Source organism: Agelaius tricolor, unplaced genomic scaffold, assembly GCF_023055355.1.
Source record: "Agelaius tricolor isolate 1412-34295 unplaced genomic scaffold, bAgeTri1.0.p SCAF_18, whole genome shotgun sequence".
NCBI lineage: Eukaryota > Metazoa > Chordata > Aves > Passeriformes > Icteridae > Agelaius > Agelaius tricolor.
The window spans coordinates 13,479,457-13,620,827 of NW_027269278.1; the positions used below are offsets into that span (position 1 = coordinate 13,479,457).

A 141,371-nucleotide genomic window follows, 5' to 3' on the forward strand; every position below is an offset into this window, starting at 1 on the left:
TACACTTTGGAAAACTCTTTCCACAGCTTCATTGCTTTTGCACATCTCCCGGCTGCAGACAGACCCAGTCACTTCTTCCATTTTGCACCAGGCTGGAGGAGTGACCACTGGTGATGGCACCACTTCCCCACAGGACTCTGAGCATCTTCCACCAGCATCCAGCTTCAGCCACCCTCTCCTGCCCTGCACTGCTGGGCTCTGTTTGTCCAAAGCAAATTCAGGCAGATTTCCCTGTTGACCGTGGGGATTTTGCTTGCTCCGGTGGATCACATTTTTATTTTATTTATTTTTCTGCTAAAAGTCTGTTCTATGTGGATAAAACCCCAGGTCAGTCACACCACAGGTAACTCCCAGCCAGGGCACAAGGATTCATGCATGTTGGTGCTGTCTCTTCATTTCTTGGGAGGGATGGGGAGAGGGTTGGATGCTCTCCCACAGTGACAAGGTTTGCAATTTCTTTTTAAAAGCCTGTAATCATCTCACTTCTGTGAGCTATTCAGGCATTTACATTGTTTTTCAGCATCTTGAGTGCTGGCTGGAAGCAGCTCCAGGGTTTGGGGGAGTGCAGCAGGGTGGCTGTGGGGGGCTGTGCTGACAGGCACCCCCATACTGAGCAGAGGAGGGCTGTGCTCCTGCCCAGAGGTGAGCAGGTTCCTCTGCATTGTCTTTTATCAGGGAAGAAAAAAAGGGGGAAAAAACCCTAACAAATCAATTCTGTTCACATGAAATACGAGCTGAACTTCCAACTAATAAACACCGAAGGATAAAGAAATGCCACGAAAACAAAAGTCCTGTTGTGACACAGCCATGGCTGAGGTTCATTCATTTTTTAGAGATTGTTTTTCCTTTTCTCCTCCTGGCTAAAAATGAGATTTTCAGAAAAGAGAAAGCATCACCAGCATACAAACACATATCAAAAAAGGAGCTGCCTTTCCCTATGGGTGCAGCCATCTGACACAGGGTGGACACAGAGACCTGGATGGAGCTCCCTGACTCCATCCCCCACAGTGGCAATGTGTACCTGCAGCATCTGGGAACCCAAGGGAAAAACCTAGCAGGCTCTTGGGTGATATTCTTCCCCATTGATCCCATTGCAGATATGCCCTCCCCCTGGCAGTGTTTTCTCCCCTAACCCATGCTGTGAGGCTGGCACAGCAGTGGGAGCAGGGAAAGCCAGCTCTTGTCTCCTTATGACCACTTAGCAGGAGAGGAGAGGATCCCATAACCATTCACCTCACTTGCAGGATCCAAAGGACTCCCTGCTTTCCTTTAGCCAGCCCTGCAGAAGCTCCAAGGTCGAAATGCAGCCCTTCACAGGAGTCAGTCCCTGCCCTGAGGAGCTGCAGGCAGAGACCAGAAGGCAGGAGAGCACTGATTCCCCCAGTCTGTGCCATCTCATCTCCATGCTGTCATGCCATCTGTGGGCTTTATCCCAGGAACTCCTGTCACATCCACTCCCATTAGCATTTCTCAGTGCTCTCCTGCCCTTTCCCAGCATCTGCTGACCAAGTCCCTCTGGTCAGCCCTGCTCCTCGTCCTTCATCAAGGCTTTTCATTTCCATGATGCTGTTACCCACTTTTGCTGCACTCTGCCCTGCAGCAGCTCAGCACACGAGCTGCAAACCAGGCAACCCAGCTTGCTAGCAAAGAGAGCTTCCAGACAGGGATTGAGCTGCTATTAATTTATCCTATATTTGTTTTGAAAAGATGCCTGGGGAAGGTACACCATTTCCCTTTCCAGTTAGAGGCTTAACAGCCACAGGCTTTCTCCTTTCTCAGAAATGGAAATCCATGTTTATTTTGCATGTACTCCATCAATCCCCAAGGCATTGCATCCAACAGGCCAAAATCAGAGCTCTGTCTCCACCAAAACACTTCAGGAGAAAGAGCAGAGGGAGACATGCTCTACCTTTACTAGAAGAAACATCTATTTATTTGGGACCAAGGCAGCTGCATGGAGTATAAATTATTTTAATTGGTAAGCCCAACAGGACTCACTCCCTCTTAAAGCAGAAAGGGAAGACCTGGAACATCCATTTCCAGAGTGATCACTGAGGAGCAGCCAGACTGCAATTCCTAAGAGGCTCTTCAGAGGGTTTGATCATTCAGGATGCTCTCACATGTACAAAGTACTAATCTACCTGCAGCACCAGCCATAATCTGCTCTCAGTTAAAACTTGTGCAACTCTGCTGAAGCCAATTTATGAAGCAAACATTTAATTTAGCGAGCAGGCTCACAATCCTAAATTTAAACATATGTCAAGCCAGCTAGTGGCTTTGTTTTAATTAACTCTCAAACTTTGTGGCTGTCATTTCTTTATATAAACGAGGATGTTCTGCCAAGGGCAGCCTGTGAGCCTGTGTGCATCCCTAGGAAACCTCCTGCTATTTCACAGCCACTTTTCAAAGAGCTCTCGCAGGGGTAAGGGGATGTGGATGTTATTATAAGGGTCCATATGGCAGTACACTGGCACTGCAGCATTAAATCAGAGGAATTGTAGCTTTCCAGCCCGGATTCTCACAGTACCAGGTAATGTATATGTAGCTTTATTGTTGTACAATTTTAGTGGCTATGCATTATTCAGGAGCAGCCCGAGTCTCTGCACTGCCGGAGGTGATTCAGCGATGATAAAGGGAATACGCTTTGCTCTAAAGCAGGAGTGAAGGGATTTCACGGGTCGCTATCTTCTCCACCCACGGAGAAACAATGGAAGCGTTAACACTTCTGGTAAAGAAATCAGCTGGCGACAAATTCTCATCGATAATTAAAATGAAAGCGCGAGCTGCCTTAACGTGTAGTTAGACTTAGGAACCCTAACCTGCTCTCTAAATTAAATGCTCTCCTTGATAATTTGCCTCTCGCAGCAGGCACTGAAATCTGCTAGAAGATGCCATCTAGTGGGTTATGGAAGTTTATTTAAGTTTTAATCCACTTGCTGATGTGGGGCGAGGGTGGCAAGAGCTGCAAATGCTGGGGTGCATAATGATTCCTTTTTGCTGTCGCTCCAGGAAATTCGGTATTTCCCTGCGGGGGTTTGCATTGGAAGAGAACTAATATTTATTTTCCCAGTGCCCAGCAGGGCAGCCGGATTGTCAGAGCCTTGCTGTTGACACAGCCGAGCCTCACGGCTGTTTTGCTGGCAGAGCATCTTCCCGAGCGAGCGTCGGGGCTGCTGCTCCTCATGGAGGAGACGGATCCGCTCCCCATTCCTGGGAAAGCTGTGCCGCCATTGCTTTTTTCCCTAAAAACACCCTCCAAACACTATCCCGTACCTCTAAATTATGTCGTTTTCATTAAAGCCACTTAATTGCTATCCGGCTAAACAGCACTGGTTTTTAAAGCGAACCAGAGATGGGGATGGATTTGGAGGGATGCTTCGATGGTACCTCCATCCCTGCTGGAGAATGCCTTGTTGTCCCCCAGTTATTGTGTGCCCATGGGGCGAACCCCAGCCCTTTGGGGGCCACCCAGACCCTTTGGGGAGCATTTACAGTTCTTACCCTTCAGCCTGCCCCGCTTCTCCCAGTCCTCACTCCCACCCAAGGGGTCCCTCCCTCATTAAGGCGTTTTAAGCCAATTAACCACTGTGACCCCCACCCCCAGCACCGACGGCCGCTTCGAATCCCGCTCCGCCCAGACACCCCGCCGTGCCGCGGCACCCAGGGAGCGCCGTTCTTAGAGAGTCATTAGCGGGGAGTCATTAGCGGGGCTCATTAGCGGAGGGTCATTAGCGCAGGGTAATGAGCGGGGAGCGGGGCGGGGCCTCCCCGGGCGGTGGGCGGGGTCTCCGAGGCCCCGCCCCCCGCGCGAGCGGAGCGGAAGTGCCGGAGTTGCCGCCCGGCGCCGCCGCCGAGCGCGGGCGAAAGTTGCGCTCCGGGAGCGCGGCGGGGGCGGCCGGACCGCGCTCCCTGCTCACCGCGCGGCTGCTCGGCCCCTTCCCGCCGCTCGGCCCGCTCCCGTCAGCCGCTCCGATGCGGCGGAAGCAGAAGCGGCTGCTGCAGGCGGTGGGGCTGGCGCTGGCCGCCCTCGTCTTCTTGCCCAACGTGGGGCTCTGGTCCCTGTACCGCGAGCGGCAGCTGGAGGGCGGCGGCGCGGCCGGCGGGGACGGGGCGGCCGCCGCGGGGGCAGCGGCCGGCGAGGCGCCGGTGAGTGGCGGGGCTGGGGGGGCTGAGCAGCCCCGGCTGTGCCGGGGGGGCCGGTGGGAGCCTCCGGGCGAGGGTCGGGGGGCTCCGGTGGGAGCGAAGGTCGGGGGGCTCCGGTGGGATCCGCCGGGCGAGGGTCGGGGGGCTCCGGTGGGATTCGCTGTCGCACGGGGCGTGTGCGGGGCTGGGCGCGACCCCTCCCAGCACAGAGGGCAGCGAGAAGCGGCAGCCGCCCCCATGAGAGGATGGGGCAGGGCAGGGAAGCCGGGGTGGGCTCGGTGGTCCCCGGGAAGGAGCTGGGCTGTGTATCCTGTGCCTGCGGTGGAGGAGGAGCGCGAGTACTTTCTTGGCAATTCACGGGAGGGTCTCCTCGCCTTTTTTCGGCTGAGCGTGGTAAGGGTATAATAAAGCAAGGTCTTTGCTTCTTGCGCCAAGGAGCGAGGCAGGACTGGTCCCAGCCGTGCACAGAAAAGAACGGCGATTCCGCTCCCCAAGGGTGTGCCTCCGTGCCATTTCTCTTTACCTGCCTTGGAAGGGTGTGGGAAGCAAACATCACCTGTTACTCGGCGTCCCCGCAGAGCTCAGGGCGAGGGCTCGCAGGGAGGAGCAGGTGGAGCTTGCGGGTTGTGTCAGAGGAGTGATGCTCCTTTGGGAAAAGCGGATAACTCTTCCTGAGAGGCAGAGGATGCCCGCCGGATATGTGGCCTGAGGTTGTTGCAACACATGGCTGCTTTCCTTTCTTGTCCCACTGGTGTAGTAGTAAATTTCACAGCCAAACCTGTCTGTGCAGCGTGTGAGTCAGGAAGGCTGGATCACCCAAATTAGACGTTTGGAAGCACAGTTTAGCTGCACTTACTTTTGGCTGTGTAATAGCTCTGTCCCCTTCTGGGTTTAGCTTTGTGCCATTAAGAATGATTGGGACTTGAAAGCTTGAAATGTCATTGTGTAACTATCAGTTCAGCTGCCACTCTAAAAGGCTCTGCTTGTTCAAAACCACTTAAAACTCTTATTCTTCTAAATCTTCCCCTCCTTGGAGACTTCCTGCTGTAACTGCACCGTAAAGGTGGAGAAACCTGCTGTGACAATTTTTGCTCTGAGGGAGAGAAGGCTCTCAAAGAGCTGTACTCAAACTGGGACTGAGCTCTTCTTTCCCCCAAGAAACGCTTTTTCAAATTCAAGCTTTTTAGTGTAAGTCTGGATAAAACCATGCTCATGTCCCATGCTGCTGGGGAAGGGGATCAGCTGTTGCCTGTCATAAAACATAAATTTGCAGCAGATCCTCAAATCTGCACAGAAGTCCTTTGGACTTGACCACACAGTGATCATTACATGCCTGGAGTTCCTGATGTTGCTGCCTTATGCTTGTATTTCTGTGGGATGCAGGGAATCTATTTTGCATGGCTGGTAAAAACCAAGCCCTGCTCCATAGCTTCATGTGTTAGGGTGAAATGAAGACCTTTGTAAAACCATGTGTCCTCCAGAGGTAATGAGGAGAAAGTTGGGAATTATTCTTAGGAGACTTTAAAGTGGCAAGTTGGCTTTTATGGTTTTGGTCTTCCAAAATTGTCCTTGTACTGTAGGCTTTGGGTAGACGTAAGCCAGGCAGCATCTCTCCTGATTTCTGTGTCCTTGCAGTGTTCTCAGTGTTCAGCTATCCTGAGCTGCCTGTGTTGTACACAATGCCTGCTCCATTTTTCTTTATGTCTCTGTAAAGTATGGCAGCTGTCAGTGATTTGAGATCTGCTTTTGTTTTGATGGTGTGTGGAGTTGGAAACGCCCGTGCAGCTCGCAGGAAAATTTGCAGTAAAACCTCTCTGCACTTGTGTAAATCAGAGCTGCTGGGTTTTAGGCTGAAGGCTTCATCTTCCAGTCTAATTAACGTGGAATTATGGGCTGCAGGGGGGTCTGTGAGTGAAGATATATTTGTGTTATGGGCTTATTTTTTGAATGATTTGGCCTTGCAATGATAGCTCCAGTTACATTGCGCTAGGGAAAACATAGCCTTAAGGACAACAGGCTGTCTTGGTAAAAATAATTTCAGATGAAGCAGGATAAAAACAACTCAAATGTGATTTTGTTTTTCTGTTTAGTTGTGTGGGTTTGTTTTACTGTTGTCATAGAGGTATCTGCCAGCTGACTGCAGAGAGTTTTTTGGGCATCCTCACAATCAATGGTTCCTGCCTCCCTTCCTTGGTCCCAACAAGCATTCATGGGTTTTGTATTTAATAACCAACTTCCAGCTTGTAAATGAATATGCTTTTTGTCTGAATATTCTTCTTGTTCCTGAAGCCTTTCGAAAGAGCTGACTTCTTAATACAAAAACTCCAGATGATAGGAGACAATATAATGAAAAAATATATTCAGAGCAGTCAGAAAAGATTTTCTTCTGTTTCTGGCTTTAATTTGCCTTTTTGTGCAGGCTAATCTTTGAATTGAGGACATTTCCTATGTACTTCAGAATTGAGCTTTTCAATGAAATCTCTGTCCAGGCTCATTCTTTCTCTTTAAATGGTGTCTGCTGTTTCAGTCAGTAGTTCTGTCCCTCAGAGTAAAAGCAGAAGAGGGTGAAACGTTTTAAGAAACAGCAGAATTAAAGCTATAAAACAATTCCTAGAACCTTGTCTTATTGCTAAAATTTTGAAGTTTGAAACCACCCAGGAGTTTTTGTTGTCTGTCTGTGCTGCATGTTACCTTCAGTAATGTGGCAATATGCATCACTATAGGTGATTTGGCTTTATTTAATCTTTCTAGTGCCCGAAACAAATATGTCAGAAAATTAAGCAATCAGAAACGATGTAAATATATTCTAGGGAAGATTATTCTAAACGGTTTCTGCGGAAGTGCCTAGGCAGCTAATTGCTTCTGTATTTACATGTTCAGGGGAAACATTATGGTGGCTGAAAATAGTGTCTTGCTTTAATAAGGAGGGTGAGGTATCTGCTCTTTCCTCTGCCTTTGGGTCTGTTCTGTTGCAGCTCTGTGGGTGTTTCTCCCTCCACACAGGAGAGATGGAGAGAAGTCAGCAAGGTCTTGGCCTCAAGGTCGTGCTGCAGATCTCCTCAGAAAAGCTGGAGCTCTGAGTTAGTCCTTGCTTAACTGCTGTGGGCTCAGAAGTGGCCTCTGTCACTCCGTGCAGGGCTCAGAAGTGGCCTCTGTCACTCTGTGCAGTGCTCAGCAGAGGAGATGATCTGTGAAGTCCTTTTTTCCTGGGCTGTGTAACAGGTCTGGCATTAAATGGGGCTGGTGGCATCGTGGTACTGAAGCGTTTCTGCTGACAGCTTTAGAAGCTGCTTTGACTTCGTGACTGTGCTCTTTGCTCATCACTACGTGTGTCTCAGTGTGCTCACGGAATGCAGATTGACTTTTCTGTAGATTCATCTTTTTCTTTTTTTAACAACTATTCAATAAGTAAAAACATACGATCTGTGGGTGTGGGGGTAGGAAGAAGCAGAAGGAATGCAGCTATTCCTTTTGTCTCTTGGATCTCTGCTGTCTGCCTCAGAGGCTGCTGAGCATCCTCAGCCCAAATGTTTAATTGATGTGGATGTAGCTTTGCAGTGTGTAAACCCTGGATGAGTTAGGCTGTGGGCTGGTGGCTTGTGTTTGGGCTAATGCAAGTGTTTATGTGGCTTTCAGCGCTCTGCAGAGCTGCTGCTCTGCTCTTCTGTGGTCAGGCTGGAGATCCTCCCTGTGTGAAACCTGCTGTTCTGGGAATGTGGCTTTTGAGCTCGCAGAGATACTGAGCTGGAAGGTTTTCCTTTGAATTGCTGGCTGAAAGCACTGTAGCAAATGAGCTGCCTTTAGTGGCAGTGCGTTTTTATCTGATATGATGAATGCTTTATGGAGTCGCCCTGTAGCTTGTTGTGGCAGTAATTTGTGCTCTATAAATTAGCTCGGGAGCATGATGGAAGTGTATAAATCACATCGGTGATTGTGTGGTGCCCTCTGCTGCCGGCTGGCTGGAGTGATGTGGGGTACACCCTCCTGCTGCTTCCTTGGCAGTCAGAAACCAACTGCAAACTTGGGACTGAAAAATGCCTGGGGAGGGTGCTGCTGTTGGAAAGTTTGGGGTGATAAACTTTGGCTTTAGTGCCAGTGAGCCTAAAGTTTCCAGCCAGCATGGCTGAAAATGCAGTCCTGCAGGTGAGGACTGAGTGGGGAGTGATTCTGCTGATGTCCTCCTCAGCTGAGGAAGAGGATGGGCTTTGCTGTTCTGACCTGGGGGCAGCTGTCAAGAGTTTGTCAAGGTTTGTCAGCATTGTGGTGTGGTTTGCAAAAACTAATAAGGAAGACCTAAAGCACAGTCCAGATGCCAGGAGCCAAAAAGTTTTGCAGTAGAAATCTTCCTACCACGAAGAAAGGTCACCATTATTGCAGGAATTAAATTCATAATGAAGCATGTTTGAACAGTGAAACAGAACCACTTTTCCAATAACAGAAGGGAGGAGAAGGGCTTGGGAAAAATTAGAGGAACACTGTTCTGCTCTCTGCCAGCCAGAAGGGAGTTGGAGAGCCAGAAGGGAGTTGGACAGCCAGCTTGCTGTGCTTCACAGGTTTATGGCAGGCTGGTCCTGTCCTAGACCCTGCTGCTGCTCCACAGAGCTCTTGGGCACTGCTGTGTTTGCCAGCCACTCATCAGCTATGTACAGGGAAACTTTGAAGAGCTTGTTTTTGTAAGCATGGTGTAAAACAACTGGCATCTAAGGACTGGAGGACAAGTGCTACAGCTGAACAAGCCTGTTTTAATTTAAGAGTGACTGGTCGAATGTGGGCTGCTCTGAAGTTTATCACTTGAGTGAGTGCACTTGTGAATTGAGCAGGGTTTCCTGAGCTAGGTAAGCATGTCCTGCACTTGTGGTTGGCAAAGGGAGCTGAAGTGAAGTGTCTAAACCATCTCACAGCTGTAAAGTGCAAAGTAAAATTTGAAAATATGCTTATAAAGAAACTGGAGCTTTCAGTGGCCTTCACTCAAGGTCTCATTGTGGTGATCTTTGTTGTAATGGCAACACAGAGCTGAATGAACAAATGGGCTGTATTGTAGGTCTCCTATGCCATGTGAAAATAAATGGTTTATTATACTTTGTTCTTCATCATTGAGCAGGTCCTTCTGTTATTGGAAAAGTGGTTCTGTTTCACTGTTCAAACATGCTTCATATGCACTTAATTGCTGCAATGGTGACCTTTCTTTGTAGTAGGAAGATTTCTACTGCAAAACTTTTTTGCTCCTGGCATCTGGACTGTGCTTTAGGTCACTGGTGAAAACCATAATTGTGTGCTGATCTCCACAGCTGTGTGCTTTTGCTGAAAGAATATTAATCAAATTTTAAGAGACAACTGGTTTAAGAGCAACAACAGTTACAGATAACTATCAGGTATTTGACTTAAGAGGACTGGAAAAACTAACAGGAAGTTACTTACTGCCAGTGAGGAGGGTTGGTGAAATTAGGCAGGAAAATGTTATCAACCAGACTTTGTTATATAGTGCCACCTTCCACTCCCTGTTTGAATACAAGGTACAGGTGTCACTAGGAAAAGATAAAGGGCTGCAGTTTCCCTTCCTGTCACTCTGTGTTTGCTTCCTTGTGTATAGAAAACTGGAAAGCCTGAATGCATTAAAAACTGTCTGCTGTGATGGCAAGCAGACATTAATGATTATTTTAACAGTCATTCATTTAAATATTATTTAAATGTTGCTTCAGTCAGACTGAGCTAGATTGGGAATAGTTACTTTCTGTTAATTTAATTTGCTCTCTGTTCCTATTCTGAAATCAAATCAGGAATAGCCTTTCTGCCTGACATTTGCACTTTGTCTTAACCTGATCTCCAGTCCCTGGACAGAAGGATTTTGGTCCGTGCTAGTGCAGTTTGGCCACTTGGATATTTCTTCTGGATACAGCTTGGCCTGGGATTCCTGTGCTTCTAGGGAGTTGTATAAATGACATTCTATCTTGCCTTCAGGCCCCAGATTGTTTGCAGAACCAAAGCTGTCGGTGGGGATTTTTAGCAGCTCAGGGATAGTGTGAATCTGTTTATCATGTTTCACAGACTCCTGAACAAATTCTGGTGCCTGAGTCACTTCCAAGAGTGTAACAGTGTGATGCTTAATTTCCAAATCCAGGGATAATAGCCCCCACTTTCCAATTTTAAAAATTCATGTTCTGCTTTCAGACTGCCTTTTGTCTTGGTGGTGGTGGTGAAAAAACTTCTTTATTCTCTGTTATTTCTTGAAGAGTGTGCTTGTGGTTTTCCCTTCAGGTCATGACTTCTTACAGCTCAGAGAGCCAGTAAGTGCTGCTGGTCCTGCTTTATTCCACATGAAGCCTGGCCCCTCAGTGGCAATGGTATCTTTTTTTATCAGTGTAACCAACACCCATGGTGGTATTTCCTGCATTTGTGTTATCCTGCATGGGTGATGGATAGGCAACAAGGAATGGAGTGTTTATCTACACAGCTTTGTTAAGAATATAAGTAGTAGTGGATATCAAATTATGGCTGACTTGTCAGACTCTGCCTCTTTTGTTAAATTTACAGGGTCTGGCAAACGATTGCAGAAGGCTACAGATCAGTAAATCAATACCAGCACAAAGAGTTGCCAGGCAGGCCTCCTTTTCAAATGCCTGGCTAGAAGAGTAACTTCTACTGTGTCTGAGATCTGCTGGCAGCAGATCTTCTTGTATTTCTAAAATACAAGAAATGAGTTGTTTGACATGTCTCCTTATTGTTCCTTGTATAAACTTGATAAAGCTTTAACTTGCAGCTTCAAAGAAGGGAGGTCTACCAGTTTTTGGTGCTTAAGTTTGCTTTTCTTTCTAAATAATTACCTTTCTTCCCTTTTGCAGTTCCTCCATTTTCTCTAATCTTAGCTCTAGGTTATAAGAGAGCTCCCTAGAGCATATATCTATAATTAAGGCTTTTAAACCACAATTACAGTGGAGCATCAGCGGTGCTCTGCTGCGACCAATATCCAAGGGAGCAACTTGCTTCAGCAGAAAAGTTGTTGATTTTATTACAAACAAAATCTCTCCTGTCCCACTCACAGAGTCTCCTCTGATACTGCTTCATGCCTTCCCACTTTGCTGAGTTATCTTCCTAAAGCTGATGACCATTAATGGCATGTCCTCTCTAGCTCACAAGAATAAAAAGGTTTTATTTAGCCCCCCTGTCATCTTCTGGAAACACAGGCTGCCAGCTCTACTGCAAATCATTCATTCCCTCATGAGTACATTCACAGAACTGGGGGGTTTAAAATGGAAACCCCGTTTTAAGCAAATTCATGTAACTCATGTGGATATTTTGATTCTTTCTTTGGCCAGAAACGGAAAGCAAAGGAAGGGAAGGAGGATGGAGTCTAGGAAGGCTTGACTGTGTTGTGCTGCCCAGCTTGGTGGAGAAGCTCATTCTTAATGTCACCAAATAAAATGACTGTGTCTTCAGTCTCAACTTCTTATTAATTTCTCTGCTTTAATACCTTTTTCTTTTGCAATTAGCACAAGTAGCAGAAAGCAACTTCTAAACACTGTCTTTGAAAACAGTGAATGCTGACATCCTTCCCTGTTAGGCTGCAAATTGCTTCTGCCCAGAGGTAACTAATTCCTGATCAAAGCTTCTCCCCTCACCACTAATGTGTATTTCTCATGTGTGTACCATGTGTAGCTGATCTAACAGTGACCTGACACCTTTCCCTGATGTAGCTTTCAAAGAGAAAACTTGTCCTGTTCTTTGTGGTTGCAGATCACAAGGCAGCTGCTGAAGTGGAACTTCCAAAAGGCATATCAGAATTTTTTTTTTAATATACAGAAAATGCAGCTGTTTACCAAAATAATGACCAGCAAAGGGGTTAAATTTCAAACAAAAAGAACTCGTGTCCTAAACTTGTAAATGAAGCCTGTCTTCCTGCTGCAGAACTGTTTGGTCATAAAAATAAAAGATTCACAGAATAACAGTAAATCATTCTGTCTCCTGCAAGAGTTTTCATTTTCTGGATGCATGGAATTTGTTGTTTGAATACTCTCCCTTTCAAAGAATCTGGTTAGATTGGCATTTTGTGTTTGTTAGTCAAGGTCTTGTGATGTTTTGGGACTTCACCAGATCTTGTCTGTAAACACAGCCAGCTGTCCCTCCTCCACACGGAGCTGCCTTGCCTCAGCCCTCCTGAACAACTGGGGCTTTTTTACAAGCTTAAGTTGCTATGAAAAGTTCTGCTCTGCTTGATCCCTAAAGCCTGAAATCCTTTGCTTGCAGCTATGTGTGCAAGCTAAGGTGACTTTTCAAAGCAAAGTCGTTTCATTCTCTGTCTGCTTATGATTATTCAGAAGACCTAATATTTAAATCCCCCTAGTAGCCAGTCTTGTTTTTTTCTCAGTGGAAGATCCCATAGGCTTGTTTTTCTGTAAGTTGCCTTTGTTTGTGTTCAGATTCATTTGGGAGGTTGCTTTTGCCTAGTTGATCACACTAGCAGGGAAACAATTTTTCTCCATGATGGCAAAGAACTAGGTTTGGTTTTTTTTTTCTTTCTTGAGCTTCCCTAATGTTTCCCATCCTTCAGATGGAGTCCAAAGAAGAAATGTTCACAGGGATTAGTAAGCATGAGCGTTTTCTTAATAAATAAAACAGGTGAAACAGAGTTTGAGTGTTCTTAACACTTAGACCAAAGTTTTCAAAGATGTCTTAGAGTATGATGTTCCTTTGAAAAGTAAGAGTCTTAGTGACTTTGATCTAGAGTATGGTATAAAAATAACCACAACCAGGACTGGCATCCCATAAGATTTCTTTTTTGTTTGTTTTTTGGGGGGTTTTATAATATTTTTAAAAGAGTAAGCAGCTCCCTCACTTTGCTCAGACTTACTTTAATCTTCACTCTGCTTCCTTGGAAGTGGCTCTCTTTAGAGACTGTAATTTCAGCTCAGATAAATACAAGCAAAATATATTCCATCACTGAAGAAAATCAGAACCCCAAAAACTAGATAAGTAAGACATAATGGTGTTGTAAAAGGCTTTCATTGGGCAAGGAAGTAATTTTCTGTAACATTACAGAAGGTGACTTAAATTTAACCTGTCCATCCATGTTAGCTACTGTGTGCCAGGCTTGTTCAGGATCTCAAAAAGAAGTGAACCCTCTGATTATCTTCTGTTTTCTCATTTATCTCCCTGGTGGCCTGTTGCCAGTGTTTTATGTGTGATAGCCAAGTAAGAAGGAATAACTCTTTTTTTCCACTCCTGCGCTTGTTGGTTTTGCTGATCCACCAAATACACTCTGGGCTGTCACTTCCCTTTGATTCTCAGGCTGTGTGAGAAATATTTAAAACTCCTATGGATATCTTGCTGCTGCATGCTGCCTGTTTTTTTATGTGTGTGGCTGTTTTGGAAACTGATTCAAGGTGCTAATTTAGCCTAGAAAAAAAAAATCTCCCTTCAGAAAACCAGCATCTGCTCACAGGTCTTATTTGCAGCAGTGAAGAAGTTATATTGGTACTGTTAAAGTGTTTGGAGTGAAATTTCTCAAGATTATTTTGCTTGCTTGGTACTGAGGGCAAGGAAGTAAACTGCAAAAATATCTGTGAGGTATTGGAAGACCTGGGATATTTATGTAGAAACTGGCAGAATTGTATCTCCTTATGTGTATGGAGACCAGAGACCTATCCAGGTTATCATTGTTGCTGTTGTAGCTGATTTTTGGAAATGTGATTCTTGACCCATTGTGCCCCAGATTGTTTCTGATCTTCAGATGTGAATTGTGTGCTCTGCTAATGGGAGATGGGAAGAGTCTTACCTGCAATGTGTGAAGGTCCTACTTGTTGTCCTTGATTTTGACTGCTGCACAGAATCTGTGAAAAATCTGTATAAAACATAACAAGTCTTCATTCATTGTACTGTCATATTTTCTGCAAATAGGAACTTGGGCCTGCTGATTACAGAAAAAGAGTCCTTGGCAAAGCAATTACAAACTAACAAGAAAGCGTCTTGAATTTCAATTTGTGCCAACATCCTTTTCTGTGCATCTTGGCCAAAGCTGCTATCAGCATAAACTTACACCAATCACCCTGGGTGAAAGGCCTAAGCTGTGGAAACAACTGATGGTTTGTGGCTTTTCAAGTGCTGATATTTTTATAATAAGTGGCTGCTCCTGGTAGAAAAGCGTCTGAGAAGTTATGAATTGTCATGAATACATGAGCAGAGAGCACTGGCATTGCTGATAAATTAGCTGGGAATTGTCAGTTGTGTGGTAGAACTCAAATGTTGGCTAAAACTGAACATGTGAAATTAAATAGAAAAGAACAGATATTTCTCTCTGGATACTCAAAAACAATAACAAGTCATGTGAAAACTTGTTTTAGAAATTATTTCTAGAGGGTATGAGTTTTCAAGCCTAATGCAGTGAAGTCTATTTTTATAGTCCTTGAAAACAAAACCTGACAGACCATATTTGCCAGCACTTATATTGCTCTGGTGACAGTGCTTCTTTTTAGAGCATGCCAGAGGAAATACTCTGTGCTGGAGCATATGTCAGTGATTAGTGGGACCAGTGCTGCAGGATGAAGTGGAAGAAATATGGCTGTGTGAAAAAAAAAAAGCTGAATGGACAGAAACGTGAGAAATGTAGTGGTTTATGGGTCAGGTTTAGGGTAGGAATGGAAAATAGTTATTTTTAGGATGTCTGTATGTAGCTGACATGCTGTCTTCCAAATCACTGAGGTTTCACTGAGAGGATGGCTGCTGTCTTTCTCTGTGTGTTCCCCTTAATTTCTTCTTCGTGTAGAAAACTGTTTTCCCTTTGAATGGATCGCTGTTTGCATTCTGCAGGTGTTACATAATGCAGGTGTTTGTATGCTCAGGGTGAACTGGAAACCTCAGGAAGTGAAAGACTTTGGCACCCACCCCTTTTTGTGAATTTGTGCATTCAAGGGCAGAGAATGATCCTCAGGAGCCGGATGAGTCTCTCCAGACCCGACACCCTGGCTCCAGTCGAGCCCTTGAGGTGTGTGCTCACGTTTGGGTTTGGGTTTGGATTTGTCAGCTCCTCCTCCCCCCAGAGCCACCTTGGGAAGGATGCTGAGGTCAGAGCAGAGCTCTCAGCCCAGGTTCTGCACCAGCCATGTGGGACTCTGGGCACTTGTGTTCAACTCCTGGGCTGGAGGAAGAGGAGGAGGATGGAGCCCTGCTGCCCTTCTCCAGCATCACGGACAGCTTTCACTCCAGAGCTGCAGGGCAGCAGCTACAGCCCTCAGTGGACTTTGTGTCCCTGCTTTGACCATCCAGAATAACAAATATCTGTGTTCTTTGCAGGCACCAAAGCGTGCAAACAGCTACAAGTGATTTGTGTGCGATATAGAGGCAGCACTGTACGTAGATTTTGAAAAGCCTCTCCTACCCAGTTGTTTAATGGGATCCTAAAAGTGCCCACAGACCCCACTGTGGAAACACAAAGCTGGGAGTTGAGCTGCTAGATGCACAGCCTTGTGATTTTCAAGTTTCTTGTATATTTAGCCCTTGACATCATAGGTTAGTCATCAGTCAAGTGCTGCAAAAATGTTCTGCTGCCTCACCCTGTTTTTCCTATCTTGTCACTTACATTGGCGTGCTCCAAAATTTTTGCTATTCAACATAAATGGGAAGAAAATGAAAATGCTCTGTTCCCTTTATCACAATTGATGCCTGTACTTGAACTTTGCCAGTATTTGTTTATGAAAACTGCTTGTTTTTCCCTCTGAAATGTTTTTGTCAGAGCAGCTCAATACAACTTGTATTAGGGGAAGTCAGAAGAAGTTAGAGAATCCTTGAAAACTGGAAAAAGAATAGATTAGATTGCTACATAGAATTACCTAACTGGTATGAAAATTAGACTACTGCTGCAAAGTAGATATTTGGCTATTAATACTTAAAGAAATAATGCAAGAAGCCAGGCAATATTCAATTAAATGCTAGTTATTTTATAACTGTCTTCAGCTCACTACACTTGTGATTTACCTGATTTAGACTTTTTTGGCAAAGTTTTCCCTCATATTTGAGTGTTTTTAAAGCTATTTTAGGTCTGGTTTTTGCTAAAAAATCCTGTAAAGTTCTTGCTTTTGAATAACTCTTGAGATAACTGGAAAAACAGAATTAAATTATTTGGGGCCTTTGGGGAAAAGTGAAGGCTTCATGAGATTTGATTTGTATTTCTGTAGCACACAGGAGGCCTAGTCAGAAGTCTGCAAGGAGAAAATAAAGCACCCAAAGGCAGACTGTTTCCCACAAAATAACCCAAACTGAAAGTATATATTTATTTTCCTTCCCTGAATTTGCTCTTGTAGAAAATATCTTAAAAATTGGATTGTTTACTGGTACTTGTACCAAAAAAAAGAAGCTTCTCAGCAGTGCAATAATTAGATTTTTGTACTGTGTCACCAGTACTGCATGGATTTCTGAAAGGGGCATCTGGATTTTCACTAGTGACTGAATCCAGTGTTTAAAGATCTTGGTGTTTTCACTCTGATATGTGATGTCTCTAAGTTCTGTGATTGTTTCATACTTGAATCTGCTGGCTCAGGCATGAGATTCATGGATCCAGTTTCCTCTTCCTTAGTTTGTCAGAGCTGTGAAAGGAACTGACTTTGAAACCTTGGTTATAGTTAATCTTTTTGCTTCCTTACAATTGTTAAAGATCTAAACATGTAAGAGGAGGAGCACCAGCTTACCTCATTTGGGGGTCACAGCTTGGTGTCTTCAGCAAAATGTTGTCAAGCTTGTGGAAGTTGGATCCATTTGAAATGGGTTCTCATTGTGTCTGCAGATACAGTCTGGGGGTTTTTTCTCTTCTGCTGGAGGGTGGTGGAAGCTGTGGCTCTTGGTGGAGTGTTGTGATGTTACTGTGGACTTGTTCATCATCTGCAGTGATCTCTGCTCAGGAGGTGGAAGAGACCAACAGAGGAAATCTCCTTCCATCCTGCTTAGCAACTTTGTCAGCTTAACATGAATGAGTTTGGGCTTGTGCTCAGTGCTGCTGGATGATGCAGTTGGGATTCTGTTCTGCCTTCCTAAACAGGAGCAGCCTGTAACACACACATCACCATTCAGTGTGTGTGCAACCTGCTTGGGCTCTGTGCAGGCAGCAAGAAGGGGCAGGATTTAAATAATGGGATCAGATCATGCACCTGGATCTTGTTCGAAATCACAGGGTGAAAAGCTTCTAAAGCCTCTAAAACCTTTCAGCAGCTCCTCAGAAGAGGAGACTGGTTGGCAGACAAGACCCTGAAATCTGATGGGTTATAGTGTACTCTTAAAATTTAATGAAATGTAATCCAAGGTTTTAATTGCATGTCTGGGTTTGTGCATTTCATGTTGACTTTAGCAATTCTGCTCAGTACCTAATGAGGCTGAACTCTTTGTGTAACAGTGAACCTCCTCCAAAAGATTTAAAGATTAGGAAATACTTGAAAAAGCAGGGAGGGAGAGACAGCAGTTGCAAAGATACCCGCTAGTTTCCTGAGGCTCCTTGAGTTTTAAGTGTCCTTTGTGGTTCAAAGTAATCTTGGCTTCAGTTTGTTATGAAAATTTCCTCCTTGCTGGTCTGCAGGATGGCTTGGGTGCCCCATGGCAAGTGTGTCAGAGATTTCTGTGATCTGCAGCTGGAACAGTGCAAGCATCAAACAGGCTCTGTAGCAAACATACTGCAGTACAGCTTTCCAGGGGGATTTAGAAACATCCATTTCTTCATCTGCTCCTCAGGCAGCATCCTAATCCCAAACCCAGCAGCCAGGGTGGGCTGTGATGGGCAAACACTAACTCCAGGAAAGCTGATGGGCTGTGTGCTAGGAGCTGGCATCCTGTGGAGCTGACACGGGGCTTGACAAAACTCCTGCTCTGTGCTAATGGAATTGCCTGAGTGGCCTTAGTTTTTTCACTGTGGAGTCAGCAAGGGGGTGTTTCAAGTCTGTGGGGTTGAATATTTGCTCCCAAGGCTCCCAGCCAGCTCCAGGGTGGGAGCTGTGTTTTCAGCAGGTCTGATGCAGAAGGTGGCTGCACTAAAGGAGCCCTCTGAGGTTAAAATGCATCAGGAAAATAAAGTTGTCTGGCCTTAGCACCAGATGATCACCTGAGGTGATCATTGTGTGTCCTCTCTCTTGCTTTCACGTGTCAGAATTGCTCTGGTTTCTCTCCTGGTCTGCAGCTTGAGAGGAAATATCTGTCATGTAAACATTTATGTATAACAAATTGTAAACACGGAGGTGTTTTGGTATCTTAGAGTGTAAGGCACCATCCAGAAAGAGTGGCATGGGCTGGATGGGCAGCTTTCAGAAAGAGAAAGATGTCTCTGCTGGAGCTTTGCTGCTCCATCTATTTCTATCATCATTTCTATTGCTAGAAGGGGACTGGCTGTACTTTGGAAAGGTTACAGTTGAAAGAAGTTACAAAACAGCGCCCAGCAGGTTATAATCTCCTCTAAATAAGTACTTGATAAGGCATTTCAAGACATAAGCCTTCTTTAAAGAGTAAATGAAAGTTCATTGGTGTCCAGACAAAGGCCCTGTGGCCATCTGGACTTGACTTACTGTTGTCTGCTCCTGCTCCTGGGTGAGGAAGGGCTGTCTGAGCTGTGGATATAAGGTGCTGTGCAACACTTAAGCTCCCCTGACCTAATTCACTTGCTGTTTTGCTGGAGCATGGATTAGCAGTGGCTTGCTGGTGCAAAAGTAAGCAGCAGTTAATTCTTGTAAGTCAAGTCCTGTATGGCTGTGATTTGGGTAATGCCATCTTTGTGGAAAAAGCAGGGCAAATTCCTCAAATGAAGTGATAAAAGAGTGGCAGGGGTGATCCTGGAGGCAGATAGCAGCACAGCAGATGAGTTGTGTGTTCAGGTCTGGATGATGCTGGCTGCTTCTGACTGCTGCTTTCCCTTTTTAAGTCATGACTGATCTCAGCTGGGGCAGAACAGCCTTCCTTGGAGGCCTTAACACATTCCACAGGATTCCAGATTGTTCTGAAAATGCTTTCTAAACGCTCTGTTAATTAAAGATTTCTCTAAGTCAGAATTAAGTTATTAAAATGTTCCAGGCATTTTGTAGAAGTCTTTTTGAAAGCTGACTGTACATTCCTTTCAAAGTTGATCTACTGCCTCTTTTGAGTTACAAAGTAATATTGTGCTGCTTGTGGGTTACAGATAAGTTCAAATAAACAAATGGTTAGGGGTTTTTTGCAGTAGTTTGCCTTTTTGTGAACTGACACTGCTATTGAGTCACTCTTTAGGATTTTGCAATTGTGTAGCTGTGGTTCTTCAGCAGTAATGGAAGCAGAAGTTTCATGTGCCTAGGAGGGCACTTCTAAAATCCCTGGCTGTGGCAGAACAGGTAGTGCTGCACAGGGCAATGGATTAACAGCCATCTAAAATGGTTTTGTTTTGTTTTGCAGAACCTGTGTCTGCTTCTAAAAGACTGGGTGATCATAGATGATAGATTTTGCATCATACAGAAGAATTGCACTGTGTGGCAAGTTTGCTCACTCAGCTGTGGCTCTGCAAGTACCCAGTGTGCTGCTGAGGTGATCTGAAGGTGACAAGTGCCAGAGCAAGAGGAGCTGTGCTGTCCTGGGTCTGTCCCTGCCAGGCTCTGTGAGAAGAGAGGGTTCTCAGCCACCAAAATAGCAGTGAGAGCCTCAGAGCCAAACCCTGTCCTGACTGTGGATGTATGCTGACATGGACTGAGTGCTGTTGTCTGGGTTTGAATCAGGCTCTTAGTGCTTTAAAGGCACCCTGCAACCAGAAATATTCTGTGTATCAACCTGAAAAGGCTGTGTATCAGAGGGAAGTGGATTTCTGTAGCAGTAGATTTCTTAGCTTAAAATACATGTTTGTAAGAGAGCTCTGGTTCTGCTTCCTTTGCAGATCCAAGTTCTGCATAGATTATTTTGCAGGTGTTTTGGAGGAGCTTCAGTGGAGTTGTCACCTTTTCCTGGCTGGTGTAGTTAACTTCTGCAGGAAGATGAAGTCAATGTCCCCTTGACTCAGTGTTAGGAAACCTTGGCTGCTGGTTCCAAGGTAAAGTCAGGGCACTGGTGCCTTCCTGAGCTTGCAGTTTGCTTTGGCATTTTGCTGCTCAGCTCTGTGAAGTTACAAAAGGTTTAAAAAAAAATTGAATGAGAACCTTGTCAGTTTATGTTGCTTTTGCCGGGACCCATGAGCAGCTGTGAAAGAGCTGATAAAGTTGATGTTCCAGTTCTGACTGGAATTTGGAAGAGCATTTCAGGTCAGAACTTGGCCTGAAAACAAATGTGTGGTTGTAGAGAGCACCGTTGTCATGTGCATCATCCCAAAATCTTTCACAGTAAGTGAAGTGTTAATTGTTTTCTGTTTGCTCTGCAATCTTCTGCTATATCAAAAGCTGTGTAATTATCTTTCCTTATTAAAAGTCCAGCAGTGGGAATGGATGACTGTGTCCATGTTTGCTGTGCAATTGCTGTTAAGGAATGGGAAAGCCTGCTGAGGGGTCAGTCAGCAAAAGCATTACTGGGAAACTGCATCTGTGGAGCACATGGGAGCAGAAGACAAATCTTTAAATGTCTTTTGTGTTCTGAAAGGAGGATGGGAGGCAGCTCTTACAAACTTTGCACTGAGATCAGAGTCTAAGCAGTGAAGGCAGTGAGTGCATTAATCCATGGCGCTGAGAAAATGTTTCTTTTCCTAAGATAACAAAGTTTGACAGGGCTGTTTATCTCCCTTAAGTTTCACAGGAGGTATGAACTCAAAATGCATTGTGCTCAGCCTCTTCTATCACTGTGCTAGATGCTTCCTTTGTAAAACATCTTGCCCAGAGAGGTCAGGTTTTTAGCACAAGCCTTGCTCCTCTGTTCCTGTTCTGTTTTCAGTGTTTTGCAGATGTGCCTGGTTTGTGAGAGGTGCTTTCTCCAGGGCAGCAGAGGTAAAATGAAGTTTAGAGCTGCTTGCATTTAAAAGACAAGGCAGCATCATGCCTGTGTGAGCAGTTGCTGTTTTCTGACCCACAAAACAGCAATTATTGGGAAGATGGAGTTTTTGGGGAAGGTTTACATAGTTTTTTAACCACTTCACTGCAATCTGGAGCACAAGTTGTGTGTTTGTTTAGAGCATTCCCATTTGCAGTACATCACTCTCCCAGCTCTTGGTCTGGGTCTGGCTGGTGGAGTGTCCTTAGTGATGCTGAGCTGTGCTCAGAGGCCACAAAATTGTGCTGAACATTTGCTATTTAAATTGAACATTTTTGACTGCCTGTAGCACAAGTTATTTAAGCTGGCTTTAGCCTTTACATTCAGGAGTGCCTGTTTAGGGCCATAGGAGCAGCAGCTCAAGAACCTTTGCAGCAGGAAAATCCCATCACCTTGTTTGAATGGCTCTCATTCAGAGGGAATGGAAACCTGGGTCAACACCGAGTTCCTGACTGATTTAAAATCCCTGCTCTCGTGTACTTCTTTTGAAGCAGTAAGCCACTATTTATTTGAGATGAAGGTTAAATTTAAAACCCACAATGTAAATTACTTGGGAAGGGATGTCATTTTGTGCACCCATAATGGTGATAAGCTGAATAAAACAATTGCAGGAAACTTATTTCTGGGGGAGCAGCCAAGGGAGGTATTTCAGCCATGGCACTTTTATGATAACTTCTTGCTCCTCTTACCAGAAAGATTATGGATGTTTGACTGGTACAATCAAAACCAGCTGGATTGGGGGAATTTTAAGGGGTTGCTTTTTAAAGCATTTTTATAAAAACCCAAGAAGTCCAATTAGTAGAATTCAATTCATAGGAGTTTAAAAATTAATGGTAACTTAGCTTATGAAATATGGATCGCTTGAGACTAAACTAAGAGCAGACATATGGTTTTGATTTTTTATTTTCCTTTAAACATGGGCACGGTGCTAAGGCCAGACAATTTATTTTCCTGATGCATTATAACCAGGTGCAGATGTTTTAGAAGTTATCGCTTCTAAATGGGCTCTGACAAATGTCTCCTGGAAGCCAGCAGCTCTAAATATTACACACACTGTATTCCAAGGAAATGTTGAAAATAAAGTTTTAGGAATTAAATGTTCAGTGTCTGAATCAAGAAAATTTACTTTCTGCCTCTCTCAGGGGGATTTGCTAGCTGAAACCATTATTTTGTGAGACAGGCACAGATGTTAGTCAAGGCACACATGGAGGCTGGAACAAATACTGCCACAGATGGTTTTGCATGGTGTTATTTACTGGCCCTCTACTGCTAATTCTTGAAGGTGGACACCTGAAAAGGTACCTTGACATACAACTAAAGGCTGACCTGGAATTTGTAACAGGTGTACAGCTATTCAGCATTAAGGCAAAAAAATTGAAGCATTTATTAAAATATATGGGAACGTTGTGTTTTGTGCATCAGTGAGCAGGGCATGGCCCTCTGCTACAAAAACTTGTGATATTTCACTTACTCTGTTCAAGACTGAAGTGAATAGTTTTAACTGAAGATTTTTTTTTGTGCTTCTTGTCTTTTCTGCATAGCTTTGAATCCTTTGAATCACCCAGAAGGACATTTTCCCATAGATATGGGATACAAAACGTTGCTTCTGTATCAGATGTGTGGCTTTGTGGGGAGAGAGGGACCATATGAATATTGACATGGGGATTGCATCTAATGTCCTTGACTTGCAAAATTCAGACAGCTTGATTCATCACTGCATAAACCATTCACATTCATTTTTCCATACCCTGAGAGAGAGTGGGAAAATATCTGTGCTTTGCTGGAGACACCTCATTACCATGTGATTCCATATGCAGCTCTCAGAGTTCTCAGGTCAAGGCAGGAGGGGAAGGAGGTGTCCTGAGGGGACAGGCTGGGTGACTAAAGGCTGAAAACTGGGTAGGAGAAATACCTCTTCAGGCAGGGATGTGCCAAACAGGCACTGCATCTGACAGGGCTTGTTCATGTGTTAGCAGCTCACCAAGTAATGGTGCTCCTTGAAATTTTGTTGGGAGTCTTGCCAAAACTCTTTATGGAGTTTTAAAGGAAAATGGGAATTGCTGAAGTGTTATCAATAACTTTTTCTTTTTTTGTGTGTGTGTGTGTGTGTGTGAGAGCTGTTTTGGTAAAAAGATATTTCAGAACATGGTGTGTACTGATTATATGTATAAAAGGTTAATAATGCATCTAGTTTGTGCCACACAGGGTGACCAAAGGGAATCTCCTTGCCTGTGTGTGTTACCCCCAAAGAGCCTTGGTCTGGTTTAAATATAAGCCAGCTTGTGCTCACTGGAATCCCTGGGGTCTGCCTGGCACTGGGGAGCCATTCCAAGAGCAGATTAGGGCTGGAAGCATCAATGGGTGAGTGCTGGAGCAGGGACCTGCATGCTCTGCTGGGAGGGACATGGCACAATGCCCTGGGTGGGAGCAGAGCCCAGCAAATGCAGGTCTAATGATTTGGATTTTGCTATTTTCACATTAGTGTTTAAAACTGCTTAGATATAATCCCCCCAGCAAATCTCTCCATGCTCTGGGATGGTGAACATTGGCTGCTGCACGCTGATTTTTAAGTATGAACTGGTTACACTGAATTCTTGTGCAGCTGAACAAAGGCTCTCTCTGGTGCCTGGCAAAGAGGAGAAGTTTTCATGTCTGATTCTGTTTGTACAGGAGCATAAAATGGGTCTTTGTATCAACATGCTATAACAAATGAAACATTCAGGCAGAGGTTTAGTTTGATGCTTGCCAGTTGTGTGGTGGCTCTGGAAAATCACAGAATGTATGTATAAAATCCTTGGCAGGGAGGAGAACTTGTGCTGAGTTCAGAGTCCAGAGCTACTGGTTGCATGTGTTGAGTTGGACATTTTTCCTTGGCTTACAAAGCATTACTAAGAAAGTTTATACATTGAAGGTTGATGTTTGTAATATGAATCTTTTCTTGGTGGTTGCTCACCTGAGCCACAAAGAAGTTTCTTCCTCCAGTCACCCAGGATATTTCCATCATCTCTTGAGCTTGCTCTGGTGTCATGCCACAACTCCATCAGGAAAAAAATCTCAAAGATAGTATGTGCCCCTCAGCTGCAGCTGTCTCAACATAATTATGCTCAGAGGTCCTTTTTCTCTACTGTGTGTGGAGCCTGAATCCCTCACATTCCAGATTAAAGACAAGCCACAGTTCATTTTCTGAAACATCAGTCGAAAGCACACAGTATTTTTGTAGAGCTCTTAGAAGATTGATCTGAATACTCTGAAATCCATAGAAGCTATGAACTTTGGCTTGCATCTTCTTAAGGAAAAGAAAATGATCCTACCTTTGATGGAATCTAGCAGAAGGTTGGCTTCCATTTAACTGGAAGGAATTTGGGGTGGTTTCTCATCTCTGTGGTCTAAGTGGAATATCCTGGCTTGTTCGAAACAACTGCTGCTTTTTAAAAAATGCATTTAAAGGAATTTTGGAGGTTAAAGTGTTTGATTTTCCCATGTCACTCATCATGTACTGTAGTTTCTTCAGACTTTCCCCCTCTTGGAGGAAATGTTGAGCTTAATGCAGTGAGAGCTGCTGCAGAAAGTGTTCTAGAGTGAGGAGAGTTCTTACAGAGGATAGAGGATTAAGTGATGAAAGCTTTTATAACTACATGAGCATTGGGTTAGTTTGGGTTTTTTTGGGTTTTGGGTTTGTTTTTTGTTTTGATTTTTTTTATGCAAAGGTCTTTCTGAAGCTTGCAAAGAAGATTAAATAGAACAGTGTTACTGTGGAGTTGTTGTTTAATCAGGCTCTTCTTTGACTGTTACTGAGATTAAAAATGTTAACACAGGATTGATGCAGTTCTAGAAACTAAAGCAAGTGCCTCTTTAAAGTTCCATCTAGGGAAGGTGGCTTAAATTGCAGCAACAAATTAGATTCAACTGTTTGGAGATGCTAAAATAGGTGTACTGAGCAGACAAAAATGTGTGGAATTTCTCACCTACTAATAATTATTTATTGATTCCTTTAAGGCTGGCACTGAGGTTTCCCTTCTCTTTTGACAGAAGCAACTTTCTGCTTCAAAAGGTTTTTAACCTCTTTGGTTTGATAAGCCTAAAAGTTAGGGGGAGGTGGAGATTGATACATGTTTCTGTATGAGGAAGTCTGAAAGAGTTTGATTTTTGGAGTGGTAGAGATGGCAGGAGGAATAGTAAATTAATTGCCTGAATGTGCTCTGCTGCCTGAAAAATAAGGATGCAGTAACCAGGGCCTGTTAAGGAGGACTTTGACAGGGGTTGTCTCAGTAATAGAGGCAATTTCATGATCTTGCCCCCATCTTCCAGTTTACTTTTCCCTCCACTGAGCTGGTTTGGCCCTGGATGGGGACTTACTGCAACCAGGTCGATGAGAGAAGCTGGGTTTGAGAGAAGAAAAAAGCCTTTAAACTGAGCCCTGCTTCCGAAGATGATGAGTGCAGAACAGCAGTGTAATTCAGAAAACTGGTTTTGCTCAGCTGCATGGAGTAAAAAGATTGTTGGTCTCACCCCTTCAAGGAATTTGCCAGGATTTACTTCAGACCATGGACAAAAGTGTCAGGATTTATCAATCTAAGATTAGCTTTACTTGAAAGTACAGAGCAGCCTTGATTTTTGTTTTGTTATGCAAATTGGACACTAATTCCACTGAATTGCATGTACTAAAAATCTTTCTTTTTACTTTTCGGCTAGATTGACATCTCATCATTACAGTAAGTGTTATGGTCCTCCCTCCTTTTAATGTAATTTGTGAAAATCCTGTCCTATGTAGGCTCTTGTGAGCAGCTGTCCTAAATGGGATTACTGAAACATAGACATTTATCTGAGCTTTTTGCTTTTATAATTCATAATAGTCAACTGCTCTGGCTTAGGCTTTTTGGGATGGTGAACTTGTCTTGCCTCTTTGCACAGTGGTAAATTTATGGAAATACATAAATATTTCCTAATCTGGGAGCATCATGTGGATGCTTAAATCTTGAAGTCTCTTTGCTTACTTCAAGTTTCAGAAGCTGTTCTTAGAAATAAAAAAGACTGGTTCACTTTATGTATGGCCTCTGGAGTGTTTTGTGACATGAGGCATTGGAAAGTAGGTCTGCTTGAAGTCATCTGTGAAGAAGTACTGAGAGAGAAGTGGCACTTCTCTCTGAGGTGGATACTGAGGAGGGGTGAAAGTGTTTCCTTGCTCTTTCTGCGTGGTGAAGTGAATTTGGATGCATCTGAAAGACCACTCTGCTTGGCATCTTGCTGTGAAATGCCAAGGCTGACTTTTAGTGTGTGTTAGATATGAATTATGAAGTGATCTGGGTCCATATTCAATGTGCATCTCTTAATAGCATAAAATTATTCAAAGTTGACTTGTTTCTATGCATTAAATGTCTGGCATATTTATGATTCTCTTGCCTTTCTAGGAAAGGTGGCAACTTCCACATCTAACATTTAGCTTGTGTTTTGGGAAGGCAGTTGCTTTTCTTTTTTTTTTTTTTTTTTCGTATTACCTTAAAATATGTAGCTTGTCTCCCAGTGGTTTTGCATGTGCTGACACCCAAAACTGGCACTGTGTGTAATGGATTTGGGATTCAGACTGAAGTTCTTGGGCCAAACACGCTTGCCATAGAGCATCATGTTTCATGGTCTCATGGGGAGAGACTGCTCACAGGATTAGGTGTGGCTGCCTGTGGTTTGGGCTGAATGATCTGCCTGCTGATTACTGCTAGTTTTGGTAACCAGTGTGGTGCTTTTTCCCTCTGAAGCTTGACAGGCACCCATCCTGTTGCAGTTCCACCTTTATTTAAAAAGCCATCTTTCTTACCACAGCCTGTGTCATCCATGAATCCTTACCCTGAGAGCAGCACTGCAGAGGGGATGTTTTCCACAAGAGGTTAGTTGATTAAATGCTATGACAAATTATTACAGCTACTTGAAAGCAGTTGCTTCTGTCTTTAATTTGACAGTGTCAAGTTACTCTGTCTCACTTAAGTGCCAACACTCTCCAGCTGCCTTTTGTCAAGGTCATTGTACATGGCTCACCTGTAAACATCTTCTCTTCTCTGGGAGGGCAGAGCAGATGTTTCTGCCTCCAAAAGATGCTCCAGGCACTTGCTGCAGGAGATGGTCAGCAGGCTGTCAGAAGCAATCTTTATGGGCAGGCTGGTCTTTCACAAGGAGATGTGTTTACAGAGCATGAAATGAACATTTTTGCACAGAAGCAAATAATTGCTTACAACAGAGACTTTAGTAGCAGATTTGAAGCTTGAATGATCATTAGTAAGGTCAGCTGGAGCACACACAATGTCCATCTCCTGAGCAAAGTCATTCAGGACTTTTTAGCTGTTCTTTTGTGCTGAAAGGTTTTAAGACATTGTAATGTTCACGCCACGAGCTTGTCACTTTTGATAAAAACTTGTGATAGGCTGTGTTGCTAAATGTGTATATGTCATATAGTTTCTTCAAAATCAGTCTTGAATGGAAAGCTATTTTTTGACTTGCAGGAAGAGAGGAAGGAAGCCCATGCCCATTATCTCAGTCTTAAATTAATATTTAATAGTATTCCAGCATTGGTAGGGTTTTTAAGATTCTCTGCATGAAGTGTGTGTGAAACAGGCTGTTGTCACAAGCAAAAGGGATCTCTGTGAAAGCTTTTTGTGGTCAGGAGATGGGTCTGAAGGGCAGCAGCTCCCAGGCAGTGTTGGCTGCCCCAAAATGCTCTGGTTAATGCTCTCACTCCTCAGGTCAGAGCTCTTTCTTGGGCAGTAATGAAAAATGGTTTCCGAAGAATGGCTATTGGCAAAATTAACCAGATTGATTCTTCACTTATGACACAGACCAAGACTTGAACTTCAGTCTTCTATGGTAATAAGACCAGTTCATCATCAGTAATTGCATCTCTTTGTTCCCAGCAGCTTCTTCAGCCTCCTTACTCTCCTCCAAGGTCACTTCCTCACTCAACAGATGTGCAAGTCTGGCAGAGCGTTTAAAAACCACAGAGCTTGAAGGAGATGAAGTTTTTGTTAAAGCAGTTCTGTCTGATTGCAGTTCACCACGTCACAGGATTCAGGAGGTCTGGCTGATGGGAGCTGTGAGTGCAGACAAACGTCAGAGCAGGGGGAGCCTCTCCTCTCTGCCCACCACAGTTGGAAATGCTTAAGGCTTGGAGTGCTCCATTTTCAAAACATCTGCACTGCTTCAGGGAGGGGAAAATTGTCAGTGTCACAAAGGCTGTTCTGAAAACCTCTTTAAAATGCTGTGTGTTACACCATGATCTTCCCATTGCTTTTCTGTAGGACATCATTCTCCAGAGGGCAGTGGCCCTTCTTCCTTCATTCACATTGTGCAGAACAGCATTAACCATAACCCCTTTCAGCAGAGCTATCCTTGTCTGTGCTGAAAGCCAATGAATGTGGCTCTTAAAAGGAACATCTGAGCATTGCCTGAATACTCCCAGAACAACTGTCCTTGAGTCCAGGGAACACACAAAATCCAGGATACAAGTTGTGTCTCAGTCCTTGTCCCCATTAAAAGGAGGCTTTAAAATAGTTTATACTGCTCTGTACAAGGCTGAACAGAGATTCACCTTCAGAATTCCTCCAAAGAGCTGAAGTGGAGCTCCCTGTGTGAGCTGAGCAGCCAGCACTGTTTTGCCAGTGCTGTTTTTGCCATGAGGTGTTACACCATAAATTTTCAGAGGGCTCCAGAGAGATGAACAGACAATGAATTAGTCAGGCACTCTGTAACACGACCTGCTAATAGCTGCCCTCTCTGAAACAGTCCCAGCAGTGGGAACTTAATTCTCTTTTCCTGTTTAATGAGACTTGGTAGAACAAACACCTAAGCAAATCTGAGGGGTTTGTAGCTGTCATTCTCTGCTGCATCTCATGTATAACCATGCGTTTTATTTCTTTATTGATTTTTTCCCCCTTTTTGTCGATGTTTAAGCAGTATTCTTTCAATAACAGATATAACAAATTCTAGTCAAATTGGGTGCTTCTTTATTCTGGTATGAGAAGCTACAAAAACTGTATTTCAGAGACTGTCCTGCTGTACAGCAATTTTTCTCAGTCCCATGGAGCTTCATTATAGCGAGGTCAGACTATGCCGTAGAGAAGAGAATTTATATTTTATCATAGGGCTAACTTCTATGCTCTTGTAATGACCCTGAAGGACAGTAAATGCTCTAAATAATTCAGCTTCTTTGGAATTTAGTTCTGCTGTGCTATAGGAGCTAGAATAGATCTAGGAAAAGAGAAAATATTGTGGTATATTTTAATGTAATGCCTAAAGGATGCTCATGAGGATGTTTGGCTGCTATAACTCTATCCAGGAAGTGGACATGTAAAATTTCAGGAATTCAGTGTATTCTCAAGGGGAAGACGTCCCTTAAGATCCTTGTGGTGAAATGAAACTCCTCAAAGTCTAATTACCTCTTGGACCAGGATGGAATTTATTAATTTCTCACGTAGTTGAAAAGCCTCTTCCATAATTCCATGTGTGGTACTTCTAATTTCATGGCTTAGCCTTTTCTTCTTTGCAGCAGTGTGGAAAAGTGTGAGGGCTGTTTGTAATGCATGCCTTTCCTTTTCTGCCCAGTCATCTCTGCCCTCATCAGCATCCATTATTTTGCATTTTCCTGCGTGTGATGTTTTTGTAAATATCTCAGGATGAAATTAGCTTTTTTTCAAACAGCAGGACAGAGTTCCATACAGTCATGGTGATAGAACAGCTGCTGAACAGCTGCAAAAAAATCATTGAAGTCTCACATTTGTGCAGCTAATGTCTTTTTTACCCTTTGAATTGTATCCTAAATTTTTGATGCTTTTTTTCTGTGGCCAGGACTGCTTTTGAATTTTAATTCCATTCTCCAGTTAGCGACATCAGCAGATTTAACAAGCCTGTTTTCTATTCCAGGATTGAAATCGATAGATAATTTCACAGGGTCTAGAAAGATTCTGGCAAAGATTATTTTGACACATGACCTGAATGTTTGCATCAGAATTTGTAAGTTTTGATTAGATTTGAGTGAATTCCAATCTGGATATTAACAATAACAAGCCTCAGCATGCTCAGTTTTACATCACTGAGTGACTCCTCTCTTTTCTCTCCTGCCTGCCTGGTCTGCTTGTTTCTTCCCTTTTAATCCTGACAGTGCTGTAGTTAGCAGCAGTTTGTCACTTTTAAGATGACATCCAAAAGTGATTTGTCACCTTTTAGACATATACAATGTTTTGGTGTCTGTATCTCCAGCCCTGCTCTTCCTCAATTCCCCAGGAGTGTTCAGCATCTTTCAGTTATTGGAAATACTATCTGCCTTCCACAGGCAGCCTAACACTGCCAACCAGCTTCTTCCCAGACCTAATTCATTTGTTTTTCCAGCCACTTATGACCCCTATTACAGGCTCAGTGGTCACTACTGAGGGCATCTCTAGAAGGGACTTGAACCTGTCCTGTCCTTGGCTCAGCCTCACCTCACCCCAGGCTGCAGGCATGGACAGTTAAACCTTGGGGTGCCATAAAGATGTGTGATATTCCCAACCCCATGCAGTGGCTGAAAAAAGGGATGGAGTGAAGCCTCGTGAGCAGCTTGCCTGGGAGAGGAGTCTGAGCCTTGGGAAGAGTGAGGAGATGATGCACACAGGGTGCCCAGGAGTGCTGCAGGAGCTCTGCCAGCTTTCCCTGGGGAGGCAGGGGTGGGGAAGGGGTGCCAGACGCTCTCCCTCGCTGGGTGCTGTGCTTGGCACTCAGCTTTTCACTGCTGACAGCCCTCTGAACATTGCTGGAAATGCAAATGTAAATTATTTTCTAGGTGCTCAGCACTCGTCCATGGGATAACCTTCCCTCAGTGGTTCCTGGTGGACATTTTAGTCCATTATTGTGTGATGTGTGTGTTCTCCCAGTCACTTTTGCCACCCATCAGTGGTGACCTGGTCTCCTAGAAGAGGTTGATGACTGAATTTGGGATTTTTGTGCACTCTGATCTTTGAGAATTAGGGAAGTTGTGCATTTGCTGAGCAACAGTTAAATCACTCCTTGGGAAGAAGAGCCCTGTAAAATGTTTCTTTTCAGTGCTGATTTTTCAGTTTAACATTTAACATAACACTGTCAAGAAGCATCAAGTTTGCCAGGAAGGTGGTAAGGAATTCACTTCAAAATCTTTAAACAGCTAAAAGGGAAATAGGAGTATTCTGTTGATGAAAGCCAGAAAATTGTGGGTTTTCTGTTTTGCTGCTAAGAAAAAGCTGTGCTGAGGGTGATGCTGTTGGTGGGAATCAGGCAGCAAACCTGTTTTGGAGCACCACCTGAAGGAATAGTAACAGTTTCTTGAAAACAATGATATTTTTTTTTTTTTCCCTGAACTAAAGCTGTCAGAGTGGTTGTTGATTTCCCAGTGTCTGCAAGGCAAGTGAGCAGTGTCAGCACTGAAGGTACTGCCTGAAGAGTGTGGGAAATCAAACAGAAAAATGCTTGTGGTTCTTTTTGCTTTATTGGAATTAGCAGGAACTATTTGGTTCAAGATGTGTGTGTGTTATGTAGGCAGGCTAATTGTTCCTGGTAGCAGGAGATAAATGGGGGAAGAGTGCACTCTGAAAATAGCTGTAGGCCTCTTGATGGCTCAAGTTCTCCCTAAAATCTTTTTGGCTGAGTATTTACTGTGCACCTGTCTGCATTTCCAGGGACAGTTGAGGGTCAAGCTGCAGTCATGGTTTGCAGAGCAGCTCTGGGGATCATTCCTGTGTTGGTGGGTGCTGTTCATAGATGTTCTGCCATCCTCTGCTTTTGGGTCTGACTCTTCCACAGATGACAGTCAGATTGTGCCTCCTCTCAAATATCTGGCTACAGATACTTCATTAATTATATGTAATTCCTAATGATGGATCAAGGCTCAAGGAAAAAAACCTAAAATACAGATTTTTTTTTTTTTTTTTTCCTAGTAGCTTTCAAAATTCAGAGGAGAAACAGTTTCTAAGTATGATATGCAACTTGCTGTGGGAAGCACTGTGCTGACATAAAACACATTCTCAGTACCTGGCACACAACAAAGTGGCAGCTCCAGTTCTTATTCCAGTTTTTGAGTCATATCTGTCATGTAGGTTTTGTATGGATTGAATATATTTTTCCATAGCACTGAACATTGGGTCTTTCTTTACCTTTTTGGAGATTTCAGAAGAGCATTAACCTTTCTGAAGCCAGTGTACTGTGCTTGCTGACAAATCTTTGCCCCTCACTAGGCATCAAACCTTCCATAACGTGCCCTTGAATTTTGTTTGTGTAAGTTTGGCAGCAGCCCAGTTTCCATGAGGAAAGGTAAATATCTGATCTACACTGTCAGCTGTTGCAGACTGCAGCAGCTCTCTCAGGCTTATGGATGCCTTATGGTGCTCTGCCTGCTTTTTTGGGCAAAATCCTGAGCATTTCTGTTTACTATTATGAACTATAACTGTTAGCAAGCTTTCAAACTGCCTCGCTCATCTTACCTCAGAAAACATGTTCTAGTGCAGTCTCACTTGTGCCTTTATCACAAAGTGCAGAGTGTCCTGGTAGTATACTTTGCACATTGCTAAGTCCCCAAAATTAAGTGTTTTTCTCTTGAAATGTCTGTCTCTGTGGAAAGTACTTAGCATTCTTCTTTTGCATGTCTAGCAGCCACATTTTTTTCCTGTCCTTGCTTCAGTGATTATTGAAGCATTAGCAGCTTTATCTTTTTTTTTTATATAATTTGATTTCTTTTTTCCTACCAGTTATGCCAGTTTATACCAGGGTTTCCCAAGGACCCAATCAGGTGGATTCCATTGAATGAAAGGCACAAATTACCATGTTTTATCATTCAAAGAGTTAGAAATGCTGTACATTTTTTCCTGTAAAATGAACAGGTCAAATTTGCAGTCACAGCTTTGCCAGGTCCACCTACATGCAGCACCACCTGAGTTGTCATCTTGTATTGGTTGAGTGCTGGGAATTTCACCTCTGTGCAGTATTTCTGTCTTGAGGATATCCAGGATGCTCATTTTGATGTATTTTTAATGAGATTTCTGCTAATATTATACAGGGTGTGCTTCTGTGTTTGTGTATAAAATATTTGGAAGTTGTGTTCATCTGAGCAGTCCTTGATTGGTTTAACATTCCTATAATCTGATCTGGAGTTTATGGCTCGAGTACAGGGAGTTCACCAAAATGATGGAATTAATAGGGTTTGTGTCCTGCATTTTTAATAAATCTTCATTCAGATTATTCACCTATTTTTTGCATATGCAGCATAATCTGTAGGTCTTACTGGAAAGTCAGATTTCAGAAACAGTGCTCCAGATTTGGCCCTTGTAGGAAGCCACTACACCTTGTGGGCTGTTCAGCTGAGTTCAATGGAGTGTGGGTATCTGCAGGCATGTGCCAGGTTCTGCTTCAAATGGTCAAAAGCAGCTTGCTCCCTCCTTCTATATGCAAGGCTGTATTTTAGACAGCTTCAGCTAGCACTAGCTTCTGTGGAAAACAAAGTGCATCTCTCTGGATTTCATGCCCTTAGCTTCTGCCAGGAGTTCAGTCCTAAACCAGCTCTTGGGCCTGTGATAAAACACTGAATGTGCCCTGCTTCCTTGGGAGAGCTCATCTAGTTTTATGTTTCCAGCAGGAAGGGAAGGTGGGAGGGGTGGGAAGTCTAATCTCATTTGGAATGGCAGTTGAGAGATTACTTTTGTCTGCATCTTCATTTTGTGTGTTTATTGTCCAAGGCCCTCCTGCTGTTGTACCTCAGGCAAGGTGAGGAATGGGCTGTCTCCATCAACCAGAGGCTAGCCAGGGTATGAGATGTTATTTGGGAATTTTATAGGGTGTTGCTGTATGATAGAGCAAGGTCAAAGAATTATTCCTATTGCTTGAGGGGAAAACAAGGTGGCTTACCCCAGCTAAATGCCTGCAGGAGCTTTTTCCAGGGTGTTCAGCAGATTCCTGAGCCAGGCTCAGTGTGGGAGGTGGAGCAGTTCTGGAGATGGAGAGGGCTGTAAACGTTTTAGTGAGCAGAAAAGATGAGAAAGCTCTTGTGGGCAAATGAATTCTAAAACTAGGCCAGCTGGGGTTTTAACAGCTGAAAGGAAAGTCTGAGACTGAAACTGCTGTGCTATCACAAGATGTGCTTAAATCAGGGAGGAGAATGCTGCTTGGAGCTCTGTGCTGACCTTGGAAGGGGCTGTGCCTCTGCAGGCCTGGGCTGAATTAGTCAAACAGTAAGTTCAGAACAGCAGAGATCACAAAACTACAATATTATCTCTAAAGGTAAGCAAAGAACAAAGTGTGAGGGGTTTGGCAGAGACAGATGACTAAGCTGGATGTCATATCACTGTCCTCAGCTGATGTCTGCAGACTTTAATCCACTGATGATCCAGGACTTTTTTGCAAGATGATTTTTTTTTTTTTTTGTGTTAAGGGATTTTCAGCAGTTGATGTTGAATAAAACTTGTTAACCAAAGCAATTTAAAGGGGGGGGGGGGGAGTTTCAGTTCAAACAAGTACTGTTCTAGCACTTGATCCAAAAAACTTACTGCATTAAGAAGCAGAGTCAGCTGAAAGCAGCAGGCTGTCCCATCCACTGAGTGTTCTGCAAGGAACATATTCTTTAATAACTCTACAGCTCCCAAATGTCCCTGGGTGTTCTGCACAAAAGGCTCTGCTTTGTGCCTGTCTGCACTGGTCCCTTCAGCTGGTCCAGCTGTGGTTTCATTCTCTGACACAGGGTAAGGCTGATCCAGGAGTGCCCACAGTGTCCTGGGGCTGCTGAAGGAATCAGGATATTTCCATGCTCTGAGGCCTGGCCTCCTCAAAAACAAAGCACAAATCTGAATTTCAATTTTTAACTGGTGTTACAGGTGGGAAAGAAAATGATGGCCAAGGTATAGCATTCTGCAGGAAAAATTCAGGTCTGGTTCAAGCCTGTTGCTGGGATGTGAGTCCCAACAAGCTGTGATGATGAACTTGGCTTTTTTGTCTTTGAAAGCATTTAAAAATTCTGCATGATGGGATACCATTTAGTCCTGCGTTGCCTTATAATAGTTCCTCAAATGTTGGAGGTTTGAATTATGTTAATGTACCTTTTAAATTTTTTATGGACTGAAATAGCTTCAAAAATTAACCTTTTGAAAACACTTGGGTAGATCACACAACAGGCTTTTAGCAGCCTTTCTTTCCAGTAGTGTGCTGCCTCCTGTTCCAGTAAATGAGGAGCTTTGATTGACTGAGGTTATGCTCAGCTTCCTGACCCAGGAGCAGCCTCCAGCTGATGTTGGTGATATTTTTATTTTTCATTAGCTCATCTGAAAGTCTCAGCTGTTTTCCTGCCAGTGAAAAGGATGCAGTCTGTTTGTGCTGCGTGAGTGCTGTGCCAGTTTGTTGTTCAACACTTGCTGATAGAGCTCTGACAAACCAAAAAAAGAATTTCATTTCTTCATGGTGCAATAACACTTGCTATCTATTTATTTATGAAAGAGTTACTTACATTTGGCATGGATGGCCCTATGATCATTAAAACCTGAGTTTGCTGCAGTGAGAGGGAGGATTCCTCCTGTTTTCTCCTAGACCTGGCTTCCCTCACATTTTGCTTCCTGAAACACCTCAGGTCCTGCAGGTTTTGGAAGACTGGAAGGAATCTGCCTATGGATGTTTTCTCTTTCTGCTCTGCCATGTCACACAGTGTGACAACTGGGCTGTTCCCAGGTGTGTGCTCTTGAGTGTTCCACTGAGTTCACCTCAGGTTGCAAGTTCCTTTAATAAACAGAGGAATGGTTCTTATTTGCTGCTTTCCCTCTCCCTCTTGTTTTCCTTGAATTATTTTGGCATCTTCAACATCTTGTTTCAGGATATAAGTGCAAGACAGTCTTGCTGAGGTGCTGGGATAAGTGATCTGGAGTGAAGCAGATGCCCTGTTTGACACTGTCTCCAAAAATCATGGGTCTGATTATAGCTCCTTGGTTTGAAAGAAAGTAATAAATCAGCAAAACAAATGTTTGAAGAGGGTTTGAGATCTCTACAGCATTATGGTTAACATAAATGCTTCAGCAAATCTTTTTTCTTCGTGTGTAGAAAACTCTTGGCTTATGTGTCGATCTGCACTTCCTTTTTTTTTTTTTTATTTTGGCTGCAGCCAGACACACTAAATAGTGATTAAACAAAAAATTAAAATTCTGTTTTTGTGCATTTGGCGTTTGAACGCTGATCAATTGCTTTGGCAGCGTGTTAAGTAACAGTGTGGTAGACAACAGAAGTGGCTTATTTACAGCAATCTGTCTAAATCCATTTTCAATGTATTGCTTAATATGCCTTTCTACTTTAGTTCATTTTCAGTTTTTAAAAAATGAAGGCTGGAAACAGGCAGGAGAATGGTTTAAGATATTGCTGGAGAAGTAATCACTCCTTAGTGGTAAACAACTTTCAGTTCTTAAGGGAAAGAAAATGTGCTTGAGCTGAAATAGAACTTTTGGGCTTGTTGGAGGAGTTCCTGGATGGAATTCAATGGTACATTTATATAGCCTGAGTAGGTGATCATAATGAAACCTTCACGCTTTAAAATCTGATTTTTACGTGTTGTTTACAATTGACCATTTAAAAAAAAGCAATATTTTTGCAAAATGGGAAGCTAACACAGAGCAGAAGTGAAAATTGCTGACCTCTTTTATAGGGATAGAAATCCACATCCATAATGTGCATTTACCCTAACCATGCAGAATTGACAGCTCCAATGTTCAAACAGTGGTCACTGCATTCCACAGATAAAATGCACATAAAGGGGGATGTGGTGGAGGGTTTGGACAAAAATGTTCTATCTCCTGCTATGCAGTTAGAATTAATGAGAAAATTAGGATGAGAGTGTAAATTGAGATGAAATACAGCATTACATGTATGACATAACTCGCCATAAATGAGATGTTTGTTTAAGAGTTAAAGAAAAAGTCAGTCCTAGGAAACTTGCTGTGTTTTGCAGATTGCTCTGATATCACAGTCTAGAGCATTTGTTGAAGGAGTATCATCAAGTTATGTGATTTGCATAATTGAGTCAAATCCCATGCAGCATCCCTGAAGGAAACCACTAAAAAAAGCAACATTCTGGTCTCTCTGTATGCTGTGTCTGGATCTCTAGAGCCTCAGACATCTTTTACAAAGAGGGGGCTGGAGGGGTAAAGCAAGAAAGAAGGAAAAGATCTTCCAAAATCTGCCCATTTTCCCAGTGAGAGGCACTTTGAGGACACACAAAGTGTGCACACCCTTCCTGTGCCCGTGGTGGCACCGTGCCTGCAGCCTTACACACAGCTCTGCTGAGAGTGATGGCATCAGATAATGCAGTCAGTCAGGGAGGGGCAAGGCAAATGTTTTATAGCTCACACTGACTGTTTTTGGTGGTCTGCTCAAATTAAGTTGGTGTTGAAAGTGGGGTTTTTAATCAGAAATGCAATGCTGATGTGGCTGCTGCAGCTGCACCTTCCCTCCAAGGCTGTGTGCATGGTGAGGGCTGGCAAGGTCACTGAGGCAGAGACACTGATGTTCCTTTTCTAGCACTGAAAGTCACTTCAAAATGAATGTTTAGACACTGTTGACAGAACTTGTCAGTGACTCACAGCAGACTTTTCAGTTATGGTGTTTTAACAGCGACCTGCAAAACCAGTGTAAGCATTGGGTGTTTGCTTGCAAGGGATACAGTAAGAAATATTCTGACCTCTTAACATTTACCCAGGCTGAATTAAATGTAATGGAGGACTCCAGTGTTGGATGAACTAAGGTAACTTCTCTGCCAAAGACCAAAAAAAGCTCCAGAATGCAGCATGTCTGCCATGACCTGGAACTGTGTCTACCCTTCAGGATTCTAAAAGCCACTTGGAGGTTTGTGTACATGCAGCAAGAGGTTCAGGTTGTGCTTGTCCTGTGTGGATAGGACAGTGTGGGGTGAGCTGTACAGGGCAGAAGCACCACAAGCAGCGCAGGCAGAGGAGCTGGGAATGACTCACCCTGCACAGTCCTCATTTCATTCTGTCAGTGCCAACGTGAAGAAGTGTTGATCCTTGGAAGTCTCCAGACTGAGAGCAGTACAGAGCCTGTTCCCAGCCCTTCAGGATCAATAACTCTCACTCTGGGCACCTCTGCAGTCCCACACTGCAGTTCAGAGAGGTCTGGATAACTGATGCATGTGCTTCATCGTTTTCCCTCTTGCTTAATTTAAAGTTTACGAATTACTGACATGTGTGGCCCTGACAGGGTTAGCTTAACCCAGCTCACAGATGCTTTTGTGTGTAAATTTATCTGGGACTGAGAGAAATCCATCTATGTGCTTGGCTTTCTACTGTCTGTGTGTCTGGTTGGTGCAGTGGGTAATACAGTGGCAGTCTCTGTGATTTTTTTTTTTTCCTGTTTTTGTTTTCCTTTATTTTCACAGCCCTGGAGGATGGTGTGCTGCTGCCTGCTTTCCTTCTATCTCAGGGTTTAAATTGCTTGCATTAGGTTGTTGCTTGCTCCGAGGATGTTTACATGCACATTGCTGACCCCTCTAAAGAATGGCTCAAAGCTGTGCAGAAAATTTCCTTCCCTGTACCCATTATCCTGCACTGAGCACACAAACACAAGGACCAGTCCAGCCCAGAGCCTGGGGCTGCACACACTGAGCAGGGATGGCTGTGAGTGCTTTCTAATGGCTTTTAGGCTGCTGCTGTGCTGTGTGAGGGTGAGAGATGCCCCCTCCTGCCCCAGCCCAGTGCTGTGGCCTCCCTCAGAGAGGGGTCTGGAGATGTTGGTGTGAATCCTCTGGGGTCTATTTCCAACTTCCCTCCCGTCTCCTGGGAGCTGTGGTGGAGGACAGCTCCAGATCCATGCCCTCAGTGCATTTCAGTGTGTTTCAGAAGGAATGTGGCTGGAATGTGGCCTGGTTGTGTCCCAGCTGGCAGCTCACCCCCGCCGTGGGGTGGGGCTGAGAGCTGGCAGAGTTAGAAGTGAGAAAACTCATGGGTTGAGAGAAAGAGTTGAAAAAGTAAAGCAAAAACCCCACAAAGCAAAACAAACCGTGGCAGGGCCTGCCACGGGCAGGCCGGTGTTCAGCGTTCCCCAGGAAAGCAGGGAAGGTAAATGTCATCACTCCAAAAACCCCTGCTTCCTCTCCTTCCCCCAGCTTTATCAGTGGGACACCACATGGTTGGGATGTCCCTGGGGACAGCTGTCCTGCCTGTGTCCCCTCCCAGCTTCCCATGCTCTGCCACCTTCCTCTCTGAGGGCAAAGCCAAACAGCCTTGACTCTGGCTAAGCCCTGTCCAGCAGCAACAAAAACATCTCTGTTTTATCAACACTTTCCAGCACAAAGCCAAGTCACAGCCCCATACCAGCTCCTGTGGAGAAAATTAACCCTACCCTGGCCAAAACAGCTCAGAGAGCAGTCCCCATGGGTGGGTGCCTGCAGCATGGACAGTGTTTTCCATGGATGTTTTCAGAGGGAAGGGAGGTGCCTCTGCAATTCTAGTTTTAGTTGCCCCAGTCCCAGAAAGAGATGAGATTTAAGCAATGCTCTGTTAGACAGGTTGGATTTGCTGTTTGCTGGTGGGTCTGAGTTTTCCTCTTTTTCCCCAGGTTGCCTCAATTCCCTGCTCACTTTGTCAGGGTTTGGTTTGGGCTGCTGGGCTGCCACAAGCACAGTGGGTGTTGTGAGGTTCAGGGTTGCACCCTGTGTTCTTCCTTCTGGATCCAGTCCCTGGACACTCTGGCCATGCTCTTCTCTGCAGGGCTGGGAGGGGTTTCCACAGCAACTGCTTTTAAGGGGTTTTCACATGTTTAATCCAGCAAATGGCAGGAGGGACAGTGGCATTGTCAGTGATTCTCCTGGTGTGTGCATTCAGTCCAGAACACTACAAACAAGAGACAAAGAGACCTAAAATATAAAAATTTCAGACCTGCCAGTTGTTCCTGTGCCCATTATGATCCTTGTGCAGGAGGCTAGCGCTCAGAAAGTTGGCAAAACTCTCCTGGCAAGGAGGTGCTCTGGTCTGTGAGAGCTTTCCAGGACTTTTCCTGGCAGAGGAGGAGGCTGGTCAGTGAGCTGGCCTGGCAAAGAATTGTTCTTGTAAAACAGAGGCAAAAATTTCACAGCATGGCAGTGTACTCTGGTGTGGGTTGTTTAGTGGGAATCATTAGCAGGGGTGGCATTATCACCAGGCAGGAATTTGCAGAACAGTGCTGTTAAATAGGACAGCTGGAAAACCACAAAGCAGGTTAAGCAAATTAGTTTGATATTTATGTTTGGTGAGTCCAGGACAGGAGTGTGTGGTTTTTCACCAGCTCAGCTGCTCTGGGGCTGCACTTGCCTTCCCCTGCATGATGTGAATCAATATCAGGCTTTTGCAGTGCCTCTCATGCCTCCTCTTCCCTTCAGCAAATGTGAGTCTCCATCCTGAGCAGTCAGAGGTGAGCTGGAGACATTGGATTTCTGGGGATCTTCATTTGCTGACTTGTTTTCAAAGCACCTGTGGCTTGAATTTCAGGAACAACATCATGAAATAGAATCTCTAATTGGGTTCAGCAGCAAGAGTCTTAATAAATGACCTTTTAAATCTTATTTTGATTTTATTCAGGTGTGGTAGTGTCTCATTAATAGTGATCCTGCAGTAGGTCTCCCAATACATCCTATTTAATTAACAAAAAGGCTGTAAGATGTATTGGAGGTTTTCAAAATGAAAATGGGAGTTTTTAATAGAATATCTGATTAAGAAATAATGTTCTGCATATGTGATGGTGCCTGGAAAAATATCACTTAACAGACACAGATAAAGTTCTGAGACAAGCAAAACTCACTTCCTCCCTCACCCCTTTCAGGCTAAAAGCCACTTGCCTGTGATGCTCTTACCTTAAGGGAGATATTTAATTTCCTCTTACAGGAAGGGGAGGCTGCGGAGGAAAGGTTTCATTTGTTGTGTATTTATTACATATCCAGTTTTTTTGTTTAAAAGGCACCATATGTGAGGCAAAAGAAAGACCCTTACTTTGCTGATGGACAAAGGAAAAAGGACTGGCACAACAAAGAAGCCATAAGGAGGGACTCAGAGCGTGTAGGTATGTAAGATTGCTATAAAAATGTTTTAATACAGATTGCAACTTTGATTTTATTTGGTAGGCTGAGTGTAGAACAACATGTTCAATGTTAGGGTCAAGGTGATGTTCTTGACATGATGCAGCATTAAAGCCAGTTCATCTGTTAATCTTTTAACTGTGTTAATCCCAGTTAAATTCCTTTTTCCTCATCTCCACAGTAACTATTTTGAGGTGCAAATGCATCACTTAAATCTTGGTGTTTTTATGACAAGTGGAAAACTGACTTTAAAAAACTTACCCCCCTCCCTCAAAAAAGTGTGCATGTACCTCTCCCAAAAATGGGAAATCCAGAAAGGGAGAATAAGAAAAACGTTCTGGACTATAACATTCATGCAAGTCCATTCCATAATTCTGGGGTTTGCCTTGCATTGCAAACAAGGCCCATTTTGAATGTCACAGCTTTACACTGATGTGTTTGCAAGGGCTCTGCCCCTCAGTGCAAGAGCACAAATCCATCTGTGCTGAGAATTCCAACAGTGCTGAGATATTCAAACCACGTGGATTCTTCCCACTGTGAAACAAAAGGCATTCTGGAGATCTTCCACAGCACTGCCAAAACCCCTTCATCTGTTTCTGGTGTTAGGAGGAAGATTTTTACCTTGGATTTGCACAGCTGAGTGGTTTGCAGCAAAACTGCTTATCAGATAAAATTGTTAAATTGACATGGTTGACCTGGTGCTAAATGACACAGAGCACAAAATTCATAAAGTAATGTTCAAAGGACTCTTAAGATGCTCTTTTTTCTGCTGTATGGATTGGTTTCTGGCCCGTTAAGCACTAATTAGCAGCAATGATCTGTATTTACTTTCTGTCTATCCACAGGAAATGGAGAACAGGGAAAACCTTACCCAATGACTGATGCAGAGCGAGTGGACCAGGCATACAGGGAAAATGGCTTTAATATCTTTGTGAGTGATAAAATTTCTCTGAATCGTTCCCTTCCAGACATCAGGCACCCAAAGTGAGTATACAGTTTGCATTTCTAGGAGTGAAGCTTTGCAAGCCCTAAATTACCACCTCTACAGGAATGTGTTCTTTTTTATTATGGACTCTTGTACCTTTGTTCATAAAATCCAATCTTTGCACAGCTGGATCCTGGTATTTCCTTAATAAAGGACAGCGTATAGTAATTTCAGTGGGAAATAGAAGAGATCAAATCTGGGAGAAAAAAAAATCTCTTTTTGATTTCAAAAGACTTTAAATTACCACAAACTTGCAACCCTGCTCATAAGAAATCTTTAATGTAACCCTGAGGTCCCACTTATGTTGGCCCCTAGCTGGAAATGACTGTGGAATGCTCAGGAGCAGAAAAAGATGTGAGTAGCTTCACTCAACTATGTATGAAGAGTTTTACCAGGTTTGTGGATTATTTTTGTGGACATCTTCCTCATAAAAGCAGCCTCATCAGGGTTTACAAGTAGAAACGAGTTCCAATTGAACACTGACTTTAGAGTTCATCTGGTTTTGGACATTATGCTGTAGGATGGTGTTGAACTGGATTTTGGACAAGCCAGAAGTTTTTCTCTTGCAAAAGTGCATCAGTTACGGTTTAGACCTTGTTTATACAAAGCTGAGAGGTTTTTAAATACTTTTTGTGAGGTTCTTAATCTGAAAGCATTGTTAGACATTTGAATCTGAGATTCTTTTGTGTAAAGCTGTGTTTATCACAGTTTAATAAATCTGAATTCAACATCTACTTTATTCACAAGATACAAGTTCCAGAAGTCAGGTTTTATAATTTGTTAACTGCACAATTGAGATATTACCTCTTCAGCTGTCACAGCAAACTAATCAAATACACTGGCTTGACACTCTTTCTCAATATAAACACATAAAAAAGGTAGTGAGTGTAGCTCCATAAATGTTTTAGGCATGCAGCTGAAATGTTTAAACATAGAGATAAATCAGGTAACTGAAGATGTTTGTGGATCAGCCCATGTTCAAGTTCTAGGAAATACATTTTGAGTTCACTAATCTAAATTCTACCTGGCCTCCATTTACAGGGTCTGCCTTGGGCTCTGGGAACTTGAACATCAGATAATGCCAGTATTTTGTTATCTGAGGGTTAAATGTGTTACCTCACATGCTCCAGTGTTTCCTGAAATTGCCAACTCAGTGTTGCTAATTCTACTATTTAAACTTTTGTAAAATGTGAAACTTCTAACTCCAGCCCCAGATAAAATTAATAAGTGAAGTGAAGGGACACCATCAACTTAATCTGTGATTAATGGTGCTGCTGCAGTGATTTGCTTGTTGCTTGACAAATCCTTTCCCCCAGCACAGCCAGCTGTAATTGTGGGGGCCTCAAGGAGTGGATAAACAGCATGTGCCTAATGGTGCTGGGGTTGGCTGAGCTGGGTTTCCCATGGTGGGGATGTGCAGAGAAGGAATTCACAACTGCAAGGATCTGCTGTGCATTCTCTGTGCCCATTAAAAAAGATATGCATGAGATGGTATGGTTTGTGTTACTGGAGAGGGTGAGGAGGGCAGTTTAGAACAAAGTTAGGCTGAGACCTAGCCATGAAGTTACAAGTCCATAAAGAGGATTGCAGAAAGAGGGGAGCTGTGGTTTAGAGCTTCTTACGTGCAGTGAGGAGCACGAGGAGAAGGTGTGCTGGGGAAAAATGCATCATCTGCCTTGCCCTGAGCTTTGGGGCCACAGCTGGGCTTCCACCCAACAGCTGCCCTGGCTGGGGGAGGGCAAAGAAGCAGCTGATGGTTTGTGTGGGCTTTAATCCACCAAACAGTGTGTCTGCTTTCTGTTAATTGTGGGACTCAGGGAGATGGGCACAGCATGTACTGGATCTGCCTGGTGCACACATACAATTGTTTGTTTCAACAGTCATGTCTTCCCCTGATAACAGTTCCTTTAGGCTCCTCTAGGGTTTTTAATATTAAATACTAATTTTGCAGGTCTTGTAAAGCAATTGTAGATACAGTAGCTGGAGGGAAGCAATTTCTCTCCGTGCTTAATGGTTAAACTTAATAGCTAAAGTTTTCCACTTGTTAAAGTTAGAAAATGAGGATTCCAGTGTAAGAAGAGTTAGAAACAATTCAAGGGCTCTTGGTTCATATTGGAACAGAGCTGTAGCTAGTAGCTGTTGGAAGAAGGTTAGAGTGGCAATGCCAAGGGCTGGATGAAAGCAATCCCTGCAGCTTCAGTTTGCATCTTGCATCTGTGCATTGCAGCCGCAGCCTGCAGGCTCTTGGCAGCACCCCAGCACAATTCATTGCACCCAGAATAAGTTACTGTCCTCTCACACAGGCTCCAGAGTAACTTCCTGTAGGCACAGATGTATTGAGCTTGTATAACATAGGTACACCCTTCTCTGTGCCCTGGGAAAGGTACCAGGGAGAAGCTGCTGCTGCTGCTGCCAGAGTGGCTCTCGTTCCTGTCTGTCCTTGCGGGGGCCAGGGCAAGGAATTGCTGCCTGTGTGCCTGGGATGGTGCACAGTGACAGCCCCCAGGGCAGGGCACAGCCTGCACAGCAGCCTGGGGGCTGTGCAAGGGACATGGGGCAGCATGGCATCTCCCTGTGCTGCTCCTGGGCACAGGGCAGCTTGTCCTGCTGGCACTGTCACAGTACCACCTCCATTCACACGGCACACGCTGGTTGGTTCTGGACACAGGGGGCTCCAGGGATGGAATAGATTTTTGGCCCCTACTGAAGAGCTGCTGGGTGTTTTTTTAAGTACATTGGGTCACTGTGTGGCCTTAGAGGTTACCTGTTTAACCAGGTGTAAAGTCCACTTATGGCCACACCTGCAGGAAAGTAAACTCTGCACTTCATACTGCAGAATTTTATTAATGATGCTACCTTGAAACGAACCCTACAAGGCAAGAGTTTGTTACCCCTATTTCAAAATCAAGAAAATTGATGCACTCTGCATCATTCTGAGGAGTAAAGAAGTTTACTAAATTTACTTTACTAAGTTGCTTACTGGTAATTAATATGGAAGTGCTGGTGTGTTTTGGTGTGTCTGGTGTGTTCTGGCAGCACCTTTTGATTTGCTCTGTGTGTGTCCAGCTGCAAGAACAAGCTGTGCCTGGAGAAGCTGCCAAACACCAGGGTGATAATCCCATTCCACAAGAGTTTGTTACCCCTTTTTCAAAATCAAGAGAATTAATGCACTCTGCATCATTTTGAGGAGTAAAGAAGTTCACTAAATTTATTTTACCAAGTTGCTTGCTGGTAATTAATATGGAAGCGCTGTTGTGTTTTGGGTGTTTTTTGGTGTGTCTGGTGCGTTCTGGCAGCACCTTTTGACTTGCTCTGTGTGTGTCCAGCTGCAAGAACAAGCTGTACCTGGAGAAGCTGCCCAACACCAGTGTGATAATCCCATTCCACAACGAGGGCTGGTCCTCCCTGCTGCGGACGGTGCACAGCGTCCTGAACCGCTCCCCGCCCGAGCTGGTGGCAGAGATCGTGCTGGTGGATGACTTCAGTGACAGAGGTAGGGTGGTTTTCTGTGACATTCCCACCAGCCTTCCCTACCTGAGGGATCAGTGCACCTGTAAATGCGTGTGTAATGACCTGAGGGGTTTCACTTGCCAGCAGCAGAGCTCAGGGCAGTCTTGCTACCTTTGAAAGCAGAAAATTCGTGTTCCGTATTCAGGGTGTGCTGGTGTAGCTGCTGCTGGGATGGGTGTCCTGTGTTCTGGGCAGTATCAAAAGCCAGAGAAGCTGGTTTTAATATTCAGCTAAGGGCCTGTGTAGCCCTTAATGTAAAATGTTAAATGTTGACTCTTGAAATAACAAAAAAAAAGCCAAGAGGTGGGAAGGGGGGAATAGCTCACTCCTTACATTCTACTTTTTTTTTTTTTTCTTTCTTGATGCAGAACATGTAAAAGAATCCTTGATAAAAGGTTCCCATCTGGGACTGCCTATGATTTGGCTTGCCTTTCTCATGAATTTTGTGCTCCTGAAAAGTAAATGTGCAGCATCCAAACCTTTTCTCTCCCTTTCTGGGAACTTCCCTCAGTATTCTGTACTGCAGTGCCTGGAGCAGTCACTTTGGGTTGGGTTGAAGTGCTGTCTGCAGAGGTGTGGAGTCACTCACACATCACCACGAATGGAACAGCCACTTGTCATTGCAGCAGCAATGTGTGCCTGTGGTTGCTGAGATCTTTTTCTCTGAGCCATTTAAATGGTGCCTGATGCAAATTAAGCTGCACTTTGCCTTGTGTTTTGCACTCCTGCTGTGGTGGAAAAGGCAAGTGAAGGAGGAATCAATGCCCCTGTCATGTAGACATTGCATAGGGGGAGAAATCCCATGGGAAGTGCTGTGACTGGTGTTGAGGAGGGCACAGTGACTTTGAGGGGTTATGGTCAGATCTGGTAACTCTGTTTTCTCCTGTAAAGTTACTTTTTAGCTTTATGAGCTGCAGAGAGTTCAAGCCACAGATCAAGTGAGGCAAAAGAGCTTTCTGTACAGATCCTAAAGGATACATCTCCAAAAACCTTACACCTAGGAAGCTCCTAAATGAGCTTGGAAACAAGCTTTTGAATATTTAGTGTTCTGACCTATACTGCTTTCCAAATAGGCACTACCCAACTGCTGTAGTACTTGATCTGAAGTTCTTCTCTCATTAGTTTGCAAGCAAGGCATGCTGCATTGAACAAATCAATGTTACATGAAATAAGTATTTCTTAAGAGAATTTTCAGGCTAAGGTGAGGAGAAGCAAAACCCACCTTCTTGACAAGGTCTTTTTATTGCTCCTCAGTCTAGAAGCAAATTAGACAAGCTCATGCTGTAACCACGAGTGAATTGTACAAATGGGTTCTTTTCAGAGAAGTGGAAGTAATGAAATTTGGTTTCCTGTGGGTCTGTTTTCCTTGTTCTTCAGATGTGGCCTGAGCAGGTGAAAGAGAGCCCTCCTGGCTCCACCCCTGCTCCTCAGTCTGTACCTGTGCTGTTTGTCCAGCTCACTCTTCTCTGTCCCCCTGCCTCTGATAAGACAAAAACTCTTCTCCCTTGGTCATCCATCTTTCATACAAAGGTTGCAAGAAGTAGCTGGGATTCACTTGTGTGCAGCACCTATTTATAAATGGATATAAAAGACTCCAGGTGCTGGACAGGAGGCTAAATCAAGGGAAGAGAATAACACTCATGCAAAGAGAGTGTGTTAAGAAAAACTGGTGTGGGGTTTCTCTTTGGGGTGGATTTTTCTTGTTTTTTTTTTTTTAAACCAGTATTTTCCTGCTAGCAGAGTTGATTTCTGCACACTGGGACAATTGCTGGTTAGGTTAGAAACATCTTTCCTTCAGTGCTGTCAGTTTCTGCACTTTTCTTCCTTACCCACACTGGAGTTGGCTTGCACATCCCTCAGTGAGCTTAAACAGATCCTTAGGGCTCTTAAATCCTAATCACATGATCTTGACTTGAAAGGCTAAAGGTTACAAATTTCTGGTTGTAATTTATCCACTGTTTAACAAAACAAAAAAAAAAAAAAAAAAACAAAAAAAAAAAAAACAAATTAAAAAGTCCCCAAAACCTAAACAACAAACACCTGAACCCAGTAACTGGGAATTGATAAATTGATAGTTTAATGCATCAAATGCATGAAGGAGCAGAAGTTCCAGGAAAACTTTTACTTGTATCTTATTTGTTTGAAAAGAGCACATTTTTGGATTTGGACTGTTAGGCAACTGCTGTGGTTATCTGTTTCTTATGATTAAATTGGGCAGATAATAAGAACTCCATGTCCAAGCTCATGATCATCACAGCTGTGCCACAGAACTGGAGACAGTAAAAAGAATGAGAAGAAATTTCTTGATTTTTCTTTGCAAGTCATAAATGATTGGTCCTCTGCATTGTCTGCAAAGTATTCTGTATTGTCCTCAAGAATTCTGTGCTTCTGTTTGAAATAATAGCCCCCTAAATTTGCAGCAGCATCTTTTAAAGTTACAGAATCACTGTTGGATGTAGTGACAGTAGAGGCCATGGCTGAGATCAGAGGGGCACAGGAGGAACAGTAAATGTCATCTCCTTCCTTGAAGAGATCAGTAAATAGTCACCATAAACTCCAGTGAAAAGCCAAGAATGGAAAGGATAATCACTCAATAAAAATCTGTTATTAATTTTTTTTTATGGAGATGTTACTCTGACAGGATAAAACATTGGATATCTCTGCTGTATCTCCTGCTGGCCTTTCACTCGAGGGTTGTCTAAACAGACCTCCAGAACTTTAATAACTCTTTAAAGAATATTCTTCAATAGCTTGACCTTCCCTGGCAAGGAGATTCTCTCTGTCTCTCTCTGTCTCTCTCCTGCCAGCATTTCTGGTGTGCTGACCTGTGCTGGGGTTCAGTGTGCTGGGGTTTGCCAGCTGCTTTGGGTTCTGCTGTTTCACTGCTTTCTGGGAATGTTGGTGCTGATCCATCAGCCTCTTTCATCCCTTTGTCTCATACATGGAGATTCTTTGCTGCACATGAAGAAGAGAGGACTTTGGTAATAATGGAAATAGTAAGTGTGGAAACCTGGCTACTGTAAACAGTGTTTTTCCTGACAGATGTTATTTTCATATGTTTTTCATCTGCTTTTAAGCTTGAGTGTAAGGAATTTTTGGTGTGTCTATGAAGAGGGCTGAGAAGTTGGCTAACAGGAGAGTGAAGACAGATTTCTGGGTTGGTTGGTGGCTGCTGTGGTCTGCAGCAAACCTGAGGGGCAGCTGTGGCTGTGCATTATTGGAGCTCCTGGACAGATGAATCATCATCTGGAAGTGTCAGCAGCCATTTATTTCTTAATTTGTTTGAAAGAGACAACTCTGTGACCTTTAGCAATAAACATTTTTCATCCAAAAAATGCTGTCCCGATGACAGCAAATCTTAACAGGGAGCAGCAAAAGCTTTACAAGACATGTTTTTTAAATGTTTCCTTTGCTTTGTACTTGGAAAGTCAAAATGTGCTGGAACAACTTGCTGTCTGGAACGTTTTGGGGTTTCTTGTATGCCTGCAGTATAATGCAAGTGGTCCAAATCTAAAAAAAGGCGAGAGCTTTACCTCACCCAAATTCTCACCCAAATTCTGTGCAGGATCCTGTGTCAGGCAGAGTGCTGTGGGAAGGGCTGCCTGTCCATGGGTGTGGTGGCTCCATCCCCTTTGCCTCCAGCTGCAGTTATTGCCACCTCCAGCAGCTCCTTCTGACACTTAAATCTTCCTCTGTGGGGATTCCCTTGGTAGGTTGGGTTGATTTTAAAGGAGCTGCTTTCCATCATGTGCCATTGGTCACAGCAGAGTGAACATTGCAGGGTTGTTTTTTTACTTTTTCTACTGCTAGTCTCTGTTGTATGTGTAGCATTGCATTAAGAATGCTGTAATGCTTTTTTTTTTTTCCCCACAAACTTGATTGAGAGTGATGTAAGAACTTTCTCCCTAGTTCAGAACACTTGTAGGGATTTTCTGTGCAGAAGAAAATAGTTGAATATAGAGTATAATTGTATAATAAGTTGAATATATAGTATAATAGTATAATAAGTTGAATATAGAGTATAATAATTCAATATATTGAAGAGGGAGGCACCAATTCAGCAAAGTGTTGTTGGAGAATAAGAATGAACCTGGCCAGCACTGGCTGCTTCTTCCTGCATGGAGCAGAGAGCTGCCAGAGAGCCACAGGCTGACCTCCAGGGTTTGATGAACCTCAGCTCTTGCAGGGTGGTCCAAAATAATGCCTCCCCTTCTGGATAAGCAGAATCCTGAATGCAGCACATGTGTATTACCACTCTAGAATTCCTGATCATAAAAACTCCTAGCTGTGGCAGTCCTGTGTGGATTTGTGGCTTCACTTTTAATTTCTATAGCTATTCTTTCAGTCTGATAGGTTAAATTAAACCTTTTCATATGCTGGTTTGCAGGATACTAATTGCATCCCTCCAAGCCTGTTGTTACCAGAATGGCCCTAAGTAAACAAAAATGTTTTTTCCATGTATATCAGTTTTTTCCTGGGGACTGTCATGTGAAATTTGTTTGCTTTTTGAATATCTAATTACCATGCTGCTGAGTGGGAATTTGGTTGTATTCATAAAAATGGCAGGAGGAGAACTAACATGGAATTGCAGGTCAGTTTGTAGCACTGCAGGTTTTTCTGTCAGCTCTGATGGCATTTTGTTATTGACAGCTGGGAACAAGTCACAGGCAGGCAGTTCATGGTTCTTCAGGGTCTGCTTCAGTCCCTGGGCCTGCAGCAGAATTGCTGTGGTGAGAAATGGAGCTCTTCAGCTCTGGTGTCTGTCTTGTACTAAATGAGTTGTTGGTCTCCCCTAATTCTAGAGCTCGTGGACACCTCTGCTGTAAAAGCTGTCTCAGTGTCTGCATGAACAGATGTACAGCTGTCCTTGCCTCAGTAATGAATGGTCAGCCCTGAGCTGGGGGAGCAGGGGGGGATCCCTTTGCAGGATGTCTGTCAGAATGGGCTTTGCTTTTCACCTGGTGCATGTTTGGTGGCCCAGCACAGCAGTGGAACATCAGACACTGCTGCTGAAAGGCAGAAGGCAAACTCCTCTGCTTTGGAGGAGAGGTCTCTTACAGGTGCAGAATCACAAATAGCTGAGTTTGGAATGGAAATCTGGAGATCATCTAACCCAGCCCCTCTGCTCAGCTACAGCAGGTTTCTGCAGATCTTACTATTCACTCAAATGTTGAAAATCTCCAAGGATTGAGACTCCCTGCTGTCTCTGGGGAACCTGTTCTTCTGTTCAGTCACTCTGTCAGTGACCTAGTTTAAAAAAAAAGTAATTAAAAAATACCTTATGCTTAACCAGCATTTCCTGTGCTTCAGTTTGTGCCCAAGGACTCCCAGGTCCTTTCCTGCAGAGCTCCTATAACTTAGCTAGGAAACACCTGTAAAAGAATACCTCTAAAACAAACTAATTGTTTGCATTTATGTGCTTCTGGAGCAAGCTGATATCATGGATTTTTCAGCCTTTCCCCTAATGTCAGGCATGGTAGGATTTTTACCTTTTCACCCTTTGCAGCAATGGAAATTTAAAAATTATTCAAGACATTTGAAGCTTACTGTGTGCAGGAAGCTGTGACTTAATTGCTGAATGTCATTAAAAGAAGCATCTTGTGGTGTACTTGGGGCTGGCTGTGTGCTCAGAGGAAAGGCTACACACCACACAGGGTTTATCTTATTTTATGGCTGAGCTTGACAGAAATCAGTGATTGTGGCTAAGTGCTTGAATTTCCCATAAAACTCACGTTTCAGCATTCAATTATTTGCATATTGAGTGACAGCCTGTTCTTACTTGTTTTTAAGATTACTTTGGTAGAAATGACAGTGTTTCAGAACAAATGTTGTCCCTTGTTGAAGATGAGAACTGCAGCATCAGTCATCTCCAGAGCATGAGTTACATGCAAAGCACTCTGTTGGTGCAATAATCAAGCTGGATGTGGCAGCACTGAAAATACTGCAGTCTCCAAACATCAGGATTGTTCTGGAAGTGTTAACCCAGCTGGGCCCTGTGCCCAGGGTGTTGCATGTCTGTACAGTGGCAAGATGTGAAATCTGAGCATCCTTCTCAGAGCAGCCAGGCAAAATCTGCACCTGGCACTGGGAGGCAACAAATCCTTGAGCCCAAGTGTTGGAATGTGTTTGACCCAGTATGAAAATGACATTTGCAAAGTGAACCCTCTGGCCTTTACCTTAAACACAGCCTGGTTTAGGCTGTCCAGCAGGCTCTGTAAATACATCCTTGGCTGCAGGGGATTTCAAGGAGACAATTTTGTTCTGAGGAATGTGTATGGGAACTCATTTTCCCTTGGGTGGGCATTATGGAGATTTTGGATTTCAGCTTCATCTTCCAAGACTGCTCTGTTACCTTGAACCTCATCTTAATTTGTGAAAACTTTTTTTAGGAGTCTATTCTATTTATATGTTCAACCATTTAAATTTTGTTTTTTAATTCCTTCCCTATCAGAGGGGAGGCACAACCAAATCCTTCTTTTTGCCTTGACAGATAAATCCCTGTGACATTTTAAACCTCTCTTTATATTGCAGTACAGGTAATTCTGGAGGTATGGGATAATCTGAATGGAAAACCAAACGTGAGTGAGGGAACTTGGCTGAACCATGAGCAGCATGATTTGGTCTGGAGGGCAGAAGTCACTGAGTAATGCAGTGAGGAGAAGGCCAGGGGTGATTAATGTGTCCTTTGGTGCAGCAGCAGGTGTATAACAAATACAGCTCTGTTCCATTAACCACATCTGCCAGGCCTTAATTGAAAGAAATCATGTTCTGAGTATCTGAAATAGAAAAAGGTTTAATACTTGAATTCTTTTTGATCTTTAAATGGAACAGTAACAGATTTATGCAGCTAAAGAGATTATCTTTTCATCTTCAGGCACATGCACTGTAAAAGTAATTTTTTTTTTCTCTTAAATGCACTGGAGTGCATCTGGTTAGTACATCTCAGTATGGAGTGCCTGTGCTTAGGACAAAGTGATGACAGCCTTTCTTGCTGAATTATCAATATTTTCATCTTAAAGCTTCTTACCAGAAAGTATGGAGAAAAGAAGAAAAAGCCAAGCTCTTTTGGGCCAGCTGTGCTTTTCCACAACCTTTAAGTGTTGCTTTCAAGGTCTCATAAAAGTTGTGGTAAATATTGTCCCAAACAACTGATAGAAAGATTATTTTTGTAAATTAAGTCACAGAATAAAGAGGATTTTTTTTCCTTGTTAGAATTCATTGCAGATCTGTTTAAACTAATGAAAAATGTCTGTGAAGTAACAGACAGTGAGATAAATCTCCCTTTGGGTGAGTGGGAGAAGGTGGGTTCTTCTTGGGTGGAGAGATGTGAAATTTCTGCCCCAAGCTGCAGCATGGCTCCCAGGGAGTAGAGCAGAGCAGGGACATGAGTGTAGGAGTGAATTTGTGAACTCACCAGCAGTGAATTTGTGAACTCACCAGCATTCTTTTCCATAGTGAGCACCAAAGGGAGCAATAAAATAAAAACTGGTGCAGAGGTCCCATTTTTGTTTATGAGAAGAGAGTAATTTGTTATTCTCCATTTCTGGCAGTGTCTTGTGAGTGTGGGATACTTTAGATAACAGTGACAAAGTCTGCTTTGGATCAGTGAGATGTGGATGAAATTCAATTTTATGTTTTCCCTTCTTTGAGTATCCATTTTTAATGTGTGTTTAATGTCTGTACTCGTGTATTCCCTTCATAAAGGGATGTCTAAAACCTGCACTGTTCATTAGGCAATGGCTGGGGAGCATTAAAAGTTTATTCTCTGGTGTTTTAAGAAGTGTGAGGGCCTATTGTAGTTGTTTACTGCAGCTTTGTTTGTGACAGCCTAAATTAACCAGTTTACTTTTCATCATCCTGTATTTATTTCTCTAAGATCAGTTGCTGTGGCTGAAAGATTCTTCTAGAAAGGAAATGAGGTGGCTTTAAAAGGTCGAGTGTACTGTCACCTCTTCCTCAGCTAATTATTGTGTAGTGAAGGATGTCTGGCAGTCTAAAGTTTAAAAAAAAATAAATAATTGAGGAGCAGAGTTTCCATTACAGCTCATTAAGTAAATCTCAGTGCATTGCTTGCTACTAAGAAACCCTACACATGTAGCTTCTGTTAGAGGAGCTTTGCAGGAAAACAGCTTTAATTTCATTCTCCTCACCTTGAAGTACATGTCCTCATCTGCTAGGAGTCAAAAATCTAGATATCTGCCAGCTGCAGTGCAAATCAGCATTTTAATGCTTTACAGCTGCTTCTCTATAGAAGTTAATTAGAAATGTGATTCAAACACCCTCTGCCCATATATGATATCTATTACTGGTAATCATAGTTTCTGCTATTTAAACCTGCATTTGGAGTGGTATTAACAAAGCAGCTGTTCCACACAGGGACTCTGATAAAGGTGGAAACTTCCACTCTTCAAAAAGCATTTAGCTTCTTCAAAATTGGAAGCTAAACGCTGCTTCAAATGAGAAATAAAAGTGGATAAGCCAAACCACAGTCCTTTTCTGGTTTTAATTGCAGTTATATTTTCTTAGTAAAGAAATGGCACACAGTTCTGTGAGTGTAGCATCAGCTCCTGAGGAGCACTGCTGCCTGTTTGTTCCCCACATCAGGGATGCACTGATGGAGCACAGAAATTTAACTCTGCTGGGCAGGGGGAAGCCAAAGCTCCAGATTCAAAAGCAGGGACCTTCAGCTATCAGCCCTGCCCTGTCCTCTGTCATCCAGATAAAATTAATGTGTTACTTGAGAATGGTGTTGCCCACAAGATGGCTTAGTTTTGGTATCAGTACAGCTGGAACAGGCCTGGATTTGTGCTTCAGGATTTAATAGATTTATTGACCTTTCTAGCAGATGTCACTGACTTACTGTGATAGCTGCATTTCTTGTGAGTAAAGTAAACCAGAGTGTTGGGAACTGATGGTGAAGAGGTCTAAAAGAAGAATAAAGTGTGAGTTTGTAAATTATACTTCTGGCATGGCAGAGTTTGTTACTGCAAGTCATTTGAGTGTGTTCTCCCTGCAGCTGTATTGCTAATTTTTTCATTTGCCAAATACATTGTTTTCTGTTCTCTGACAGAACTACAGGACAGAACTCCTTCTGTTTTGTCATTCATGGTTATTAATGTTCAAACATCATTGTAGGGCTGAAGGATTATCAGTGAGTTTTCCAATATTCCAAGTTGGCTGCAACCCCAGAGCAAAAACTCTGTAGTTCTCTGCTAATTATTTTAGGTTTCATAGTTGTTCTTCCTCACTTAGGCACTTGAGATCAGAGCCTGTGGGACCCAAAGGGTGCATTCCTACCAAATCAAAGCCCCTTTCAAGTGAGTTACATCTCTAATGGACTGTTCTCTCACAAGGCAAAAGTCTGGAGCAGATTTCTCTGTCAATCCTTGTGCTGTTTCTGGAATATTTCCTTTTCTGATGATTTGCACAGAGCAAATACTTTCAGGCCAAGAAGTTCTTTGCCTCTATCAGCACTATTCATGTACAAAGCCAACCCTCTGAGGATTGGTTTGTTTTGGCATCTTCTTTTCTTTTCTTTTCTTTTTTTCCCCTGCAAAACTCAGTGACTTTTAAGGCTTTAATCTTGCAACTTTGATATGTTCCAAAATGTTTCAGTAGGAACTGTCTTAACACTTCATCTGCCTGCATCTCTTCAAATGATGGCAAGTTTTGCCTTGCTGTTGGTCATGGGCTTTAGGCTCCTGTCATCACACACTGTGCAGAACATCACTGGCAGCAGTGGCTGTGTCCTGGAACACTCCCTGGGCACAGAATTTTTGGAACAAAATTCTGAGATGCTTTTGCACCCCTCCTTGTCTCTCCAAAAGCAGTTGATGGTGTAGGTTCAAAGCAATTAAAGATTTTGAGAGTGCAGGAATTCCTTTGGTTAAACAACTGGTCAGACAAAGCTACTGATGTGGCCTTAAGATGAGTGCAGAGATTGCTTGGGTTGAAGGCAGGAATTTGGGACATTAATGCCCTTCCTTGCCAGTCACCATGGCTACATCAAACTTGAGCTGAATATTAAGTGTACTGCAAGGAATTCTCCCCTGTTTTGCAGCTACAAAGGCTGTGTAGGCCAAACCCTGCATCTCTCCAGTGTGTGTGTGCCAGCACAGCAGCTCTGAGGTTAAAAGCAATCAACAGGAAATCACTGAGAGTCACAAAATACCCTCTTTAGATGAAATGTAGTCAACAGAAGAGGAAAAAACCTAAGTGGGTGCTTTAATCTTGATACATATTTAATGAAATGGGAAGGGAGAAGAGTAAACTAATGAGAATGACTTGACTGTTTCCCCTGGGAGAGGTGGTTCTGGCAGAGGGGGAAAAACTGATCTTGTAGGTTAGCCAGGAGGTCAGTGTGCAGGAATTAAGAGGTGATGCACACACCACAGGGTGGCTGCACTGCTCCCAAGGAACAGGAGGTTTACACCTTTACAGCCTGAGGGAAAGATAAGTACATGGGTTTTTCTGGATTCCCTCAGAAAGCAGCACTTGGAACAGACTCCTTAACAAATTAAACTTTCCTGAGAGATTGAGAGGTTGTGCTGTCACTGAGATGATTGCTCCCTGTGTGTTTCCCTGCTTGAAATTACATCCTACTAAACTTTCCTTGGGGTCTGGGTGTGTTTATATACTGATGCCAGTAAGTGTGAATTTCCCCATTTTAAAATGACACCTTTGTCTCTGCATTCAGTGCTGGTATCTCCTGAAGGATTCCTGAGCAGGGTTGGGATGTCTGCTGTGCAGGGTGGAGGAAGCACTGACAGAGTTCCCTTTGCAAACTGAAGGGTGAATCGATGGCACGGGCAGCACAGCAGAAGTTTGTGAACCTGAGTTTATCACAGCCCAGGCTCACACCTGGTGGTCTTTTCCCCACTAACTCACAGTCTGGCTTATTTCTTGGCCACCATTCTTCCACTTCTGTTCACTTTATTGAACCTGAAACAGAAGCTTGGTTTGAAACCGTTTAGAAAGAGAACAAAACCAGTAAGGTTTTCAGCAAACCCTTTTAATCTTTGTTAAAGTCCAAACCATGCTATATTATCATGTGGAGTGATATTCAGCTATTGTCTCATGCACAGAAACCCCTTTCCCCTCAGTTTCTGTTTTTAAAGTTGTGCTGAGACCCAGCACTGATGCAGAATGGGCAGTGGAAACTGGACCCCCTCCCCTTTTGGAGTCCACCCCAGAACTGTAATCAGTGAAGCAACAAATATTAATTCTCTCCCTTCTCAAGCCTTTTCCTCTTTGTAAGAAGATTCAGCTTGGAAAGCTGTGATCAGCCTAATCAGTTTTCTATTACTGAGACTGGTGCTCATAGTACAATTTGTTAAATCAATTTATTATCCTCCCAACCAACTTCAGTGATCAGAGCGTGAAAACATTGAAAGAAAATTAAAACTAGTGGAAGTGCTGCCTGTTTGGATAACAGCACATTTTGCTGTTTCAAAGGATTACTCATCTGCATCAAAACAGGGAGAGAAGTTAATTCCAATGATTTAAAATCTTCTATTTCAGGGAGGCCTGGCTTGCACATTATGATGGATTCAGGAAGAAGTATAATTCGTTCTTAAATTGTTAAACAGCACGTTGGGGCCAAGTAGCCAAGTAAAAATGAATGGATTCATTTGTAATCTTCAACAAGCATGTCTGTGTGTGGGAGGGTGGGGATGGCAGGCTGGGGTAACCTGTAAACAAATGCCAGATGCATGCTGGCACTCCAGGCTTTGCTGTTGGAAAGCAGCCAAAATAACCTGCAGAGAAGGGAAATGGCCCTTTTCTGCCTAAAATGGAATTCTGCAGATCCTCCACTCCTGTCCTCCTGTGCCCTTTGCTGGGAGGGGGAGGTTCCCTGGGTTTTCAGAGGGCAGTGGCTCTCCCATCTCCACAGCTTCAGGACTGAGTGTAAACTAAAGCACCTCAGCAGGTCCTGTAGGGCAGGGGCACCTTTGGTGCTATCCATGGCATCTGAGTAACATGGGAAGGTGTCTGGGAATGTTTCCTTTTTCTGCAGTGCTGTTCCTTCTGGTTTGGGTTCATTATACACATCTGGAAAAGGCACTGGAGCTACAGATGTGCTGCACAGTGTAAAATTCAGAAACCAAAGCTGATGGTATCACATGAACCATGAAATGTTGCACTGGCAGGACAGAAGTGTTTCACTCATAGTTCTTTCACAGGACATAAATCACTTTAATAGTTTCAAGTCATGGCTGGTAATTTTTTTCTATGGCAAATATTGGTACTCCCTTCCCTGCCAAATACTGCAGAGCTGTTACAGTGAGTATAAGCTATTAAAAAAAAACCCAAAAAAGCCTCCTTGGACTCTTCTGTCTTCCCCCAGCATCTGCATGTGCTTGGTTTTGAATTTCTTAGGTGCCTCTTCAGGTGGCAGAGTACAATGTTGGAATGAAAAGTCAACTGGATATGAGGAATTCCAATCTTGGAAGGTCCTTGCCATGACTAGAGGGATCTGAGGGCAGCTCTGTTTAGATGAGGCCAGTAGGAAGAAGTACAGTAAGACCACCAGAGAAATTTGACCTAGGGAAAAAAATGCCTTATTTTGGAAAGTTTAGGGCTGCTTTTGTAAAGCAGGCTGCTTGTTAAAGCTTCTCTGCTGTCTTCACACAGCTTTATTTACAGCTCTAAGTAAGGAAAGCAGCAGTTCTTGACTGGTATACACTGTACATCAACTTTGTTGCAAAGTGTGCTAACAAACTACCAGAATAGTTTTTAATCTGCAGATAATCTTACTGTCATTTATATTTTTGGGCTGTGTTACTTTGCCCAGCATAGGCACAGCCATTGGAATCTGTCCAGTTCACCTAACAACCTTCATTAAAGAAAATTGCCCTTGTAATAAAAATTACTCAGTGTGACAAGATTCCATAATATTTTTTTAAAGCTTCATTAAATTTTGTAGTAGTTAACGGCACTTATTTGGGTTTTTTTTCATTTTCTTTTAAAAGCAAAATTTGGCTTATTTGGGACAATATTTGAAATAGAATGAAATTACTATTTTCTATCTGGGTGCATAGAAGCCAGGCCATGTGACAGGAATAGCACAAGGATAAGGAAATTTAAAAAAATCTCTTTGAAAACCACATTTTACTGAGTTGTGAGGTTGCTCAGATGTCTGTGACTCTTCAGTTAGGCAAAGCAGATGCAATAAACTCTGCCCACTTGCAGTTCATGATAGAGAAGCCTTAATCTTACAAGATGCAGTGACCAAAGATGGATTTTTCTGCAGCAGGTGGGAGGAGCAGCTTAGCTGAGCATCACCCTGAGGACAGCCCTCAGCAGCTGTGTCCCCTGCAGCAGAGTGAGCTCACAGGTGCTGCTGGAGCACCTGCAGCTTCTCCCTGTTCTCCAGACCATCAGGGACAGGATTCCTGATGTGTGAGGCACTGCAGCAGTGCAGCAAACAGCAGGCTCCTCTCTGCAAGCATGGAATGCTTTGGTATTTTCTTGCTATGGAAATGCAGTGAAGTGCTGTAGAAGCAAACCCAGCTTTTGGGAATGCAGTGAGAAGTCAGTGGATTGGGCTTTCTGCTGTCTCTTTCCAGAGTGTTTGCCTGAGAAAACTCCATGCCTCCAATGCCTTCCTTTCCTCATTACACTATAAAAATGGGGAAATCTCAATTTCTAGCTGCTTGTTCATCAATAGATACAAATCACCCTGTCCTCAGTCAGCGTAGCAGAGCTGCCATCATCATCCTCACAGCTGATGTGGCCAAGTCCAGTGACTCTGTGTTCACCTCCTGGGTGTGTCAGAGCAGATCCCAGGGCATTGTTGTGTTTGGCAGCAGGCTGAGCACGCTGTGCTTGTGTCCCTGGAGGAGTCACTTCAGCTGCCCCAGGTGTCCCCACAGATGAAATTGCACCACAAACCAGAGCAGTTCAGAAAGGCAGGTGATGCTAAAATGGAAATGATGAATGCACATGTGGTAGGCAAACCTCTGGGATCTTTCATAGTCTCATTTTCTCATTTTAATCAAAATAAAGAGCTGAAGAAAGGCTCTTTATATTTTCCATTGGTTTGGAGCTGTGGATTTTTTAAGACTTTCCAGTGCTTTACAGATTTGGCTTGAATAATATAAGTATTGTCTAGTCTGATCTTCCAAGTGTCTTCTGCTATTATCAATCTCTGGCTGTTGTTAGGGAAATCAGACTGAGAGTGTCTGTGTGACAGTTCCCTCCTTTATTATAACGAGCACCAGCAGCCACTCTGGTGTTTATCTTGTCTTGGGTACATTAAGTAAAGTCTGCATCCTGGTTTGGGCTTAGCTGATTTATGCTTGAAGTGAGGATTGTTTGTTCTCTGTGATGAAACAATCTTTTGTGACAAACTAACAATGGCAAGGGATGAGCTGTGATGTTAAACACTGGTAGCTTTTCTTTCTTTTTTATTTTTTTCTCTTCTCGTTTTAAGTCTACCCACTGCCTCAGGAGGAAGGCAGCTGCACTAATAATATGTCTAGTCTCTGTGGAAGGCCCTTATTTGAAAAATCTGTAATTGAGTGGACAGAATTTCTGGTTGCTTGAGAGGATCTATTCAGAAGAGACCTGAAAAGGATAAGGGAAAAGCACTCTAGACATCAAGAAGTCCTAAGGGCTCTATTGAGAGGGAAACCTATGTAGATACTGTGAGACAATTACACTTGTCAGGCAAAACACTAAAGTGGATCTGTGAAATAAAATCCTGGGGAATGTTAAGCAAAGCTTTGAACAGGGCAGAGAGCTTGCTGGGAATACCTCAAAAGCAGGGAGGTGTATTTGGGTGATGTTTGAAGGAAGGCACCTGATGGCTGCTTCAAAGAGCAGGCACAGAGTGTGTGTTAGCCCAGGGCTCCTGACCATTCTCACAGCTGCCAGGGCAGCACCAGGGGGACAGCTCATAACTAGGTTAAATTTATTTGCTCCTTTGCTCTTTTCAGTTGCAATGCCCAGCCTCCCTGGTGCCCTGATCAGGGACACTTTCCTGCTGCTGGCCTTTCCAGCCCCTGCCTTTCATTTCTGCTTTGGAAGCTGAGGAAGATGTGCTGTACAGAGTGGAGAGGATGTGTTCCTACAGAAGGCAAATACCCTCACAGGGTTATTTGTTGCTAACTGCAGTGGGTGGTGTGGGGCATTAATGAACAATCTCTGGCACCCTCTGAATGGGCTTTGCTGTCAAAACTTCAGATGCCTGAAAGATCAACCCATTAGTGATGAGGCCAGCATCAGCTCAGCCTATTTTTGGGTTTTTCTTTGCTGCTTCACTCTTTGATGTAAAGACAGCTGTGTTCCCCTCGCTCGTTATGCAGACCAAACTTTTTATCTCCACTTTGGAACAAGCTGTCCATTGTTTTGATCACTCAGTGATCTTTGTCTGCAGCTCTCCTGTTTGAATTCTTGTTAATCATGGTGACTGCCACTGTGTTAATTCAGATGTGGTTTCAGTCCACGTTCAGTTGTGTAAATATTTCCATATTTTAATGCAGATCTCTGATAAGCATTTAAGGAAGCCATCCCCATACACACTGTGGCTGTGCCTGCTTGCAGCTTGGAGGGGTGTCTGACTTGGCTTTTCCCTGGCTTTTATTTGTGCATGAGTAGATTGTTATGTTGTGTGTTTTGAAGAAACCACAGAGAACTTAAATGCTCTGAGTGTGGTTTACTTCTGAAAACCAATTCCCCTGTGTCTTTTCTAAATTACAGTGGTTTTCCACAAGTGTCCAAGAATCCTGGCTCAGCTGTCTTTTTATTCCTCTTTCTCTTCCTCTGCTTCTTTCTTTCTCATCCTATACTTTTTATTCCTTTTTTTTTTCCTCCTCTGTTTAATTGCTTCTAAAGTTTTGGAACATCTTCAAAAGATGCTTAGGCAAAAGTCTTGCTTAGGCAGTTATTTTTTGACCTTCAAAAGCAGTAAGCTTTATTTCCTTTTTCCTGTTACTGCATTTGTTACCTGTCACAGACATCTTTTATGAAAAATCTTTTTGTTAGGATTTTTCTCCTGAGAAGCTGAGGTGCCTCAGAAATGAAATGTAAACAATAATTATCTGCTGCTGTGGAATGCAACAGGTGCATCTTTGATTGGTCTCATCTGGTTGTTTTTAATTAATGGCCAATCACAGTCCAGCTGGCTCGGACTCTCTGGTGAGTCACCAGATTTTGTTGTCATTCCTTTCTATTCCTTGCTAGCCTTCTGATGAAATCCTTGTTCTATTCTTTCAGTATAGTTTTGTGACAGTGTTCACAGGGGTCCAAGGATGAGGGAAGAGATGAGGATCTGACTCCATGTTTCAGAAGGCTTGATTTATTATTTTATGATATATTATATTAAAACTATACTAAAAGAATAGAAGAAAGGATTTCATCAGAAGGTTAGCTAAGAATAGAAAAAGAAAGAATGATAACAAAGGCTTGTGGCTCGGACAGAGAGTCCGAGCCAGCTGGGCTGTGATTGGCCATTAATTAGAAACAACCAACATGACACCAATCCCAGATGCACCTGTTGCATTCCACAGCAGCAGGTAACCATTGGTTACATTTTGTTCCTGAGGCCTCTCAGCTTCTCAGGAGGAAAAATCCTCAGGAAAGGATTTTTCAGAAGATATCATGGCTACATAGTTATAATATAATATAATATAATATAATATAATATAATATATATCATAAAATAACAAATCAGCCTTCTGAAACATGGAGTCCACATTCTCATCTCCTCCCTCATCCTGAGAGCCCTGCAAACACCACCATAGTTACCTGCTGAGTCCACAGTTCCAAAATCCACCTCCCCCTGGTACAGCCAGAGCAGCACGTTTAGCCAATTGTTTGTTGATGGTGCCAGTGTCTGCTTTGCCCCCAGAGCACCTGAAGAAGCGGCTGGAGGATTACATGGCGCAGTTCCCGCGCGTGCGCATCCTGCGCACCAAGAGGAGGGAGGGGCTGATCCGCACGCGCATGCTGGGGGCCTCGGTGGCCATCGGGGACGTCATCACCTTCCTGGACTCCCACTGCGAGGCCAATGTCAACTGGCTGCCACCTCTGCTCGGTGAGTCAGGGGCGCTGAAATTGTTCCCACCTGCTGCTTTCCCCTCCTGCTGTAGGTGGGTGAAAGAGAGGGGAGATAGCGTAAAGAGAGAGCAAACCAACCACAAGACTCAAGTGAATTGTTGGCAATTTGTAGTGTTCAGTACGAGATTTTTTTTCTGTTCTGGGGTCCTGCACTGTGCGGTAACCTTGTCATGTGGTTTTGTTAATTAAAGAGCAGAAATCGTATTCTTCTGTTTCCTCATTAAATGAAATAATTTGCATCTTGCTAGAAGAGTAAACTATCGCATCAGCTTGCAGAGAGGAATGGCTTTATGATACAGAAGAGATTTTTACATACAGTTTTTGAGTAGCTTTTAAGGGTTTTATCTCCTATATAACTATATTTAACTTCATAGTCTGCAAGGCTGTGAAAAATACTTCTTGTGAATGAGAGCTGCTGGTGTGTATTTGTGGAACATGGGCACCCCTTTCCAAGGCAGCACTCCATCTTCGAGGAGGTGTCAGTTCCTTTCAAGGATGACTAATTGAAGGGACAGTGCCTTCTGTTTCTGGTACCTACCTGCCTCCAGCCAGTACCAAACTCCTTCACAGCCCTGCTGCCAGTGACCTGTCAGAGCTCTCTGAGGTGTGACTTTCTCAAATAGGCTGTGGCAACAATAGTCGAGCAGAGGTTTAAGAAAGAGTCGGATTTTCCTGCAGGATTGATGGATGGTTATCCTGTTGCTTTCACTACAGTGTATATTTGGCAACAGTTTGAAACATTTGCAGCTTTATGAACCCCAGGGAGGGAGGACAGAATTAGCTCCAGTGCCATTTAAATGAGAACACAGAGAGGATGCTTTGATTTTTAAAGCACAGAAAGGATTTCTGTGAGATGTGTTTTGGAAGCTGAAACATCATTTTATCACCTCTGCTCTGAGAACTAACTTCCAACAAGAGACCATCTCAGTAACAAAGTATTTAAGGAATTCCAGATGTTTATGCAGAAATTTATCCTGTGTTGTATTATTTGGTTGGAAGAAAAGGTTGGAGGGAAAGAGGTAACACTTGCATTTCTTGAGGCTGCTGAGAGTACTTATGCCATTAGTCTGAAATGCTTCCTGCCAGATTCTGGTGTGGCAGTTAGGGCTGGGTGGTGCAGTGGGTTATTCCCTGGATCTGGATCTGCACAGAAGGGGTTCACATCCTGGTCACTTGTGGAAATGAGGATTGCTCACTGAGTACAAGAAGTCTGGTTTTAGCCTGGCAGTCAGTTCTCTGTGGTAGTGTGGCTGTGTCTTCCCATTCTGCTTCTGGGTGATGGGTGCCTGGTGTTTTTCTCTCAGTGATTGCAGAAGGAGCAGATAAATTGATATAAATTGGAGCATCTGCTCACGAGAGAAGGAACAGGAAGAAAGCTGTGTCATTCTTGGACAACTTCATCTTTTGATGCTCTTTTTTTTTGTAATTTCACAGTGAAAGGAACCAGCTGGTGCAGGTTTTCTAACGTGTTTCTCCCATCTTCAGATCGCATTGCCCGGAACCGCAAGACCATCGTCTGCCCAATGATTGATGTCATTGATCACGACCACTTTGGATACGAGACCCAGGCTGGAGATGCAATGCGAGGGGCATTTGACTGGGAGATGTATTACAAGAGGATCCCTATTCCTCCTGAGTTACAGAAACCTGATCCCAGTGATCCCTTTGAGTAAGTTACTGAGACTGCTAAGAGCCAGCTAATGAAATAACACCCTGCTGCAGGCTTGGTTTACACCTCAGCGTAGCAAAAGCCAGGAGCTGGTGTTAAGCTACTTGCTTTTTTGGCAGCTGTTTGCTTTGCTGGTTTAAAAGAAACGCATTGTATAGTAGCTGTGAACACTCTCCTTTTCATTGCTGTTTTTTGCCACGTTAATTCCTGCAGAAGTTAACATTTCATTGAAAACTCTAATGTGTAACAATTAATGTGGTCATTTATTACTGAGATCTTTCAAACATAACTTAGTATCCCTACTGCTCTGCCAAAAACAACAAATCAATGGTGGGTTATGTGTCGTTCCCAGGTGGGGGAAGAAGAAAACTTAGCAGAATAATTACAGCAATTTTGATTATTACAGTGCACTGCAGAAGAAAATCTGTGATCAAGTTGTGCTCTGCTGTTGCTGTGCTTGCCAACATTGAGACAGTTCTGCTGTCCTTTATACTCTGTAGTGTTTAAAAAAAAAAAAAAACCAACAAAACACTTTTTGAGGTCAAACTCAAAGACTCAGTCCTACAGCAGAAGCAGAGCATCAGCATACAGGTCCCTTGGGCTGAGGTGGTGTCCTGTCACTTAATAGTCAACTCCCTGCCTGCTTGGAGGAGAGGCATTGGCAGGTTCTGAAGGGAGCCTGGTCTGATCTTCCTCCTTTGCAAGTGGGAAATCAGTAGATAACCCCAAAACAGCTGTTTGATGTACTGACAGAGCTGTACAGGCACTGGGAACACTGGGGGGTGAAAAGAATATTTGTCAAATCTTGCTTTGTTTTTTAAATGTTTAGCTAGAGATCTGTGTCTTTGTAATGTGTTTGTAATATGGAGTCTGGTTTTTCCTTAAGGTCTCCTGTAATGGCTGGAGGACTGTTTGCAGTCGATAGAAAGTGGTTCTGGGAGCTGGGAGGGTATGATGCAGGTCTGGAGATATGGGGAGGAGAGCAGTATGAAATATCCTTTAAGGTGAGCCATGTTCTCTGGAAATTATTTTTGTTTTGAAAAGTAAGAATTTGTTCTGAGGTGCAGAATATGAATGATCTGTCTTGTCCTTGCTTTTACGTGTGACTAAAGGTGAAAGAGCTGGGAATAGAAAGATAGTGCCCAGAAGAATCAGCACTGATGTGAGCAGTGACTGTGAGGGTGAGTTTTGGAGCAGGATTAGCTGGGCTGTGCCTGTTCTGTGGTCACAGCTCTGGTGCAAGCACTCTTCCCAGCAAGGGTAAGTCAGCTGGTGTGGAGCTCTCTGCCTCTGGGGCTTCCAGGAGGATTCCAGTTCCAGAGGACCTCAGTGCTCAGTTTGAGTTCTCAGAGAGGAGAACAGCTTTGTCTGAACTCAATCCAGCTGACCCTGGCTGTGAGGAACTCAAGCTTACTTACCTGGGAAGAAATCTTCAACAACTGCAGTCATTACTGTTGCTGACAATGACTTTGGGTCATTATCTGCCTGGCCTGGGGACAGTTGTGCTACTGATTGACTGAGCTGGTCAGTGGAGGGCTTGAAGAGTTAGCCAGCTGACCAAAAATGCATACAAAGAATAACAAGTCACTGTAACCCACCAAGACTGCTGGCACCTGTGCTAGGTTGGAATATGGCACTCTGAAATCCAATTTGGGAAACCCACCAGAATGTCCCAAAGCCCTGAAGGCAGGTGCTCAGTCTTCTCTTCAGTGGGGGGAATCCTTCCCATAGCCTGGACCAAACTGAGTAAAGATATCTACATTAAACTCTGTTTGAGGTTTCTTTCAGAGGTTGAATATTTGATTTTACAGGTGTCTGCATGCCACTGGTCTAAGCTAGCTGACCTTAGCACGAGGCTAGAGGATAGCAGGGATGTGGTGCACAGTTTGGCTTCAGCAGCTAAAATTCTGCCTGTCTCTCCTGACAAGTCATGGCTGATATGACAGCCTTACAAAATCTTACACAGCAGATTCCAGAATCTCCATGCCTCTGTGCAGTTCAGAGAATAGCAATCCTCAGCAAGGCACATTGCCATACACACACCCCATGTGCTACTGGGCAGCAGACTGGGAGAAAAGACACTGATTTTGGGACAGCCTTTTGTTCCATCATTTCCTCACCAGAGCCCATCAGTCACCTTGGATGTCCCTTGTCCTCTGTAACAGTGGCAGGAAGGGAGGGCTTGGGGCACCCTCTCTGGGGGTGTCACTGTGGTTAGAGCCATTTCACCTTTGTGTTGCTTGTAATGAAATTGTGTAAGGCTCTCATTCTCTGCAGGAGGGGCAGCATTCAGGCTCTTCCTCTCTGAAAATTCTGGTTTCCAAGAGTGATGACAGTGGCTGGGCAAGCCCTTTGTCTCCAGTGCCACAGCAGACAGTCACACTGCTTGATCTGCAGGAAATAAGACTGCTTCATTCATCTGTTTGCTTATCCCCTCTGAAACATGCTGCGTTTTATTTCAGTCCAGAGATAGTAATTTATGGAGGGATACATTTGCTTTAATTAATCTCTGCAAAGACCCCCTTTTTTCTTTCATTGTGCAACAGAAAAATGAAGTTTTCACTGAAAGAGGCTCAGTGTATTTTCAGAAATTAAGATAAATTGATACATTCATCTGTGGCTGATAGATTTAATAATTCTGCTGGAATTGCAAGAATAGAAGGTTTGTTCATAGAATTTATGAAGCTATGACATTTCCTGGTGAGCTTAGAGCTACGTTTTTACCTTTAGAAACAGACTGAGATTTTGTAGTTAAAGGTGCACTGTCAAATAATTTAAAGCTCTGGCTTTAGGTGTGGGGTGCCTGCTTTCACATTATCTCATGGGAATTCAGATTATAAGCATGCCAGATTTACAGCCCACCTTTAATAAAGAATTGGTTCCTGTCCCTGGGTGTTGTGGGTGCAGGTATTCTGTACTGCTGGCCTGTGATCCATTGCATTGGATCTGGCCTTCTCGAGCCTCACCAGGAGTACAGGACTTCTGGGGGAGGTTTTTTGTGGTTTGGATCTGTTTTTGCCTTAAGCATATTCTTTTTTTGGCCATTCATGGACTGTGCTTTGCTGGTTTTGCCTTTATTTTAAAATACAGGGCTCTGTTGCTGAGAGACTGGAAATAAACAAGTTTATTTAGGAACCTCTTGCCTTTCTTTTTAGAAATCATGCATATTTCTGTTATCAGCTGGCTCTGCTTCCTTCTGAGCAGAAATTTTCAAGCCAACAGAGAAAGCATCAGTGTTTAACACCTCAGAAAATATTTAGCTAGAGGGTAGATCAAACTCTAGAAGCCTTGCACTTTGTATGAAACATGTGCATCAAACATCATTAGAAAACATTGCATGTAGGAGGGACAAAAAATTGAGGTGAACTTTCTAACCTTCGCTGCTGGTTTGTTGTTTTCTGGATCTTAGCAATCCCTTAAAACAGAAATTTCTAGTTCAGAAAGGAAGGAGTTGATCTATCCATTCCACATTGAAGCAGAAAACAGGCCCTGCTTCCTTCTCTTGCCCTGTGTGCATCTGGAGCAGCTCGGGGTCTGTCGTGGGGTTCCTGCTCAGGTCACCCCAGACAGATCACAGACAGATCACAGACAAATCACAGACAGATCACAGACAAATCACAGACAGATCACAGTCTGCATTGGTGGTTACAGGTGAATTCCCAGGTGCTGCTGACCTTGAAGTGTGTTCCTGGATTTTGGAAAGGGTAAACAAGCATTCCCCACTGTCTCTGTGGAGCGTTTGTCACCTTTCCTTTCTGCTGCCCCCCTGGTTCCTCTCTTCAGCAGGCTTCATTCAGGTGGGGTTCTTTGCTTTTTTGGAGTCACTTCCTCACCTCTCCTCTCTTGCAGTTTTTCCTGGTCTTTTTTTTAATCTTCCTGATTGTGGAAACAAAACTCAATTCTTTACCCAAAGTTATAATGGAGCTTTCCTCTTCTAAACACAATTTAACAGCTGCCTACGTAACCACTTCATTTTTTTTGACATAAGTGCATTTAATTTGGAGCAGTATGTGTGAAGCATTTAAACTGTTCCCTTCTGCAAGTGCTACTTTGTACAGCACTTATCTATGCTCAGTTTTATTTGAGATGGTGTTGCCTATTTTCCAGTATTTTTGTGGCTTCTATTCTGTTTGGCTTACATAAATCTTCACTAAACTGCTTCACGCCTCTCTTCCATAAATACATAGTCTCTGATGTTTTTGGTTATGGGGAAACAGAAGAGTAAAAAGGGATATGTCTGACTTGTGTAGGCATAAATAGAGATGTACTTTGTGTCTCAGATCCGAGTGGTGTGGTTCTCAGTCCTTTAATTGCACACTGTGCTTGAAGAGTAAAGAATGAGAATCCAGAATGTCCCTCTCCAGGTGATAAATCATTTCAGTTTTAGAAACGTTTGTCTTGTAATTTGGAGATTGTAAAGCCTTCATAAAATGCTAAGGGCTCCGTGCAAACAAGCCAAATTGACAGTTTCCCTGGAAAGAACAATTAAAAGGGAGACAGAAGAGCTGGTTAGTACTTGTGGTCTTCAATTCTTGCTGCAGCAATGGGAAAAGAGCCATTGCACTTATTCTGGTCATTGTAGGTCATTGTATTTTTCCAGATCCTTTTCCCAAACCATCAGTGGATTGCTTCTGATTTCCACAGCTTAAAACATGTTACATGTTTTCCAACAAATCCAAGTGCTGCACAGCTTCTGTTCACATATCTAATGCCTGCCTCTCCTTTGCCCCATGCCAGCAGCACATTTCTGATTCCCATTTTGCCACTGGGCTCTGGCAGGTGTGTAGTTTGGGTGCAGCTGCCAAGGGATCCCTTCTGACAGCATTTCCACTTGTGTAGCTGAAGTTAGTGCTGATTGTGAGCCTGCACTGCTTATTCCAGGCACATCCTCACTCCACTTTCCAGCAGCTCACATTTGCCCACACTGGAACAGGCCAGGCATTCTGCTGCTTTTTTTTGTGGGTGTTTTTTTTTTTTTTTTAGCCAGCACATGCTGCTTAATTCTAAGGCTCTCAGCTGCAGTACAGGGTGGCTTCTTTCTCCCTTCTTAGCTGGTGATGCACAGATCAGTTTCAGACCATTGCCTTGAATTTTTTGCCTCGGTGCACCCTCTTCTTGGTTCAGGCTCCTGAGCAGCCTCCCACCAAGCAGCAGCAGGGAAGTGCTCCCCTCCACTCCCTGAAATGTGATTATTAGGAAGTGCTGTCATTACCCTCAAATGCTGCAGATTGTGAGGAGGGGCTTTGCTGATATGTGGTGTGTGAGAAGGTGCTGTGCAAACACACAGATCCCAGTGCAGCCTCATGGGCTGCCTTAATCTCTCAGAGAGCACCAAGTCCCAGCAGCAGGAGCAGCTGATGCTTCCAGTATAGAGGATTACAATTTCCCTGAGTTATTGCCCTTGCTTTCATCCTCTCACCTACTTTGTTAGAAAGAGAACCCCCTTGACTTATCCTCTGTGCCCTTTTCTTCCCACCTTTCAGTGTGTGCTCACACAACCAGCCAGCTGCTCTCTGTTGGTCCATCCCATGGTCTTCATTTCTGTTGTCTCTTGCAGAAGCAGCTTTATTTTCAAGGCTTAACTATCCTTTGTGTTTTTTCCCTCTCTTGGGAAGCATTGGCTCATCATGGTGCAGTCTTTGGAAACCATAAACCTTGTATACCCAGATAATTTGTGTTCACACAGCAACTGCAGCATTGTATTGTGTGTTTGAGAGGAGAGGTTCAGCTGTCTTACCTGACATTGTTTTCTGAAATTGCAGAAAGGGAATTGGATCAGCATAACATTCCCATGTAGAGAATAGGTGGCATATTATCTGCTGCTTTCACAGCATACTGACTGAATCAAAGGCTCTGGAGTCACTTTATGAATATGGAGTTACAGCTCTCCAGGCTGCTGGGAAGATGGAAGCAATATCACCAGTGCTAGTTTATTTCCCTTGTGTAGTTTTTATTATTAGGGTGAGATTGTGGCCTTAGCTAAATCTGCTCAGTGTGCCCATTGACCTCAGTGTAGCCAGGTTTTCCTTTAATTCTAGATCTGTCAGCTGCAGGATTCCAAGCCCAAAATGAAGATTGGCAAAATTGTGCCTGAGGAGGAAGAGAAATTTCCTGTCCTCTCTTGATGAGATCTGATTAGATTATTGTAAGAAGCACTGTCTGCCTGACCAGCTTTAATTCTTCTTCTTCTTCTTATGGCATAATGGCTGTTTGAAATCAGGTGCAAGTTCAAGCTCTGATGTTTTCTGTCATGTCAGCTGAGGAGTGAGGCAAGGTGTGTAAAACACCTAGAAGAAACAGGCCTAGAGAAGGCAGTAAGTGACAGTCAGTGTTGTGGGGAAGGCCTGAGGTGCTGCCCCACAGCCCAGCACCATCTCAGCTCTCTGACAGCACGGTATTTTTAGCAGTGTACGTTCTGGTGTGTCATGCCTGGGAACTGTACTCTTGTTTAAAAACAACCAAATATCAGTAGCTGAGTGGAAGCATTCCCTCAGCTAGCACACAGCTATTTTGGGTTTGCTTCTCTTGCATTTACTCTTTGACAGACCCCTGGATGCGATTCTCTGACCTTTAGCTCTGGCTTTCTAATGCTTTTGTTAGCTGTGTTTTACCAATGCATATCACGCTCTTTCCCTCTCCCCTTTCTTCCAGTTGTATAGATAAGGACTGGTAATTGTCTTTATGGAGGTTGTAATGAGTTCTGTCACCACACAAAGCAGCTCACTAATAAAATAAATCAAAGCAGCAACGAATGAATGGAAAGCATGCCTTTAAAATTAGATTTGTACTGCGGGTGCCATACTGTCACTTGCAGTGTGAGGCAACGTTAAAAAGGCACAGAGGTGGCAAAGTACCTTGAAAGGGTCACTGAGCTGTGCTGGTAGGGATTAGGAAGCCTTCCATTGCCTCCATTGCAGCATTGTTTGCAATATTTAAAAGCATGAGCAAGAAAAGAGCAAGTCAAACTGATGTTAGGTTTTATTTATTAAGCAACTCAGTTAAGCAGCTTTTCTGATCGCATTGCTTGTGTTTGTGTGATGTTGTCATCTCTGCCTGGAGTCTTGTACCAGCTTGGAGCTCCTGGCCCATCAGTTCTGTCCAGCTTCCCACTCCTGCTGCCTCTCCAGCTCTGCAGCACAAGGACAGCTCTCTCCTCTCCAGCTGTACTGACTGAGCAGGGCTCTGCTGCTCAGCTTACACAGGGACCTCATGTTCCAGAGAACTGGGTTTGTGGTGGCCTGGCTGAAAGCTTTGCTTAGAGACAGGGCAGGTGAGGCATCCTGTGGGCAGGCAGCAAGGAGAACAGGCTGGTGTTTGCAGCCAGGCTTGTGTTACACCAAAATGCAGCTGCTGTGAACCCCTCAGGCTCCTTGCTGCAGGGTACAGTGCAGGTTGTTGAGGAGTGTGTGTGTCTGTGCAGCTCAGCTCTGGGCTTCTGCTGCTGCTCCTGAAGGTTTTTATGGTTCCCAGGACTGTTGCAGCTCTTACAGCCTTGCACAAACCATTTCTGTCCTAGAAACACAAACCATGTCCAAATCCTTGTTTTCTCAGCCTGTTAATTTCCCAGCAGTGAAATCACGCTCTGGCCCTTTGCAGCCAAAAGCACAGTCACTGCAGAATAAAAAGCATTTCTAATTCCATAAGAAACTTCACAGAAGCTGAGTGCTAGTTTCGTTTTCATCTCTCAGGACACAGCAGGGACAAAAGGAATGAAATTCTGTAGGAGTGTTTGTCAACTTTCTTTTTGTCTCTCTCACCATAACGACATGTAATTAAGTACCTTGAACTTTAGAAGTTGCCCGTGAAAAATATTTCTCTAACTGAGAGCAACCAACCTCCATTAGGTTATATGCAGTCAGCAAATGACTGTAATTATTAGGGCCAGCAGACAGAGCTGAAACTCCAGAGGACTTTAGTGTCAGAGCTAATAATTATGCAGCAGCCTTGGCCAAATATTTCTCTTCCGAGCTAAGTATTTAATATTGTCGCTGTAGAATATTAATGGAATTGCCTGCTCTGTGTGAAGCTGTTGACTAAGCTCATTGTACAGTGAACTCTGGTGGCTCAAATTAGCCCCAGTGAACAGGGAAACCAAGAGCACTGCACCAAAATCCACGGCCTTTGGGGCACTCCCATGGGATCTGGGGACAAACAGAAGGGCAAAAGCAGTGCCTCCCTTCAGGAGTTCAGAACGTGATTTCTTTGGCATTCTAAAGGGTACTTTTTCTTTAAGTATTGATTGGATATTTCTGAGAAACACGGAAATGCTTCTTAAATCTAATGAGGTAGATTGGCTGGTTTAGAAAGTGTCTCCTTTTGTTTCACTTGGACAAAATTACTACATCCACACTATAAAGAATAAAAGAAAGTTGTTGCAGAGTGCTGGCACAAAGTGAAATCTTCCCAGATGGGGAAGGAAGCTTTTGGGCCCGCTCTAGACATAACCAAGCATCAAGGTAGTCATCTCCAACTAGCAGTGTGTTCTAGTGACTTCCTGAGGGCTTTTTTAAAGCTATTTATGTGTTCACCAGGCAGAGATTTCCACTTAATTGTAAGGCTGCAAAAGCAATGAATGAATGTCAGCAATGAAACCATAAAAGAGCAGTGATAACCACGGGAAAAAGTAGCAGTTTCTTCTGATTCCTGGCACTTGAACAGGCTCATGAATTCCCTGGAGCCTTTTGCATAACATATGATCACCTGTACTAGGGAGATGGCCTCCCTTTTACAGCCTTGTTACACAACCCACACCCAGGGGTTTTTATGGCAGCCCAGTTTAACTATTGTGGTTACTATTGCTGTAATAACATAGATCAGTTTAAAGGGAGGTGTGTGCTGTTTTCTCATTGCTTGAATTTTTTTTCCTGTTCTTTTCTGTATAGAAGGCTTGTGAGCACTTTTGCTAAATCAAAGCTTGCTGAATGGCTCTAAGCGGGTTGTTATAGGATTTGGGGCTAAGGCAGGGAGGGCAGGGGATTTGGGAAGAGTGTACTTTAATGTAAAAATCTCGGTTAAGTTTTTTTATTACTGGGAAGTCTTTTCTGTTTCATTTTCCTCCACAAAGCCAAGACTGAATGTGTTTCTCTGCTGTTCCACAGGTATGGATGTGTGGAGGTCGCATGGAGGACATCCCTTGCTCTAGAGTTGGTCATATCTACAGGAAATATGTTCCATACAAGGTTCCCACAGGAGTCAGCCTGGCAAGAGTAAGTGGCAGTGGCATTGCCCACAGCAGGACTCTGACTGCAGTGTGACCATGCTGCTGTCTACTCTCACCCCACAATGGGAGGCAAATGCAGGGGTTTTGTCTGTAATTTGCACTTGTACAGTGCAAGCTGAGCAGTTTTGCAGTGGTGGATGTGTAGCACAAAGGGAAGAGAGCCCAGGGAGCTGCAGATGTGTGTATGAACAGCTGCCATGCTCCAGACATCAGCCACTGCTGGGTGCTGGGCAGGGACTTCGTGGCTATAAAAACAAGATATGGCTTTATTTGTATAATAACTTCAGTCATTTTATAGCTGTGCTCTCTAAGAGCAGCAGGCTTCAGCGTGGTGATTGGTTTTGGTGATTGAAAGACCTCTCAACTTCAAGCATCACAGACCACTGAATGGGCAAGCTGTAATTTTCCACAGTGGAATGTTCCTTGCCATCTTATTTCTTAATCTAGTGTAGCCCAAAGAAGAAAGAGCTTTCTTCTATCCTGCACTGGGTTTCTCTAGCTAATTTTCAAATTGAGGAGGGATTGCATTGCCCTCTGGTGGGAGAAAAACATCCTAGGAGCAGGAAGGCTGCAAAACTAAAAACCTCAGAGAGGTGCCCTGCTGCTGTGAAATCTTAAGGCTTGCACAGTGTTACAATGCTTTAATGGCATCACCCCAGTTATAGATCTGGATTTATTCCTCAGCCCAGCAATGACCTGTCAGGGCTGCAGAGCACTCTCCTGTCTGTGCCATCTCCTCAGGAGGGAGCTGTACTCCTTTTGATTCATAGTATTTTGATTTCAAGTACTTGGCTCTTGTGAGCTCCCACAGTGCTGGAAGGAGACAGCAGAGAGGCAGGAAAGGCTGATTCTTGGCATCTTAACAGACACCTTGAGGTAAACACCTGCTCCTGTTGTGTGCAGGTTGCACTGGGGGCAGGATCAGCACACTGCTCACTCTTAGCTTCCTAACTTTTTTTGGCAGTAAATGATCACTGCTGGACTGAGCAGCTTCAGGTGAGGAGCCACAGCTGCACATGGCACATTACCAAGGGGCACCAAGAATTGCCTGATGTTCCCAGAGAGCAGCCCAAGCTCCAGCACTCTCAAGGGCATTGTGACATGCAGGTTGTCTTGAGTGGGTGGTGTCTGTTGCTGTCTTGGAGGTGCACAGGGGATTAAGCTTTACAGTAATACATGAAATGTGCTGCTGGCACAAGATAAAACCCTTTGCTTCTATTCTGAAGGGTCATCACCTGAAAGCTCTGTATTCCTGAGGTATCTCAAGAGTTTTACCCAAGAAAATGGAAAAATAGTGCTAAGAAAGAGTATTGTGAACTAGAGCTTTTCAGAAGGGAGTACTTCAAATCCCATTCCTAGATGGATATAAAAGATGCAATAAGAAGGATTTAAGAAAGCAGCTTTTTGTCAGAGACCTTTGAATGTCCTGTGGTATTTACCAGCATCATGCTCTGACTACTTTCCTTACAGAAAAAAGGAAAAAAAAAAACAACTTTTGATTAATGTTGTTTTTCTTAGCCACAAGGAACTAGATATAATGGCCAAGTGCCAGGATTCTGTTTTGACCTCAACTGAAAATATCTTTCTAAAAGTCCCTTGGAACTACAGAGTAATAAAAATAATCTTTGTCCTGAAGCTGGAGAGAAAGAGTGGATGTGAATGAAAATCCTTTCTGAGCAAAAACACGCGAGCTGCTCTGAATGCTAATGGTGGTTTGTGCAGCTCTCTCAGGTGGTTTCCCCTCTCACTCTCCCCCCCCAGAACCTGAAGAGGGTGGCTGAGGTGTGGATGGATGAATATGCAGAGTACATTTACCAGCGCAGACCCGAGTACCGGCACCTCTCCGCGGGCGACGTCGCCGCGCAGAAGGAGCTGCGCAACAACCTCAACTGCAAAAGCTTCAAGTGGTTCATGAACGAGGTCGCCTGGGACTTGCCAAAGTTCTACCCACCAGTGGAGCCTCCAGCAGCTGCCTGGGGAGAGGCAAGTTTGTGCTCTGACATCTGCAGTTTGGTTTTTTAAGGCTGCCCATGTGCCTCGGTTGCTGTGAGTAAGGTGCGAGCGAGTGTTTAAAGATCTGCTTGATGTTTCAAAACCCAAAACTCCTCTACCATTGCACTGGCCTGATCAAAGCAGGCAGTTGGGCAGGCAGCTGCTTCTATTAGTGCACAGCTCCAACGAGAATAGAGACTTGGCTTGTTCTGCATGTTGTGTATTTAGCAGAAAGCAGAATATGCCAGAGGGAGGATTAGGGAGAGGCGGCAGCTGAGCAATAGTGAAATCTTGTATTTTCAAAGGGCTTCACAACTGTGTTGAGCTACTCTTGTCCTTAGCTTTCCCATGTGAAAGGCAGGAAAACCAACTGTATTTTTCAAAGTCAGCTGTCTTCTGGGAGTAGAATCACCACAGGATTGAGGCTGTGAATTGTTACACACAACTCTTGTGGTTGAGTGTTTTGGGTTGCTCAGAGACTCACTGGCAAAGGTATTGGCAAAAGCAGGTGTGATATAAAAGTGAAAGCATGACAAAATTTATTGGTAAGGTTCACTCTACTACTTTCTAAAGGGTTAAAGCACACAGAGAAAAAGCAGACTAAAATCTAAAATCAATTAATCTAAAATTGAAATCAGCCTGTGTGAAGACTGGAGATGGAAAAGCGTAAGGATAAAAAAGCGTAAGGGAGATCCTTCTGTGGAGTCATGAGGTTCAGAGTGGACCCCCTTACTAAACTTAGCTCTGAACTCAACCAACAGGTTTAACAGCATTTAAACTTAACAGCACTTAATCTATAGCTTAAGTTAAACAATTCAACAAAAGCTGCATGTAGAATTTACTACAGCACAAGAGTAACTCACAAATCTAAAGTACTTAAGAATCTAGAAGAGCAGCATTCATTGTACATTTGCTATAGAATATTCACACTGGCACAGACTTAAGAGAGGAGGTACAAGGTACAGACCTGTGAAACATGGCACTACCAGACAACCCAGCCCACAGTGGGCTCTGCAGTCCTGTCACTGCTGGGTTTTGCTGTGTGCTGGGGGGTACAGCTGGGTCCCATTTTGAGCTCTGTGCTTTCTTCCAGCTGTTACTGACCAGCTCAGACTCATAGTTAAGAGAGGAATCTTAAAAACTACCTTCATATAAATACAGCTGCAATTTGAGACTCTTTGAGTTTTCTTTCCTGGTAGGAGTAGGAGATTGAGTGATTAATTCACTATTTCAGAAATTCAATGATTAATTCACTATTTCAGATCCGCAATGTGGGAACTGGACTGTGTGTGGATACTAAGCATGGAGCCCTGGGATCCCCACTGAGGCTGGAAAACTGTGTGAAGGACAGAGGAGAGGCAGCATGGAACAACGTGCAGGTAACAGCCTGAGAAATCATCAGCCACTAAATCTGGGCAGGGACAGGTTCCAAGGACCAGTGTTGAAGGAAGGAAGGAAGGAAGGAAGGGCATTCAGAGCTGTCAGGTGCACCCCAAGGCTCACATGCTGCTTGTGCTTTGGGACAGGATGTGGCTGGTGCTTGTGGCACAGGGGGGTCTGGAGCCTGGCAGGTTGTGCAGAGCTTTTACCCCTGCTTTGAAGTTCTCAGAGTGAACAAAAGAAATGACAAGAAAACAGTGTGCCAAAACAATAAACCAGTAACAAGGCAGCTGTAATATGTAACAAAGTGAATATTAACTTCAAAGGTTGTGCTGAAAGAAGTGATAGAGGAGCATCATGCATATTAATGAACCTGCAGGAGCATTCAATAACTGTTCACTATCATCCTCCTGACAGGAGGCAAATGCATTATAAACACCCAGCCATTGCTGGGGAGATGAAACCAGCCAGGTTATAGATTCACCCTCTCAACATATGAGGTGCCAGAAACGACAGCTTTATTGTAACAGAAGGGAGGAAAATATTAGTTTGTCTAAACTGTAGCAGCTGAGCTGAGAAAGAATCAAGAAAACAATGCCTCTATTACAGAGCCATGCATAACTCTTCAGGGAATGGCTTCAGTAGTAGGAGACAGAGGGTTGTTGCATATCAATTTGATGCGTGAAAAATAGAAACAAAACCAATTTACTCAGGCACAGTCCAAAACTAAGCCTCTGTTGTGTCAGGAGGATCTTGAAAATTAGTTTTGGCTTATGTTTAGGAAGAGAATGTGGCTTGAACTTCTGAGTACCATTGAGCCTAAATGATTGTGGTAATTTCTGTCTCAAGAGGGATTTAAAAGACAGCCAAGAACAAAGTAGTTTCTTTGTACAAAAGTTTTTGGCCACACTGCTTCAAATAGCAGCTCCCTGATCGTTACTTGCCTTTCTGAGTGTCCTGTGAGAGATCTCTGGGGAGAACTGCTCCTCCAGCTGCCTCCACAGGAGCCTCCAGAGCAGCCTTTTCCTTAGGGACTGGAAGGGAGGCGTGCTGGCTGGCAGCCCTGCAGAAGCACATGGGCCAGTGCTGCCCTTTCATCAGGACACTGCATTGCCAGGCATAGGTGTGCTCAGTTACTGGAGTTAAAGCTCTTCCTCTGCTCTCTGGAGTCCCTCCTTCATTTCACCTGGCAGTGCTGAGAGTTCATGGCAGGGTCAGTAGAAGGGAGCATCAGGAAGCAACGCCCAAGTGTTTGCCCTTCCTGCTCTCCTGTGGGTGGGGTGGGAAGCTGTGGCTCCTGCTCTCTTGTCCCAGGAGTGTGGGACAATTTCTCAAGGTGACTGCAGGCTGCCTGTGCAGCCTCTGGTGTTCACTGCCAGCGTTAACTCTGAGCTGCTGGAGCTGTCTGACTTTTTTTGCTGGCTGGGAAGGGCTGTAATTGGTCAGCTGCTCACCTAATCTTTGATGTATGTCTGCATTGCAGAGACATCCAGGGCTGCTCTAGTACCCAGGCTGACCAGCATGGCTGGCTGCAGCAGCACAGGCTCATTTCACATGCTGTGTGACAGCTGGTACAGAGTCCCCTGGTCAACAGTCCCTGTCCCCAGACACAGGAGGAGTTTTTCCTCTAGGGGAGACTGTCCTTCCCTTGAAGGCATCCCCACCCTGTGGACACAGGGAACACCATTCTGCCAGTGAAAGTATTATGACCAGCCATTGTGAGGGTCCTGTTTGTCCTGACAGGTTTTCACCTTCAGCTGGAGAGAGGACATCCGTCCAGGGGATCCTCAGCACACCAAGAAGTTTTGTTTTGATGCCATTTCCCACAGCAGCCCTGTGACCCTCTATGACTGTCATGGAATGAAGGGGAACCAGCTCTGGAGATACAGAAAAGTGAGTCTGTGTGTGTGGGTGTATTCTCATCTAAGGTGTCAAATTGCCTGAGGCGCTTACGTTTCCTGAAAATGTCACCACAACGTTTTATTCCTTCTCTTGGTGTAGCTGTAATAAGAGAATCTGCAGACAGCCTGTTGTCATTGTACCATTGGTTAAAAAGAGGTGACTCCCCTGTTTCACTGGTTAGAAAGGTGAGGACCCCAGGGCTCCTGAGCAGGGGACAATCTCTGTGCAGTGTCCCCATAGCTGACAGTGAGGTAGTGTAATGCCCTTGAGTTTGCAGAGAGGTGTTCTGAGAGTTGGTTTGTTCTGAGCACTGCAATGTCCTGCCAAAAGCAGATAAGGATTTATTCATTCTCCCACTAAGCAATGCCATTGTAGGCCACAGGTAAGTAAATTCCTGTCTAAGTGCTCTGTCCTAGTCCTTGCAATCTGCTGGCATGGTGCCCCAGTGGGATGCAGCAGGATTCCAGTGAGAGCCCCTGGGAAGCTTTAGAGGGTCCCAGTGCAGGTGAGGGATTGGGCTGCATTCTCTTGGAAGGGGTGGGATTCAACAACATTTCATTGAGAGCCCCTGGGAAGCTTTAGAGGGTCCCAGTGCAGGTGAGGGATTGGGCTGCATTCTCTTGGAGGGGGTGGGATTCAACAGCATTCCATTGAGAGCCCCTGGGAAGCTTTAGAGGGTCCCAGTGCAGGTGAGGGATTGGGCTGCATTCTCCTGGAAGGGGTGGGAATGAACCCAGACACTTGTCAACCACTTAAGTATGGAACAACTTCAAATACACCCAAGTGACATAATTGGTTTTTAAGACTTCTTTCTGTTGGTTTTAAAACAACTTTTCTTCTCCACTTAAGCAACCTGACATCAAATTTCTCTCCTCCAGGACAAGACTCTCTACCACCCAGTCAGCAGCAGCTGTATGGACTGCAGTGAGAGCGATCGAAAGATCTTTATGAATAGCTGCAATCCTTCATCTCCAACACAGCAGTGGATATTTGAACACACAAACTCAACCATCTTGGAAAAATTTAACAGAAATCTTGATCTTTAAAAGACTGAGAGAAAATATATATATATATTTTACAATTATAGTTTTTACTGGGGAGGGTTACAAAAAAATTTTTTAATACTTTTTTTTAAACACTTAATGAAGGTAAAAGGGAGAATCTCAGGAGAAGGTTAATTAGCAGGCCAGTCTTTATTGTGAAGATGCTGCATCCTTCTCTTCTGGGGATGGTGGAATTTTAAAGGCTTTGCCAGAGCCACTTCTGTGCTGAGACTGAACAGAAACTCTGTTTTTAGAGGAGTCTGAATGTGTTTCAAATGGCGCTTTTTATTTTTTACCTTTTTTGTTTTGTTTTATTTCCCACTGGGGTCTGGTGTTAAATGATTTTGTTATCCAGGACCCTGCAGGACTTTTTGTAGCTGCTATACCACCCACTGAAGCATTCCCACATAGATGCTTTATCTTCCAAACTCCATATAAGTAAAATATTGAAGACAAGATTTAAGCCTCCAAGCAAAAAAAAAAAAAAAAAAAAAAGCCCATTATTGTAAAATGAAATGTGTATTTTTTTTTGCCCAGAACCAAATATATTTCAAACAGGTTGAGTATTATTACTTTCCAAATCATAGCTCTGATGAAGGAATGAGCTCTAGTGGAAGTGCAGCCAAGTGTTGGGAATATGGCTGTTGTTATTAGCCATGAGGAATCTGAGTTTCTGGTCCATTCACTTTGCAGTCAGTTTGTCACTCACTGTTGAATCTTCAAGGTGAAAGATTAGCAGAGGGTTTTTAAATAATAAGTTCTTACAGGTAAAGACTTTATGCTAAGAGCCTTTGGATATCAGGTTCCAAATTTGCCTCTTATAACCTTTTTAGCACAGACATCTCTAGGATTTCTGAGTTAAATCTACTGCATGAAGACAATTTCCATTCTTCCTTTAAAGCTTTGAAGGCTAAGTTAATTTACAGTTGGTGTGAGCAGATTAATTCAGGATAATAAAGTCAGGGCTGAGATTAGCCATTGGTCTTTATCCATTTGTTCATCAGTCTGTAGTTTCTTGAGTCCTGTGTGGTCAGTGGTGTTCTAGCCTTGTGGAAATGTGCTATTAATCTCTCATTTCCCAGCACCCACAGCTCTGTACAGTTTACTGTGACTGCAAATCTGTTTGCTTTAGCAGAGATGTGGGACTGATGGACCCATTTTCCTGGTACCCTCTCTTTTGTGCAGTGAGTGAGCAGTGCAAGGTGTTACCCCTTCTGGTTTGGCTGTGGGGTCTGCCAGACATGAACCAGGATTGTCTCATCCCAGGAGCTGGAATGTACTGACACTAAAGAATGAATGGAGGACCATTGGTTCAAGTCTATCTGAAGCAAGTATTTTTTAAAAATCTGCTTTAAAATGAAGTTGTTGCAAAAACACATTTACTAGTTCCCCTGACTTAGTCTTGTACTGAAGGGAGCAGTGGCATTTTCTGGTAAAAGCTGGGAATGATGATGAATCCAGTGAACAGGATTCCTTTGGCAGGAATTGCCCAGCTCCTTGGTTTGTCTAGCTGCCCATGCAGGGGTGTTGCAAGAGTAGGTAGGAGGCACCCAGTTCTGGGGTGATGAGGAGGGGACCTCTGTGGGATGCTTGATGAGCATGGTTAGCACATTGCCCCTCCTCAGAGGCACAGGGAAGCTCTGCTCTGGGATGTCTCTCAAGTGAAGGCAAGGAGATGCTTCCCTGGTGTCCCAAAACAAGCAGGGTAGCTCCCTCTGCAGAGCTCCAGAAGCAAAAGCCCTTTTGTTGCCAATTGCAGGGTTGTGTCCCATGTTTCAGATGTGTTGGAGGCCATGTAGGGCTGTGCCTGGCAGCTGGGAGCAAACAAGGACACAGCTGTCTGTCCCCAAACTCTCCAGTCTGGTGTATTGTGTAGGACACGCTGAATCTGTCTGTCCCCAACTCTCCAGTCTGGTGTATTGTGTAGGACACCCTGAATCTGTCTGTCCCCAACTCTCCAGTCTGGTGTATTGTGTAGGACATGCTGAATCTGTCTGTCCCCAAACTCTCCAGTCTGGTGTATTGTGTAGGACATGCTGAATCTGTCTGTCCCCAACTCTCCAGTCTGGTGTATTGTGTAGGACACGCTGAATCTGTCTGTCCCCAACTCTCCAGTCTGGTGTATTGTGTAGGACACCCTGAATCTGTCTGTCCCCAACTCTCCAGTCTGGTGTATTGTGTAGGACATGCTGAATCTGTCTGTCCCCAAACTCTCCAGTCTGGTGTATTGTGTAGGAGGCTCAGAATCATTTCCACCTCTCTCATTCACACAGCTGAGGCCATGTCTGACCTTTCCTGCCAACTTAGCTGGTCCATGGAGGAACAGGAAACATAGGCACTGCATTGCAGCTGGGACCAGGCTTTGCAAATTTTGGTATCTAAGATCTTGGGAGTGAAGAAAGAAAAAGCAGCCCTAGACTTCCCTTGTGACAGTTCTGCAGCAGTATTGGATGGAAGTGAGACTAGCTTCAAGCAGAGTTGACATCTTATGTTCTCAGTTACTACAGTATGTCTGTCATTACATCCCTTTGCATTTCTGTGGGAGCCTGAGTCACCTTCCAGCACTTTGTGTCTGACTGCTGCTTTCCCTAAGTTATTAATGCTCTCATTAGCAGAGTAGTGCTGACTGTGGAGCCACTAGATGGCCTGACTAGATGTCTTTATGAATGTTTTAATGCCTGTGGAAGAAGAAGCTGTTTGTCCATGAACAGTGCTAGTTTTTTATAACTGGGACACAATCAGCATATTCTATAAATGGACTGTAGGTTGTTCTGCTTGCAGGTTGCAGCTTTGTGTGTCTCAGTTTTCTAATGAGAGGATTAGCTTCTGTTTCTAAACTGCATGGCTTGCTTTGTACTTGGGCTCACCTTGTGAAGGGAGCCCTTGCTTGGCTCACTGGATTCTTGCTTCAGAGAGAGCTGCAGCAATGAACAGATCTTTTACCACTTGGTAATCTTAATTTGGAGAGAAAGGTCAGCTCTTAGCAGCTTGCACCAACAGATTAAGCAATAGTTGAGGCAATTCCTATTTGACAACCACCACCAGTACACAGAAACCAGAGATTTAGTGTCAGTGCTTGCAGCAGGTCCATCTCAGTGTGGTTGATCTCTTTTCTGAAGGTTTGGGATCTGAATGTGGCAAGAGCCTCACAAATTCTGTATGCTTCTGACTAGCTCACTGGGCTTTGAGCTATTAATTATCAGTTACACTTTTCAGTACCCCAGAGGCTTTGTTGACTAATGCAAAGACTTAATATTAGCCAACCATCCACTGATTGAGAAATATAAGCTGTATTTTATCATCTGCATCTTTAACTGAGCCTTTGCAGGGCAATCTCATTAATTATTCTAATTACTTTTGGTTATTTGTAAGCAAAATCACTAAAGCATGAGTACATAATCAAATCTTCACATCTGCATGCAAGTCAAGACTGGAGATTAAATACTGATGATTATCTAATGCCAAATACATGTTTTCATATTTTCCCCCCAAAGGTATTGAAATACCCCTCTCTTTGTGGCTGCATAAGTTTTGCTGCTTTTAAGTATCAGAATCCCTGACTACAGGGTGTGTGTTATGTTGCATAAAAATACTTTGATTTGCTCTTGAAGCTGTTGTTGATCTATACTGGTGCTAATCTCTAAGGCCTACAGACAGTAAATAGGTTTGGGGCTCTCATATGTGCAAGGTGTCTTTTCTCATACCTAGGAAATTAATTATCTTTTTCAAACCACAATAGAAGAAAGTGTGAGCCTTCCTGAAAGGGGAATACAGCATCATTAAAATAAAGATGTGCCTTTTTAAATGTAAATGTACAGCAAATGCTTAAACTTGAACCATTTCCTAGTGCCTTGCTGGACAAGAGAGGAGAGGGGAAGGGGTTGGGGGATAAGGATGTAAGAGAAAGCTTGACTCCTGCAGGGTTTGTGTGGGGGATTTTTTTTTTTTAATGTCTGATTTTCAGTGCAAAATTTGTGTGAACAACAGTAATTCAGAAGCTCCTGGGCTCCCTCTGTTAAATCGATGTGGTTAATGACTCTGGGGAGGTTTGTCACTCCTAATAGGAAGACTTGGAAAGGTTGGCAGCTTCCTCTGGGTGTGCTCTAGCAGCTGAAGCTGTACTGGAAGATGTCTTGGTGAGCTGCTGGATGTTTCACCTCATGGTGATGGCTCGTGATTTCACGGGCATGCAGGATCCTGCATTTTATTTTCTAAGTATGCAAATCACAAAAAGACCCAAAAGCATATAAAATCTGTAACAGAAGTGTCTTTCAGAAGAAATTGATGCCTTCCATCACTGGGAAACTTTTTCCAGAGTGTATTAAAATCTGTAATACAGAAGTAGCAAGAAAGCAATTTCTCAGCCTAACTTTCCTCATGGCTGGTTTTACAGCAGTCTGTGCACAGGGCTTTGCTTTCCTTCACTACTGGAGTGTTCCAGTCAGCAAACTTTCCTTCTCCCTGAGAGTCAAACAGGCAGCAGCAGCATTGCAGGAGCACAGTGCTCTGGGGCTGTGGCAGCAGCTCTGCTGGCTCACATCACCCAGGGGAGACATCTCCTAACAGTCACACTGGGCAAGCATGGAACTGCCAGGTGAAAAGGGAGAAGATTTTATTCTAAATTGTCTTTCAGGATACAGACAGGGACTTGGAATTGATTGGAGAGAACAGCCAGCCTCTGGCTGTCACGCTTGCAGTCAGAAGAGCCCTGGTAAAGCCAAGTGTGAAGCAGCCCAAGTGATGCAGGTGTACCCTCATCCCACAGCCACTTCCAGCTGCTGGGGCTCCTGGGTGCTGGGTGCTTTCACAGGTTACACAGCAAAGGGGAGCTGGCTGGTGAGTCAGGAGCACTGGGCCCTGCTCCCAGCTGCCATGGCCTGTTACTTACCTTGAGCAAGGAAAGTCTGTGTGCTGCAATTCCCAGCTTGTGTAGGATTCACCTTTAAGTGCTTTATTTTCTGACCTAATGAGTGTTGAGTCCAGATTTTAAAACAAGCTGCAAATCCTCACCTGGTTCAAGTGGAGAGAGATGTGGTGGGTGGAGAATGGGAAATGAGATCTGAAATTGCCATCAGCATTCAACACAGACTCATCAATTCATTTCATATTCCTCATTAACCAGTCAGATTGATTTATTCACATTATAAATTTGAAGTGTAACCAAAATAAGCTCACCTCCTGCTCTGATTTCTACTTTGTAGTGCCCTGCTTTAGCTTGGAGAATCTGTATGGAACTAGGCAATGATAGATCATGGAAACGCTAATAAAAAACCTGTGTCTGTTTTTGACTCTGCCTCTGCTAGCTGAGTACACTCCTCCATTGACTGCATTTGAGCTTTCTTGATGCTTCTGTATGACCCAAAAGGCTTCAATGATTCCAGCAGTTGTGAGTGATTTGGGAGTTTATATAAAGCCATTGGATCAATGTGGTTTTAAATATACTAGTTCAGCTCATGGAGAAAAGTCTTAATCCCTGGTAGTGAGCAAACAAATGTGAACTTCAGCCACAAAACAAGATAAAAACTGATCAAGCTAACAGCCTGAAACCTTAGCCCTTACGATAACAGCAACAAATAGCTTTAGCCTCTAGGGTGGAGAAGGGAATTGGTTTCAAAATGCATTCTCTAGGATCTCGGTGATTAGGTCTAAGTTTGTCTGTACCTTGTACTGCATGCATTTTCTCTGTAAAACTGGATGGTGCCTCTTGAATCAGTGTGTATTTATTTTGTGCGTATTAGGACCAACAGCCTAATATCTGGGGGTGGTAAAGGACTTGTAGCACTTTAATGTAGTAGCTTTCATAAATTGGGAATCATTGATAGAATGCCTAGTGTTTTTAAAGTTGAATGGACTTCCTTTTATAATATATTTAAAATAAATTTTTAATGTGTTTTCTGAAAACTGCGTATGCAGACGTGACTGTCCCTGCCTGTTTTGCTCCAGTGATTGATTTCTCTTCTACTTGTGAGAATAAACTCAGCTGCCCTGGTGTGGTGTTTCCCCAGCACAGGTTTCCTGTCACTCCATGCCCAGTGGTGCAATCCTGAAGGAACCATGGATGTAATGGATGACTTGTGCCCAGGTAGGACCCTCCTGGGGTGGACTGGCCTTGGCAGGGCACAGGGGGGGAGCACAGAGGAACAGAGATGATAACCCAGCTGTGACTCTTCTTTCTGTGCCTCTTGGCCTTGGGAGTGACTGCTGGGAGATCCATCCCCACCCCTTGGTTTGCAGGGGAGGGCTTTGCAAGGCTCATGGCCTTGTTTGTGTTCTGATCTCCACAAGAGAAGTGTATCAGCATTGCTCATGTTCCCACTGGGACCTTCAGTGCTTCCTACTGTCACCACTTCATTTCTTCAGTGGCCTTCTCAATGCTCCTTTTTACTCAGCTCCACTGGGGGAAAAACAGATGGGAGACAAACAATAAAATGTGTGTGTGGGTAAAGGAGCCTTTCTGGGGGGACCAGCAAGGCACAATCCCCAGGGGAGACTGTGCTGTGATTCTTGGCCACGGGAACATTGCCCAGGGTAAGGATGTGCCAAAAGCTGTGACAGTTTAAGCATTTTAGCAGGTTCAATATGTGCAACCCTAGAAAAGTGCTGAGGAGAGTGGGAGTCTGGGGGAAGGTGCCAGAGCAGTGTTTTCATTGGCCTCCCCAAGGTACTGTGGAAGGAAATGGTCTGATTTCTGATGATGAAAAGTTTAAAAAACCCTTCTTCCCAGGACATCTCAAGCAGCACAGAGCACTGGGAGAGAAGTATTTCTGTCCTGAGCCCCCTGAATGGCTCCATTAAAATATTAAGTTCCAGATGACAGCTACACTGACTTTTCTTTAGAGGGTAGTGCTGCTCCAGGTGAGATTTACAGGCCTGCACAGGCTTCTCAAATTTGATTAGAGGCTGACTGGGATGGCCAGGCTATTACTGCTTCAGAGGTACTAAAGCTGCCTGGGTACTGATGGGTTTATGAAACATTGTTTCTCACTTCATTGAAGCTCCCACAAAGAATTATTGGATCAGGTTAGTGATAGATACCTAATAAAGAATGTCTCGATGAGGCAGTTTATTTTGCAGAAAGCTTGTTCCAGACTAGCAGACTGTGAAATCTGGAGGTTCCCACGAGGATAAATATGCTGAAATAAACTGCAATTATAAAAACACCTCCATGCTTTTTTTTTTTTTTATTTGAAAGACTGAAAAAAGTGTCATCGTGTTAGCCTGAGCAGGAGGTAATTAGCATCGAATTAGCAAACAGGCAATGACAAAAGCTGGGTTTTTCCCTCTAGTGAGCATTGCAAAAGGACTTAAAACCTTTTTATCTGCAGGGATGAGAGGTTGCAGCCCAAGATGAAATGCAATCTGATGGTCAGTACCAGCCTGTTCTGATACTTATGGTGCCTGTTTCTTCCCAAAATATAGGCAGGGAGCACCTGCACAATCTCTTCCTCAAGGGGACAGGAAGAAGTTCTGCTTGTTCCCCTTTATCTCCTTGCTTGCAGTTATTATCATCTGTCCCTATAATCCTTCTGCGAGATTTCCTCAGCCAGCCATTTGATTTTTATTGGTAATGTGAAGATAAAGCCAGAAAGCTTGTTATCAGCAGCTCTGAGATCTCTGTCAGCCTCTTGGTGTTTTCCCTTTCCCCCAAACAAGGGAATATCTGTATGGCTTTGCCAGGACGCTACTACTTCAGGCAGGCAGATTCCAATCAGTTTGGTCTGGGGCTTTTATAAGCCGTAGTGTTTTACTGTTTTAGATCTCTTTGCTAACTGCTTGTTTGCTCTGTGGGTAAAGCCATTTGTTTCCAGCAGCTTCCCGTGAGAACGGCCGGCTCCGAGGGAGCGTGTCCCCAGGAGGGTGCACTGTGGTTCTCTGTGGTCACATGCACAAACAGAAATTACTAATTGCCCGAGGGCACCCGCAGTAAAAGCCACGACAAGAGGCGGGGCTGTTGAGGAGTATGAAGTCTCTGCCCTCCAGATCTATTCTGAGGCTTGTTTGGTATTCTAAGGAGTACTTGGAAAATACAGATTTTGGCTTTTCTCAGTTGTCTGGTGCAGAGCATGCAGAACTGCTTGCCAGCGTTGCTGTGTGGAGCAGGCTGAGCTGATGACCAAGGGCTTTAAAAGAGTCTCTTTCTTGCGAAGGTGTTTGGTGTGATTCAGCACAGTTCACCCAGTGCTCGCTCACATTGTTCCATGGGCAGGATTTCAGGCTTTGAAGTCATTTTAGTCGATAGAACCTTTCTTCTGCCTGAGCAGAAAGTCCTTTCTTCGGGAAGATGAAATCCTTTTCCTTTTAGAGCTGCTCAGGAGCTCTGACAACAGCATTTGCTGTCTGGTATTACAGAAGTCACAGCATTTCCAGAAGTTACAGCTTCTCTTCACAAATCAGCAGGAATTTCATTCTTTCCCTGCCACCCCCAACTTTGCCTCCTCCTTTTTTGTCCCCTTTTTTATTTTTGGGGAGATTTGGGGGTTGGGGTGCGTTTTTTGTTGTTTTTTAGGGTTCCTTTTGGTTTGGTGGGTTTGTTTTGGTTTTTTTTTCCTGAAGATGAAAAATGCGAAGTTTAAAGTCACATTGCTTTGAGAAACACTTCTCCAGGTCCCATCTTTTCACTATCCCTGCCTTGTCACCAGGAAAAAAAAAAAAAAAAAGAATAGGAAAAAAATAAATAAAGACTGTATTTCTTATAACGTAAAAAATTATAGTTCAGCCAGGAACTCCAGCCTAGGCGATGACCCAAGAACAGGCATTTGTGGCTATGCCGACCCGAGTTTTGTACGAGGGCCGGGTGGGAGCCGCAGCTCCAGGCCTGTTACAGGTCAGGGTCTGTCACAGGAGCGGTGCCGGTGCCGCCGCGGGCGGCTGCAGGACCCCGCGGTCCCGCGGCTGCATGCGGGCGTCCCGTGCGCGTCTCGGCAGCAGGGGAAGCTCCAGGCCGGCGGGGCCGGAACGCCTCTCGCCTCCTCCGGGCGGAACCAGCCCGGCACCTGCCGAGCAGCGCGGGGAGCGGCCGGCTCCCCTCAGCGCCGGGCGGCCGGGCCGGCCGGCCGAGCCGCCGCTCCCTCCGCGCGCCCCTCACGGCGACCTTCCGGCTGCGGGGGCCGGGCGGTGGCGGCGGACGGACAGCTCCTGCAGCCAATCGGCGGTCGGAGCGGCGCGGGGCGCCCCGCCCCTCCAGCCGTGCAGACCAATCAGAGCCGCGCTTGCGGGCCGGGGGCGGGACTTCCGCGGCCGGGGAGGCGGTTTTGTGTGTGCGAGCGCTGCGCGGTCCCGGCTCCCCGCGGGCGGCGGCGCTTGGGGGGCCCGGCCCGGCCCGAGCCCGCGGGCAGCGCTGAACGGCGGCGGTGGAGGGGGGGTCCCCTCCCCTGCCGTAGTGGGGGGCCCCCGCGGAGGCGGCGGGGTCCCCCCGAGGGCGAAGTAGTGACGGCGGCTCGTCCCCCGGTTGGTCCCCCGGTTGTCGGCTCCCCGCGCGGGGTGAGGGGCGGGCAGGTGGGCGATGAATGGGTTCAGCACCGAGGAGGACAGCCGGGATGGGCCGCCCGCCGCCCCCTTTTACGGCCAGAGCTGCTGCCTCATCGACGACGGGGACCGCTGCGTGCGCCCCGCCGGCAACGCGTCCTTCAGCAAGAGGATCCAGAAGAGCATCTCGCAGAAGAAGCTGAAGCTGGACATCGACAAAAGTGTGAGTGCGGCCTCGGCCGGGGCTGCCGGGCGCTGCCGAGCCTTCCGGAGGGGCGGCTGGGCCGGCCCCAGCCGCCACCGCACTGCGGTGCCTCCGGGGAGATGCGGATCCGCCCGGCGAGTTGAGCTCCCGGGCGGCCGGGGGGGTTCGCGCTGGGGCTGCGGGGCTGTGCGGGGCACACCCGGTGCCTCCGGACCGCGTCTGCCCGTCCGCAGCGCTACAGCGCTCGGGAAAGGGAAGGACGTGCCTGGGTGGACCCGGCTGTTCCCCGGGTGCAGAGCCGGCTTTTCCCTGTGGCTCTGCCCGCTTGCTGAAGCTCAACGTAGCTAAAGCACTAAACGCAGTGTTTGGGAGGCGGCTGGTGTGCGAGGAAGCAAAGGAGAGAGCTGTCAGTGTTCGGAGGCAGGAGTGCTGTTCCCATTGCGGGCTCGGGTTGGAGAGGCTGCTGCTGTCAGGTGCAAACAGCGCTGTGCTTGCTGCTTCAGTCAGGCGGCACTGACGTTACTTCTTTAATTGGTAAGAATTGGTGTTGTGGTGAAGCAGGTTAAAGACCGAGCTGGCGGTGAGATGCGCTGCTTCTTCAGCAGGGTTTATTCGCACGCAGAACAGCCCGGTTTGCTGCCTAATGACATTGACAGCTGTCAGCTCGAGATACAGACGGGATATTTGCCCAGCAGAGAAATAGGCAGAGCAGAGCAGATCACAGGAAGAATTTCTCAGAAGTGACTTCGTTAACGGAGTTCAGCTCTGTATGCTTTTTTTTCGCCTGATCTGTAAAGATCAAAACCGCTGAAAACAAAGCAAAAGCAAAAAAAAAAAAAGGTGAAGTTTTGAGTCAGTCTGTTTGGCAGCTCCCCCAGTTGATTGGGTCCCTTCTGCACAGCCGAAATGCATCGTGTCACGGGAAAAGTGACTCAGTTTGAAACATATTCTTAAAAAATAGAGCATTTCTCCCAGTTGTAGTTCTCAGCAGATTTGTCTAGTGGCGTAGTAATTTCTTGCATTTTAGAAATGAGTCTTTGTTGACAGATGCCAGGCTTTAGAAACAAAAAGGGGAAATGAGACTAATGCAGTCAGAACAAAGGGAAAGTGTAAAGCAGGCTGCATGGAGTGAATTTGGATGTAGAGTGCCTGTGTTATCTGAAGATATTTTGCCTATATTATAGGTACCAAATAATTTGGATCATTTGAAGTCCTTTGTTTTGCTAACTCTAGTGACATTATATTTGTTAAAAGGGAGATTCCATTGCTGAACAAGCAATCAGAAGGAGGGTATTCTGCATTTGATCTGTTTTAATTGAGGTGATCAGCCCAAGTTTTATTTGTCAAGGTTTTGAAACACTTGCCTTAATAATCTTCTGTACTATTCAAGCCAGAAAATTCACAAGAATGCAATAGAATACATTTTTGGTAGTTACCTGCTAGTAAGTCCTGAAATAAATGCACTTCCTCCAGACAAGCACCCATTTTTTTTTTCTGACATATGATGCAGCCATAAAAAAGAAATTTATTATCTCCAGAGGTTCAGTTCAGCTGGAGCTTGAGTTCTTTGTTTTCTTTGCCTTTAGTCTTTGTAAGGTGAGTTATCTCTGAATAAAGAGTGTGATATCAGGGCTGGGATTTAAGATTAGAAATTCCTTGATGTCAGTCGGTCACGCCAGTCTTGAGGGATGCACCTGACACTGCTGTTGGAGTGGCTGCTGTTGGATGCTGTTTCACAGTATCTTTTTTGATTGCTTTTTCACCACTTCTGGTTCTCAGGTGAGACATCTGTACATTTGTGATTTCCACAAGAACTTCATTCAGAGTGTTCGGAACAAGAGGAAGAGGAAGACGAGCGATGATGGAGGTGACTCTCCTGAGCACGACACGGATGTTCCGGAGGTTCGTGGGCTGCTTTACCCCTTCTTAGCATCTTGAAGTTTCACTTGGATGTTCTCATCTTTCAGAAAATGTTTATATTTTAAATTGCAAGGCCATTGAAGCTGCCGTGGAGTTAATTTCACTTTCAAGGAAGAATTTTTTCTAATGTGTAGTGTCCTAATTTTCTTCATTCCCCTATGAGTTCTTTGCCCATGTAAAGTTTTCTATAAAAAGAGCTGTGATAAGGTAACTTCATGTACATACAGTTAAAATTGTATTTTAATCTGTTTTTCTTAAGGCTAAAAATAAGCTATTTTTGGTGGTGTCTGATGCCCTAACATAATTCCTTGTTACTGTGTATGCATCATTTTGCAAACACACTACAGAATTCAATAGGTCACTCTCTTTGATTGGGTATTTGATACCCAGAGATATTGAGCTGCTCCAGATATTTGCATAATGGTATTTTTTAGCACTATTTAAATCTACCTTTAAATAGTTTGTGACACATTTTTATTTTCAGGAGATAGGCCTGGGGGAAGTTTTCTGTGATAGAGAACTCTAGAATAATCCTTTCTCTGTGCCACTGCGTGCTGCACTTCCTTCAGTGATGTGTCTGGTACTGTTGACATGGCAAAAGTTGTGCAGAGGTGATGTTCAGAGAAGCAGAGCCCTCTGCTGGAAATGCCAACCCTTTTGGCAAAAAGCTGTTTATTTCTGAAAGAAAAAAAAAAAAGCCACCAAGAGTCATTTTGCCAGCAAAGCTGTGTCTTGGTGCAAAGCTGGTGCACACACCTCTTGTGTGGAGGTGTTGAAAGAGTAGCAAGTTTTTGGTATGGAGTTGTTTTTAAGATAACCTGACCTTTTTTTATCACTGTTCATGTTTCCATTCTACAAGCTTCTCCATCAAAACTTTCCTGTTCAAGCTTGCAGTAGTTGCCAGGGTGATTGCTGAAGACCCAGTTGACATCTAAAAATGTTGGTGCTGTAGAGCACACAGAGTATTTGGTGACTGAAGCCTGATGGATGCACGTCACCCAGCTGAACTGGGAACTCTGCACCATGTCAGTTTTAATGTCATTTCCCTCTCAGTTTTCAGCAGAGATTCCTTTTGTCTTTGAAACTTGGCATTTCCCACATGATCTTCATCTTCCTTGCTGTAACCTCGCCACCACCCCCTTTGCTTCTAAACTCTGCACTTCCTATTTAAGTATTTGAATTTCATTTCATCTCTGTACTCTGTTTTATGTCACAAGCCGTTTGTTCAGTGCCTGCTAAATTGTTATTTCATGTGTGAGCTTTTTAAACCTTGTGGGAACAAAAGGTTCCCCTTTGCTTGGAGGTTGCAGAGGTGTAATTGAGAGCAGAAATTGGCCAGCAATTCTGTTGACAGCATGTGAACCAGAACAAAAATTTCTATTTCCCTGGGGCTATTTTGGTCCTTTAGCATTAACAAATACAAAATATACTTAGGTTTGTCAGTAAGACAAACCAGTGTGGTTCTGAGTGCAAGCAAGGAGAAGTCCTGTTGAGGAAGAAGTAGTTATTTTTAGATATTTGTAGATAAAATAACTACTCACAGAAGCTAAAGGTAGTGCTCATGCCTTCTTCTCTTTATCACTTGCAGGTTGACTTGTTCCAGCTCCAAGTGAACACCCTGCGACGTTACAAGAGACATTATAAGTTGCAGACTAGGCCTGGACTCAACAAGGCTCAGCTTGCAGAAGTAAGTGAAGACAGCAGTGGTGTTATCTCTGTTACAAGAAAACTTTTTATCTCTTCTGTTCAAGGGCAGATTTTGTGGGCATTCACACCTGTGGAACTCACTGGTACAGACCAGGTGCCCCCTGGAAGGTTTCAGGGAGTGATGCCAGCAGAAAGCTGCCTGCTTGCTTTCACCTGGGACAGGCTTGGAAGGCACAGACAGTGGCTGTTCAAAGCCTGTTTCAGTAACATGCTTGTCTCTGCTTCCTTTCCCACCTTTTTCATAGTCCCAGTTGGTGCCCTTTAGGGAACAGAAACAGGATCCAGTTTTTGGGCGTTATCTGGGGATGGCTGCTCAGCTGAAACTCAGATTTAACCCACTCAGCGTCTCCCAAAGTGCTCCTGTTAGTTTTTCTTTCCTCACAGGCACTTGAACTTGTTGGAATTACTTATTATTAAAGGCAGCATCACTGTCCATGGATCCAGAGTCTTCATTTCCCTCCCTTGTCCTGACAATTCTGTGTTATGAAAGGCTTTTTTCTTAAGGGCCTCTGCTGCTTTCTCACCATATGGGCTATTTGTTCAGAAAGAACTCTCTGTATCTCTCTGGTATTTGGGCAAGTTGTGCTTGCTGTGCTTCTGCTCTGCTCTCTTTCCTGACTTGATCTGAAGCCATGCTGTGGGAAAATCTTCTCTAAACTTGAAAAAACTGCAGTAGTTACTGATTAGTACTAAGGTTGATTTTCTAAGTTGTGGCTTTCACAACTGTCTGCCTAAAACTGTCTGGTTTGCTTTTACTTTTGATTTAAAGAACAAAAACCTGACAGACCAAAGAAGTCAGCAAGACATTGTCTTTCTTTCAAAGTCATCCAGGGAGTGAATATATAGAATATAGAGAATGTGCAGTGTAGGGCATGTAGGAGTAAGTTGAACAAAGTAGGGTGGCGTTGTTCCTCATTAGCAGTCCTGATTTGTCATATTTTAACTAACCAATTCATGTCTGTCAGCTGCCTCCTGCCATGAAGGACTGCCTGCTTAAGGAATTTACCATGAATGTACCCAAGAGGAAAGAAAAGATCAATTACTGTGCAGGCAGAAAATAAAGGGAACCTAACTTAAAGCTGTCACACAGTTCCCAGATTTCCTGTGAAGCCTGAGCAGCTTTGACTCTCTGCTGGATCCTCATCCAGCTCCCATGCTTGAATCACTGCTGCCTGAGGCTCTTTCACTCCTCATGCTGTCCCACTGTAAGGGAAACTCAAGCTTCCATAAATCTCCTAGGAGTGACTTATTGCTCAACCTGTATCAGAATCCTGTTCTAGAGCTGTGTTGGGTACCAAAAAAAGTTTCTTCTATGTGAGGAGCAGATCTTGTCCAGCTCCAACATGTTTTCTACTACTGTCAGAGAGGGGTAGCCCTAACCAAACCCTAACCCTCCCATTGCAAATTCCCTGATGTTCTTTTCAGTGAAAACCTAAGAGTGCAGAGGAAATCTTTTTGGCTAAAACTTTGCTCCACCTGGTTCACACAGCAAGGTGCTGCAGCGTTTCTGACACTCTCCTTCAGAACACAGAGGTGCAGGGAAAACTCCCTCGCCAAATAATCTCAGCACAAAATGTTGCTGAGGAGAAGCTGTGCTGCTTTGGCAGGAGGACATTCTGGCTTCCAAATTCCTCTTGTAGGTTGGCTGCAAATCCTGCTGACATAGCAAGGCTATGCTGTGTTCATACACACATTCCAGCTGTAAAGAGAGAGGGAGGTAAATGAGGACTGACAGTTGGAATTGGTGCATGTTTCACTCAAAGGATAATGCGCTCAGTGGCCATAAAATCGTTTTTGGAAAGTGAAGAGAAACCCTGTTCTGAGTATTTCTAGTTTTTAATTCCAGCATTTCTGTCTCTTTACCTGTTGTCCTTCTAGACTGTCAGTCGTCATTTCAGGAATATTCCAGTGAATGAGAAGGAGACACTTGCATATTTCATCTACATGGTGAAGAACAACAAGAGCAGGCTGGACCAGAAATCAGAAGGCAGCAAACAACTCGATTAAAGATGAAGAAGGCTTGGAATAAGAGAGACCTTGAAGGAACATGTGGTATTGTGCATTTTAGGTTTATAAAAACTGTTAAAATATATTGTAAATTTTTTTAAATGCAGTGTCGGGATGACAGAAAAAAATATAGACATTCTTATGAGGAGTATTTGAAAACATGTGTCCAGCATGTTTCCGAAGACTTCTTCCCCTCATTTCAAAGTCATATTGGAATAAAGAAATGAGGATAATGGGGAAACCAAATAAATCTGTAGAACTGTGGAGTTTGTCAACTTGGTGTTTTAAACCATTTCTGGAAATCTACATCTCAGTGCAATTCAAATGCCAGATGGAATTTTTTTCACTGAATTCAGGCTGCATCACAAACCACCATGCAGTTTGTCTTGGTACAGGACTGGAAGAGCAGCAGAGATAAAATTCATGATCAAGGTGCATGGGTCAGAAGTTTGTCTGAAGCTTGCTGCTCACCTACACATGCTCTGTCTTGCCTTGAGTCAGTGCTTCAAGTCCCAAACTTCTACAAATGCTCCAGCTCACCAGATCTACTCCAGTGAACGCTACTTGACCATTCTGAAATTGATGGGGGTTTTTTTGCCATTTTTTTTTTCCTTCTGACCCCATCCGACACAGATGCCAACCAACTCTCTGCAGTCTCTTTTCTAATTTCTTTTAAGAACTCACTAATTAAATTTTCTGTAAGCATTTAAAAATTTTTGCATTTCTCTGAATGTGGTATTAAGGCAAACACAACCTATTTGCTATGTCTGATCATGTTGGTAGAAGTGCTTATTTAATTGAATTATGCATATTTCAGTGATGATAGGTAAAACAATGGCTTGAGACATCAGTCTCTTAATTTCTGTGTCAGATCAGTATTGGTCACAAGTGATGTGCATTTTATACTGAAGCTTTAGCAGGTGGCACAAAACTGCTGTGTGCATTCAGGGGCTCTGTTTAGTATAAAGCAGATTTATGGGTGAGGCACCATAACCAGGGCAGTGATCTGACTGGAGCATTTCATGATTCATTTCATTTCCCTTTGCAATGGGCAAGAAGCATCACAGCATTTGCCTTTCATGAACATTACATGTGCTTTCATGAGAGCTGTGTGAGTGAGGGTGGTACACTGGTGCTCCCTGGCAGGGCACTGTAGGAGGAGATCACCCTGATTTTATTTAAAGCCGAGGTGCCCTTACAGATAATACAATGATTATTTTGGCAAAAGGAGCTTTTAAAAGTGTTGGTCATGACTGACTGTTCTCCAGTAACCTCAAATTCTCTTCAGGGGATCTCATGATTTAAAGCACTGCTCTGTTTCTTTGCTGTCCTGACCAGTGTCTCCATTCTGGTACAAGATGCCAAGACTCCACATAGAGAGGATATTCTTAACAAGCCTTAAGCAACGAAATGAACAGTAGAAAACTTCAGCTAGCATTTTGTAAATGGCAGGTTTTATTATTTCAAAACTGGATGAAGCTTTGTTTAAGAGCTGAACACACTGGTCATGGTCCCAGCTTAGTACTGCATTGTGTTTTGTAAGGCATGAAGGGTTCACTTAGTGAAGCTCTTGTTAAAGCTCTCCCAGGGTCTCTTTAAAATTGAAGTCGCAGTTTAAAGCAAGTTGTTCACATCACTCTGAATTGTTTGCTAATACTCCAAAAACATGTTCAACAAACTTCAACATGTCTTAAGTCCTGTGTCATAGGCAGAAATACTCTGTTATGGTACATGTCCCATTTGTGACATCTGGGGAGTGTGATTATTTCAGCATTTCCTTGTTCAATTCTGTATGGATTTTTAGAACATCATACAAGAGAGAGGTTCAAGGAATGAGGAGAGAATGTCTTGTGTCAGTATTTCATGAATGTTTAAAAATTTCCTATTTGTGCTGATCCTTTCCTTATTGAAAGGGTGGAGTAGTTCCCACATCAGTCAACACGATCTGGCTTGTCTCATTCAGGACAGATGGTTAGAAGGGTACATTCTCTGACTGCATGTTAACCTTCAAAGTGCTCATGTAATCAGAGGATGCTACCAAGGGAAAAGGAGTTTCTGAGTTGAGAGGGTTGTGCCTCATAGTGATTCTTCCCTCCACTGGTCACTGGTGAGGCCACACCTCGAGTGCTGTGTTCAATTCTGGTCTCCTCAATTCAGGAAGGACATTGAGGTGCTGGAGCAGGTCCAGAGAAGGGAAACAAAGCTGGTGAAGGATCTGGAGCCCAGGTCCTGTGAGGAATAGCTAAGGGAGAGGAGGTTCAGGGGGCACCTTCTCATTGCCTACAACTCCCTGACAGGAGGGTGCAGCCAGGTGGGAGTTGGCCTCTTCTCCCAGGCAGCCAGGGACAGGACAAGGGGAAATTGCCTCAAGCTGCACCAGGATAGCTGAGGTTGGACATTTGGAGGAATTTCTTCACAGAAAGGGTGATTAAATGTGGGAATGGGCTTCCCAGGGAGGTGGTGGAGTCACTGTCCCTGGAGGTGTTTAAGGAAAGACTGGCACTTGGTGCCATGGTCTAATGGACACGGTGGTGTTTGGTCATAGGTTGGACTCGATGATCTCAGAGGTCTTTTCCAACCTAATTGATTCTGTGATTCTGTGATTCTAGACCAAAACTGTAAAAATGTAGTTTGTTTGGGATTTACTTTTCTTTTTGTGGTTGTATTTTATTTTGTTTTATTTTTAAGAGTAAATAAATCTGTTGGGGTGTTTTAGTAGCCAGCAGCAAAATGATTCTTTTCAAGGAAATATGGTGGCAGGTTCCATCTGTTCAGGTGTATTCACTGGAATGCTTTTGTGCCGAGGTGGTATCCCGGAAACTTTTCTTTTCTTTTTTTCCTGAAATAGTCAATTGATGTTAAACGTGATCCTTGTTGGTTTCACTTCTAAAGCAATTCTACTTTTTTGAAAAAAAAAAAAAAAAATTCTTAGTGAAGTGTGATGATGAAGAGATGTTTACCAGCCATTAGCAGTTGTTTATAAGGTGGAAAGCTTGGAGGCAAGACACCAAAGAAACAGAAGAATCTTTGGCTGTCAGACCCCATGGCCTTATAAACCCCTTGCAAATGCCTTATTACCTTGTTCTCAACTTAGCTAGAGCAAAACACCTTGAGCAACAGAAAGCTGATGGTCTTGTTGGAAGGGTCAGCCACTTGCTGGCTCCCATGCTATGAACTGAAACCACATGTCAATTCAGTAGCAATATCCATGTTCAGGGTGCCTGTGATTCTTGAAAAGCATTTAGTGTCTAATAACCAGAAAACGCAACAATGCAATTGTCGTGTACGATACCGTGCTGTGTGTTCGACTCCTTATGCTGCATGCCAAGTAAAAACAAAAAAAAAAGACTTTCCAACTTTTTATTTTAAATGTCAGATTAAATGTGTTTGAACCTCACACTTGTGAAGCCATGAGGTGGGACATTTTCTCAGCACTTTTAGATGGGACTTGTTGGAAAGGTGTAAGACCCAAATCGCTTTGGCTGGTATGATATTTTTTTTTTTGCATTTTGCTTTTCACAGATGGGCCTTAAATTCTGTCTAGCTTTGAAACCATGGAGCACAAGCCTTGGGGGCATGGAAGATGACCAGATGTCATTTTCTATTTATAATAGTGGAAGCTTATTTCCTACAAGCCTGCATAGGTGACATTCACCCTGGGGCAGAGGAATTGTCTCTGAAGGTCTCCAGCCATTATATAGCCTAATGCAATTCCATAGCCTAGCTCAATTCTCATTGCAGAGTTCCATTAACTTAATTAGAGTTCTGAATAGATCCAAAGCCATTAGTATGCAATCCAAATAATGCAGAAACATCTCTTCTGGGGTTAACTTCATCCTGTATGCTGACCCTCTGCTCACTTCCAGGGAAGAAGAAGAAATCATTGCTGGTAGTTATTGGCTTGAGCTCAACTCAGGGGAGTTGGAAGCATGCAAAGACTCGAGTCAGTAGCAGCCTGATGGCTGAAAAGTGCAAACACATCCAAGGAGGCTCTGTTAGAATGCAGTTTCCAAAATGTCATAATCTGAAAGATTACTGTATATCAACCTGAAGTAAACAATTGCAGTAAAAAGTAATGTTTCTTTTGCCAGGCACTTTAGATGCTCAGCCTGAGAAAAGCAGAGCTTTGTACCACTTCTCTCCAGTATTCTGGTGTCCCAGTTTTCCTTAGAAATGTGGCTGTAAACCACTAGATACCCCAGGGTGCAAAAATTGACCAGAACATGTCAAGCCTAGCATTTCAAGGGAGTCAAAAGTGCAAGCTGGGTTCAGAGAGGCTTTGAACACAAGAGCTGAAATAATCTACAGTAAATGGGAGTTTTCATGTGGGTCATGATGGCACAGGGAGGATAGAGCAGGACATGGCCCACAGGGAGACTGAACAAAACACACTTCCACAGCAGCAGCAGCGTGGAGGGAGATTTGTTCTGTGTCAGCTCTTGTGATGGATATTTTATGAGAGGGGGAGGAGGGTGAGCTGTGCACTTTACATCTTTTGGTTGAGCCAAATGTAAATACCAATGGGAGATCTTCAGCAGGAACTGCAGTTGGAGGGGAGAGGAGGGGTCTGCTGAGGGACTCTTTGTTTAAGTTTGCAGATCCCTGGACTGCCTGGAGCACTAGAGTCACTTTGTCTCTACAGTTTAGAAACGTGGGTAATACAAGGTGGCCTCCCTTCCAAAAGGAGTCCTTGTGCTGCCCAGAGAAAGGACAGAAGAGTCCCAAAGGTGAAGGAATGTCATTGATGCCTCACTCCTTGTGTCACTGATGCCCTTTAATCATGTCTAGCTTATCAAGTTAGGGAGTTCTCATTTTCCACTTTCAGAGTGTAAATGAACTGGTAGGATGTAAGATACTCCTTGCACTTTTCACAGCTATCCCTGGTCTCCTGTTTTTGACTTGCTTGTGAACACAGCTGGTTGGGATGAACTAAATGCTTGAACAAAGTGTGGGGAGAGGGGGAGGCTCCTGCTTTACACCTGAATTTCCCTTGCAAGCTGCTCTGCAGGCCATCCTGTGCATCAGCAGGCTCCAGGAGCCTCTGGCTCACCTGAGCCTTACCAGGGCTGGCTTTACTCCTGTCCTACCCACACCTCTGCTCCACAGCTGCTGCAGGGGAGCTGGGGAGCAGGTAACTTGCAGAATGGTTTGGAGTCTTTTGGCAGGCTTACTGGGAGAGAAAACTGTGTTCCCTCTTCTGTTTCTGGCCTCCATGTGTTGTGCTGATCTTATGCCAAATGTTTTGGACACCTTGTATTTTTAACTATGTAATATAGCTGTGTATTGTTAAAGCAACTTAGTAACTTATAGCAAAAACTGTAGAACTCATTTCTCTGAGGTGTAGGAAATGTCCTGCTTCCACTGTGTATGAGACTTTAACTCTGTACTGTCTGACAAAGATAAAATTCTGAATTTCACTTTAATAAATGATCTATCTAGCAACCAGGCCCACATTCCCTTGTTTGCCTTTCTGCCCTCAGCACTGATGGTTCCAGAGCCAGGGGAGTTCTGCTTTGTGTGGATGTTTTGTGCCAGGCTTCTCAGATTCTCTGCCTTTTCCCACCCACCTCTCAGGGCTGAAAACACTGCAGACATGGAGCAGAGAGTGGCACTGCTCAGTGGGAATGCCAAGCCTGCAAGTACAAATCTGAGGTGATGGGATATTTTCTGACAAACCCAGGTAGGTTGCACAGGTGCAGTTCATGGAGTCTTTTGAATGCAACAAAAATACAACAAAATACAATTTGCAAGAAATACAAATACAAAAATACAACTTGCAAGAAATATAGAGGCTGTTGAAGAGCCACGTGCCCCTGCATTTTGGGGAGTGTTTCTGTGATAGGAATTCCTCCCCTCCTGTATCATGAGGAGTCTCTCAAGTGCAGCTTCTCATTTGATTCATGTTTCCTATTGAATCTTCTTTATGTCTAGTTCAGCCCTGTGCTTCTGCTCCTTTCTCAGGCACATCCTTGGCTTTGTTTCATGCATGATTTACAGTTCCTGTTGTGCAGAGTCAAAGCTGCATGCCCAGCTGACAAGGTGGGCACTGCTCCAGAGCAGTAATGACATGGACCATCCCAGCATTCAAGATCCTTTGCCATGGAATGCTTTGTTTCATTTCTTTTTCTGATATTCCTCCTGACCATCACCCTTACACTTTTTTTGCCGCACTGAGGAAGCAAGTGAAAAAAACTGGGACTTGAGTATTTGTTTGTCTGAATCTGTCATGGTGTTTTTAAAGGCTCTGCTGGCACTGTTTGAGTTGTGCTTTTAGCCTTGATTTTTAACCAGAAGAGGTTGTAGTGAAGCGTTTCACACACTTGGGTTCTCACAGAGGAGGATGATCAGATGTCCAAAGCTTTACACCCAAAACAGATCCTGTTTGTGTGTCCCCAGTGCCTGCCTTTGTGGAGGTGTCTGGAGGCCTTAACGAAGCAGGATCATTTTGGAACATGCTGCTCTGCCACAGGAGGTTGTCCCTGCCTCGGGGAGCTCTCAGGTGAGGAAGGCAAGACCAGAGGTGACACAGGTGGGCACCATGATCACGTCACACAGCCTGTGTCTGTCAAGGGTTTATTAGGAGGTGTCAGGGGAGAGTCTAACCCGGTGAAGGGGAAAACTGTGTCATTTGCATTCTCAAATTGATGACTGGGGGCTCTTCTGCCAGCACAGTGAGAGGAGAGGCAGCAGGGCTAAAGGAGGACAGCTGTAAGCAGCAACCTGTTGTGCAGGTGCTGACTTTAGTACAAGAGGGTGTAATGCAAACTTGTGACAGAAATAAACTGCCAGTTACTCTGTTATTTGTATAGACTAATGAATAATGCTGCTTAATCCCAGGTTTGCTCCCTGCCAAGAAACCCACAGAAGATTTCAACCTCGAAACCAAGGCGGAATCTGCTCAGTGTTTTTAAGATATTCTCACTGCCAGACAAAGGAGCCAGCAGATTGATCTGGCGGCCGGGAGCAGCACATCCCTCTCTGCACCCCCGGCTGCCGTGCGAGGGCAGTGTTCACTCAGCGAGGCAGAGGAGGAATCGCTGCCCCTCCGAGCCCAGGGCAGCCGCGGGGGCACCGGGGCCGTGTCCCCATCCCCAAGGCGCCTCCTTGGCAGGAGCTGGCTGTGCCTGTCAGAGAGCGGAAGCGGGATGATGCTGTGCTGGGATGTGGAGATCATAAAAACGGTTTGTTTGGGTTTTTGAGGGTTTTTTTCCTGGTTGGACATTGAAATTGAACACGTCCGATCCTCTGCGTGAGCCGTCCCGCGGCCTCCTCGCAGCCTTGATGGAAACCAGGCATTGCTTCCCTGCTCCCCGGCAGAAAGGGCAGCACAGAGGACCAGGGAAAAATGTGAATGTGGATTTAATGGTTTTGTGTCTTAGAGATGTGGCTGTGCAGGAGGAGTGTGGGGGGAAGAAACTCAGGGCTTGCTTTCTTTTTTTCTTTTCCTGCTTTTTTAAAAAAATTCTCTATCCAATAAGGAATAACTACACGGCTCCACCAGCATTCAGTCTCACTTTGCCAGGAGCTGGGGTCCATTTTACATCTCTTACCCTTGCAGGCAGTGCTGGCTTCTTCCCTAAGCACCTGAAAACCCCCCAGTGTGCTTTTACTTAATTGTCTTTTGCACTTTCTCCAAGATCTGCTCCCTTTACCTGTTGCAGGAAGCACCCCAGCACCTTCAGCAGGAGTACCTTGGTGCTGTGGGGAAGAGGGAACTCTCAGGTAGCTGAGCTGGCTCTGCTGCTTCTCCTACCACTGCCATGGACTGCCAGAGGGCAGCTATGGGCACCCCACAAGCCCCGTGTCTTCCTGGCCCTGACACCTGTGTGGGCAGAGCCTGTTGGATCCAGCTCCTTTGCACCTGACTTTGCTGTCTGGATTCTCAGCTCCTGCCCCCAGCCCAGCAGCTGTGGCCTGGGAGGAACCCAGGTGAGCAGAGGGAGTTTCAGGGTTCCAAACTCAAACTCATAAATCCCTCCCATCTCAGTTTGGGAGGAGCTCCTGGCCATGGCAGGCAAACCAGCCTGCTCTGGCCCCTGCTCTCCCCTCAGCTGCTCCTGCAGGTCAGTCACAGGCCATGACAATTTTGTCAAGGTAGTTGCAGTTTGAGGGGGGAAAAAAATGCTTTTCCTCTCAATCCCTCAGCCTTCAGCTGCCAGTGATGCCATAAATTCCCTTACTTCTCTGGTTACTGTAAAGTCTTTCAGGGTGGTCAGGACCTGAATTCCTCACACAAAAGAAGAATCAGGGGGAAAGGAAACAGCAGGAAGGGCCTTCCCTGCCTTGGGGATCTGTCACAAGGGCTCAGCAAGGCTCCAAGCCTGTGCTATATCTCAGCAACCCCTCTGCTCCTAGGTGAGCACATCATCCTCCCAGCCTGTGCTCCCCACTCGTGTTCCAGCAGCTCCATGTGACTCCTTGGCCCCTCTGATCAGCTCCAGGGCTCCTGGAGCTGCAGCACCTCCAGGTTTGTTACTGCACTTCAGCTTTGGAGTAACCAGGAGAGACAGAGCTCATCCAGCATCACAGGGCTGTGGCACTGAGTGCTGCTGAGCACAGTGCCTGCATGGTTCCACCCCCTGAGCTGTACAGCTCTGGTCCTCTGCCACTCCTTCCACCCTGGGCCTTAAATCCAGCTGCTGCATGAGACACAGGTGGGCTGCTGTGCCACCCCACAGCACCCACCCTCACCTGAGGCTGAGATGTTGTGGCAGATCACTGGGAAATTGCAGTTGTGGCAGATCACTGGGAAATTGCCAGAGAAGGTGTTTGCTGTGGGGATTGCTCCACCTCTGAGCAGGACAAGAACAGGTAATTCTGCAGAAAGCTGTAGGTCTCCCAGTCCTCTGCACTGGAGAAAGAGCCTTCATGGAGTAAAGGAGCAATGCAGGCTGGCTTTGGAGAGGTAGGGACGTGGGATGGATGATGGGTTTGTCCACTGTTTAAAGGTTTGCCGAAGGTGCAGGACTCTTGGTCTTTTCCCAACAAAGGCAGCTGCATGGAATAATTTACCCTGGGCAGAGCTGAGTGCAAGCAGAGCCAAGCAGGAACTGCCACAGGGGTGAAAACCCAGAGAGTTTGGATTTGGTTTAGAAAATAAAAGCAAGAAAGTAAAAAAAAAAAAAAAAAAAGTCAGTGTTCATCTACCTTTGGCTGCAGAGTCTTCCCGTGCATCATTCCTACAGGTAAGGGTTAGAAATGCATCATCCCTTTAGATGGGTCTGGGCATCATGTGACTCCAGGAGCGTGGGGATTTGAGGAAGAACTATTGAATGTCATGAACTTTGCAGCTGGGCGGGGCTCGGCTGGCAGAAAACCTTCCCACCTGAGCAGGGCTCCCAGGAGACAGCCTGACTTAGCAGCCAGCAACTGGCCTGAGAGGCTCCAAGTGCTGGGAGAGGATCAAAAAGCTCCCCTGGCAGTAAATCTTTCACCTGCCATGTGACTCACTGGGGCTTGTGGCCATTCCTCCGAGGTCGGCCCCGGGTCAGGATTTCTCCTGTCTCTTTAGCCCCCAAACCTGGAGATTTTTGTCTTATCTTTGACGCCATCTTGACACCGAAAACAAATTATGGCCCAATTACCCTTACTCAGAGGGGCTGGGCTACCTTAAATGGCCACAACTCCCAGGCGCTTCCTTAAGAGCGGTAATTAGGGGGGCGTGGGGCGGGGAGGGGGCAAGGACTGGGGGTACCCCTGGCATGAGGCTGTACTTGCTGCCCTGCTTGCCAAGGCAGGAGGGGACATCCCATCCAGCCCCATCCCATCCAGCCCCATCCTATCCCATCCCATCCCGCCCAATCCCCCCCTATCCCCGCTGCACTTTGGGCTCGCTGCTGTCCGGGGTGGGGGCTGCCCTGTCCCCCGCCTCCCCCAGCCCTGTGTCACCGGCTGGGCCAGCCCAGAGGGGCCCCGTGACGGGAGGCAGCAGCCCTGGCCCTGGCCGTGACCTTCGGGACGACCTCGAGCGAGTCCCTGCCCGGGCTGGGGACCGGCTGTGCCTCTCATCCCAGGCTGGGACATTTCCGTGCGAGCCCCGAGAAACACGGGACAGCAGCATCACGGCTGAACCGCCATAGCAACCGACCTGAAACTTCTAAAAAAATTTTTTTCCCCCATCTTTCAGTGTCATTACCCTGTCTTCTCCTCTGCTCTGTCCCTGGGAATTTTTTTGCCCAGGGTTGTGATGTCTGCCCAAAACCAGCAGCTGTTTTGGGAGCTGGCAAATCCTGCCTGCAGCCTGGACAGTGCTCATGGGCGATCGGTCGGGGTGGCTGGGTCTGGGTGTTTCTTTCTTCCCCCCCTTCCCTTTTTTTTTTTTTTTTTTTTTTTTTTTTGTCAGATTGGTATTTTATTTGGCTCCATCCTGTCTACCGAGCTGTCCAGTGTAACCCTTCCCTTGCTGCTTCTGAGATAAGAATAGGCTCCCCCGAGATCAGATAAACAGGCCCATAAATACCTACAACAACAAGAAGCGGGGTCTGGGCTTGGCAGGAAAGGAGGGGGGGAAAAAAAATCAAAAACTGAGCCATTCCTTTGCATGCCAAACCAGGAGCGCAGAGCGAGGGGTGGCAAGCACCCGACAGCCTCCTTGCCCACATCATTGCCCCCACGGCCGGACAGGGAGCCAGGGGCCAAGCAGGGCTGGCAGCAGTGTCCCCTGCAGTGTCCTGGCTGGATTCCAGGGCAGGAACCTGGCACGTCAGGCGCTGCCCCGGGGCCAAGCGGTCCCTGCGTGCGTGTTCCTCTGCCCGGGCCCCGGGCCGGCTGCTTCCCAACGGCATCAAGTTCACGGCAGGGTCGAGCCGAAGGTATGTGCAGGGCCATGTCCCCTGACCGATGAGCTGGGCACTTCGACAGCCAAAATCTCAAAGCTGGTGGCCAAACCGCTCTTCCAGCGAGTTCTGGTGCCGGGAGCTCTGCCGAGCGCCGCCGGGACGCCGCTCCCAGCCGTGGCTCGCTGCCGGAGGAAGGGAGGCTGTCCCTGTGCAAGGTTCCCATCCCCTGCGGCTCCTCTCCCTTTGGGGGTGAAGGGGTGACCCCATCCGAGGCTGGAACAGGCGCTGAGCTGGAATTTCGGCTCCCTTTCCCCGCCCCGGAGTGGCTGAGCTCCGGTGCGGAGCTGGGACGGAGCTCGCTGCTGGCAAACGCAGCCCTTCCAAAGCGTTCTGGGGAGCGGGGAAGCCCGAGGCTGTAGGAAATGTTTAGTGGTTTTTTTCCCCCCTCTCTCCCCCCAAACGCTGAGCCACTACCTCACAGGAAAACCCTTTTGCTGGGCAGGGAAATCCTCTGCAGCCGTGGAAACGGAGAGCGCTTTCACTTGCAAAATCCCGAGGAGCAGGGGAGGCTGGCACTGGGGACACCTTCCCCAGCAGTTTGCAGCCAGCAGGTACCACCACCAGAGACCTCTTGTAAGAAGAGAAAAACTCCTGCGGATGCAGGCAGAACATTGCCCTGGCTGTGCAGGGCGCCCCTTCCCAGAAGCAAAATTGGAAACACACGAGGTAAAAACCAGCGGAGGTTTCTGGCGGGGTGAAAGGCGCGCAGGCTGAAAGTGATGTACCGTGGTGTGCCGGCACCGGGGACACGAGTCCTGGGCAGAGTCACCTTTGCCTCACAGCAGAGCGAGTCCCGAGTCTCTTTTTAACCCTTTCCCTCATCGCTGCCGAAGGGCAGCCCCGATTGGCGCTGGATGGATACACGGATAGCGGCTGGCACATATGAACAGGGCTGCGGACACATTTATGGGGCGCCGGATTGTAGTGTTAGTGACAGCTTGGGAGCTTTCCCCTAAAAACCCAGCCTTTAGGAGACTGTGAAACTTAGACATAAAATAGGATCGTTGAGGCTGACTTTCTGTACGTTTTCTTTTTTTTTTTTCCCCTTGAATGCATTCGGGTTTAGGAGTGCCCTACTCTACTTCACTCATGGAAGTGTTATCATGCTAAACCTCTTATAGCTCAAACAAAAAGTACCACTGCGGGCGGGCACTGCTCTTCTCTGGCAGTCAATTTTCATCTCAGCCTCGCTCAAAGGGATCAGAAAATAGATCAGGGGCAGGGAAGGCAGCCGTGCAGCGGCTCCGGAGCGAGGGAAGGCTGATTTAGGCAGCCAGATTCTTCTTCGTCGAGAGTTAATTACACTGGCTGTACCCCCCAATGTTTGTGTGTCCCTCCATCTGTACTTGTACACATGCACAAAGTGGCTATAAAACCCAAGCTCCTTCCCGATGGGTGAACTGGAATATTCTTGGTGTGTGCAGATTAATCGTGTCAGTATTTTACAGACGTTGCATCATTATTTCTATACCTTCAGTCGCAATCAAAAACTTGGTTTCAAACAGAAAATGTAAATGTCTCTGCCGTGACCCCTCAGATTAGCCCTAGAATAATGTGCACATTTTCTCGTGCTGTTTTTCTTTGCCCCAAGCAGCGTCCCGAGTGTCAGGGTTTATCCCGGTGTCTCTGGGAACGGCGGCGTGGCCAGGCTGGGAAGGCAGGATCAGGCTCTGAGCCCATGCACGCACGTCTCGGAACTCTTTGGTGAGAGCATCGTGTGTGCACAGTGGTGAGGATTTGGCTTTAATTATAAAGGATTATTAAGGATTTATGCCTGAGTGGTGACAGAATTCGGGCTGCGTGAGCGTTGCTGTGTCTGAGGCTGGTGACATCCATCGTGCTCGGATGGCGAGGAGGGGACGCTGCTCCTTCGAAATGTGGCCGGGGCAGCGCCGAACAGGGGATCCCTGTCAGAAAGTGCTGCCGGTGCCAGAGCCGGGTGCGCTGCCCCGGCACGACAGAGGAGCCGAGCCCCGGCTCTCTGCGTGGCAGCAACAAAACCTGGGGCTCCACAGCTCCCTGGTGCCATCAGACGCTGGAAAGGCCTGATCCTGCCATCCTTCCCCAAGCCAAGTACGAGTCCAGAACCTCTAGCTGGGCTCCTGAGGCGGGAAGGGAAAGGAAGGGAAGGGGTGGTAGGGCAGGGGCAGAGTCCGTGCCCTGGAGGAGATGGCGGGTGCAGAGCTCCATCAGCTCCCGCGGTGAGCAAGGACGGCGTAAACAAGTCTCAAAGGATCCCGGGCTCCCCAGGAAGGAATTCCCTGGCATGGATCGGCCCCACAGGAGAGTACCGACTTCAGGGATGTCTTTAATCCCGCAGCATCCCTGTGGGCAGTGCAGGGGACCCGGCCAGAGCGGCGCGATTGCCGGAGCAAGGGAAAGCAGAGGGCTCGGACCCGAGGCCGTTTGCATAAAGTTTACATTTTATTTTATTAAATTTTTTTTTAGCTATTCAGTTTTAAATACGTGGTGTGGCGCGCTCGGTCCCTCGGGAAGTGGTCATGCAGATCTGAGGTAGAAAACCCGGCACAGGAGTGTTCCCAAATGCACCTCTAGGTAGTTTCACCGCAGCCACACGTCGGTCAGGCAGCGGACGGGGACAGGGGGTCGGGGGCTCGTATTTACAACAGCAAACGAATCGAACCGTCCAGTCCGGCCCGGCGGGGCGGGAGCCGCCGGTCGCTGCTGGCAGCGGGAGGGAGCAACGATTACTGCAAATGCGGGAAGGGGACGGGGGGAAAGGGCCCGGCTGGTCCCCGCTGCCTTCGAGGCGGGCAGGAGCGAGCCCGCAAAGCTCGGAGAGCATCCGTCCGGGCGGGGGGCAGCCGGGCCTGCTCCCCGAGTCCTGCGCCTGGATGGGCTCCGGGGCCGGGCTGGGCTCTCTCCGACATTGCACATGGAGGGGCGGGCGGGGCAGCTCTCAGGGGTTCAGTTCCAGAGCCCAGACCTGCTGGGGCCAACCCGTCCGGCCCTTCAGCTTCTTCTCGCCGTGACCCAGAGGTTGCGAATAAACCTCGGGCTGCTGCGGGAGAGGAGATGGGGAGAGGAGAGGAGGGAGAAAGGAGCGGTCAGGAACGGAGCGGGGTCCCGGGCCCCGCAGCTCCGAGCGGCTTTGGCAGCCCGAGGACAAAGAGGGGCTTTAGAGGTCCCCACCCCGCACCCGCCCGCTGCAGCACGGGGAGAAGCGGCCGCCCTGGCTCCGAATCGCTCCTGGGAGAGCTCCCGGGAGAGGCGAAGGGCAGAGCGGGGGAGGCTCCAGCCCCGGACCCGCGGGCTGACCCCTCGTGCAAAGGGCTCGGAAGCCCATCCGGCCCGTCGGGCTATTTTTCCACGAGTTTTCCTTCACAGATTTGTTATTACTATTATTATTATTGTTGGGAAAAAAAGGCTTCCGCGAGGCCGGGAGAGTTTAGAGGATTTTTTCCCCCAGCCCCGGGGTTTTTCCCGCCCGCTCCTGGCCCACGGAGAGCCGGGACGCGGGTCCCGATCCGCCTCTTACCGTCTCCCTTTTCCTCTTGTTCTCCCTGCCGTCAGCCTTCTTGAGTTCGGCTTTGAAGCCCTCGGTGTCCCCGGGCTGGCTGTCCTTGGCCAGCACCTCCATCAGGTAGGCGATGTAGCTGGTGGCCAGGCGCAGGGTCTTGATCTTGGAGAGCTTGGTGTCGGCGGGCACGTTGGGGATGCACTCGCGGAGCTCAGCGAAGGCGCTGTTGATGCTCTCCGTCCTCCGCCGCTCCTTCTTGGGTCCCCCGACACCTTTTCGCCGTCCCAGGCGGCCGCTGAGAGCCTCCAGCCGCCCCGGGCCGGCCGGGCCGTACTCGGCGGGGCCGTAGTTCGGGCTCTGCCCGGCGAGCTCGGGGGTCGCCTCGGCCGGGTTGAGCACCCAGCCGGGGAAGTAGGCGCGCTCCTGGTGGCACCGCGCCGCCGGCCCGAAGAGGAAAGGGTCGTGCAGCATGTGGTGGTGATGGTGGTGGTGGTGGTGATGCTGGTAGCCCCCCACCAGGTTCATGATCCGCTCGGCTGGCCCCGGGGGCCGCTCAGCAGCGCTCCATGGCCGGGCGGGAGGCGCTCCCCGCCGGGCGGGCGCGGCGGGCTGCGGGGAGCGCGGCTCCGGTGGCGGAGGCGGCTGTAGGGTTTGGGGTGGGGGCGGTCGGGCTTTGGGGTTTTGGGTTTGTTGTTTGGGGTTTTTTTAACCCCTTCTGGAGCCTCCCGACCCTGCCTTTATATAGGGCCGCGGCCCCCCCGCCGTGGAGCCAATGGGCAGGGGAGGATGCGCGGAGGCCCCGGGGGGAGCGGGGCGGCGGAGGGGGCGTGCGCGGGGCTTGGGGCTCACACCTCCGCCGCTTGCCCTGCGTCCCGCCCGCTCCTCGCTGCTTCCAGGGGGAAGGGGGTGAGGAAGAGCCGAGGGGCACCCACCCCCGTCCCGGAGCGCTCCGACCCCCGCTGCCTCCCCGCTGCCGGGGCGGGGGTGTCCGAGCCCCCCGAGCGGCCGCGCCCGGCCCGGGGAGGAGAACCGGCAGTGGGGCGGGGGAGCCGCGGCTGTCCGGAGCCCCGACGGCCGGGCCGAGCGAGCGGAGAGCTGTGGAGGGCAGCGCGGGGTGCTCGGGGCCGCGCTCGGGGCCGGGGGATGGGGAGAAAAGGGGGCGAAGGTATCGGAGTGAGGCGGGCTGGGGGCGGCAGGGATGGGGTGTGGGCTCCCTCCCTGCACTTGGGGCTCCTGGCCCACGCCTGCGCTGCACAGCTGCACAGGGATGTGCACTGCACGCGTGTACAGCACACGCCCACGCTGTGCAATGCACGCCGCACAAATCCACACTGCACCGGTGTTGGTAACACCACGCAGTGCTGCTCACACCTGGGCACTCACGAGTTGCCCACACGCACCATGAAGATGCTGCGTGCACCACACGACTCTGTGCTGTGCACACACTGCACAAACATGTCACACTCGTGCATCCACGTATGTCACACACAGCAGCACCACGGATGTGCCACATGCACAATGTCACTATAAGTACGTGACTCACACACGTGGGGCACATGCACACCTATCACACACATGGCTTATAAACACACGTGTGTGTGCTGCTCACAGACACTGCATAGATACATAAATATATAACAGTTATACTGTCCGTGCACACAAATGTATTTAAAACAGGGAGAGGGGGACCTGCCCTGCGTTTCCCTGTCCCAGCCTGGCCACGAAAGGGCTGGGGAAACCCGCTGGGGTTGGGGTCTTGTACTTCATCACAGCCCCAAACCCAAGCCCAGGCGGGGGCCCTGAAGTGGGCAGCGCATCCTGCTCGCCTCTGCACCCATGGGTGACAGATCCCCGGACGATGCCTCCCAGAGCCCGGGCTTCACCCCCATCCCAAGGGCGGCACCGGGGCTGACCCTGCTCTGCTGCAGAGACTCCAGAGAGGACAGGCCGGGCACGGCAGCGGCGATCACAGCCCGGCGGGGCAGGAAGGGGCTTTGGGTCCAAGGTATGTTAGCGATTAGCGGCGCTTTCCAGCGATTCATCTTGCAGCGGAGGGTGGAAACGTTGGAGGGTTGTTTGCAGGCGCTTGTATTAATCATCCGGGCTAACACACCATTAACGTCCTCCTGCATTTTAAAGATGACAAATTTTATTTGACTTCTCTCAATCACGGTTCCCGGGCGGATTCGGGAGCCACTTAAATGCCTCGGATTTTCCATCGTTAGTTGTTACAAGGCGAGCTGCGGAGGCAGGAGGCTGGGGGGGCCGGGGCAGGCTGCGAGCGGGTCTCGGTCCTGCGGCCGGGGGGGAGCGGCCGTGCCGGATCTGCCCAGCTTTGTTCCCCCCCTGCTTTGTTCTCAGCTGCTGCAAAGACCCCGCTCCCCCACCCCCTTTAAACAAGCGCCCTGCGAACATTTGCTAGTGATTACTGTCCTGTTAGAGCCAGGCTTGGGCAGGGTAGGGCGTCGTGTCCCCGGTTTCCTTCAGAGCAGCCGTGGTTGGGTGGGATCCCCGAGCCCGGCTCAGAGCTGATGGGAGCCCAGTGCCCACCTGGGAGAAGCTCAGGGGTCTCACTTCATGCCTCACCTTTCCAGGCTGGCAGAGCATCACCTGTGGAGATCTGCTCCTTTTACAAACCACCCAGGCTCCTCACTGAGCTCCTCCCCAGCCCTGCAAACTGCCAGGTGAGAGTCTGTGGCACCCAGCCCCAGCTCTAGAAATACCTCCCAAAAACACCCCTTTGATCCCACAGCCCTGCATTGATTGCACAGGCCACTTACAGCCACATCCAGCTGGGAGCTGTCACCTGGAGCCGTGCACCAGAGTCACCTCCAGCCTCCAGCTGCCAAGCCAGGTAAGTCCAGCCCAAGCCCGGGCATTATCTTGCTTAATCCACCCCCTGATGGAGGTCCCTGGACCCTGCAGAGTTTGCAAGTGCTCAGCTGAGCAAATAGTGGGACCAGAGGGTTGATTTTTCCTTTGGAAAATCATTCTAATCTTTCGTGTTTTAATAAAATAATAAAACCAGAGCCCTTTTCATGCCGACACCTTCTAAATCAAACCAGACTGCCTTTGTCATGGCGTCCAAATTTAGCACTTCTCAAACTTTTGGTGAGTTTCTTTAATTTCACATCTCCCCACTCGCATGGGGGAGAAAACGCCGAGCAGTTTGGATTAGGAGATTTATGGCTGGCATGGCAGGAGGAACCACGTTTCTCTCCACCTGTTTTCCTTCAAATCAGAGAAAGTTTTCCTTCCCTCACAGCCAGGTGATGGTGAGGGGGCCATAGCTGCATGTTGGGAGTGAGGTTATCCCAGGTCCCTGTGACCCCCAGCACCCCAAAGCCAGCAGGAGCACCAAGCCCTGCATCCATCCCCGTTTCTGGGGCAGGAGCTGAGGTTTTGGCCCTGGCCCCTCAGCCACCTCCTTATCAGCGCCCAGCCAGCGGCAGCCCCGGGTGTCCTGTGACTTTGACGCCAGCTCTGCTCCCCCCCTCTGGCTCCCTTATCTAAATAGGAGCGTAAATCAGGGCCTTGGCAGATGCCCTGGCAGGACAGGGACTCCATAAAAAGGGGCTCTGCTCCAGCTCTGTTTACATTGCAGCCCCGTAAAATATTCCCCTTGTCTTCCTTGTTAGCGTCTCCCTGCAGCATCCCAGCACCCTGCTGCACCCACATCCCCCCACCCCAAGCTCCTCCGAGCCCCAGGGTGCAGCCAGGAGGGTCCCAGCCCTGTCACCCCCCAGCCCCACACCGTGTCCCCCCTCAGGTTATGCCCAGGGTACCTCCTCACTCCTCCAGAGCCTTCGATCCCCTCCTCAGGCACTGCGGGCGCAGAGCAGGGCTGAGCCAGCTCCCCTGGGCAGCTGGGTTGTGTCTAAAGGTGCCCCTGGGTATTTATAGCACTTGCCTGAAATAATGCAATAATAATCACTCAGCACCTTCCTAACAGTTCTGCTCTCAGAGGCCTTGGGGGACGGTGGCAAAAACCCTTGGGAAATCGAGGCATGAGCAGAGTCTGCTTCGAGGAGAGCTGCAGAGAGCTTCTCTGTCTGGGGGATTCTTTTCCTCCTGGCAATGTGAGCAGCGAGAGAACCTGCAGCAGTGAATGGAATCAAGTCAGTTTGATCAGCAATGAACTCAGCTCTGGGGTCACAGCCCAGGCTGGCCTGGAAAAGCCCACTCGGGGCATCTCTCCTCCCCAGCAGGGTTTGCCACACGTGTCCTGCTGTGCCAGGGTGGGTTTCATAGGGATGAGGGGTGCTGGGGTGTGCAGAGCTCACTCTTGCTGGTGCCTGTGCTCTCCTGTGCCCACACACTGCCCGAGTCCCCCAGACTGCATCCCTGGGCTGCTCAATTCTGCATCAGCCCCACAGGAGCAGCTCCCAGTGAGGTGCAGTGTGTCAGAGCCCCAGGGATGGAGCAGGAGGAGCTGGGGGTGAACACAGGGCTGTGCCTGGATGTTCCTGTTCCCAGCACAACCCACAGCACCTTCTCTGTCCACAGCCCTCCCGTGCCACCCCTATGGCGGCACACAGGATGACTGCAACCATTGCCCCTCAAGAAATGCCATCTATTTATGGCCAAACAGCCATGCCTGGATAAATCAAAAGGAAAACAAAGCTTTACGGAAAAAAGTATTAAATTTTCCATGTGCTCCTGAAGGGAAGGGCCAGGCACTCGCTGTTTATTTTTTGGGCTCTCTCTTTGCTAGTACTGTAAGTGACATTGTGTTTACAAAAGTTTTTATGTCATCAGAGCAAAGTCACAGCTCAGCTTCCTCTCCTGTGTATTTTATGTAGATGGATGTGTCTGTGAGGAACATTCAAACTAAACAGAGAGCTGGTTTATAGGAAAATGTATTTATTTGAAAAATCGTAACTCACAATTTCGGCAAAACCGGGCTCCACATTTATTGCTGCTAATGGGGTGTGGCAGCCATAAATTAACCTGGAAAATTGCTGCAGCCATTTCAACAATGGCTCATTGTGCTGATGAAGCAGCAGCTCCTCAAAGAAGGCTCATGTCAATTGGCAATTAGGTTTGGGTGCAAACAACAGGTAAAGGGAAGGTAACAGAAGCCAAAATCATTGCTCTAGGCTGGCATGGGTGCCCTGAGTCTCACTTAAAACAGAGCTGTTCCCTCATCTGATTGCCATGGAAGTCAGTGGAAGGAGGTTCCACCTGCCATAAGGGGAATTTCTATTTATATTAAATTACCTGTCATCATAGACATGTAATTGGAGGTGACAGAAAAACACAATCCACGAGCTCTGACTGGCAGCCCAGGTGAGCCACGTGCATGGAGAGCTGCTCCCTGGTTGACCTCTCTTCTTGAAAGAAGTTTTGCACTGAATCAGGAGTGATGCTCCTCCTACCCTAAAACCTCTTCTTTCCCTCTCAGATTCCTTGCTGAGACAAGCACAGATCCCCAAAATCTTGAGGCTGGCTGCTGGCCCTGGGGTACAAGGTGCCACTGTCATTGTCCCATCCTCGATCACCTGGCTCAGGGCAGGGTGTGGCTGCTGGCTCCTGGTGACAACTCTCCACTCGTGGGGAGTAGTGGAGAAGAGCTCCTGGATGATTCAGGTCCCTGACAAAAACCAGTGCCTTTCCCTCCTCCAACCACTTTCCACTCCTGAAGCAAATTTACAAGGGCTCTAAAATGTCCTGCTCCAGGGCATCAGCCAACTGCTAATGGCTGGGGATTGGGAAAGACATTTCCTCTGCTGAGAAGGATTGCATAAGCGCTTATTAAGGCAGCTCCTGGCGTCTTCAACCAAAGCATCTGGTTTGGGGCATGGCTGGAGACAAACTGCTGGGTCTGGGTGGGCAGAGCTGGACTTGCTGCTTCCAGCCTTTCCCTTAGTGCAGGTTTGGGTCATCTCCTCTGTGCTGGTGAGGAAAGGGAGGTGGGTCATGACATGAGATGTGTCCTTCTCCCTCTCCCTGCTCTCCATTAATCCTGGTGGTGCCACTGTGGGGACTTCCCACTCCTTCCAGCTCCAGGAGCCAGGACACCTCGTGTGCATGAGGGATTTCCCTGCTCCCTGTTACACCCCCATCCCACATGCCTTGAAACAGGGGCTTCCCTCCTGTCCCATTGCTGCTGTGCCTGGCACATGGACTGGCCTGGCTGGGTGGGTGAGCTCCTGCTCTGCACCCTGTCCGTGTGACAGTGCAGGTAAATGGCTTTGTGCTGAGAAAAGGCTGCTGACAGTGGTCCTGACCACCAAAAAAGGTTGGGATGCTTTTATCAGGGCTCTGCTGTGTCACAGGCTCAGTGTAATCTGCTGGCACTGCAGAGCAGCCAGAGCCAGGGAGCAGCATGCTGTCCATGTTTCCCTGTGGTGGGACCATGTCCTGGCATCACTACCTCCCTCCTTCCTCTCTGTGTGGATCCACATGGGGGTTTTCATTTGTTTCCAATTCATTTTGTCTCTAAGGTTTTCAGGGCACTTCCAGTTCTCATCACACAGTGTCTCATGCCAGGTCTGGCTCTGCCTTCCCAGCTGTGCCAGGGTAGGATGAGGACTGTTAGTGGTGCCTTATTATCCTGGTTATCCTCAGCTCTCTCAGAATTCCATGTTTTCTCTCTGCTCAGGTGCAGGACTTCCTGCTCACTTCCATGGGAGCAGAGGGACTGATTTTCCCTTGGTTTCCCCCACTGCATCCTGAGATGTCTGTGCAGCTGCTGGGCCATTGCAGCAAGACTCTCAAGATGGGTTTTCCAAGGTTGGATTGAGATGGTTTTAAGAATTAACAAGCATCTGTTAATACTTTTTTTGCAACAGAAAATTATTTGGGAGTTGGGGGTCTTAAATAATTTTAGTGCTTTTTCCCACCCTTTTTCCCCCTGTTTTATAAATGGGAGGTGGCAGAAGCCTCCCCAGAGCTCATTATTTTCCCCATCCCAAACTGGGATCCAGCATCCAGCATGTCTGTGCTGCTGCCTTCATAGGCATGGGGGGATTTTGGGGCAAAAAGGCACAGAGACACTGAGTGTCCTTTTGTCACTGTGGTCCATGGTGTCACCATGGATATTGTACCTCCTTGCATCCAGGCAGTCATAGGATGGGGACATGCTGTAAAAAGTGAATCCAGACCTCCAAAGAATAACACTTTTATTGTATATCAATATACACAGTAAATATGTGACTCCTCCTAACATGCTCTGGAGAAAAAAGCACTGTCTGAAATGGAGCTTATTGGAAGGAAATAAATTGCTCCCATAAAAATGCTGATCCCTCCCTACTTCTCAAAACTGAAACAAAATCGTTTGCTGTGAGCTGAAGACATTTCTTCTCTTGGCTCCTGGTTTTCCAAGAAGAGCAGGGAACATGAAGGAAAAACAAGCCTTCCCCATTAAAACCTGCTTAAGTGAAACTCCAGTTTTCTCTTAAACTTTGCTTGGAAACATTTGGAGCAGCTTCGTGCAAACCAGTTCTGCTCTTTGAAAGGCCATTAAAATAAAAAACACCCAACCCAAAATAGCCACCTCTGCAAGAAGCATCTTGTTTGGACAAAAGTGGTTTGTTTTACACCCTAAATCCAAACACTCCTGGGGAAATGTTGTGAAATCCACCAGGCTGGCTGCGCAGCGGCTCCAGGGATGTTTTGTGGGACATGGACAAAGCTGGTGGGTGCTGGCACAGTGATGGCCACCACCAGCACTTCCCTGCTGATTATCCCAGCTGCTGGAGTATCCCTGGCTTCAGCACAGTGCATTTTCCATCAGGGTGAAGGCGTGCAGGGTGACTTCTGGCACGGAGGGACTTTGTACCAGCGTTCAGCCCCACTCTGATCTTGCCCCAGAGCTCCTGTGGTCTCTCTGAAGGGCCCATCATATGCAGGAGCTGAGAACACTCCCCCTGGGACAAACAAAAACCATTTTCCAACAAGGTGTTTAAGCCCTTCTTAGCTTGTTTTCTTTCTTTTTTTTTTTTTTTTTAACATACTCCATGTTACACCCAGAGCATAAAAAAACCCCACAGTAATTCCTAAGCCAGCAACATACACACCAGCAATCCTGATACCATATTTACACATATATATAAGAATATACTTTCATATATAAATAAATAGATATTTTACTATATTAAAATAAAATAAATGTAAGTACAAATATAATTACGTTTGTATTTGTAAATACAAAGAAATATATATATATAGTGTGTGTGTGTGTATGTATGCATACATGGTGCTGCTTTTTCTGCTAGTGGCATCAGTCTGTGATTTAGGAAATCACAAATATTCCTATGTCAGGGTCTTTGGCAGTGAAGTTTTGCTCTGCAGCTGCCCCTCCTGTGCAGCAAGCCCAGCCTGGTGAAGCCCTGCCAGGAGCTCAACCCCCATGGAGTTAGGGAGAAGTTGTTCCTCATGGATTTGCCTGCACCTGCCAGTTTATGGGGGAGCTGGGATCCTCTGGGTGGGCACTCCACCTTGCTGTGCCTCTCCAGGAGGAAGCTGCCCAGCCCCATCTGCTTGGTGTGAAGCTGAAATTGTGGGCTGGAGGGTGGTGAGCCCCCAGTGCTGTGTCCTTCCACCACAAGAGCTGCTGCCCCACCTTCCTCGGGAGAGGGTGGGGGGAGAAAGGGCTACACCACTGTGAAACGGCAGTTTAGAGGGTGGTGATTGTTTTCTTGGGCCAAAAGGACAAGAAACATCATGTCTAAAGATGACAGGCTCGATTTGCTGTGTCATTAACCAGAGCCGAAACTCTAGATGGGCTGGGTCTCCTGTGAGCTGCACGCTGCTTCCCCTGCTGCTGCTGAGCTCTGATGCTGCCAGATAAATGCCTTTGTGGGTGCATTTCTCTTGCCCAGACCTTGTTTGGATGCTATTATGCTGTCTGTGAGATGAGGAAGTTGTTTCTATCCCGCTCCCACATGTATCTGAATGCGCCCCCTAAAATGCACTGGCTCCCCAGCACACATGTGCTCTCCCAGGTGCTTGCAGGGGCTTCAGATAAGCACAAAGCATATCCCTCCTTCTCACCAGGGAAAAAAAACCCTCATTCCCAACCTTCCACAGCCTTGAGATCTCATGGAAATACAAGGTCCAACCCAGGAGTGCTGTGGTGACAATGGTGTGAGGAGCAAACAGAATCAGGAAGCCGCACAAAAGCCCCATAACCACCCATCTCATGGTCCTGGGTGTGGTGACAAAACCCCAATTCAGGTTAAAAGCAGCTGCTGAGACCCAAATGTGGTGGATGAGGAGAGCAGTCACCAGCCAGGTGAGCTGGGCTCGGCATTCAGCCACACCAGGGGCTCTGCTGGGCTTATGGACACCAGCACCTAAACACAAAGCACTTTTCAAAGGAGCACGGGTGCTCTGGGCTCTGAGCAGCCCCTGCCTTTGCAAGCAGAAGCTGGAGGTGACAGGGCTCACATGGAGGTGGCTGGAAAGGGAGCAGTGGAGCTGAGTGTGCATGAGCAGGCTCAGAGCACAGTAGGAAAAAATACCGCAATAGGCAAAGCATCTCCCATTTGCCCCTAAGCTCTGGCTCTTCCTGTGCTGATAACAAGCCCAGTAAATCTCCTTACAGCAATGAGACATTTTTTTCCCCTCTCCTTCCCTCCTCACAGCCTTGTCAGACCGTGCTGGCTGCGGGAGCTGGGGTGGGACCTCCCTCCTCACCCCTCTGTGGGGAAGTGTCCCAAAGCATGCAGCCCCCCGAGCATCCCAGCAGGTTCCAGAGGTTTCCAGCCCTGCCCTGAGGTGTGGGAAGGAGCTGGGTGCAGGCAGGAGCTGTCTCCTCTCTAATTGCCCCTGGAGCCCTATGGCTGAGCCACTTGCTGCTATCTCAGGCCATCTCAGCTGGTGCTGGGCTGAGTCAGGAGAGATGGAGACCGATACTGACCCTCTGTCCGGCTGACAGGGGTGCAGGGCAAGAGTGGAGGAAGAAAACCTGGGATGAACATGTCCAAAATCTCCCTGGCCTTAGTGCTTTGGCTGAAATAGGGAGCTCAGGCAGTGAGCAGATTCCCATCAGCAGTTTGGTGCTCAGCCCTGGGCTGGATGAGCCCCAGTGACCTGTCAGATGTAGCTCCTGACCTGGGAGAGTTTGAGCCTGCCCAAAACCCGGCAGAAAGAGCATTGCTGTTCTGAAAAAGCAGCTCTGGATATGCTGGGCAGCAGGATGGGGTTTACCCTGTCCCAGCACAGGGCCATCATTTCCCATGCAGGAGATGGCCACAGAGCTTCCTCCCAGTTGCCCTTTTTCTGGCTGAGGGCTGGGACCCCTTTCTGGTCCCACCACCCTCTCCATGGCCAGGACCCTGCCACTGAGCTGTCCCCAGTAAATGCCCCCATGCCATGGCTCAGCTGCTGCCCTGTTGGGATTTTCCTCCCTCGTGCATCACCCAACACTGCTCATTCTCCTCTTCCTCTCATGAATTCCTCATAAATTTCCCGCTGCCGGCTCCACCAGCGCCGCGTTCCCATTAAACCTTGCAGGCTGATTGCATCTGTCAGTGTCACTGTCTGGGGCTGGAATGTGTCACCCTGCTCCAGAGGAGTCATGCATTCAGCCGTGGCAGAGCATTTCAGGACAAAGCACTGGGTTAGATCACGGTGGGACAGTTTTGCTGCAGTGGCAAGCGCTGATCCATCTCGCAGAGCGGGAGGAAAGCACCGCCTCTGGATTCTTTCCTATTTATTTTTCCTAAACAGAGGGCTGAGAAGTGCAAGACTCACCTACCGACAGGATCCTGAGCTTTGCTGGAGCGTCTAAAGAAAGGGGGTTTGCTTTAAAAAGCCTCCAAACCCCATGAATTTGGAGCAGACATTTCTTCCACTGTCCCTGTCACGTCTCACCGCTTTTGTCCGGATTCTTGGGGTGCCTGGTTGGTGGCAGGGTTGGCCCCAGAGCTGCATGTACTTTGGGGTCCCTGCTGTGTGATAGCAAGGGCTGGGGCTTGTGGGGTCTGGGATGTCCCCAGTAGTGGAGGAAGCAGGTACAACCATGACCCAGCACCTCACCACGTCCCTGCAGGCAGTGGGACAGGGAAACTCTGGTGGTGACAGTGCAGTGACCATGGGGAGCAGCCAGCTATGACACTCCCATGCCCACACCAGGGCCCTAATGGTGAGAAGGGGAGTCTCTTGAGATATTAAATGTGATTATCAGATATTCAGAGTCAAAACATAAAATGAAATTATGCTTCTGCTCTCATTATTGAGGTAAGTGTGCAGCTGCATGCAGGAACCCCACATGCTAGGAAATACTTCATCTTGACCATCAGAAGCTTCAGCCCCTGTCCCTGCCTGGGGAAATCTCATCCCTGTGTGTTTGGGTGGGGCATGGGGTGGATGAGGAGATGAAGGGACAGCTGTGACCTCGAGGACAGGCACCCTTGTGCAACGGCTGTGCAGCAGCAGCGAGTCATTCCCAGCACAGTGATGGACTGGACAGCCTTCCTTTGGGATATATATCCTTGCATGGTCCCATGCCACTGGTAGCAGGTTTCCCATTGCTTTTCCTCAGCTACCTGTGCTGGTGTCCTCCAAGGGGGGCTCAGAGGCACTGGGAAGCTCCTCTCCCCAGGGTGCTGCCCGGTGACCTGCCTATATGGTAAGGGTGGAAGAGACAGTCAGTCTGTGTTGCTTTGTTTATAAGAACATATTTGCAGTGATTGATGTCTGAGCTGGGGAAGTATGCTTGCAAGTGAGACTTTAAAACATGAATCAAACAATGTTTGGAATATGTATGCTGCTCTGTCAAACATTTCTCGGCGTTTGGAGTCTGCAGAGCCTGCGCGTCCAGAGGTACGCAGAGGTGTCTGCAGGGAAAGCATCCACGACGCTGTGAGGGTGAGTGTGGGCATCCTTCAGCCTCACCATCACCTCTCCACACCAGGAGGCTGCAGGGAACAGTTCAGGATCCGCAGCATGGCCAGGGGCGCACGTGGAGGCGTCCCGTTAAGCGCCGTCCATCACGGGACATTCCTTCAGGCGACGCTCCTTTCTGCCAAATCCTCCCCTGGGCCTGCTGAGGAATGAGAGCAGCCCTGCAGGACAGAGTCAGCTTCCAGGCTTCCTTCCCCTCCAGATAACCCCACTGCCCGTGGAGAGAAGAAAGGTCTGGAAGGGGAGGGCCACGTCCAGATGTTCACTAAGTGCATTAAGACCCTCAGCCAGAGGAGCACATGCTTCAGGTTAAGCCCCTGAGCAGTCCCAGCTGCAGCAGAATTAATAAAGTCTTCACTTAATCACTTACTGAATGCTCTCCCTGATAAGGGCCAGGGTAGTTTTTAGTGGACAGGGAATCTTCTCAGGGTTTCTCTTTGCATATCCTGCTTGGGCAGTCCTGTGTGGGCATCCCTGCACACTGGCATCCCTGCTGCCATGCTGCCATGCCTTCCCCAACTCCTTTGCCCATGGAGCAATGTGGGTTTCCCAGTTAAGAGAGCTGCCTGCTCTGTAATGCAGGGATTGTGGATCTCATCCCATACTTTCTGGGAATGGGAAAGTTCTGCTTTCTCTTCTATTCATTGGGATATTCCATTTCCCATTGCCCATGGAGTGGGGCTGGACATGGCTCATCTCAACAGAACCAGCTGTGGAAATCACTGCCAGTTGTTGGAACAGCTCTGTCCCAGCTGCTCCATCCCCCTTCCTCCAGGTCCCAGGAGATACCTTGCTCTCCTAAGCCCAAAACCCCAAAAAGCCCTGGGCCACCACCTCACTCCACACACAAGATTCAGCCATGGATCCTGCTGATCCAGCTGAGGTGAGTGATGTCCTCAGACTCAGGAACTTGCAGACATGACCTGATGGCACCAGGTGTTGTGTCATGCTCAGAGAACTATCATCACCCCAATAAGCTGTCCCGGTGGGCAGGATATCTGGGGCGATGCCAAGCTCACCTTTCCTGGGAAAGGAATTGGTTGGGAACAGCCTGAGAGGGGCGGGTGCCAGCTGGCTGCCATTCAGTGCCCATAAATGATGTATCCAGCCCCACACTGGGTGAGGCATTTGGAGCAGAGAGGGACACCAGAAACTGGGCATCCCTCCAAGATGGGCAGACCTTCCTCCTCCAGGCTCTCTGCCCACTGCTGCCCACAGGGACAGCAGGTCTGCCTGTCTTGCTCCTCCTCCCAGCCATTATTTATTTATTTGTTTTCCACAGGAATCCCAAGAAAACCATTAGAAATTCTCCTGCTCCTCCACCCAGGCACACCACCCTTGTGTGAAGTCTCTCTAAATGCATGCATGGAAAACACATCCCACGAGCAGATCCCCTTCTCACGGGTCCGCTGTCGTTGCCTTTTAGCACAAGGGAGATTTATTCACTTCACGGGTATTTTTAAAAGGCATTTTTTTTATAGCTGGGCTTCTCCTACTTAGGGGAGATTAGGAGATCGTATTTCATGACTTCTTGTGGATCCCCTTTGGCAGGCTCTAATGAACTATGGATGAGTGACCATGGTAATCCAGTCTGTGCAGGACCTCATTAAAGTCACCAAGGCCTTATAATAACTGGCTACATCTGATCACGTTACTCCTTTCAATCACTGATTCCACTGCTATACGAGAGCCTGCTCTTAGCCCAGCACAGGCAGCAGGAGCTTTGCTCTGGGCTCTCACCTCCTGTGCTGCTAACGAGGCACAATTTGATTAACTCACATTGCAGAAAGGCCACAGGATTTCCCTTCACTGTTTTGCTCAGCCAACCCCAGCCAGAGCAGGCAGTGTCCCATCCTGCTGGAAGCAGGTGGATGGTGCAAAGAAAGGATCCCAACATTTCCCAGTTGTAAACTGAACTTTGGGAGAGGGCTGGCAAGTGGCTCTCTGGGGCCACATCCAGCCTGTGCCTGTGTGATGGCACCGGGGGAAGCAGCACTTTCAGCTCCACACCTTGTGAAAATCAGCCTGGAGCAGCTCCTGGCTGTCCTGACTGGCAGCTCCCTGCTCCTGTGCCTGCCACCCCAAGCCCACAGCACCCCAGAGTCCCAGTAAAATGGAACCCAGCACTCCAGTAAAACAGGCTGCAGCCCCTCTGGCAGTGAGGTTTGCCCTCCTGCCCCACATTGGGGTGGTGGTCCTGACCCCTGCCTGCATCCCTTCCTTACTGAGAGCAGACACAGGCAGCCCAGCAAATATCCACAGGAGCAGGGTGGGGGGAAAAGGAAAAAAAAAAAAAAAGCCAGATCCATCTGCAAAAACCCAGGCAGAAATGTTGTTTCTTTGTCTTGGAAAGTGTCAGCGAAAGAAATTCCCTTTGAGGGTAGGTTTGTGTTTGCAAGACTTCAAACCCCTCATCTGGACAATAACAGCTTCTGTCTCAGGGAATTGCAGCCCGAGGTACCGGCCAAGCCCCAGGAATGGGAGGTTCGGGCAGTAATTAGGGCTCTGGCTGATAAGGGTGCAGAGCTCAGGCACCTTGGGCTCAGCTCATGCCAGAGCAGTGAGTGTGCACCAGGGCTCTGGGAGGCACCAGGGTTTGTACACAGCCCCAGCCAGGGCTCTCCATCCATTGCTGCCCCTCTCACACCGGCACCCTGCACCCACAGCCATGGCAAACACGTCCCCACTGGCAGAGAACACCAAACCTGATTTAGTACAGGGAGAAAAAAGTGATTTTTTTTTTCTCATCTTGGCCACCCGTGCTGTGCCAAACCCCTGCAGCTCCCGCTCGGCTGCGGGTTTGCCACAGGGTACCAGCTCCTGCCAGCTCCTCCTGATGCACAGGCACACCCAAACACGCTCAGGACCAAAAAACCTGGGTTTTACAGCTGCTGGAAACCAAGGATCTGCCTTTGCTGCCTTCTCAGCCCTCTGGCAGGGAGCCCCAGGCTGGCAGGGGCTGGTGCCAGAGCTGTGCAGCCCCAGGCTGCAGAGGAGGAGGTTGATGCACGGCGCTGCAGGCAGAGGAAAGCTGCCTGGGGACTTCTGATCATCTCATTAACCACGAGAACGGCAGAAAATAATTGCTCGTGGTTCAATGCAGTCCATCTGTGTGGGATTTTCTCAATAATAAGTGCATACAGCCTGGTTTTAATGTTTTTCAACGTTTTTTAAACTGAAACATTTCCTAATGCCGAAACCTGGGCAAAAATCAGTTCCAGCCCTGGGGGCAGTGAGGGGATTTAGAGGCACAAGTCTCAGGTTGACTTTTTAACAGGGTTCGTACAAACTATCCTGCCCATAATGCTCGTGTAATTGATGCTTTTGAGTACTCCAAGGAGGCCAAGGTCCTCAGAGGCTTTGAAAGTATGTTTTACAGTACTTTCTGATGTGATATATAAAAAAAAAAAAAACCCTGATCATGAGTCAGGCAAGCAAAACTCTTGAGACTGACTTAAAATTATTTACATGCACACACACCCCTTTTTAAGTGATCACACTTAAATTTTTTTTTTTCTTTAAGAAAAGCTGATTTTTCATGCAGAAAACAGAACTTCAGGACTCCATCAGTTTTGCTGTAAAAGCTGCCCCTCAGCCAGCTGCAAGGATGCAGGGAGGGCAGGACACACAGGCTGGACAAGACTGGGCTGTGCCCTCCTGCAGGAGGGTTCATACCCAGAGCTGATTTGTCTTATTTCCCTGCAAGATGCAGTTTGAGGCTGAACTCTGGCCAAGCAGCAAATGTCTGTGAGGAATTTTGCTCATTGGGAGAGATGAAGCAATGGGCTTGGTCCTCTCCAGTTTTTCCCAGTCCATGAAAGCCAAGCAGGTAACTGGAACATTTTGCCCGGGATAAGGGAACTTCACGGGCATCTTGCAAACACACACATGCTTGTTAAAGTCATGGCTGTAAAAGTGGTGCCCTGACCCTGCCAAAATTCTGTCCTAATAATTTCCCCATGTGGTGAAACAGCGGGCATTTATTGTGGCTTTGCTCTGCCACCTTCTCCCCAGTGAGAGAGCACAGGGGGCTGCACACCCAGCCCACCCCACTGCCCAGCCCCAGCCCCTCCTGGAGACTGGGAGGGAGTGAGGAACAGCCCTCCCAGCCCCTTATCAGGCTTGTGTGCTTAATCCCTCCTTTAAGTGGCACGGAGTGAACTGGCTCCCTTTGCTGGGGCATTGCTCAGGGGAGAAGAAACGCTCCCCATGAAGGTCCTGGTGGCCCCTCTGTGCTGGGTCCCACTGTGAGGGTGCCCTGGGAGCAGCCAGCCCTGCCTGTCTCACCTGGCTCTTTCTGTTTGGGGCTGCCTCCATGAGCCAAGCACTCCCTGTCCCCACTGTCCCCACCGTCCTTCCCACCCCAGAGCTCCCATGGGCACAGCAGTGCCCACCCCAAGGTGGGCATACCCACACTATGGGTTCAGTGCCACAGATGGGGCTGTTTTGGGGAGGATTTTGTCCTGGGCAACCGTTTGGAAGCTTGAACAGCACAGGAGTCAGAATCTGGCCTGAAGCATTTCAAATATGCCTGGCCTCGGCTGGAGCACCAAGCCTGCCTTAAGTGGGCAAGGGATTTAGTAATCACAGCCTCCCATCGTCCTGCCAAGGGCACAGGAGCACAGCTCTGGCTCCACAAAATTCTCTCCAGAGGCTGAATATTGCACAGTTTTCCACCTACCCCCAAAGCCCACAGTGGGAAACTGGGGCTGAGCTCGAGCTGTGCCCCTTCCCCAGCTGGGGCTCACATGATGGGGGCTTGTGGGGTTTCCGGGGGTTGTTGGTTACTTGGATGATAACATCACTAATTGTTGTGATTAGTGATAATCCAGGAAAGAAAAAAATTGGATTTTTGGGTATCTCTGCATCAGCCTCAGGGAGTCCTTCCAGCACAGTGGGGAAGCAGACAGTGTTGCACTGAGCTCAGCATTTTGGGAACTGAACCATCAAAACTGAGACCATCCCTTTCCTACACATTTACTGAGTGGTTTGGGTTTCACACCTCTCCCCAAAAATACCTGGCAGGGAAATAAGGAGATTTTGGTGCAGGAAAACTACCAGGAAGCCTCATTTAAAGGTTGAAATGTGCTTATGTGATCCAAATAATACTGGTTTGGTTTGGTTTGGTTTGGTTTGGTTTGGTTTGGTTTTGGAGGAGACAATTTCCAGATTTAACAAGTTTTTGCTGAGTCCCTTCAAGTCATGGAATGTGAACTTTGGGCACAGAGGAAACATCTCCTAGACACGGGAAACCAAGTCATGTTTTTAAGAGTTTGATTAGAATTTACAAATAATTTTGCTTACCTCCAAATTTACACTTTTTATAGTGAAAATATACTTCTCCAACAATTTTTTTTTTTTTTTTTTGTTGATGGGCAAGGGCAGTTTGGGCTATGAAAAGGAAAGGGTGGCAATGGGTTTTTTCCCTGCATGGCCTTGCCAAGAAGAGGGGACTCCCTGAGCAGTGGAGCCTGGACAGCACCCACAGTGGGGACATGCACTGGGAGCAGGGTGACCCATCCTGGAAAGGGGGGGACAGGCTGGAAATGGGTGACATATGCTGGGAAAGGTGTGATGCATGCCAGGAAGGTGTGACACACTGCAAATGGGGGGACACATACCAGGATGGGGACATTACTCATGGGAAGGGGGTGACACAAGCCAGGGTGCTGGTGACACAGAGGCAGTGGAGGGTGTGACACATGCCAAGAACAGGTGACACTTACTGGGAAGGACGTGCTGGACATCAAGAAGGGAGTGACAGACATTGAGAAGGGAGTGACACATGCCAGAAAAGACACGATGCCCATCAGGAGAGCAGGGCAGGGCCATGCATCCCAAGCCAGCAGAGGGCACAGGGCGGCCAGGATGGCATTGGTGTGCAGCAGCACGGGCACATCCTGCAGTGACAGCCACCTCAGCTGTCCCACACGTGTGGAGCAGCCCAGCAAGGAGCTGCTCCCCTCTGCCCAGCAGCAATACCCACCTCTGCTGCTCGAGCTGTGGCTAATGTCCTTTCACCGTGTATTATACAAATAATATAAATAACTCCTCCTCGGACTTCAAACATGCCACTTCAGATGTATGGTGGGAGATTACAGAGTTTGTTAAAGCTCAGCTCTTCAATCATCCGGGCAGCTTCGGAGCTGCTCACTAAAATACAGATCAATGCTTCAATTTTATGGGAGGCCTGTCCCATGTGACCAGACTCAAATCCCCTATTTTATGGCTTGCTTATACATTCCTGGTGAAAAACGGTTTACATTTTGGGCCCCGGGAGCTCTCCTAAATCAGCTGCCAGGTTTTTGCAGCTGGTAGTGAAGGGAGGCGCTGTCATCGGCTCGGGAGGTGAACAAACGAGCCGGCACTGACGGCACTGACCCGACCACGCCAGCTGCCCCTGAGGCTGCTGCTGCCACAGGGACACCAACCAGGCAGGGACACTGTGCCTGTGACACCCTGGGCACCCCCCAGAGGTGCCATCCCCGCGGCAGCCTCTCCCCCGGGGAGATCCCAAGGCTTCAGGGAGACGCTGGGGTGAAAGGGTTAAGCTGGACTGGCCGCTGCAGAGGAGAGGGATGTTAATCCTTCAGCTCTGGGTCTGCTCATTATTTGCTGATTCAGCTGCTGAGCAGAGCCCGGGTCCAAAGCCTTGGCCCTTGCCTGCTGTCAGTTTTGGGGTGCTGGGGCTCGGTGCTGTCTGTTCTGTCCCAAGAGCAGAGCTGAGCTCCAGCTGTCCTCCTGTCCTGAGAGCAGCAGTGTCAGAGCCAGGCTTTGCAGGGAAATAGGCACAGCTTATCCCTGGGCAGACCCCAAGCAGTGGTGATTTTCTCCTCTTTCATTTTCCAGCGGTGCTCCACCCTTTCCCTTCACTGGTGAGCGTGAGGAAGGGTTCCAGGGGCTTGGTCCTCTTGGAGGACCCTGAGCCCCTGCAAGGAAAGGAGCTGCCACCCACCATGGTGACACAAGGACCTGCAGCAATGTGCCACAGGGGCAGAATCTGACAGCACACCCACCTTTTCCAACCTCATTGCTCCCCTCCTTTAACGATCTCAACAAGCTCCCAGCATTTCCTGCCATCCAAGATCCCTGAGGTTACCACTAAGGAAGTCCCCTCCAAAGCCCATAAACCCATTGCCAGCTGTCCTCTGACCCAGGCAGGCTCAGCACTGAGCTCAGGCTGTGGCACAGCTCCTGTCAGGGAGCAGAGGTGCCATTGGTAGCAGGTGGTGGCTGCAGCTCCCACACATTCAAACACCTCCTTGCCTGGCTCCTTCTGCACAGCACCATGACAGAAAGCAGCTGCTTTTGACAGAAAAGGGAATTCTGGGCTGCAGAGTAGTGGAGGTGAAAGGAGCCTGAAGGATGAAGGTGGATAAAGGTGCCCAGGTGTGCTGATGGGGTGAGGAAGCCAAGCAAACCTGAAGCACTGGTGGGATGTGAGGATGGCTGAGCCCATGGGCTCAGTTTTTCCCTTTTTTCCCAGTTTTCCCTCAGTTTTCCCCTCTGTTTTTCCCTCATCTATCCCACTCCCTGGCTTCCCTGCACAAGGTTTGTCTCCTCATGGGGTTACCACACATTTTCCAAGCAGTAAATCTGTGACACAATGGTTGGATGAGATGCATCCAAAATCTATCTGGGCTGAGCTCCTCCAGCACCTACACAAGGGAGCTTTCACAGTGCCTTGGTGGCATCCTGAGGACACCCAGCTCCTTTGCACTGGCTCCTGACCCCATGGTGCCAAGGTGCTGCTTCCCTGCTCTGAGCATGGCTGGGCAGGATTCACTGTCCCTCCCTCTGGTCTGTACAGTGCCAGGTGATTTTATCCCACCCTTATTAAACAAAGCTGAATTTCCATCTTCAGGAAAGCAGACAGCATCCTCCTGCTTCCAGCTATTTAGGGGATGGCTGAAGGGAGGTTTTTTCCCTGTTGCTTCATAAAGAACGGAAAAAGAAAAAGTAAAAAAATGGCCACATTCATCTTGCTTTGAAAATGCTGTAAATAAATCAGTTCACTCCCAGAATAAGCTCTGCCTTCTTTTTGTGGTTGACTCCTGCCAGTGCTAATTGGAGCCAATAGGCACATCACGAGGGGAGAACCCCCTTTACAGGTAACACTTCAGCCTGGCGAGCATGTTTACAGTCTTATTTCAAAGCTTTAAGGAGGAAGGATCTGTCATAAACCCTGGCAGCTTTTGCTGAGCAAACAGTGCTGCTAGAATAGTTAAACCCCCGGCATTTGGGTGGAAAAATATAGAAAACACGTGTGTTTCCATGTGAGCTCTGTGCTGTGCAGAGCTGCCTTTGTGGCACTGCAGGGCAGCTGCAGGGCCCAGGTGATGAAGAGCCATCTCTGGCAGGGCTTGAGGACATTATTAGGTCAGGGTGACCCTGAGGACACCCTGGGACCCTCACCCTGCCCATGGAGAGGCATCCATACAATCCCAATGCAAGGCTCAGGGAGATATATTCCCTTTACTGAGCTTGTCCTAAAAGGAGCTCTTCAGTTTTTGGGGTGCCTGAAAATAATGATCTAGAAGAAAAACACCATTCCCAGTCAAGGAAGGAGTTAGGTGCTGGTTTGTTTTTTCAAAGGAAAAAAATATCTTGAGGAAACTACAGCAGTTAGGCAAGACATTTTCAGAATTACTTTTATCTGAAGAAAACAAGGAGAGATTTCCTGTAGTAAGACATCACTGAGGTTTATAGGGAAAGCTCTGTGTAGGTGTTGATGAATGTGTGAAGGAGCCATGCTCTGGGATTGGGATGGGGGGACTCTGGCTCCCACCTGCAGCTGATGCTCCTGATGCTGCATCTCGTGCTGCAGTGCCATCTGCTCAGCCATCCTCCCCTCTAACACTTGGGCATAAACTCAGTGTAAACAATTAGCAATAAATCAGATTTTCCTTGCACAGACCCCCCTGATGGTGCCCTTTGTCACCGCCCCTGCACTCAGTAGCTGACAGTGCCATTTCCCACCCTCTGCAGGGTTAGGATCTCTGTCCCAGCAGGGCAGGGAGCAGGAGGCTGGCAGGGCTCAAGCCTTCCCCCAAAGATGAATGGCTGCCAGTTTTCTTAATCCAGCCACTTTGGAAAAATTGTTTGTTCTCATCCTGTTTGAAACAGCTTCAAAGTGGCTCCAGTCTAGACTGTGCCAAGATAAATTACAAACCTAAAGCACTGATATAAACCATAGGGGAAGCAGTCATTTGCTCTAATGTAATTAAAACAAGATATCATAATGTATGTAAGTATGTATATGTGCAGGCAGGCTCTCCTGGCACGGAAGGAGCAGGATGCTGCCAGGCTATCCCCAGCAGAGACTGGACCATCCCTCCTGGGCTGGGGGGGTTTGTCCCTTTAAGGGGTGGGTGAGCAGGGAGGCCACTCCTCCAACACCTGACAGCCAATCAGCTGTGGCAGGAACCTGTGACATCACTGCAGCTGCTATAAAAGGTAAGGGACTGAGCTTTGCTGTGTGGTTGTTGGACATTGTGGTTGGTCATGATCCTGGTCCATGGTCATATTTCATGATCCCAGTTCATCGTGGTTGGTCACATCCATGATCCCAGTTCATCGTGGTTGGTCACATCCATGATCCTGATTCTTGGTGGTTGCTGTATCCATGATCCCAGTTCATGGTGGTTGGTCACATCCATGACCCTGGTTCACGGTGGTTGCTGTATCCATGATCCTGGTCCATGGTGGTTGGCTGTATCCATGATCCCAGTTTATGGTGGTTGGTCACATCCATAATGCTGGTTCATGGTGGTTGGTGACATCCATGATCCTGATTCTTGGTGGTTGGCTGTATCCATGATCCCAGTTTATGGTGGTTGATCATATCCATGATCCCAGCTCATGGTGGTTGATCATATCCATGATCCCAGCTCATGGTGGTTGGTTGTCTCCATGATCCTGCCATGCAGTGGTTGGTCATGCCCATGATCCTGGTGCATCGTGGTTGGTGCCCATACATGAGGCTGGTGTGTGATGTCATTGCTGGAAGCAGAGTGGAGTGTTCTGGAGAGGTGGCAGCAGGACAAGGAGGCCAGACCATGGTCATGGGAGGAAGGGAATGGCAGAAGGACTGCCCTGATGGAGGAGATGAGGCAAGGAATGGGAGTCTTCCAGCATCAGGATGCCTTTTGTCAAAGTGTATCTGATGGCAACTTTCCTCCAAACCTCCTGTGGAGGCAGCTGAGGAAAAGGGCTTTTACTCCACTAAATACAGAGAGAAAGAAACACTTCTCCCTTCATCTGGAATAGGTCTAATTTGTGATGAACTAGATCAATTGTTCCACTTCAATCAAATGCAACTCAAGTGAAGTAGATGGGGATTCCCCGGCTCCATAAGTCTCCTCTCATTTTCTGAAAATGAGGAAGGAGGATGAAAAGGAAATACAAAGAACAAGCTCTGAAATTTGGGGGAAAGAAAAGTAAATAAAATTTGGATGGAAATTCAAATTCTGAGTAATTTTGTTGACAAATAAAATAATCCTTGATAAATAAAGATTATATAAATTTAAGAGACTTTTTAAAAACTCAAAGATCATTTATTTTTCACCATGACTTGGGATAGAGACAAAGCTCAATGAAAGTTAATCCTGTGATAAGAAACAATTATCAGCTAGCTAAATGGTGTGTCATTTTGTTTTAATATCTCAACTTGTAAATTGAGATACCTGTATGTACAGTTGGAATTTAATAAGTGTGTGAACATATGTGTATGCAGACATGCTTGTGAGTGGACATCATTATGCTGTACCTCATCCCTCCAATTCACATTCCTGTCCTCCCCAAAGCCACAGCCTGGCTTTACCACCCCTTGGATCTCCTGTCGGGCTCTCTTCCCTCGGAACTTGCAGCATTGGATCATCCAGGCACCATCTCAGGGGTGAGACGCTTTCAATCCTGCACTGAGCACAACACGATTCCTCTTCCAGCCAGGAAAAACAACTGAAACAGGCTTTTCCCCGGTGGTGGTGCCCCGGCGCCGTGCCCAGGGTGCGGCGGCAGCGTGGGAGGGCTGGGGACAGCATCGCGGGATGCCCCCTGCGATCCCTGATGGATGCGATGCGCCTGGAGTTTCGCCTGGTGCCACAAGGGGTCTCACGGATTTCATCGGGACCATGGGAGGAATAAAACCCCGGTTAATGCAGGCAGGGAGGAATAAAACCCCGGTTAGTGCCAGCAGGGAGGAATAAAACCCCGGTTAGTGCCAGCAGGATGCCATGTAACGCTCATGGAGCCGCTCAAGTGCAGGTGGAGTGTGGTTGTGTCTGGACCCTTACTTTCCCCGGGAACAGCCCTAAATCTCCCTCCCAACATCCCAAAAGCCGGTCCCCAAAGCTACTTTTTGCCTGTGAACAGCAATTGTCCCTCATCATTGCTGGCAAATCCCTTGGAGCACATTTCTATGGGAGCCTTTACTTTCCCCGGGAAAGGGCTAAATCTCCCTCCTGACATCCCACAAGCCTGTCCCCAAAGCTACTTTATGCCCATGAGACAGCAATTATCCCTCATCATTGCTGGCAAATCCCTTGGAGCACATTTCCATGGGAAGGTTTGGGCGCCTACAAGCGCAGAGAGGACACGGAGCAGAGCCCTGTCTGGGGCTGAGCCGCTGCTTTCCCCTTTTTGTGCCCAGGGCAGTGCAGGGTACCCTGCTCCTTGCCCCCATCCCCTTTCCATCCCGTTTTAGATCGGCTCCGAGCTCCGCGCAGGCAAAGCGCGGTCCCCCCGCCCGTGTCCCCGCTGGCAGCGCCCACGCAGGCTCGGTGACCGCAGAAATGTCATCTCTGCGCTTTGAAGTGCCGAGCAGGGGAGTTGTTGTTGTTGTTTGTGAGCGCTTATCGCCGCGATGCTCCCGCCTGGCTCTGGGCGATGGCTCCGTCCGTGCGGCCCCGCTGCCAGGGACCTCCGGGCTGCCAGCGCCGCCTGATAAGGATGATGGATGGGGATGAGCATGGCTCCACCACGGCCGGCTGGGAGCCGGAGCCGGCCCAGCGCTCCCTGAGCCCGCAGGAATGCGGATTCGGGGGATGCTGAGCCCTCCACAGCCCTGGCAGTGGGTGCTGGTGCCCCATGTGTGCACCCCCGCATCGGGCAGGGTCCTGCCCACAGCCCCTTGCCCACACAGCAGGGCGGGCAGGGCACATCCAGATCCACAGCCTGCTCCAGGGGCACTGGGGAGATGCTCCCACCCTGCTCCATCACCTCCCAGGCCCCCTCCATGGCATGAGGGCAGGGGGTGGCTCTGGCAGGTGAAGGGGGCACTGCCACCACGCTGCCGGGGTGACACCACACCTGTGGGCAGCAGCCTGGTGCCATGGGAGACCTGCAAGCAGCTGGTCCTCACTGCTGTGCCAGGGAGATGCTTTTGTTTATTTTTGGCTTCCTGGGTTGGCAGCAGGCCTGGGTGGGCTCTGATCCCTTTGGGAGGGTGGGCTCTAGCATTGAGGGTCTCTACCCTGGGTTTAGGGCATCCCAGCATTGAAATGATGGTACATCCCCATACCTTCACACCTGGGTCTTCCCAGCCTCCAGGGAGGTTTTGCAGTGGTTTTCAGAGCTGAGCTGCTGCAGGCACACCTGGAGCTACCCTCTCCATGGGCCAGCTCTTGTTCCTCACCCAAAGCAAGGCAAGGGAAGCATTTTTGTGCAGCTACCACAAGGCTCATGTTGTAGGGTTTTTGCAATGGTGTTCTTGCCTCTCTCCCTTACCACAAGTTTTCCTGGCCTACCTTTGACCCAAACCTCTTTCCCTTTTGTATTTCTTTCCTGTTCCCTTTCTCCAACCTGTGCTACAGAGGATTCAATGCCTCTGCTCTCTGCAGAGAGCAGCCAGCCCAAATCCTCTTCCCCTGGAAAGAGCCTGGATTTGGTTCCCTCTAACAGGCAGGATAACAAAGAGCCCAGAGCACAGAGATTGCCTCTAGTCCATTCCCCACAGCCTCCCTCACTGAGCCCTGCCAAATGCAAACCTGGGATAAAACCCTCTCCTTCCAGCCCCTCAGTCAGACAATGGAAAAATTGGATGCCTTTCCAAGCCAGCCTCATTACGAGGGTTTCTTAAATGGAGGTTGTGCTTGTAATTAAATAGCCATATCTTGGCTCCCCAAGACAGGAGGAAAAGGCAATTTGAAAATGTATTAAAACAGAAAGTTTGGCAGTTCTCCTGGATTCAGAACAATTCATGGATTTAAATTGTTCCATTTCAAAAATGCGTGCTTGCTTTCAATGGAATTAAATAAAGATGTGCAAGATGGGGGGAAAGCAGCACTTTCCTGCATGCTTTTCCCTCTCTGGCTATGAAGGGAAGGGGTAACTCTGGGCTCTGAGAACCTCCTTGGTAGCCATGTGGGCTGCTCTGTGTGGCTGATGCACTGGCTGGCTCAGCTGAGGAGTACAAGAAAGCAAAAGGTCCTAATAATGCCAAATTTTCCAAAGTTTTCGGCCTGGTTTCTGGTTTTACTCTTACCACTGGCACTCCCTAACCTGCCCCTGCCACTGGTGGGACCAGCACCCCAGGAGGAGCTGGACTGTCTGGGGATGGACAGGCTCCTCTTCTCCAGTTGCTTTTTTGAGGGGGGAAGCCACTTTAAAAATAATGGTCCCAAGGTTGCTAGCAAAGGGCTCCTGAGGCATTTTTCACTCTTTTTTTTGGCCTGAAATGTTAGTAATAGCATCATTATGAGAGTTTCCACATCTACAGGGGGAAACTCATGGGATATATGAGAACACATCAAAATCTAACACCTCTTTTACTCCAAGAAAATATAAAAAACATCCTTAATTTCTCTTTAGACAGCAGCTCTTGTGCTGGGAAGGTTTAGCTCAGTGATAGCAGCCAAAGCTCCTCACTTGACTGGGGGGGGAATGGGAAGCTCCAGAAGAAAGTGACCCCTTTGCAGAGCTCTTGTACACCTTTTCCTGCTTGTGCATTTAAGAATTACTTATTTTAAGCCTCAAACAGAAAAATCCTGTCCCTGCTCCCTCTGGCAGCACATGTGTGTGTGTGTGTGTCAGCTGGGAGCTGAACAGGAGCTGAACTGTGAGATGACTTATCTGGGCAGCAGGGAAGATGCAGGAATAGCTTGAATCCAGCCCAAATCCTGAGCTCTGTGGGTTTGACATAAGCATTTAAGCCTTTGGTTGGGATCTGGTGATAGAAGAGGGCTGCAAAGCACATTTCTTTTGTGGTTAAAGGTCCTTTTGCCAGTCCATAAATCCAGAGGGAGGTCTGTTTATTCTGTTTACTGCAGTTACCTAACCTGTGAGCCTGTGTGTAAATCATGGCAAGCTGTGCCTTAGGGGGGAGCTGCTCTCCCTGTGGCGTGTGCACCGTGCCCCTGCCCAGACCCACACGAGCACAGGGATCTTCCAGAAGCTGGGAGATAAGAGCAATAAAAGCCAAAGCTCTCTCCAGCACCACTGCATTTGCTGTGGCACAATCACACATTGCTGCAAACTGCTGGCAAGAGGGACCCGAGCCCGAACGAAGCTTTTTCCTTTCCCTGTTTTAGGGAAGCAGCAGGCATTTCCCAGATGCAATGTGCCATTTCCACCCCATCACCCCAGGGGTGTCTGAGAGCTGCTATCTGATGGGGCTTGGCCAGGTGAGGGGGTGGCCAGGCTGATAACCCCTCCTGACTGCCCAGCACGGGCAGCTGCTGGCCCAGCCTTCCTCACCTGAGAGGTGCTGACTCCCCAGGGCCAAAATCAGCGTCCTGATAAGGGAATGACTCCCAGATAATGGTGCCAGCTCCTCCAGATGAGCCCCCCAGCCCCTGGGGAAATTGTCTGTGCTGTCTGTGTGTGGAGCAAGAGGAAGAGGAGAGTTTGGGCAACTGAAAGGGAAAAAAAAAATCACCTTTGAAGCTCCAGGCTTGGCATGCTGGGCCTGGGCACAGAATAGGGGTGATGCAAAGCTGGACTGCCACAAGGGAGGAAAGTGACCCCAGTCCAGGGGCTCCCCACTTTCCACAGCCTGGGCTCCATGCTCCAGAGTCCCTTCAGCCCTCTCTCCACCTCCTCCCACCCACCTCCATTAAGCAGCCCCAGGATTCCCTTGGCCTTCTCCTCTAGGACGCCGCTGCCAGTTTTGATGCAAACCATTGCTCTCTCCCAGCTGCCCCCATTTCCAGGCTGGAGCAGCACAGGGGGATCAGCCCAGGTCCTTGCTGTTTAGTCTACCCATCAGATTGGTGACAAGCAGTCTAGCAGCTGGCAGAAAGCACTTTTCTAATTGCTCAGAGCTGTTTGTCCGGTGGATCTTTCTTTAAATCCTTCAGCAGGGGGAAGGGGAGGATGATTGGCAGGGGGGTGGGTGAAAAATGTTATGTTCCCAGCATTAAAACCTGGGCAGCTGGAAAGCTGCTGACCTCAGCTGAGAGGGATTTGGGGTGTTGTTCACTGGGAACAGTAAAGACAACAAGCACAGCATCCTCCAGGCTGGGATAGCTCACTCCAGCTCTGGGTTGGAGAATCCTTGGCTGAAAAGCTGGACAGGCAGCACATGGTTCTGGGTGTCCAGATGTTCATGCAGATGTGAGTGTGCACTTGGTGGGGAGGGTCTGAGGCCCCCTCAGCCTGGAGCATGTGGGCAGCTTGGTCCCTCCAGTTCCAGATGTGATGCAGGGGAACGTCCCGGCTCAACTTCAACCTCAGCCCCTCAGCTTGAAGGGCTGAGGAGCCTCATTTGGCTTCAGCTCATGTGTGCACTCGAGTATGTGGGCAAAGCAAGTGACCTGGGGTGGTCCTCAGGGCATTAGGGTCCCTGCTTTGAACAGGGATCAAAGTGAACCCCCAAGAGCTCTGGGCTGCCAGCTCAGGGAGGGATGCAGATGCTCAGGGGAGTCAGTGCAGCAGCAGGAATGACAAAGTGGATTGCACAACCTGACCAAAGAGATGGGTTTTGTTTTCTCTAGAAAGCTGGAAATGGAGAGGGACATGATAAAATCTCCCAGGACCTCTGAGACAACGGTGATCAATTGATCTCAGGGTCTGCTGAAGTTGGGACAAAATGTAACCAACTGAATTGGCAATGAGAGAGCTCAGAGGTCAGATATTAAGACAAATGGTTCAGTCACTGTAGTACAGTCAAGCCTGGGCCGGGTTATGTCAAGGGTGTTTTAAAACCAAGCTGGACAAGGCTGTGGCAGAGCAGTCAGGGGCAGGAGTGGGGCTTAGAAGGGCTTTAATTCTCAGGCAGGGGACACACCTTGGCATCGTGCACCAAGGACATCCTTGTCCTGCATGCCTGCTGTCCCCATTCCAGCAGCTGTGTCTCCTGACTGGCTGGACAGTTCTGACCCAAACCATTCATCCCATCCCTCTGTCACAGCACAGCCTGGGCCACCCAATGTCCCCTCAGCATCTCCTGCTCCGCAGTGGGACAGAGCCCAGTGAGATCTCCCCAAGCCCTCCCTCCCTCTCTGGAGGTGGCATTTCTAAGCCCAGGAGAGCAAAGCTCGGCGGCATTCAGACACTCACAAGCTATTTTACAGGAATTTTCAAGCTATTTTCTAAGCCTTGTTTTGGGCTGGTGCCTTTTAGCATTTTAAAGAGAAAAATTATGTGGAAGCTGAGGCTTATTAAAATCCAAAACTCGACCACTCCTGCAAAAACAACCCTGCTTGTTCTAGGCTGGCTTTTATGGCTGCCTGTGCGTGATGAAAGCTGGCTGGGGCTAGGGACAGAGTGGTGTGGCCACTGCCTATCCCAAACCGCATGTTCGCGGGTGTGTTCCTGATTTGTTGGAGCGCTCCGACTTCGGAAATGTTTCCTTCAAACAGGGAGGGTGGGGAGCGGTGCTCGTTTGGGGCTTTGTGGCTCTTTTCATGTTACTTTAGATCTCTGGTTAAATCAGCAGAATTAATCAAGATTAATCTAAAGGAAAGCACTTTCCTCCCCTCTCGCAGGCTGCAGGGAGCACACGCACTCCACAGGAGCTTCCAAACACGGCACCTCCCCAGCTCCCGCGTCCTTTCGGCCGGTGCCTGCAGTCTGCTGGTGACTAAGGAGGTTTATCTGCAGGGCTTTGCAATCAAAGGGCTGCGATAGGCAGGGAAGGATTAACCCCAGAAGGGGAGGAAAATCCCTCGCCGCCTCCTGCTCCATACATCAAACGCAGCGGCCGCGCGGCTCATGCGAGCGCAGCCCCGCCGTTAATCACGGGCAGCCCTCGCAGACCCCTGGAGTCGGGCGAGACCTGAGATCTGGATCCTCCCGGATCGCCACGGGACGCTCCATGCAGCCCTCAGCCTGCTGGGGCTCCACTCGTGCCCATCACCCTCCCCCGGGCTGCCCTCCTGGGTTCCCGCACCCCCGGAGCCCGTGGCCACTTGGCAGCACTGTGTGTGCAGAGAGATGGGATGGTTCATTCCATGGCCATGGCACAGGTCGGGAATCGGCCATCAGCTGTGCCAATGCGGCTGCCCAGCCGCCCATCCTGCCCAGGCCGGGACAGGATGCACTCCCTGCTGTGCAGGGATGCAAGGGGACAGGTTTGCTGTGCAGGGATGCAAGGGGACAGGCTTGCTGTGCAGGGATGCAAGGGGACAGGCTTGCTGTGCAGGGATGTAAGGGACAGGCTTGCTGTGCAGGGATGAAGGGGACAGGTTTGCTGTGCAGGGATGCAAGGGGACAGGTTTGCTGTGCAGGGATGCAAGGGGACAGGTTTGCTGCATAGGGATGCAAGGGTCAGGTTTGCTGTGCAGGGATGCAAGGGGACAGGTTTGCTGTGCAGGGATGCAAGGGACAGGTTTGCTGTGCAGGAATGCAAGGGACAGGCTTCCCCGGCACCGGAGCATGTCCCTGGCATCACAGGGCTTCCCCCCACACAGTTCCCATCCCACGGGTTAATGCTCATTGTTGATGATCTTTTGGAAGCTTTTTGCACTTACCACCAGAGGCAGTATCTGGCTCAAACTCCACAATCCAACGTGATCATAGACTTCCTACCTGTGCTGTCCCCGTTCCTTTCTGCATGTCCTGCCCCCCAGCCCTGCCCTTCCCCTCCAGTGCCAAGTGCTGGATCACAGCCAGTGCAGGCTGGCAGCAGGGAGATGTTCCACCTGGGCAGTGCCAGCATCCACACGTGGCTCTGTGCCACACACTTTCCCCCGGATGATTGATCACCACCAGGACCTCAGAGAAGAGAGATGGTCGCCCTGGGAGCTGGATGAATGTTTCAGCTAGAGAGCACAGCTAATGCTGTGATGCCTTGCTGAACATACCCAAGAGCAGCTGTAACATCCTTCTGCCTGCTGAGTGGTCCCTGAGCAAGCAGAGCAGTTTGATATTAAGAGGAAAGATCAAGAGATTTTTAAGGGGAAAGATCCTCTTTTGGCAGCTGTAACAGTTTCCTTAGAAGAGGAAATGACCCGTGGGAGGCAGCCAGGCATGGATGCTCCAGGTTGAACAGTTGTGATCCATATTCCTGTCCTAAACCTTCAGTTTGTCAGGAAGCCCCCCATGAACCCTCACGGCAGGCAGGAGGGGAGTGCCCAGCCCAGCAGGAGGATGTGTGCTGCCACCCTGGCACTGCCACCTGGGCGTGTTTTCAGGCAGCTGCCCAGTGCTGGCCATACCCCTGGAGACCTGGTGAATGCCCTGCCTCACCTGGAACACGATCCTGCCAGCTCATCCTTGCTGGCCGTGGAAGAGACCAGAGTGCTGTGCTGGGCAGGATGGGGGCAGCTCCCTGGCACAGCGGCACAGGTGGGCTGGCAGCAGCTGCATCCCGCCGTGCATCCCCACCCGGGGGGTGGTGGGGAGGCAGGATCCGCGGGGAGAGCTCTGCAGAGCAGCACAGGGCAGTGCCAGACCCGCTGGGGACGGGAGCTGATGGCCAAGAGGGTTATCCCAGCCTGTCCGCAGCTCCCTGAGCATCTATAGCGCTAAAAACGGAAAGGATCAATGCAGGATTCCCGTGCTCACCGTGGCCGCCACCTGGCCAGCAGCATCCCCAGGGCGGGACCCAGGAGGGCGGGATGGGCCATCCCCGAGTGGAGGAGCCGCAGTCCTCATGTGCCACCGCCTGGACACTCGGCGCAACCGACTGCAGAGCTCCGACCCCGCCGCAGGAGCCCCGGGTCCGGCTGCTGGCCCTGGGACAGGAGGTGTTTGGTGGCCCTGGGACAGGAGGTGTTTGGTGCTCCTGGGACAGGAGGTGTTTGGTGGCCCTGGGACAGGAGGTGTTTGGTGGCCCTGGGACAGGAGGTGTTTGGTGCTCCTGGGACTCTGCTCCCACCTCCGCGGGATCAAAGGGGCTCAGGGACAGCGCTCTGGACGAAGGGTGTGGTGGGATAACACAGCCCTGAGCGCATCCTCCCAGCTGGGCTCTCGCTGTTTGTGGGAATTGGATCTCCCATCCCCGAGGAGTGCAAGGCACCGCAGGGAGCAGCGGGGTTTGGGAACTGTTGCCTTGAACTATCTCCACACTTACAAAGGCACGGAACCTCTGGGCTTTTCCACCTCCGGTTTCTGCCAACCCAGCCCTCCAGGGTGCAGCTGTGTTGTGTGCGGAGCTGAAATTTGGGGAAATGAGGGGAAGGAATTGGCTCTCACTGGCCCCTAGAGCAGAGGACACAGAAACAAAAAAATCACCTCTTTTGGGAACCCTTGGGGAATTGGATTTTATAGAAATTCATTGCACAGGCGGTATTTGCGTGTCTCTGCACACACGGGCTCCTGCAGAAGCGCCGCTGCTCGCCCTGGCACGGCTCTGCGAGCTCAGATCTTATCTCGGGGATGCCCCAGCCGGAGCCAGGGCGTATCAACCGCTACTCTGCTGAGGACACCTGGAAACAAACACCCCAACATGTTCCTGGGATGTATTTCTGGGATGAAGCCAGGCAGGAGGAGCCTTTCTGCCTTCCTGCCCCGGGCAGCTACTTTTCAAGCAAATCCTTTGTTCCCGCAGGACAAATGTTTCCCTTTGGAAGGAGGGAAGGGCTGTTTGCCAGGGCTTTCGGAGGAAGGGATG

General features: G+C 47.0%; 3 protein-coding genes across 3 annotated transcripts; 2 read left to right on the forward strand and 1 right to left on the reverse strand.

The window, feature by feature from the left end:
* The first annotated feature begins 3,818 nt into the window (after nucleotides 1-3,818).
* Nucleotides 3,819-85,803, forward strand: GALNT10 (polypeptide N-acetylgalactosaminyltransferase 10). The gene is made up of 12 exons (XM_071443416.1): nucleotides 3,819-4,146; nucleotides 41,022-41,124; nucleotides 41,986-42,124; nucleotides 45,452-45,618; nucleotides 62,488-62,673; nucleotides 64,182-64,365; nucleotides 65,252-65,369; nucleotides 73,464-73,571; nucleotides 75,347-75,568; nucleotides 76,840-76,956; nucleotides 78,701-78,850; nucleotides 79,738-85,803. Exons 1-12 carry the CDS (start codon nucleotides 3,973-3,975, stop codon nucleotides 79,903-79,905), a joined length of 1,836 nt encoding a protein of 611 aa, XP_071299517.1. The 5' UTR covers nucleotides 3,819-3,972; the 3' UTR covers nucleotides 79,906-85,803.
* A 3,330-nt stretch (nucleotides 85,804-89,133) lies between these two features.
* On the forward strand, nucleotides 89,134-100,648 carry SAP30L (SAP30 like). The gene is made up of 4 exons (XM_071443417.1): nucleotides 89,134-89,590; nucleotides 91,352-91,474; nucleotides 93,081-93,179; nucleotides 95,078-100,648. Exons 1-4 carry the CDS (start codon nucleotides 89,405-89,407, stop codon nucleotides 95,204-95,206), a joined length of 537 nt encoding a protein of 178 aa, XP_071299518.1. The 5' UTR covers nucleotides 89,134-89,404; the 3' UTR covers nucleotides 95,207-100,648.
* Nucleotides 100,649-108,964: 8,316 nt separating this feature from the next.
* Nucleotides 108,965-110,050, reverse strand: HAND1 (heart and neural crest derivatives expressed 1). The gene is made up of 2 exons (XM_071443747.1): nucleotides 109,544-110,050; nucleotides 108,965-109,066 (listed from the first exon to the last, which is right to left on the reverse strand). The coding sequence occupies exons 1-2, from the start codon at nucleotides 110,048-110,050 to the stop codon at nucleotides 108,965-108,967; spliced, it is 609 nt and encodes a 202-aa protein (XP_071299848.1).
* Between the last annotated feature and the right edge of the window lie 31,321 nt (nucleotides 110,051-141,371).

What these genes read in the sequence shown, in the direction of transcription:
- HAND1 (XM_071443747.1), bottom strand. Translation starts at nt 110,050, where the DNA reads ATGAACCTGGTGGGGGGCTACCAGCATCACCACCACCACCACCATCAC. An exon ending in ACAAGAGGAAAAGGGAGACG is followed by an intron (nt 109,067 to 109,543) that starts GTAAGAGGCGGA and finishes CCTCTCCCGCAG; the next exon opens with CAGCCCGAGGTTTATTCGCA.
- SAP30L (XM_071443417.1), top strand. Translation starts at nt 89,405, where the DNA reads ATGAATGGGTTCAGCACCGAGGAGGACAGCCGGGATGGGCCGCCCGCC. An exon ending in AGCTGGACATCGACAAAAGT is followed by an intron (nt 89,591 to 91,351) that starts GTGAGTGCGGCC and finishes TCTGGTTCTCAG; the next exon opens with GTGAGACATCTGTACATTTG. An exon ending in ACGACACGGATGTTCCGGAG is followed by an intron (nt 91,475 to 93,080) that starts GTTCGTGGGCTG and finishes TATCACTTGCAG; the next exon opens with GTTGACTTGTTCCAGCTCCA.
- GALNT10 (XM_071443416.1), top strand. Translation starts at nt 3,973, where the DNA reads ATGCGGCGGAAGCAGAAGCGGCTGCTGCAGGCGGTGGGGCTGGCGCTG. An exon ending in CTGGCTGCCACCTCTGCTCG is followed by an intron (nt 62,674 to 64,181) that starts GTGAGTCAGGGG and finishes TCCCATCTTCAG; the next exon opens with ATCGCATTGCCCGGAACCGC. An exon ending in GATCCCAGTGATCCCTTTGA is followed by an intron (nt 64,366 to 65,251) that starts GTAAGTTACTGA and finishes TTTTTCCTTAAG; the next exon opens with GTCTCCTGTAATGGCTGGAG.